The sequence below is a fragment of the Motacilla alba genome, chromosome 5, assembly GCF_015832195.1.
Source record: "Motacilla alba alba isolate MOTALB_02 chromosome 5, Motacilla_alba_V1.0_pri, whole genome shotgun sequence".
NCBI classification, from domain to species: domain Eukaryota; kingdom Metazoa; phylum Chordata; class Aves; order Passeriformes; family Motacillidae; genus Motacilla; species Motacilla alba.
This window is the reverse complement of record NC_052020.1, coordinates 59,597,017-59,726,174: the sequence shown is the minus strand read 5'-3', so window position 1 is coordinate 59,726,174 and position 129,158 is coordinate 59,597,017. Positions and strand designations below refer to the sequence as shown.

Below are 129,158 nucleotides of genomic sequence, written 5' to 3'. Positions count from 1 at the left end.
AAGTCACAAGGCATCCTAACCAGAAACATATTTGGGGAGTGAGTCAGTGGAGGGGGAAGCAAAAAAGAAAGTTGCACCCTTTAAGTTGATGAAAAAAGCATATGGCAACAGCCAGTATTGTGAACAACATTCCCTGCTCCAGCAACTGAGCCAGGGAAAAAAAATCATGACTCAATCATTGCATTTCATCCAAATCTAAGGAAAAATCTTGTTGAGGATGGGGTATTTGCAGGGAGAGCCAGCCAGAGCTGAGTTAGCTGGGTAATTAACTGAATTGTTTGGGGGGGGGGGGGAAATTTTGCAGCAGGTTTTAGGCTTTAAAAGGCCTGATTTAAACCCAGCTTTGGCTGTGGAGTAACAAGTGAGTGCTGCAGATGTAACTGATGCACAAAATAAATCCATCCCTGCTCAGATTCCACACACAGCTTCTCCTGAGGGCACAGCACAAACCCAGGAGCAGCCTGATCCAGACCCAGGAACAGCTTGCAGCCAGAGCTCCCGCTTCCCCCACGAGGCTGGGAACGTGTCCCCATAAATCCTGAACCCAAGGGGGCCAAGAATGCCATCAGGATTATGAAGGAGAACTAGAAACTGGCAAAATGTTTGCTACAAAATCCATATGACTCTGCTTTCCTTTGGGGATGCATTGCAGGGCTCGGGGCTGACAGGGGCTGCAGATTTCCCAGGCATTCCCAGGCTGAGGCCACTCAGAATTGAAATTCACTGCAGGAAGAAGCAGTGAAACCTCAGTTTGTATTTTTTTTTTCCCCTGTGGCTGCAGATGTCAAAGCTGTAACTAACTCTCAGGGAGCCCCAGGACTTGGGAAGGGAAGTGAATAATCCCTAGAAAGCAGCTTGGGGATGCTGGGTGGGAGCTGCCACATCAGCCCCTCCTGACCTCAGCCATCCATCAGCGCCTGGGTTTAGGTGGCTCTGGGACAGGAATCAGCTGCTCCTAGAGGCTGCCCACAGAAAATGAGCTAGGGATGGTGCAGCAGGGCTGGGACAGGCTCCGTATCATGGAATTGTTTAGGTTGGAAAACCCCTCTAAGGTCAAGTGCAACCATTTCCCCAGCACTGCCAAGGCCACCACTGCCCCATGTCCCCAAGTGCCACATGCACATGGCTTTTAAATCCCTCCAGGGATGGTGACCCCACCACTGCCCTGGGCAGTTGTGCCAGGGCTGGACAATCCTTTCCATGGAGAAATTTTCGCTGATATCCAATCTAAGCCTCCCCTGGTGCAACTTGAGGCTGTTTCCTCTTGTGCTGTCCCTGTTCCCTGTGAGCAGAGCCCAGCAGTTCCCTGCACACAGGTTGTGCTGTGGGCTCTGGCAGATCCCATCCAAGCACCCAGGACATGCAGAGCTCTGCCTGGGCTGAGTGTGGTCACCGGAGGAGTTAAATCCCACCAGGACAAGCCTTGGGATAGCCACGATTTGGGTGAGTTCAGGTGTGCTCAGGGTGAGTAGAATAATAGAAGAATAATTGGTGGGACAAAGGTTGATGGTTTTGAACAAAAGGAGAGTGGATTAGATTAAACATTGAGAAGAGATTCTTCCCTGGGAGGGTGGGCAGGCCCTGGCACAGGGTGCCCAGAGCAGCTGGGGCTGCCCCTGGATCCCTGACAGTGTCCCAGGCCAGGCTGGACAGGGCTTGGAGCAGCCTGGGCTAGTGGAAGGGGCCCCTGCCATGGCAGGGGTGGAACAAGATGGGCTTTAAGGTCCCTTCCAAGCCAACCCATTCAGGGATTCTGTGAGCGAGAGGTGCTGTGGGCAGAGCTGAGCTCCCACCCTGCTCCCTGCCCTCCGCGCGTGCCCACGGCTCCGGCTGGGAACATCAAGCTCTGACATGTGTTGCACACGTGCTGGCTGATCCACATCAGGCTGTTCCCCAGCGCTGCCAAACTTCTCCTTGATTTAATCAGCTCCTCTCCTGCCTGGGCTGTCTCCCCCTCCTCCCCTCCTGGGCAGATGTGGTGTCTCCAAGGTGGGTCCGTGACAGAGGAACACGCAGCGCTGCGAGGAACAGTTCTGCCCTCTTCCCTTTCCTGCAGCCACCACAAAGCAGCCTCACCTCCCTCCCTAGCTCCCGCTGGTTTTTAATACCTCAGTTTTATACAAAAATAACCCCCCACACACTCAGTTGCATGCGAGGAGGGGCAGCCTGGAAGGCAAAAAGGAGAATTCCCAAGGAGTTTGCAGAGAGACAGAACCATCCTGTCTGAACGGGCTTTGGAAACACAGAATACTCAGCTGCTGTCTCAGTGTGAGCCCTCCCTGCACAGCACTCAGGGCTGCACACCAGAGCCACGTCCCAGATCCTTAAGGATTGCTTTTCCAACAGGATCTCACCTTGTCCAAAGCAAAGAGCCCAGAAGCTGTGAAACTATTTGGGAAAATGCTGGTGGAATGTAGTGAGGAGAACAAACGGCTGTAAGGAAGCAACTGGAAGAGGGAATCATAAAATTGCAGAATGGTTTGGGTTGGAAGGGACCCTAAAAACCATCCAGTCCCACCCCTGCCATGGCAGGGACACTTTCCACTATCCCAGGTTGCTCCAAGCCCTGTCCAGCCTGGCCTGGGACACTGCCAGGGATCCAGGGGCAGCCACAGCTGCTCTGGGCACCCTGTGCCAGGGCCTGCCCACCCTCACAGGGCAGAATTCCTTCCCAATATCCAACCTATATCTCTCCTCTTTTAGTTTAAAACCCTTCCCCTTTGTCCTAGAGAGTGGAGTTTGTTTTGGAAGTGGTCTGTCCCTCTTTGCAAATTACTCTAACTTAAATTTCCATACTGAAAGTGCTTCAAGCAAAGCTGAAAGTGCATCAAAGTTATTTTTAAACTTCTGTACTGGTCACTTAAAAGTGATCACCAATGTGAAAATTTCTGACAAATCCTGCAGTCATAAACATCCTGGAAAGCCATCAGAGCAGGACATTGGCATTACAAGACTCAAAGTATGGATGTTCCTCATTTGGACTTTCAGCTCAGCACAGCAGGAGAGGGATGGAAAGGTGGGAAGATAAAACATCTGTGCATGTTTTGGCTCTTCTCATCTTTCAGAGTGTTTTTTTGCCATTTTGCATTTCCAACAGGAAACCCCTGTCCTGAGAGCAGGGGGGGCTGTTCCTGCCCAGCTGGACTCACAGTGACAGAGGGCAGGGATTGGGGCAGCCCCGCTCCAAACCACAAGAGGAGGTTTAGTTTAGATATTGGAGAGAAATCCTCAGCTGGGAGGGTGGGCAGGCCCTGGCACAGGGTGAAGATGCCCAGAGCAGCTGGGGCTGCCCCTGGATCCCTGGAAGTGTCCCAGGCCAGGCTGGACAGGGCTTGGAGCAGCCTGGGACAGTGGAAGGTGTCCCTGCCATGGCAGGGGTGGCATGGGATGGGCTTTAAGGTTCTTTCCAACCCAATCCATTCTGGGATTCTCTGGTGGCAGCACAACCTCATCTTTAGCTTTGGGAAGGTGTGAGAGACACCAGCAGGTGAGAGAGACCCCAAATCCCAGGCCAGCAGAGTTGCTCTCCTTTCCCTCTTCCCATGGCTTTGGTTTCCAGCCAGTCTGAGCTTTGCAGGCAGAGGAACAGGAGCAGAAAACCAGAATGGAGCAGTGAAATGGTGAGACAGAGCTGCCCTTTGAGAGCACAGTCTGGGGCTGCTCTGAGAAGAGATCCTGACTTTCTGGAGATGCTGCAAGAGCCATAAAATGAGCAAGAACAACCAACTGGATGTGGGGTCCTTGGAGCTCCAGCGTGCTGGAGAAGTTTGGACTTCCCCTCTCCCATCTCAGCCCCGCTGGGGGTTGGAATCAGATCATCTTTAAGGTCCCCTCCCAAGCCATTCTGGGGTTCTCTGTCCATGCCCACAATCAGCGAGGCCCCAGGGAACGGGCAGCGTAGCTGCAAGAACTGGGATTTTATTTGGGAAACAAAGAGAGGAGTTAATCCGTGGCAGATGCTCACAGAATCATCAACTGAAACCCCTCTCTTTTTGGATAAATCACCAAGGGTTTCAAAACCAGCAGAGATGGCTCCTGGGCCAGCTCGTTTTTGCAGGGAGATTCTCACTCCCAAAGGGAAAGGAGTGGCCAAGGTTTGCTGGAGAGCTGCAGAGGGAGAGAGGGGAAAAGGCTGATGCTGGGATTTGCTTCCCAGTGGCACCAGAATGCACTGACCCCCAGGGTGACCTGAAACTTTTCCAGGTATTTCTCTCCCTGGTTTGGGACTTCTCTTGGAAGAGGAGAAGTGTTGACATGCTCTGAGCTGTGCTGGCAGTTTTGGAGCTTCTGCAAAGGCACGCAGGGAAACACAAAACTTTGGATTTCTATAGCAAAGTGGGGGTCAAATGGGTCCCCAGGGAGGCAGGAGAAACACGAGGAGCAAGGAGTCAGCCTTGGGAGAGCCCAGCCCAGCCCCAGTGCTGGCTGAAGTGCCAAAATTCATTGACAAGGACAGAAAGTGCTTTGTCAGGGCTGGGGTTGAGCTGCCAGCAGCAGCCAGAGCAGCAGAGAGAACACTGCAAAGCCATCCTGGGAGCTGAACACTTCCAGATGGGATCTGCTGGTGCTGAGCTTTCAGCAGAACTCTTGGGGATCACAGCAGCAGGATGTGCCTCTTGGGGGTCAAACAGGTTCCAAGATTTCCCCTGAAAGTCTTGAGGATGCTCAGACAAGCACGAAACAAACGGTGATTCCAGCAGGCAGGAATCCAGCAGGAATGAAATCCCAGCACTTGAGAACAGGTTGGAGTGCAGTGGGGAAGAGACAAAAGCACTAAAACCACTCATGGAAGAAGGGAAAAGCCAAACCAGGAGAAATGGTGGGGATTTCTTTGGAGGAAAATGATTATTAAATACAGCTCAAACTGGGCCATGGTGTGTAAAAGCTTTCTGATGGTGACTGAAGATGTTTGGCAGAGCCTGGGGAGGTGACCCTGTACAGGTCAATCACCTGCAGTCCCAATTCAGCAGAAAAAAGATGTGTGGAAGCAGAAATCTCATCTCCAAGCTAATAACAGAAAAACGGGGAACAAGGAATTCCAAATAAACTCGCCTGTCAGAGGGCACACAAATATACATTAACTAACTCAGTGCAAACAGTTGACACAGTGATTCACGAACTCAGCTTGGGGAAAAAAAAATCAATTCCAAACGATTCAGGTACAGCAGAGTCAGCTCAAGAGCCAAGCACGTGGGAAAGGAGCACCAGGACAGCAGGAAACCAGGAAAAACAGGTGGCAACCAGGCAAAATGTGAGTGTGGGAAGGTGAAATATGTTTCAGCTCAGCCTGATAATACTAATTAGGAAAGGAGATAAAATAATTGAAGTTGGCCAGCCAGACTGTCCATGGTGAAATAAAGCAAAGGGTGTCTGACTCCAGAGACTCTGGCACTGGAGCAGGGAGGGAGTGAATGCAAATGGAGAGGAAGCTGCAGCAGAACCAGGACAGAATAATGAGGAGCAAAGGGGCAGAATTAAGAAAAAGAATAAAATTCACGCTCATTATCTGCAAAAATGACCTTGTAGCAAAACCATTGTAAGCAACAAAGTTGGACAAAGACCTCAAGGCCAAGTTTGGGAAACAGGTCGGTATCAGGCAGAAGACTGACAGCAGCGAGGAACACTGCCCTTATCTTGGTTTCTCAAGAAAAACCACCAGTCAACACAGCTTGGAAAGCTCAACATCGTCCTTGCAGAAGAAAACAAGTCAGTAATTGGGAGCCAGGACATTCCAGCTCCGTATTATGACACAGAGCATCTGAACAGAAAGTTTGAAGCAGCAGACGTGACCCTACTTGAATTCTGAGCTGCACCACGCAACAGAAATGGGGCAACCCTTCCACCACCTTCAGCATCTGCTCTGCAAAGAGGATTTCACCTCTGCAGCAGGATGAGGGGTATTTTTTGAGGATTAAAAAGATGAAAGGCTGTTTAACATCTCTGCACAGAATTTAGAATGAGTCTCCACTGATTCTTTCAAGGTGTGTTTCATATCCGGAATTTAGCTTGGGAGATTAGTTGGTGGTCCAGGAAGTTGCTAATTAGGGCAGAATCACAAATAAACACACCCATCAACTCAGGAAAAACACTAAGGGATGATCAGGTATTGGCTCTCAGTATCCCTTCTCCTCCCAGCAATGAGATTTACTCCTCAGCTCTGCCTTCTCCCCGATTTTCCAAGGGGCACGCACCTAAAAGTCAGATCTCCTCCCTTATATGGAGAGCAGGCAGCAAGTACCAGCACGTTCTGAGGCCAGGGGAACAGCTATTCCATAAATCTGAAACACGTCCTGGACTACAGCAGGGTTTCCACAGACCACAAGAATTGCAGGAATTAACCCCTTTTGTTTACAGCCCTTAAAAAAGGATCCAGGGTGGATCCAGTGGTGGAAAGGGAGAAGGCAGCAGCACCACAACCCAGCTCGGAGCCCTGAAACACCAACCGTGCACATTTGGAAACGTTTTGCACGTTCTAAATATAAAAGGAGAGTCTCCTTTTTGTGTTGAAACTGTCCTCATTAGGAGGAGCTGATTAAACAACTTATCTGGAGAGCCCAGTCCTGTAAACACAAGGCTGTTTGCTGGAGCAGAGGCTTCCTCCTCTCAGGGGGTTATTTTCCTTTCCTGGGATTGCTCATCCACCAGGGTAAACAGGTCAGGCAGGAGAGCTCTGAGGCCAGATGGAATTTTTCACAGATCCACACCGAAGGAAGGTCCTTTCCACCATCTGAATGCTGGATATTGGCTCACTGCAGTGCTGCTTGTGTCATTTTCCCTTCCCATTCCCCTCCACTCCTCCCTTCCCTTTTTCTTTGTTTTTCCCCCTTCAGAATTATTCCTAAATCCCTAACTCCAGCAGAGGATCCAAACTCCCAATTCTTTCATGGAAGGAGCAGCCCAAATAAACAGAATTTGGGAGAAGAGCCACCCTCTCCCCCCAGGCAGGGAACTCTGGGGTTTCCACAGCTCCAGCCACTGTTCTGGGCTGATGCTGCCACATCTGTTTACACTGAGAACACAACACCACCGCCCGAGTTTTTTTGCTCTTTTACAATATTTTGCTATTTGAACTGAAGTTTAGGCTCTGCAGCTCCCACATGTGCCATCCAGATCATGAATACCTCAGGCAGAGGCAGCTCTGAGGGCAAATATCCAACACTCCTGCTCCAGAGCCTTCCACGTTGCTCCAAAATCTCAGCAATGCCCCTCTGGTGTTTCATTTGGAGATGATTCCCTTTCATCCCAACACCGCCCTCTTGACTTCTGAATTAGTTTCAGATACAAATTTAATCTAAATGTTGGTATTCTCAGGCCTCACCAAGTTTATTTTACGGTGCCTCTCTCCCCCTGCACATAAATATACACATCCATATGTTTTTATACAAACACACACACGTATGGATTTAATTATGGTAAACAAAGGACAGCTGGGTCCTCTGCAAACCAATCTCATGTGCCTGAGAAACACTTGGAACCTGAAATCACAAAGGCACTTACCTCTGAGAAGAACGTGACTGATGTCATTTGTGTGAAACCACAAATATTTATTTTTAATGAAAAAATACTTAAAGTGTGCCACAGTGTCCATATATTCATTTGAATAGTAGTACAAAGATATGTATTTCTGAGAAAAAGTCTTAACACTGTAGAAAATAAATGTGGTTCTTAAATTATGTCAAAAGAAATCAGTAAAAAAGTAATGTTTTATACACTGGAATAAAATGAAACGATTAGAGAGAATAATAAATTATAATTACAGTATTTCAAATATTTGCCTCATGCTTTTTCTTTTTTTTTTTTCCTTTTTTTTTCTGTTCAGCATTAGTTTCTAAATGTGCCACACAGGATAGGACCTCAGAAGCCAGCAGTCAGAATGGGCTTCCAATGTGGGGATAACTGGATGTGGAGCTGAATAAAGTCCTGGAAAAATGACACCACTGCTTGTTATTCACAGGTACATGAAACATCAGCACATGGCAGGTTTAGGTTTGTACTGAACATGTATTTTTTTTCTTTTTGTTAATGGAAATCAATTTAGGTTTGGTTTGTTGGTGTGGTTTTTTTTTGTTTTTTTTTTTTTTTTTAACCCACTATTTTTTTTTTTTTAAAATATTTTAATGAACTAAACAGCAATTATGGTCATTAACAAGGATGTCACCCAAGCACAACTGCTCACGGGATGCTACAATGCTGTCCTGGCTCTTTGTACAGTCCAAGTTGACAGGAACTTGGAATCCTTTCAGGTCTAATTCAGCACTGCAAAACGTTGAAAACTATAAAGTGCTTTGAAATACAAATAACCTTTCCTCTTTAGAAATAGGAAAACCCCCCAAACATGCACTTAAACCTGAAACCTCCATGCCACAGGTCCTGCAGCTCTGCAGTCAAACATCTGCTTTGTGCCGTTGGTTTTTAAAGTTTCCTCTCCTGTCCTCAGTCCAAAATTCAGATAGTGTCCAAATTGGATTTGTCAGTCTCTTCTTGGTCTTGCTTGTACATGAAGGTGAGGAGGAAAAGGGCAATATCCAGAGATGACCAGTAAGCAGTGTGGGATGTGACTGCAGACCAGTATCTGCTCTCCACGAGACCTTCCCTGAGCTCAAAGTCGATCCTGTGCTCCAGTTCCACTGGGAAATGAACAGGAAAAGCAACAAGGGGGATGTCAGAGCTGCAAAAACACCGGAGTGTTTCGGGTTCTGATTCTGGACAAACAACACACGCAGTCTCTCTGTGTTTACATTTCACAGGGCACTCAACTCAATCGAGATTTAATAATACAGAAATACATTTTTAATGCACCTCCTGCATTCAGCACAAACCTACGAGTGGTGCTGTGTTCAGTTAAAAAAAAAAAGCAAGAAAAAGGAAACTAAACCTGCTCTTAGAGGTCTTTTCCAACCTGAAGCATTCTGTGATTCTCAGCTTGGGAAAAGACAGCTTTTTTTTTTTTCAAGCAGCTGTTTTTCTTATAGTAACTCCATAAATATATTTATTTATACTTGTCATGATAACTACAGAGAAATATCCAGCAAATGCTGAGGCCCCACTAGGAAACTTTTGGAAATAAATGGATTTCTTGCATTTTTAGTGTCTATACAAGGAGACTACACCCAACACTACAAGCCCTTCCTGCAAAGTCATCCCTCCACAGCTCTGCCCTTTTAATATCCCGATTATTCCAAGTATATTTCAGCAGTTACCCTTTTATTCCAATGGCTGCTTTGATTAATGCCACACTCAAAGCAATTACCACTGCACTTTAACTGGGCCTACGTTAACCTCTCGCTAAGGCACTTCAGCCGTCAGGAAACCTCCAGGAGGAGCAATAAAATAAAAAAGGCAAAAAAACCTAAAAGCCCGCTGAGCTACAAAAGCCAAAGCCCCAGACTGAGTCAAAAATGCAGCCGTTTATCAAAGGCAGTTTGAAGGAATTTTAATTCTTGGCTGGAGGAGCAGAGCCAGGGAGCATCGCACGAGCGCCGGCAGCCACGGCCCAGATCTCCTCATTTCCCCAGGAGCACTGCCCCACTTTGCAGCAAGGACAGGGAGCCAGAGCCTTGGAACACCAGCAGACACACAGAGTCATTTCCAAGAAGGAGAGTTTATCCAAAAAAACCCCAGTGGCTGTGCAGGAAGGCCACTCGGAGAGGCCGTTACGGGAGCTTGGGCGGGAGCCAAACCCCGGCAGAGCCCTCTGAGAGCAGAGCCTTTGGTGGGGATTGCATCATTCAGCTGCCAGCCTCTGCTCCACGTTCTCCTTCTATGGAGCAGGGATGGCTTTCCAGCAGGGAGGGATGTGGGATCCATGCAGGAAGCTCTCAGTGTGCCAACCCCCCCTGAAATGACCCCCTTGGCAGCTCTGTGATGTTCCCTGTCCTGCTTCTCTACTTCCCTCACGTCTAACCCCAAGTTTCCTGCCCTCAAACACTGACTCAGACAGGTTATCTGTTGCAATTAGTATGAACAGACAGCAATCCATCATGTGAACGCTGTCACAGGACGCTTGTGACTCCCTCAATTGCAAAAAAACCTCCGTGTCCTGCAGCAGTGCCAAGGGGGAGCTCAGAAATAAATCCAAGGATGAATTTCCTGAGAGGAAGTAACCTATGCTTTTCAAAAAACCCAGCTGCTAAAATTGCACTTTCTGTTCTGAGCAGTTCAGATCAGGACAAGGGCAGCTTCTGGTTCCAGTCATACGTGTCCTAAAATCCAGATTGCTTCAGAATGGGAAATATATGGGGGAATTGGGAGTTTAGGTGGAAAAAAAAAGGGTTTAAACTGTGAGAGGGCAGGGTTAAATTAGATACTGGGGAGAAATTCCTGGCTGTGAGGGTGGGAGGCCCTGGCACAGGGTGCCCAGAGCAGCTGTGGCTGCCCCTGGATCCCTGGCAGTGTCCCAGGCCAGGTTGGACAGGGCTTGGAGCAGCCTGGGATGGTGGAAGGTGTCCCTGCCATGGCAGAGGTGAGATGGGATGGGCTTTAAGGTCTCTTCCAATCCAACCCAGGAATAGATTCACAAAATCCCAGAATGGTTTGGGGGTTGGAAGGAGCCTTAAAAATCATCTCATTCCCCCCCTGCCATGGCCAGGGACACCTTCCACTACCCCAGGCTGCTCCAAGCCCTGTCCAAGCTGGCCTTGATATTCAACATCATTGCTTTATGGCAAACCCACAACAGCAAAGCCTGTCATGAGCAGTTTTGGCATTTCCAGCCCCCCACCCCACTCCTGTTTCCCTGGACCCACAGGGCGGGCATCACTCACCTGTGGGTTCGAGGAATCCCGAGCTGCTGTGTGGCAGAGGTGGGCTCCCAGCGGCGGTGGCCTTCTTCTCATCCCCCTCAGGTCCATCTTTTCCCGTCTCCATGGTCTGGGGGGTGGCACTGGACCGGCCAAACCTGGAGAAGAGCATCCCACCGAGGCCCTTCCCGATGCTCGCAGCTCCTGCATGCAGCACAGAGGGGAAAAAGCAACCCAGGATGCATCAACCAAACTGCAAATTAAAGCCACTGCCAATTAAAGCCACTGCAGCACCAGTTAATTAGAGCTGAGGGATGGGAAACACTCCTGGTGCTTTCCTAGGGTGGGAACATCTGACTGGAGTGGGCTCTGTTTATCCCCAAACTCAGCTCGTGTACATCAAAAGCTGCAATTTGGAAGCTGTATTTAGAGGGGGGAAAAAGATGAATGAAATCCATCTGCAGAGAGAAATCTGGTAATTTAAAGGATGTGTTGTGATTCCTCTTCTATAAATTCTAAGAGAAAAATGCTTTCTAACAATGTTGGTGCCTTCTGCACTTAAAAATCCCAATAGCACGTTTAAGACATTTCTCTTATTATTATATTCTTATTATTTCTCTTATTATTCTCTTAGGTCCACTGCCCTAACAGACCTTTAAAAATGTTACATCATCCTTTGAAAGGACTACTTGGGTTGCTCAGGAAGAGGGATATAAAAGTTCAGAGTAGTTTTGTCCTGTTTTATCCCGACTCTGCTGCCACCTCATGGACAAGACATTGAAGTTACTATAGAAACCCCCCCCAAAAAGCCACTCTGCTCTGAAATACCACATATTTCTACTTGAGGAAAAACTGCTTTTACATTCTTATTTGATTGGGAAGACTCCTGGCACTAGGATTCTCCCAAACCCCACACAGAGAGCTAAAGAAAAGCCTTGAGTCAACAAGAACTGCAAGTGCACGATCAAGTATAAGCTCCAGTGAAGGGAATTTAAGCTCACTTAAACCAGGGCTTATTTTGACTCAGAAAACCAGAAAGGAACAGACTTTATATTAAAGCAGCCTGAATTTCCTATTGTAGAATCATGAGTTAAAGGTAACTGTAATGGGTTACGTGGTGTGATTTTTCTGCTGTTTGCCAATACCTGAAAATGGAATCAGAACACAAGCTTTAATTTATTTTTTTTCCCATGAAGCAGAGTGGAAATTGTTAAATCAGTGGGATGTTACTTCAATAAGGCAGACAAAAATAAGGCAGCAATAGCATGAACTACATCATCTCTCCCAAGCTTTGACTCCAATGGATGTAAACTGGTTTTATTTCAAAGTAAATGTCAGCTGGCATTAAACCAAGCCAGACACCTACAAAACTCACTGAACCCATCCTCTGCCAGCAGGGATTCTGGGGGTTGGAGCAGAAGATCTCCAGAGGTCGCTTCCAACCTCAGCCATTCTCTGATTCTGTGCAAGGGACAGGGACAGAATCATGGAATGGTTTGGGTTGGAAGGGCTCTTAAAGCTCATCCAGTTTCAATTCCCTGCCATGGGCAGGGACACCTTCCACTATCCCAGGCTGCTCCAAGCCCTGTCCAACCTGGCCTTGGACACTTCCAGGGATCCAGGGGCAGCCCCAGCTGCTTTGGAAAAACTCAGAGCCTCCCCATCCTCACAGAGAAGTCCTTCCCAACATCCCACCCCTATGGCAGTGGGAAGCCATTCCCTGTGTCCTGTCCCTCCATCCCTTGTCCCCAGTCCCTCTCCAGCTCTCCTGGAGCCCCTTGAGGCACTGGAAGGAGCTCCAAGGTCTCCCTGGACCCTTCTCTTCTCCAGGTGAACATTCCCAGCTCCCATCCCATCCCATCTCCAGAGCTGAGTTTCCTTAGGACTGCACCCCAACCTCAGGGAGCAATGAAGCTCCCCAAGGACCTCCCATCCCAGCCCAGGGACAGAGGGGACATGACCTGCTGGAGCTCTGGATGCTGAGCATTTCCAGGCTTTCTGTGCTGCCAGGTTCTGACCCCCAAGAGAACACTGCAGTGACCTGAGGCCATGGAGAAGCTTCCAGAATGGAATGACAAAACTGGGATTGGGGGTGTGGAGTTTGAATAGAAGTGTGTGATATCACAGGGTGGGAAACTCAAGAGTTTGGGGTTTAGAATAGTAATAGATATAAAGCAAGAAGGAGATTTTAGGGTGGAGGTTGGTCCTCCCTCTTCACTTTCTTCTCCTTGGTTTTGTGTAACTGGACAAAAAAGTTCACATTGCAGCCACGGGTGGTTGGTTATTGCGTTAGAAGTAAAAATAATTCAGGTGTCATTTCTTAATTGGATAGTTAAACCTTAAAAGACCTTGTACAGAAAGACAATTAGCCATTTTGCAGCTTGTCAGCAGGATGCTGCAGAACTCAGGAGTTGTAACATAGATAAGAAATAATAAACACCCAAGCCTGAAATACCATCCCAAGCCCCTTCAATCCCAACCTCAACAGAGGCAGAAAAAGAAGCTGAGAACCAGCAACCACCCAAAATGCTGCCTCTCCCCTCCTAACCCAGGGGACGTTACCCAAAATGCTGGCTTTGCCAATGTTGGTGATGGACTCCCCGTAGTGGCGCCGCACCATCACCGGGGACGTGGTGGGGCTGGGCGCCGCCGAGGCGCTCTCGCCCTCCGGGGCTGAGGTAGCTTCTTTGCTGGGGTTGAGGAAACTTGGCTTCATGTGCTCGTAAGGGAGGGGGTTGGCTGTGTTGTACCAGTGGATCTGCACGGGTGAGATGTTGCTGTAGTGTTTCAGGATTAAGGGTTCTAGTCTGTAGGCCTGGAAAGGGAATTCGGAGTAAAGATCAATGCTGGGAGGCCAGACTGGGGAAAACAAAAAATCACTTTCCCTTCCCATCCAGAGCTCTCTGCAACCTCAAATCCAGAATTTCTCTCCTAAGCAAAGCCTAGGAGGTGACACAGTGGTGGTGTTATGGTGTGATTCACTTTTAGTTTCACAGCCTGGAAGATTTATCAGCTGCACAGTTGCTTGTGAGCTCACTTTTGCACATCTCTGCAGCACCTGTGCTACAGACTGTACTACAGATTGTACTACTTGTACTGCATGTTGTTACCAGCACACAGGTTGCTAACAGATGGTTTCACTGAGAGAACAAACTTCATGTAAAGTTAAGCTGATTCTAACACAATAAACAGGAACTGGCTATGTAAACATTTTGTTTGATGGCTCTTTGTTGATCCCTGTGCAAACGATGAGTTATGTTTATTTAAAAAATATTTTCCTATTGATTATTTATTTATCTTTGTCCACTTAGATGTAGAAAAGCATCCTGCATTTCTTTATTTTAAAAGCGAGTAAAGTTACTCTTTGCAGAGTGGAACCAATTGTCCCTGATAATCCAGGAAAATTCTGGAGCAGCTGGAGCTGAACGTGGCCATGTTTGGACTGAAGTATCAATATACTTCAATGCAGCTACTTTAAATAGGAAAGTATCCCCAAATTGCTGTTGTAGATGAAATTCCAAATCCAATTTGCATCAGAGAAGTTACCAAGGGGATGCAGATCAAAGGTCCAGTAACTGATTTGGTAACAGCCAACATTGGCTGCTGTGAAATAAGGAAAAGGCAAAGCTACACCAATAATCCTCTCCCAAATACTATCAAAAAACTTTTACTTGTGGGATCCTTTGGGAAATAAAAAAAAAAATCAGTCTTTGCTTTTCTATGTTATCTTGTAAATTGCTTGTGAAGCCTTTTTTAACAGCAAAAATATCTTTGGAGAGATGATATTTTAATGGAAGCCAGGAAGTTAAACACAAGATCCTTGTCTGAAAAAGGATTCTTTATTTTTTATTTTTTTTTAAAAGAAGAATCAGAATAATCCCAAATATTTTGCTTATTGCTATGAAAAGAGAAGCAAAATATATGTATTTTACAGCAATTATTTGTAGGGAATGTAATTCTACAGATCCAAACCCCAAGCCATCGTATAATAACCATGAACAAATAATCCTCTGCTGGAACACACTTGTGTTGACTCACACACTTTGAAGATCCCACATTATCCCAGAGCTTAAAACCAGGCAAGGCAGAAGCTCGAGACTGCAGTGCAAGACTCACCACTGGATCTGTTGGATGGAAAATGTTCAGCAGGCGGTTACAAATGGTCCTGGGCAGGATGTGGTCCTGGCTGCCGCTGGTGCCGGGACGGATCCCGCGCAAGGCCAGGAACACGGCCAGGGGGGATCCCATACAGAAGAAATTCTCAACCTGGGGAGAGATTTCATCCGTGTTAATAAGGATGGAAATGATGTTTCCCAACACTGGATTTGATTTCTCTCTCCATTTCTTGGTTTCAACGGAGGGACTCCAAGTCTTGGTTGGTCCAAGCAGGGAAGAACATCGTAACATCAATAAATGAGGCTTGCACTGCCCTTGGCTGCATGTTGGGGTGCTAAAACCAAAAATCAAGCTGGATGTTTGAACTCAGAGAGGTTCACCAGCACTGGAAAGGATGGAGCAAAAAGAGTTTGGGAGACACTAAAGAAAAAAAAAAAAAGAAAGCCTGGATGTGGCCTGGGTGCCAGGGTTGAGTTGCGCTGTTGGGGCTGGGTTGGACTCGATGGTCTTGAAGGTCTCTCCCAACCCAGAGATTCTGGGAATTGTGTTAAATGAGTGATTTCTCCCGGAGCTTCCCAAACCTGCCAGACCTCCTCATTCTTATCCTAACCAAGTCATCCATGATTTTCTTGCTACACACAGCTGGTGCTAAGTGAGCAGAACAGGGCTTGTCCCCAGTGCCACCATGTCCCAGGAGCAGGCCCAGCCCACTGGGACACTCTGATGTCACCCAAAGCTGCTGTGACCTCACTCTCAAGTCCTGCCTCCAACACCAACTGAGTAAATCTGAGCTGCCACATCTGAGAAGTCACTGAACCTGCTTTTTGGGGTCATTAAAACCCACCTGAGGTCAAGATTCAACTCTGACCCCCCCCACTACCAACCCTCAGGCATGGCCTCCTAAAACCATCAAATGGAAAACTCAGAAGTAAAAGACATTTCCCTGAGTCAAAATTACTTTTCAACCTTTATTTTCTTACTTGAAGAATTAATTTTACCATCATCAGACGCTCAGCCTGCAAGCGAAATTGCTGAATTCTTGCTAAATGCACGTGGAGGATCCTTGGAAGACCATGTGCCTTCCCTGCATGTCAGCACATGGAATGAGGCCATAGGAATAATGGTCCCTTTCATCTCTTGGATGCCAGTGCTGCACAAAACATTCCTCCTCCTCTGTCTTGGCACTGGTACCACCCCTCTTCCTTCCAAAAGAAGTCCCAACTTGATGGAAAAAGTAAAAGCTAGACCTTCAGCATGGTTATTCCATGTACCATAGCACTGCTCTGTCATTAAAACTGTCACTTGGTGCAAAGCTCCTTTCCTTTTTCCTTTTCTTTCCCCTTTTCTTTCTCCTTTCCTTTCCTTTCCTTTCCTTTCCTTTCCTTTCCTTTCCTTTCCTTTCCTTTCCTTTCCTTTCCTTTCCTTTCCTTTCCTTTCCTTTCCTTTCCTTTCCTTTCCTTTCCTTTCCTTTCCCCAAGTTTCACACAGATCTTGTGTTTTGGCAGCTTGGACAAAAAGCTTTTTCATCTTCAAACATAACAGAAAGAGACATTCCCAGTGCAATCCTTTAAATTGAATAAGTAACCTCTAACCCTGTCCATCTGATATTCCTGTGTCAAGCATCTGAAGGGCACAATTATGGTTTTTCTGCTTTAGGGAGGAATCAGACCGTGCCTGCCAGCTTGCACTCAGCAGAGGACACTCTAAAGAGACTGGGAAAACCCTCAAAAGGTAACTGGTTTCAGTGGTTACAAGGTCTGTGGCTTTTGTCCCACTGCTGTCCCATCATTGCTATTGATCAACAGTGCTGGAGTCCCCATCCCTGCAGGGATTTAATGTGGATGTGGCACCTGGGGACATGGTTTAGTGATGGACAGGTCTTTTCCAACCTTAATTCTACGATTCTTAACCCCAAATCCTTTAATCTGCAGCCATTAGACTGTCAGTGCTGTTGCAAGGTGGCTGAAGATCAGGCTGCTGTTTTATAAAACCTACTGGGAACAGAAGATCAAAATGTTTCTAGAAAATATTTATTAATTTTGGTTGTTTCTCCTGCAGTCAGGAGTGGGGCATTCTCCTGTAAATGTTCACAGCACAGGAGATGTGTTTATGAAATGACCTTTGAGAGAACTCCTCTCCTGGTTATGATTCATAAACAGAAGACTTAATGAATTTATTTGTATTTTAAGCAGAAGCTGAGCCAAGCAGTCATCCATTCAAGTAAGCACTGCAGTATTTTCATAATTAAGTGAAGGCAAAAAAAAGCTGAATGAGTCAACAGAAGTGAGGCAGCAGAGCCCTGTTGTGCTGGGCACAAAGAACACGAGGTACAGGCTGGACCTTCCTCCAGAGGAGTTTCTGCAGCCTTGGCTGAGTGGGAAGTGCTGAGGAACCCTGAAGTCTTTGGGGCCAGGACATTGCAAGGCCAGATTTAAATGGATTTCCATGTCAGCCCTAAGGAGCAACTGAGGCACATCCTGCTCTCCTCTTCCTACCATGACTGAAATCCACCCTACAATAAAGAATTCCCTGTTTTCATACACCAGAGGCATGAAAGGGGTGGTGCCACACCATTCCCCATGTTCCCATGATCTTCAGCCCCTCACCCTTTAAATCCAGCTCCTCTTCCAAGGCTGGTGGGGAGAAAGCTGTGATTCTAAATCTTAAATTTACAACAGGGTGTTGGCTCTGCTTTTAACTGCTCCTGTTGGTCCAGCAGGTAATTCCATTATCCCACCTGAGGAGAAGCAGAGGAAGAGACAAAGATCCCTCCCCCTCAAGTTCCCACTCTGCTGGCTTGTCCAATATTTTATTAGAGTACAGCACACCCCGTATCTTCATGTTTTGTAGGGTTTATCCTCCCTGTGGAGTCAATAATTTCATTATCTCTAATATTAAGCATGAACCAAGCAAACTGCTGTATTTCTTCTTGCATTTATCTTGCTCAACATCAAGCACAACTCTCCTTCATGTGGAACCAGTGACTCTGTCCCATCCTGGGAACCCTAATTTTTTTTTTCAGTCCATAGAAGAGCTGACATGAAGAGCCAAGGGATGGGTGGTTGGTTTCTGAACAAGGCTGGTCTCCTTCAACAAACCAGTCACCCTCAGTGAGCTGGACTGGTCTGATGAAGAGCAATCCTATTCCAGCCACTCTGCTGAAATCCTCCCTCGCCATCATTTCTATGGAAAGCTTCTCTCTCTGGAGCTCTGCCTCAAGCCATGGGAGTCACCAGTGAGAGGCTTCACAGAAACAAAACATCTCCCTGTCAGTAAGGGCAAGGAAAAGGATGAACTGCAGTGGAAATGCTGCCTGAAGATTACAGATCTATCTCATCCATTTAGGTAGATAAAGTTCTCTTTATCTAAAGTTTCTTCCCCCTTTTTTCCCCTTCTCCATCTAAAAAGCAACACTCCAAAAACCCTTCAGTTTAAAACCAAGTGAGTGAAGAATAATCCTTCCCAGAGCTGGGGGAGGACCAGCCTGACTCCAGCTTCCTTGATGGGAGAGATAATAGCCTGACACATGCTTTCAAGCAGTGATGAAAAGGAGAAGGCTGTGACAACATGAATTATAGCTGGTTTCCTCTTTTTTTTATGGCTCAACATTGACCTTGGCATCCAGGAGCCCTTCTGAACTCATAAGGAAAGAAAAATGGCAAGTTAAGAAACAATAATCCATTTTATTCTCATCTATCATGTCACATTTTTATGGTTTAATACTTCAGGATGCAGTTGAGCAACTAGAAAGTGTTGCACATCCCACCCAGGAGCTGGAAAGTGCCTTTTCCCAAAGATAAGGAATTCTAGCCATTTGTGCAGCTGATTAGCAAGCAATCTGCTCCATGAGATTGAAAGTGTGCTAACTGTCAGAGCAGAGTAATTTGGAAGGAAAATCCACTCCTGGAGGAAATTCAATCAGATTTGCTCAGAGATGTGACATGTTAGAAGGAGTCCCCAAGGAAGATGGATTATTCAATGAAGTAGAAGTGAAACTGTTTAAAATATGTGATTGATGTAATCTGCCAAATGGTTTTTACCTTCCCACACAATTGTGTGTGTGTATAATAACTAGGTTTATGTAGTAAAGCTATTTGGAGTCAATATATTTACATTTGTGTTTACATATAATTTCATATGAACACATATAACAGAATCCCAGAATGGTTTGGGTTGGAAGGGACCTCTTAAAGCTCAGCTCATTCCAACCCCCTGCCATGGGCAGGGACACCTCCCACTACTAGACCAGGTTGCTCAAAATTTATTACAAATACAGAATTGCAATAAACGACAATAATCTATGAATACAACAACATTTCTACATATATGTACACACACTTCACCCAACATCCAAATTATTCTGCCAAAATCATGTCTAGGGACATGAGAAAAAAATAAAAGTAAGCAGAATGACCCACACTGCAGGTGCATTTTTACAGCAAGCAGAAAAATTCAGTAGAAACCCTCTTAACATACATACCTTAAATTTTAAGACAGGTGGTTTTGATATGGTGGATGCCTTTAACTCATGTAACCTCTCTTCTATCTCTCTCAACCTAGAAAATAGAGATCTTTCTGAGATCCAATAAAAAATGCAGCTTTAACCTCTCTGATCCAAACAGGCATTCCTGTGGGGTCCAACAGTTTTGTCTGCTGGGAAGAGAGAGGGATGGTGTCAGTATTTCCTGGAGCAGCTCAAGTGATTAAGAATCAATGTCTGTCAAATCCTGTTTCTCTGGCCACAGAAGGAATCAATCAACACATGACAATTCCCCTGTTCACCACCCCAAGCATCTGCTCACCCTCCTTCCTCAGGAGTAGCTGACTCACCTCCTGTTTCCTTGGTGATTCTGCAGCCAAATCACCTGCTTTATTTTGTTCTAAACCCCCCAAACAACAACAAAGCCACAGGAAATGGTCTGGGCATTATCGAGTTCTGTATGGAGGTGAAATTTCTGGAGGATGGTGTCCCACCCTTTCAACTCCCATGAAAAAAACGTTGTTCACCTGCTTTTCTAGTTGGCCCGAATTAAAAAAAAGCAGCTACAATGTAAAGCACACATATGGATGAGTAAAACTGTTCCCAGTCCCAGTGAATTCCAGAGATTAGAGGATGTCAGCTATTTTCCATCATTTCACACTGAAATGCTCACTGAAGGGACAGCCACTCGCTCTGTGCAGAAGTGCCAGTGTCAAATGACACTTGGATTTCTGTGGAAGCACTTCAGGGGATGCCTAAGGAGCTGGAGCACGAGTGTGAAAGTGGCCATTTCTCCCTGATTATATGTTTGTGACATGCCTGAAGGGTTCTCTTATCACTGCAACACTTCATTAGGTTTCTAAACTTCCCTTTTCTCAGAAATCCTGCACTGAGTCCAGCCCTGCAGCTGACAGAGACATCCTGCACCCATCCCTAGTGAGACACATCCTGACTGCCACCACAGCAGAGCTGCTGCTAAATTCATGCTTCCCAAGTACCACCAATACTCAGACTGGTTTCAGGCAGGAACCAAAAGCCTGTGAGTCATGATTTGTCATCTCCCACTTCAACGACTGAAGAGTCTAATTTTAGATTCTCTAATGGGTGTCTCACAGCACCACAGTATCCCCAGCCCTGGAAATGTCCAAGGCCAGGTTGGATGAGACCTGGGAGCAACCTGAGATGGTGGAAGGTGTCCCTGCTCGTGGCAGGGGTGGGACTGGATGATCTTGAAGGTCCCTTCCAACCCAAACCGTTCCATGAGCCTGTGTGGATTCAGAGCTCCCAGTGCTGTGTTTAGCATTATCACCCAGCCTCAGCAGAAGAACACCAAAGATAACAGCCCTGGAGGGTTCTGGAAAACCCCAGAGGGTGTTCTCCAGGGCTGTGGTTATCTCCCCTGACCCCTGGGAGTGGGGGCATTACCGTTGTTTGGTTAGGTAAAGTTCCTCCAGCAAACGCCGCTCCTCGTAGCTCATCCAACTCTCCTCCAGCTCCTCCTCCTCCTTCTGCAGCAGCTGCTCATAGAGCCTGACTGGATTCCAGCCAGTCATGATATCATAGGTGATGACACAGCCCAGGGAGTGGGACACGATGGAGACCTTCCCTCCCTTCTCCTCGAACTCGGGGTTCCGGGAGCAGAAGAGGGAGTAGAGCCGGTTCAGCTCCTGCTGCAGCCCCTTCACCAGCTGTGGCAAGAGGGTGAGGACAGAGGGTTAATATCCACATCTTGTTGCTCCAGTTGATGTTCAGGAATGTTCCCATCCCACCTGACCCACTCCTGTTCAACCAGGCTGGGAAGATGAGCTCAATCCCATGGCCTGGCTGATGGTCGCTGGCTCCAGAGGCTCATCCCTCCCTCCAGAGCCACCAGCAGCCACCACACAGGCCAAGTGGTGACCCTAAAACTGCTGCACTGCACTGCCCAAGGCACCGCATTGAAACAAACACTTCAATGAATTAAACACTTCAACACTTCAAACACTTCAAGCTGTGCTTGAAGTACAGTACAGAAGGCTCTGAGGTGAGCAACACCTGGTTTTCACTGGCACGCCAGTGATTGCTGGCACAGTGGTATTTCCCCTCTTGCTGGATTCTATTCCATTTTCTGCAGCACTGAGCAGAAAAGCTTTCCTCTTGTAGCAAGAAGTTCAGCTCCTTTTTTAATTTAAGGAGGATGGAAGGAGCCTGAGCCACACATGACCTGCAATCAACTTGATGCCTTGTGCAGGCTGCCCTGGAGCAGAGCTGGGTGGAGTTACAGAACAAAGCAGGGATTTATTCAAAGCATCTCCTCCATGGATCCACCTTGGGCAGCACAAGAGCCCAGCCAGGGCTGCACCCAAGAGGAACCCAAATGGTCCCAAAATGCACGAGCGCTCCCGGGGTCTCTGCCTTGGCTCAGCTCTGCTCCATTTGCACCTTGCAGTTCATTGTCCCGTTCCAGCTTTAGCCCAGGCACTCCCACCCTGCTTGTTTGTCTCTCTGCAGCCCACGCTGTTTGTGCTCCTGGGCTGAGCTTTGGATCATTTGTCCTTGGTGCCCAGCTGGAGCAGGAATTGTTTTGTGTCCCTGCTCTGTGCAGAGCTCACCATCCCCTGATGTGAACCCAGCCCCACACACTAAAGCAGCATAGAACCTGAAAATACAAAAGCTCAAACCTGAGGCACCAAACTCACATCTCTGCCATAACCTTGGCATCACCCTACTAAACAGCTCATATCCCCTTCTCCCTTCATCCCTGTGAAGAACACGGGACGGGGAAGAGAGAAATCCACTCAAATGGATGTGCTCAGACTGCAGTGAGAGCCTGGATGGGTTCTGGGAAAATATCCTCCAATTGCTTTTGAGCTCAGTAAAACAGGCTTGAACCCATCAAGCCTTTCATTCTCCCCACTGGCTGGCTGAAAGGAGAGGCAGCTTCCTGTCCTCCTTCCCTTCCTACACCTGCACCTGCTGGAAATTATTCCCAAGGAATCAGACTGAAACGATGCTGCTAAAAAATAAAAAGCCTCATCTCAGGTAAGAGGATGATACAAGAGGAAAAAAAGGCAAGAAAGAGACAAACAGAGGCAGAATTTGAACATTTCATTTAAACAATGCTTAAAAAACCAGTTTTCTGGTTAGAGGTTTCCTGGAGGGATTTTTGGGGGAAAGCAGGAGTGCAACATGGTTCTTAAACATCACAGACTAATCCTGTAGTACTATAGCAATAAACAAACAAACAAACAAATAAATATTGGTCCTATGTTCATGGAGTCTCTGAGAAGCTTATCTGCTCCAGACCCTGTAGGATAAAAAGGTACAGCTTCCCAGAAAGTATTTTAAAGAGGAACACTGTAAACCATGAGATTTGGGAGCTGGCCAATACAAAAAAAAAAACCAAAAACCCAAACAACCAGACAAAAAAAAAAACCACCCCCAAAAACAAACAAACAAACAAACAAATCCAAAAAACCAAAACCAAAAGAAAAAAACCCCAGCTTTGCATGTGAAACTCGGCATGGAAACTGAGCAATGCTTCCAGTCTGTGGCAGGGAGGAGGACAAACAAGAGAGTGCAAATCATTCCCTTGTTAGCAAGAGGAAATTAAAGCTATGGAACATATAATTTCAGCATGATTTTTCAAGAGCCTGAGTCATTACTGAATATAAATATGAATGGCACCAGAAGTGCCAGTGTTTGATACACATTTTACTGAGTGAGAATGCACACAACAAACCCTCTGCCTGAAGCACTGTGAGATGATTAACAGAGCCCTGCAGCAGCTTGCAGAAAGGAGTAGCAGAACACCCATTTTCAAGTATTTTTTGACTGTGATGCTGCCTCTTCTTCCATTTGGGTCTACACAGAGTCTGGGCACCAACTTCCACACATGAACAGGCAGAGGTTTCAGCAAGAGCTGGAGATGAACATGTCAGTCAGGATGAGCTGTGGCTGGCTCTTATTCTCTCCATTTAAAAAGATTTTGATTAAAAGCCAGAACGAAATAGCAAAAATCAGTTGAAATCAAAGTGTTTGGGGATTCCTGCCAGGAATAGTTAAATAATCTTCTGGCATCGTGGCACTTCCATAATAAAGATCTGATCTTGCAATCTGAGGGCATAAAAGTGAATATTTCTTGGAAAACCCTGGTTGGAAATTGAGTCCAGCCCTGTTTTTAATCCTCCTCCTCCTTAAAAACTCAGCACAAACATGGACATAACTAAGACATGGATTTCCAAATAGGTTCACACTTGCAATATTGCAGACCAGACCACTGCACTGCATTCAACCAAATCATCTGATGGAGATCATTCCTAAACTCCAGATGCCTCAGGTAATTGTGGAGTGGAAGATCTGCTCTGGGAAAGGCTCCAGATTTCCAGGCACTGGGAATGGTCTGGTTTGCTGCTCTGCCAAAACCAGGAGCCCTCCACCTGCAGTGAGCACTTAAGCAGGTTGGTGTCCTGCCAACAGTCCCGTGCCAGTCCTAAAATTAGAAACTGAACCTTTGTGGTGAAGAGCAAGAGAAAACAAAAAAAAAAGGAGAAAAAGAAAAGGAACTGAAAAGAAAATGAATATTCATTTAAACTCCCAGCTTAAAAGCTGCTTGGTTAAGCAGTATATGAATGTGAGGGAGTATTTATTGGGGAATGATGTTTAAGGTCCCTTCCAATCCAAGCCAGTATATTATTTAATCCTGATTTGCTTTCTTAGTCTTAAAAAGCATAAAATATTCCGACTTGTGAAAGAAAAGTCTGAAGAGGGTTTTAGTCCAGTAAATGCAACATGAACTGCTTTCAAATCTTTGGTAGTTACAGCTTGATATGTCCTAAAAATCCATGTAAAAATATTTCTAAAACCACTTTACATAGCCTAAAATCTGTGAATTTTTTCGTTGGATTTAAACATGAAAAATATGACTGCCTATCAAATTTTCTCTCCTAAATGGCATCACTGTAATAAATTTTTTAGGAGCTGATTTTTTTATGCACAGCTTGTTTTTCTACTGCCTCTAAAGTGTCTTAATTAAAGGTTCACTGTTAAAAAAAAAAAAAAAAAACCAAAAAAAAAAAAAAAAAACAACAAAAACAAACAAACAAAAAAAAAACAACCCAAAATAACTGCCTCCTCAGCCTCCCAAGCCCAGGACATCCAAGTGGCTGCTCCACGTCTGCACCTCATGGTTGGGTTATAGGTAATGGGTGCCTCATCCTGAGCTTGCTGACAGCTTCTCCTGCTCTGCTGCAGCTCCATCCAAGGAATTCCTGCTGAAATCAGCCTTTTTCCCACTGCTTTCCCTGCCAGCCCCAAACCTCAGCACCTGCTGCTCCATGGGATCTATTGTGCTTGGGAAGCACCTGCTGGTTCCACAGGAATCACTCAAAAAAAATCCCAGGAATGGTGGGAACAGTGGAATGCAGCATGACCAGACTCCTCTCTCTCTCTGCATCTCCCCTCATCCATCCTCCCTCCCAGTTCCCAGCTCATTTTGGGGACAGTGGGAGCTGTTTTTCCATCCCAGGTCTCCACAGGGCTTTCCTTACAAAAAGCCTGGAGATTCCTTGAGTTTGGGTTTGGTCCCACTGGGATCACCAGAAACTGATGCCTTGTGCAGGCTGCCCTAGAACAGAGGCTGGGTGGAGTTACAGAATAAAGCAGGGATTTATTCAAAGCATCTCCTCCATGGATCCACCTTGGGCAGCACAAGAGCCCAGCCAGGGCTGCCCCCAAGAGGAACCCAAATGGTCCCAAAATGCACGAGCGCTGCCGGGGTCTCTGCCTTGGCTCAGCTCTGCTCCATTTGCACCTTGCAGTTCATTGTCCCGTTCCAGCTTTAGCCCAGGCACTCCCACCCTGCTTGTTTGTCTCTCTGCAGCCCACGCTGTTTGTGCTCCTGGGCTGAGCTTTGGATCATTTGTCCTTGGTGCCCAGCTGGAGCAGGAATTGTTTTGTCTCCCTGCTCTGTGCAGAGCTCTCACCATGCCCTGATATGAAGCTCAGACCCACACACTAAAGCAGCACAGAACCTGAAAAATAGAAAAGCTAAACCTGAGGCATCAGCCCAACCCATTTCACCACCTTCTAAGGCTTCTCCCACAGACTAAACAAGCCCAAATACCTCCCAGAAGAATCAATGAGGCAGCATCTGAGGCAGCAGATGTTTTTGCCTGTCAGCTGCTCTGCTCCATCACCCCCAGCTCCTCCAGGTACTGCAGCACCCCCAGGTACTGCAGCACCTGTACCTGTCTGCTTCTGAGCAGATCAAACACTGTAACAAAGGGAACAATTCCTGGTTCTTCCAGAAAAGCTGCATCAAATCCCATCCTCCGAGCTGGCCCTCATTCAGCATCAGCCTGAGGACACTGAAATATTTCAAAGAAAGGGTCTGAAGTGAAAGGACATGGGGGAATGGCTTCCCATTGATAGAGGGGAATATAGATGGGATATTGGGAAGGAATTCCTGGCTGGGAGCGTGGGGAGGCCCTGGCACAGGGTGCCCAGAGCAGCTGTGGCTGCCCCTGGATCCCTGGCAGTGTCCAAGGCCAGGCTGCAGCAGCCTGGGACAGTGGAAGGTGTGCCTGCCCATGGTTTGGGGTTTGGAATGAGATGGGTTTTAGGATTCCTTCCAACCCAAACCATTCTGAGATTATCTCTCTTTATCAGCTGAAGTTTTGCCAATAAATCCTCCTTGCAGGAAACTCAAGCCTGCAGGATCAAGTTGCTCAGAAGGCAGCAGCTCATATTCACATTAACTGAGGTTAGAAGCTCTTTGCCCTTCAGAAACCAAATTAAAGGCAGAGTAAGGAATGCACATCCATGGGGAGCTGGCTTGAGGGCCTGCAATTCCAGGGGAAAGACAAAAACTGACCAAGGAGCAGGAGACTGGACTTGATGAGGCCAAAAATGCCCTTAGCTTTCCCAGTTCTGTGCCTGCCTGGCACATGTTTTCCAAGAAATCAAAAAATAACAGCCTATCCCATCCATGCAGGAATCCTGGTGGCACAGACTGGGTTTTGTACAGATGGAGAGTCTGAGTCAGGTGACACGTCCCTGTCACCTCAGGCTGAAGAACACTGATAAAAAGGGCAGCAGAATCATGTCTTTTATCACCTTCTGGGTGTTGGGCAAGCCTGAACTGCTGGATGATGATGGGAACAGGAAACTGTGGCAGGGGTGAGACATCCAGAGCTGCTGCCCTTTTGTGCAGAGCATTAACAGCATCCTGTGCCAGGCTGGAAAAATCCAAACCTCTGAATTCCAGCACCAACATCCCAAACAGCTGTTCAACCTTTAAATTCCAGCACCAACATCCCAAACAGCTCTTCAACCCTTAAATTCCAGCACCAACATCCCAAACAGCTGTTCAACCTTTAAATTCCAGCACCAACATCCCAAACAGCTGCTCAACCTCTGAATTCCAGCACCAACATCCCAAACAGCTGCTCAACCTCTGAATTCCAGCACCAACATCCCAAACAGCTGCTCAACCTCTGAATTCCAGCACCAGCATCCCAAACAGCTGCTCAACCTCTGAATTCCAGCACCAGCATCCCAAACAGCTGTTCACCCTCCTCTGAGGAAAAGCAGCCTTGAAGACACCAGCATAAATAAGCATGGATAGCATGTTCTTGGCAAAGCAAAAGGAAATTGGGATGGGTGTGTGGACAAACACCCCTGGATCCACACCAAGGAGAACCAGAACTCCATCCTTTGCTCTATTTTATGGGCAGATTGTTGGGATTGAAGGGGGGTTTCAATGCACACCAAAATCACCAGTGTAGAAACGGACATTTTCCTCTCAATATCCAAGAAATGAGTTTTTTTTTCCAAGAAAACAAGGAGCAGGAAGGAAACCCCTGCTGGCACATGAGCACAGCAGTAACACAGAGCTTGAGGGCTGCTCCTTTCTCTGTGCTGTCTCCACAGGATCCTCACCCACTAAACAATCTTCCCACATGAACAGTTTGAAGAAAAATGAAAACAGGGGACAGGTACCTACGGAAAGGGAGTGCAGCACACCTGACCCGTGCTCCCTCTCCAGCCTGAAGAGCAGGACTGCTTCTGCAGGCTTTGTGGGGAAGGAATGTGAAGGAGATCTGAGGAACAGTGAGTTCTGCAAGCAGCTCTTCCCAAATGTCAAGAGAACTTCAGGAGAAAGTGCAAACTGGTTTGAAATTCAGCCAGCAGGCAACAGGAGCGGGAGCCAGCTGGAGGGGGAAGAGGGTCCCTGGAAGCCAAGGGAGGAGCTGCCAAGCCAAGGGGGGATTGGGAAGGGTTGGGAAAGCAAAGATGAGGAATTGTTGCTCCACGTGGCCCAGGAGAAGGTGCCAGCAGAGCTGGTGAGGCTGCTGACCCCCAAGGAGACAACAGTTGTCACATTCCCTGATGGAATCACTGATGGATGCCAGAGCAGTGTCACAACAACAGATGAGAGGCCAGAATGAGCTGTGGCTGTGGGAACAGATGGGAAGGGCTCTGTCTCAGGAATGGCACAGAAAAAGGATCTGAGGATCTGCCTGAGCCTCTCTCCCAGGACCCCTCTTGCTGCTGAAAAGCTGAGTCTAACCCATTTCTAACAAGTCCTTGTGCTCAACTTTAGGTTCAGGCACAGCCACTAACCAGTGACTTTATAAAGCTGACAATACATTCAAGGGCAATCAAAATAATTAAACCAGCCATTAATTAACCCAGCCAAGCAGCTCCTTCACTATTAGGTTCAACAGGATATGCAAAACCAGGCCTGAAATAGCCTCAGCTTAAAATTTCCTGCTTCCCCATCTTGTTTTCAAACACACCTGAACCAGCTGCCTTTTATTGCTGAAAGGAGTGCACAAGAGAATGGCATTTCCATTGCAAAACAACCCAAAGGGATGAAAGCTCTGGTAAAAGTTAATACTTGTCACAAATTTCAAGAGGTTAGACATTAATTCTCCTTTTAAATACATGTATAAGGGCAAACCATGAAGCCAGTCCAAGGTCAGGACTCTGAGCAAGCTGTTCTAGTGGAAGATGTCTAGTTGGAATGAGATTATCCCAAATTTCCCTTCCAACATAAACTATTCCATGATTCTAAGGTGCACAGTGAAGTTTCTCCACTTTTATAGTGCAATATTTGCACTAAATCCTTGGAAATCTTGGGATAATGGATGTAAATGATATTTATCCTGCACTAAAGGCATTTTCTGCCGAGCCATCTATCAACAATTCACAGAATTACAATTAGCCAGCAAGTAAGTACAGGGAAGATCAGTAAAAAAAAAAAAAGGCACTGAAGAGAATAATGAAGGTGAGAACTCTGAATTTACTATGCAACAATTAGTCTTTCTAATCTCTGCTGCAACCATTTATTATTAAAGAAATATGCAGCTACAGTGACACAGATGTGAAACCAAGTCCCCCACTGAGCACACCAAAACCCGAGATTATGTTACCACAGATGGACCAGCAAGGTCAGGGGCAGAATGAGAAATGAAATTTTCATTTAGAAACAGGCCTGTGTGCATCAGAATATCAATTTATTGCTTTTCCTTACATCTGGGTAACGTTTAAAGAGGGATTTGGTACAAAGGAGGACGCAGCAGAATTCCCTCCCACAAAACCAGCCCAGCTGAATCTGACTGGGATGTTCAGGGGGCTGTGCTGAATTATTCATGCCTGCCTGCTATCACATCACATGCCAGGACTCAGAGGCACCTCTGGGATATTCTCCTGCCACACTGGAGCAGAAACAATGCCTGAAATTCAGAGAGGGGGTCACCCACCAGGCTCTGGGGGGCTCAGATGGGCAAATGCAGCGCCCTGGGACAGCTCTGTGCTCTCCTGGGACACCAAGTGACAGTGACACCTTCCCCTGGGAGGAGAGAGGGGCTGCCACTTGCAAACCCCTTCACAAGCTGCTTCAAGAGCGCTCAGGAGCTTTAAAGAAGAAGTTGTGATAGTTCTAAGTGGGGAAAAAAATCCTTGAAAGGGGAAAGGGAATTCCCATCCCAGCTCTGTGCCCTGGGTGCTCACAGCCCAAAATGCCAGCGGGGTCCTGGGCTGGCACTGAGGGGAGCAGGGAGAGGATTCTGTCCCTGCCCTGGGCACAGGGGTGACCTGGTCACTGGAGGTCACCTGGAATGCTCTGCCAGCTCTGGGGCTCCCAGCAGCAGGAGAAGCTGCTGGAGAGAGTCCACAGGAGCCACAGAGCTGCTCCAAGGGCTGGAGCCAGGCTGGGATGGGAGCTGGGGGTGCTCAGCTGGAGAGGAGAAGGCTCCAGGCAGAGCTCAGAGCCCCTTGCAGGGCTCCAGAGAGCTGGAGAGGGACTGGGGACAATGCCTGGAGGGACAGGACACAGGGAATGGCTCCCAGTGCCAGAGGGCAGGGATGGATGGGAGATTGGGAATTGTGCCCTGGGAGGATGGGCAGGCCCTGGCACAGAGTGCCCAGAGCAGCTGTGGCTGCCCCTGGATCCCTGGAAGTGCCCAAGGTCAGGCTGGACAGGGCTTGGAGCAGCCTGGGATGGTGGAAGGTGTCCCTGCCATGGCAGGGGTGGAGTGAGATGTTTTTTCAGATCCCTTCCAACCCAAACCAGGCTGGGATGCTCAGAGCCACCAACTGAATGGCAGCTTCACTCTTCTCCACATCCCTCAGGTTTTTTCCCAGAGGCAAAGAAAGTTTAATAAAATAAGCTCCTTTTGAGATCCTTTGAGGATTCCTGGGTGGAAAGCACTGGAAGTGCCCAGAGTACACCAAGAATTGTGTTGGGGTGATAAAGCAGTGAGCAGGGACATGAATTCTGAGCAACGTGTGAATCCTCAAAGCCAGGGCTCATTTCTGAGCTGGAAGGAGCAAAGTGCCACAAGAAAAACACACTGAAGGTGGGAAAACCATGCAGAGGAATGCTCCATCTGACACTGTTGTGTTCAACTCTGCAAAGCTAGGTCACGGAAAATAAAATGGGATAAGGAAGAGGAACTTGAGTGCATTGTTGCAAACATTTCAAGGAAATTAATTTGATTTGATGAATAAAACCAACTCGGTATTTTGTAATCAGATCTAGGCACACGCCTTCTGTGGCAGTTCTCACACCCAGGGGATGGTGATAAACCTGTAAAACTGCAATTCTACTCAGCAATGAATTAAATTTTCATGCACTGCTGGCCAGCACACCTGAACTTTACTCACTAATCCATTTCCCATAAGATGCCCACAGACATGCCAAGCCTCTAATGCAGTTAAAAAATATCTGTTTTCAAGCCTGCCAGAGAAACTTCCATGGCTTGCCACAAAAATTTGTGTTGGCTTCAGGTACACAACAGGCAGGGAAACCTGAGAGACAGTGGAGAGCCCTGATCAATGAATTCTGCATTACTGAGCAGGAAGGGAGGTACAGATTTTGGTTTGAAAATTGTGTTGCCAGTCTAAAGGACTTTAACACACCTAATTTGACATCAAATACCCAGGTAAGACTTAAAAGTCTCACCTTACCCCAGTCTAACCATGCTCAGGGCACCAAGGCTGCAAAAGGATTAACAGTACTCCATACATAGCACAGCAAACACAGAAAAAAAGCTACAATTCCTACAGAAATTAATCCTAAAACAGCCCCACAGGGCTTTTTAAAGTGTGAAACACAAGGGGTGCTACTGGGGTGAAGCACTGTCCATGCTTTATAGGCTGCTTCATTTATTCAGGTTATTATCATTTATTCAAGGCTTATCATTATTCACAGGCCACCTTAATTGATGATGATATTCCTGGCTTTTCTCCTCTGGTTAAAGGGGTCACTCAAGAGCTACACAGATGGGTCAAGGTGGGATGGGAGCACCCAGGATATGAACAGCCCCCTAATGAAGTGAGTAACTGGGGATCATTTTGGTGTCCTGCACACAAATGCATTCACACTGGGCACGTTTGCTTGTGCTGCCATCCCATCTGTCCCCAGAAACAGCAGAAATGAAGTGACAAAGACCCATGGATTTTGTCAGAGACAAAGAACCTCAGCTCTGTGGACATCTAGATATGCAGGAACTAAGGAGAACTACATTAAAGCCCTTCCCATTTCTCAGCTGTTGATACAGAACCATTTTAGACATTTCTGCTGTGAATAAATGACATGGACTGTACTTTTTGCTGTCTTCTCCTCTGTTCTTCAGGAGAAGTGAGACAGGTCAGGATAAATCACTACCAACACCTGGGACAGGAATTGCTTCGGCTGCTCCACGTGCCGGGCATTCCTGCACTATCCAAAAATCCTGTATGGATAACTCTGCCAAAACCCTGCTCTGAGAAGGCAGGAAAGGGTATGAAAGTCAATGATTTGGAAAAAAACCAAAAAACCCAAAACATTTTCTACAATTAACTCTTTTCCTTTTTTTTTTTTTTTTTTTTTTTTTTTTCCTTATGACACCCCTACAAAGGTTTTCCTTAGAGGGGATCTTCCCTGACTTCCCCAAATCCAGATTTTTTCATCCTCCCTGCCCTGCTCTAGTGAATTTACATAAAAAGCAGTTTTCCTCACTCACCTCATCCCTGTAGAGAGGGCTGGTGTAGTACATGATGTCCATGGCACTGCTGTTGAGCATGTCCCGTAAACCCCGCACTTTATCCGGAGTTATGGAGTCCACAGTGTCTGGGGAAAACAAAAAAAGGGAATTCAATTACACCCAGGAGAATGATAAAACAGAATCATGAGATGGTTTGGGTTGGAAGGGACCTTAAAGATCATTCATGGGCAGGAACACCTTCCTCTATCCCAGGGTGCTCCAAGCCCCAACGTCCAACCTGGCCCTGGGCACTGCCAGGGATGGGAACGTTCAAAGTTGTGCAAACAAAACCAGAGAAAAAGCACAAGCAGAGAGATGAGATGAGACAGAATCTCTCACAGATGAGGTTTCTGGGGAGAATGCTGCAGCCTGCAGCTGCTGGAACAGCAAAATAACAGAGTCCTGTACCTCCATCAAGGGTCAGCTTTGATCTCCACTCCACTGGAAGGAATTCCACGTGTGTTGCAAGGTTGGAAAAATACTTCTCTTCCACTTTTCTTGCTGTATCTCGCATCCTACAACAAAGAAATGAATGTTTTCCTGTACAGACTACTCTTGCAATTCCCTCAATTTCATGTTTTTTTTTATGAAATGCTTAAACTCTCACATCATGGAAAAAATTCTGCGCATTGCGTGCTCAAAAGAGTCTGAATGTATCACAGTATGGGCTTACCATAATCCACCTAAATTCAATTCAAATTAAATCCGTTAATTCTGGTGGGTTTGGGGATGGCAAAGGTAAGGATTAGAAAATCAGAAAATAATTAGAAAATCAGAAAATAGAAAATGAAGAATTTCACCTCTGCTTTGAAATCTGGAATCCACTGAAATCAAGCATCTGATCAGTACAGAAGGAAAACAATTCAGTGCTTTTAAACACAAAGAAAACTCTTAAAAATATGGCTTGAAAGAGCAGAATTTATTTTGATTTTACATACTGAATTGGAAGGCTTGAGAGCTCCAAGGGCGAGAAACAGGATCACTTGGGAGTGTTTTAACTTGCAGGAGCAGATGGAGAGGCTTTTAAAAGACTTTTCATTTTTACAGCATATCTGAATGTGAACATTGCTGCACCTCTCTCAAGGGATGAGAAAAACTTAAAATACCTCAACCCCAAAGTATCTCTGCCCCTCTCTGTTGTTTGGAGGGAAATGGGAATGATGGTAAGTTATGTTATTTAAAAAATATTACTTTATTTGTGTTGTGTGAAAAACACATCATTGAAAAAGGAAAAGCAGCAAGAGATCAGACAAAATATTAAATATCCAGGCATTCTGTAAATAATGAGAGCCTTTACCTTTGAACAGCTCATCTTTAAAACAATACCCCTAAGGTTAACATGACCCACAAACACAACTGCAAAAATAGGAAAGATTTCCCAATAACAGATTTCCCCAAGCAGCTGTGATTTGTAAAAATTAAGAACCACAAAAGAACTATTTTCTTGTAGAGAAAGCTCCATGACATTAACAAGAGGGACTTCTCTCCCTAAGTAAACTAAAGAAAGACTATTTTAGAGGTCGTAAACTGAGTGGAATTTTAAGTTTTATTTCTTTACATCATCATTAAAAAAGGTTGTAGGATGAGAAGTATCCTAAAGGTTTTGTTCTAATTCTTATGACTCTTTCTTTTAATTACTATTAATAAATATTTTATACCCTTTAAAAGTTTTAAACCTACTTGTCTCCTAGTCCTACCTCACAAGAGGAAGTAAATGAGTGCATTCTAGTAAGTACACTGATAATTAACCAACACTAAATTAACCAACACTAAATTAGCCAACACTAAACCCACCACACTCATTAGGACACCAACCAAAAACATCTCCAATTAACAAACCAAAACCACTACAGTCACTCAGCATCCAAAGCAAGGAAATCTTTTATTTTCCTTTCTTTCCTATCCCTGAATCCTGGCCGCAACAGCATTCCTCTTTTTGAAGATGAGCACAAGAAACCAAACCCAAGCTCCCACTTCTAAGCATCAAATTTTTATTTATTTCAGTGTTTCAATGCATTTCCCCCCCTATTTTCAAAACAACTCCCTTTTAATTGATCCTACAACCGAAGGCACAATGACATGAACCTTCCACCTGCACTTCCACCTGTCCAAATGCTTTTTAGTCAGATTAATCCCTGAGCTGAGGCACTTTCCTTGGGTGTCTTGATGGTCCTCTGTTCTTCAGGAGAAGTGAGACAGGTCAGGATAAATCACAACCAGCACCCGGGACAGGAATTGCTTCAGCTGCTCCACGTGCTGGGCAATCCTGAGCTATCCAAAAACCCTGTATGGATAACTCTGCCAAAACCCTGCTCTGAGAAGGCAGGAAAGGCTGTGAAAGTCAATGGTTTGGGAAAAAAAAAAAACCAAAACAATTTCTACAATTATCTCTTCTCCTTTCTTCTTTTTTTTCTTTTTCTTTCTTTTTTTTTTTCCCCAGGAAAAGTTCATTATGCTACTAAAAAAGCAGATTAATCATGTACCACATTTTTGAGAGAGGCAGTGAAGACACTTTTCCATCACTGACATTTATTTGCTGATGAAAGAAAAGAAAAGGGAGGAATGGGAAGAAGAAGAAAAAACGGGGAAGGGAAATGAAATGGGGAAAGGGGAAAAAATGGAGAAAGGAATAAAAGGGGGAAGGGGAAAAAAGGGGGAGGAAAAGGGGGAGGAAAAGGGGGGGGAAAAGGGGGGGGAAAAGGGGGAGGAAAAGGGGGAGGAAAAGGGGGAGAAAAAGGGGGAGAAAAAGGGGGGGAGGGTGGGAAAAGGGAAGTAAAAAAAGGGGAAGTGAGAAAGAAGGGAAAGTGAGGAAAAAGGAGGAAGAAAAAAGGGGGAAGTGAGAAAAAAGGAGGAAGAAAAAAGGAGGAAGGGAGAAAAAGGGGAAAGTGAGAAAAAAAAGGGGGGAAGAAAAAGGGGGAAGGAAAAAGGGGAAAGGGAAAAAAGCAGGGAAAGTAAAAAAGGGGGAAAGGAAAAAAGCAGGGGAAGGAAAAAGGGGGGAAAGGGAGGGAAAAAGGGGAAAAGAAAAAAAGGGGAAGGATAAAAGGGAAAGGGAAACAGGGGGGAAGGGAGAAAAAGGGGAAAATGAGGAAAAAGGGGGAAGAAAAGAGAGGAAGGAAAAAAGGGACAGGGAAAAGAACCAGGGAAGTAAAAAAGGGGAAAAGAAAAAAAAGCAGGGGAAGGAAAAAAGGGGAGAAAGGGAGAGGAAAAGGGGCAAAGGGAGAAAAAAAGGGGGAAAGTGAGAAAAAAAAAAAAAAGAGGGAAAAGGAGAGAAAAAATGGGGAAAGGGAGAAAAAAAGGGGAAAGGGAATAAAAAAAAGGGGGAAAGGAAAGTAGTATCCTGTACATTCTTTTTTCCAAAGCAGTCACTGCAGGCCTGTGCAAACAGCCAAGAAATGCAACTGCTCAATCAGCATCTCTATTTTTAAAGGCTGGTGTGATTGCACTCCTAATCTCCTGGATTCTCATCCAAAGAGATGGCAAAGGTTTAAATAAAGCAGAATATCCTTCCCTTGATAAGGGGAAAAAAAAATTCAGCAGGAGGATCTGCTTAAATCAGGGTTGATTCAAGGCCTGAGCTGACCCATCCCTGCCAGGCACAAAACCCTCCCTGCCACCCACAACAGGACATGGGAGAGTCCAGCTGCAGCATGGAAATTCTAGATTATAAAGAAGATAAAATTCCAGTGAATAGATGAACATTCCTGGAGTCCCTGAGTGAGCAAAATAAAGGAGATTTCTGAAATACCCAAGCCAGCTTCACTTTCTCTGCATGAAGGAGGTGGTTTTGGGATAAAGTTAATTTCCTTCCTCGTAGTTGGTGCAGCACAATTTGGATTTCGGATGAGGATAATGTTGGTATTTTGGTTGTTTTGGTTGTGCTCCCCCTAAATCAGGGATTTTTCATTGTCTCATGCTCTGCCAACAAGGAGCTGCACAAGAAGGAGGGGAGGAATATGGCCAGACCCAGACTTATTTCTGGATTTTTCCACTACTATTATTATTAAATTATTATTATTATTATTATTATTATTATTATTATTATTATTATTATTATTATTATTATACTATTATTTTAATTATTCAACTGTTCTCCATCTCAGCCCATGGGTTTTACCTTTCCCAGTTCTCCTCCCCATCCCACTGCAGCTGCAGGCTGGGGTTAAAGCTTGACACCAGCAAAGAGGAATTCAGAAACAGTAAAATGAAGGAGGAAATTAGCCAAGCAGCAAACTAAAGCTGCTCAGATTAAAAACAGTAAAAGCACAGAAATACTGTCTGAACAAAGCACAGAATTTTACACAACAACAACTACTTGAAGTGAAGGAAATGGTAAATAACCTGGTCCTACTAGAGCAGGAAAAACCATCCACATTATTTATTATTATCAGTAGAAATATTGTGAAATATTCTGGAAATATTGTGGAGGAATAGCTAGTAGACATCCCTAAACCTTTAAATCTTGAAATCCAACAGCTACAGAGCTTTCTGCTGTTTGAAAGGGTCCAGTTCTCACTAAAGCTGTTCACAAACTGACTCACACAGGTTTTTTTTAATAGAAGTCAAAGCAATAAACAGGAGTTTGGAGAAAATAATGTGGCCTTGCAATTCTGTCACACCTTTTGGGAAAAGCTTCAGGTCTCCCCTCCTAAAACCTGAGCTGGCTTTGTGTCCTCATGCAGAAATTTGGAAATGTAAAGGCTGATTTTACTCAGCTGTGGGCTCACCTCAGGGAAGCTGAGGTTGTCCAGCACAACAGTCCCCAGTTTGTAAAATCCTAGAAGGGTTTCATTTGGAAATGACTTTAAAAATCATCCAGTGTCACCCCTGCCATGGGCAGGGACACCTTCCACTGTCCCAGGCTGCTCCAAGCCCTGTCCAGCCTGGCCTTGGGCACTGCCAGGGATCCAGGGGCAGCCACAGCTGCTCTGGGCACCCTTCAACCTTCACAGGGCACAATTCCCAATTCCCAATCTCCCATCCAGCCCTGCCCTCTGGCACTGGGAGCCATTCCCTGTGTCCTGTCCCTCCAGGCCTTGTCCCCAGTCCCTCTGCAGCTCTCCTGGAGCCCCTTCAGGCTCTGAGCTCTCCCTGGAGCCTTTTCTCCTGCTGGAACAATCCTGCCCACACAGAACCACTCAGCTCCATGAGAACACCACACTCCAAACTCTAAGGAAACATTTTTTCCTTAGACCTCCTTGTACCTCATCCTGGTCCAAGCGCACAAAAGCTCTGTTTCAAGACACTTTTGTCACCTGTCACCCCACGGGTGTCACAGGCTGTCAGAGCTGCACTTACCCTCTCATTATCCCCCAGCATCCATCTCCTGCTCCCAGGAATCATTGAAATTCCCAGTGCAACGCATCCAGTGGCACTGCACCACATCCCCCACTGATTTTGATCAGCAGTTTGACAGAAATTCTGAAGAAAATTGGGTGCAATTTCCAGGCAATGCAGCTACAGACACGTGCAAACCCCCGGCACACACACCTGCTCATCTCTTCTGCTATAAAGATGAGGTTATTAATTTTTTTTTCTTCTTCTGGCTCTTCAAAAAATAAATTTCTTTTAAAAATTTTATTAGATGGCAAATCCCTCTACTCGCTTGTTAAATTAACACCAACTGAGGTCATAAATCCTCATCTAAGCAGGCAGAGAATTCACCTGATGCAAATGCATGTTGAAATACTGACCCCAGAGCAACAATTACTTTGAAACACAAGGAAACAACTCTAATTTATGGTTTTTCTAAGAAGACAACCCACTCATGCACAGATGCAATGCACACCTTAGAAAGATTTCTGACATATTTCTATTTTCCATGCAAGGAGTAATGGCCTGAAAATAGGTATTATGAGATACACCAGGAATAAAATGTGCCTGGCTGCCTTTCCCTGATTAAAATAATAAATAACAAACCCATATTTTCACAGATATACATCCTTGCTTAAACTGAGTATCTTCCAGAGGTATGGTAACATATTTAGAATTATCACTGAGGGGTTGTTTTTAATCTCATGCTACTAGCTCTGTGTAGGATTTACAAATACTCCATTAAAAACAGGGGAGCTGCAAACTGAGTTAGCTTCAGCTACTCCCCAAATTTTGCAGAATGATGCTGATGTTAACAGAGCAAAATGCTGAAAGCTTGAAGAAACTACTAATTGTAATGTCAAATTATCTTTGCAGACCCTCTTCAGTCAGATGATCCATGAGAGAGAAACAGGGAATGATCTTCAAGCCTTAAATGTGCCAGCTTCTTACTGTGAACTCCTGATTTCACAAAATCATTGAATTCCAGAATGGTTCGGGTTGGAAGGGACCTTAAAACCAATCCAGCTCCACCTCCTGCCATGGCAGGGACACCTTCCACTGTCCCAGGCTGCTCCAAACCCTGTCCAACCTGGCCTTGGACATTCCAGGGGTGGGGCAGCCACCTGGGCAACCTCTTCCTCAGTTCCAGGGCCTCCCCATCCTCACAGTGAGGAATTTCTTCCCAATATTTCATCTAAACCTCCCCTTTGTGTCAGTTTAAAGTCACAACCCTTTATCCCATCACCCTGATTCCAAGAGACAGAGCTATGGGATGTTCCCTGAAAAGAAACCCCCTCAACTCTGACTCTTCCCTGCAAAGCCATGTGGATCCATCCACTCCTGGATTTTGGTCCCAGAACTGGGGAATGATGCTCTAAACCATTCCCCAGCTGCTCACACCCCTGGATTCCCTCAAAGGGAGGGCAGCACTCACAGCCTCTTTGAGGAAGTAATATCACTTTATGGAGGAAATTCAGGGCTGGCTCGGGCTCAGTTTGCTGAAGTGGAGGGAGCAATGAGAATGGAGCTGTGCTGAGAGATGAGGAAACGGGAGGGAGGCTGCTTCCCAAAGCTCAGCTGCAGAAATGGGTGGGCTTCAAAGAGCAACTCAAGACACAAGTCATGTTCTGCCACTGCTGGCCTCTGCTGCTCTCAGAAAACTGCTGTGAAAATTGCTGCTCCACGACACACACAGACTCAATCCTGCTCCAGAGGACAGACGGAAACTCCAGGATGCAAACAAAGGAAGCCCAACTGGGATTCACACTCCATCCTGCTGAAGAAAACCAGGGTTTGGCATGATCAGAGGAACTGAAGCTGCTTTGTTGGTTGATCACAGGATGCTGGGCCAGTCCTGGGAGATGCAGCTGCTCCAGACTCTGCTCCAGCACTGCTTTCCAAAGGGCAGGAAGGCTTTGCCCTGCTCCAGCACCTCCCAACTCACACCACCCACTCCCACCTTCCAGATGAAACCCCAAACTCTTTTTTCTGAAACTTCTCTCTGGGCCACCCACTGCCCTCTAGACAGTGGCACCTGTCCAATAACATGCTGAGAAAACTTTGCAAGCTCTGGCTTTTCCTCATCTGTAGCCTCCCAGATCCTATTCTTTCACCCTCTAAAGCCTTTGGCAAAACTCCATATGACTTCAATGGAAGCAGAATGAGGTTGCTGATGGATAAATGCACTTCTTCCATCAAATCCCCAAAAGAGATATAGAGTTGGTAACCATGTTGGCCTTTTATTTTTCTTTTATTTTTCACTTTCTTACACCAACTGGAGTGATCCAGCTTACAGCTGGGATGGTGTGGGCAGGGAAAGGGCAGAAACAAGGGATGGAGGAAGGTTGGGAATGGGGACAGCCCTGGGGATACACCCAAATCCTGAGCAGGCTGCTACAGCTCCTGCCGAGCAGGCAGCCATGTGTTAGGTAATAAATATAAACAAAACAAGCTGCTCCAAAAGCACTTCATGCCCTAAATGTCACCTTTTACCTCTTGGCCTGAACTTTTCTTGCAAGACAGGCTCAAGTTGAAACCTGTAAGCCAATATTTACCAGCTGGGTGCTTAATTCAGAATTAAAACCTGCACCAAAGGATGAAAACCAAGCATTTAATATGTATTTAACGCAATGCAAGCATTTAAATGGAATATAAAGCTATCAAATACCTGAAGAGCTAAAATTATAGAAAAGATTTTACAGGAAAATCTTCATTTGAGATTCCAGCAGCACACATTAATGCAGTGAAAGGCTTCTGAGAGGCTCTGCCCGGGCTTGCATAGCAATGGAAATGCACCAAAATAGCTATTCCAAAGTAATTATCCTAATGATAATCCACAATTAAAATGCTTTCTAATGGGACTTGCAATAAAAATGTAATTGGTGATTAGGCCAAGATGCTGGTGCCTGTGCAGACAGCAATTTTTGGGCTGTGAAGAGCAGCACAGACAAATGTGATTTTGGAATCCAAACAGGAGATTCAGACAGAGGCAGAGCTGAGTGTCTCAGCTTCAGGCTGAGAGCAGCCCAGAAGTGACACAGCACTGCAGCTGCTCTGGAAAAGCACAGGAGAGGCACTCCACTCATTCCCCAAGCACAGGAGATGGTGAAATTTAATCCAGCCTAAAGATTTAAACCCTGCCTAAGGCAGGTGAAAGGTCTGACCTTCACCTGGGTCAGGTAAAACAACAGGAGCTTTGAAAAGGAGGTTGGGAACATGGATAAGAACATTCCTGGATGGGCAGAGGAGGCCACCAAGGTGATCAGAGGGATGGAGCAGCTCTCCTGTGAGCAAAGGCTGGGAGAGCTGGGATTGTTCAGCCTGGAGAAGAGAAGGCCCTGGGGTGACATAAATGTGACATTGAAGGGAACTTTAGGAGAGCTGGAGAGGGACTGGGGACAAGGGATGGAGGAACAGGACCCAGGGAATGGCTGCCAGTGCCAGAGGGCAGGGATGGATGGGAGATTGGGAGGAATTTTCTGTGAGGATGGGGAGGCCCTGAGTTTTTCCAAAGCAGCTGTGGCTGCCCCTGGATCCCTGGCAGTGTCCAAGGCCAGGCTGGACAGGGTTTGGAGCAACCTAGGATGGTGCAAGGTGTCCCTGCCAAAGGAATGAGATGAGTTTTAAGCTCCCTTCCAAACCAAACCATTCCCTGATTCTAAATTATACTCAGATGTTGGAGTCCTGGATGCTGAGAATTCCAGGCTTTCTGTGCTGACAGGCTCTGACCCACAAGAGAACACTGCAGTGACCTGAGGCTGTGGAGAAGGCTTCCAAAATTAATTGATAGCACTAAAATGAAGAGTGTGCAGTTTGAATAGAAGTGTGTAATATCTCAAGGTGAAAAACTTAAAGAGTTTAAAGTTTTAGAATATAATAATATATATAAAACAAGACAGAAGTTTTAAGACAGAAGCTAGTCTTTCTTTACCTTCTTCTTCCTGGGTTTGGGTGGTAGAACCAACACCCAAAATGTGGAACAACATCTCTCCCTCCCATTCACCCACAAATTCAACAAAACCACTGATCAACTTCCATGCAAAAAATACATTCCCAGTAACAATATGTGAGTGTGTACAGTACAAAGACACCCCAAAGAGATTTATTTACAAGCCAACACTCTGCCTTATCACAAACCAAGGCATTCCAGGATTCTGATGGCAAATAAAACCCCCTCCAATTAAGTACATTCTGCCATAATACCTTGCTTTCTATTAGGCAGAAATACAGATTATAAAGCCTTCTCCCTTAAAGAACCATCCCTGTGGTACCATCACAGCTCAGAGCTGCTGCTGGGGCAGCTGAATCTCTATTCCAGCCTGGAGGAGGGACTGTCTCTTTCCAGACAAGCTCCCAGGGAATATCAGTGCTGACAGGAGCAGCTTGTTGCACCAGCTGCTGTGCCACATTTAGATAATAAATGTGTTTAACTACACAGAGAAGAAACAAAATTATGGCACATCCACCACAGACCTGCTCACCCAAGCATCCAGAAGATGCATCTTTTCCATTTACCTACTCACAGGGCACCCTGCAACCACAGCATCCAGCCAGGCTAATGAGGAGGTTGAGCTCCAGTCCTTAATGAAATTAGCACGGATAATTTGGAATTTCCCTGGACAAGGGGTCTCTTTTCTGCTCTGTAACCAGCAGGATCTGCCTAATGATGCAGCAGCATCCTGGGAGCTGCACCAGCTTCTTCTCAAGGTGGTAACCTGAGGACAGAATCTGTCAAATGAGCTCTGGTGGGGTCCAGCTGCAGGTTTTCCACTAAAAAATGTGCATTTAAAAGGCAAAAAAACCCCACTGACATCTTCTCTCCTCAGTTTTGATTTAAAAGAGTGAATGGTCAAAAAATACTTTTCCTCATTAATTTTCTTTTTCAAAAGGCACCACTGCGTCCCTAATGGAAAAGCATGTAAAAAACCACCCCAAAAACCAAACAGCACACAAATATCATGGATGAAGGTGTTAACAGAAAGTGCCAGTATGGCTTGTGAGAGCTTGGCAGACATTCCTTCTGAAATCTCTCCCTGCAACATATGGGATGTTCCTCACTGATAAGTTTTAAGTTGTTATTTGAAAAAAAAAAGAAAAAAGAAAACAAAAAATAAAGATACTTCAATCTAAAATTATGCTTTAATTTGCAAATTTTGTGTAGAATGCACAATTTATGCCAATAATTAGCATTTTAAAAGGCTATGCAATGCTGTCTGGTATTTCTTGAGGACATGAGTGAGATTTACTGAAGCACATGAAGTCTTGTGTCCCTTTCTGAGAAAGTATTTCATATGCTGGGCTGCCAATTAGAGCAGGACTGATGGAATGAACATCTCTGCACTGTGACCTGAGCTGAAGTTAATCCACCCACACAACCCCTGTATCTATGGAAAATGGAGGAGGGAGAAAGATAAAGCAGAAAAATTTAATGATGCCAAGGCTGAAGTTTTATTTCTGGTCACTGTTAAAACAGCAGCTTATACTGAGGCTATCTGCATTCCCAGTGTAATTCCATCCCACAAAAATTGATGTTTTTACATTTATTTTGGTGACTGACTTTGAGCCGAGGGCTGTGGATCCTTTTTCTCTCTGCTTTGGATTGCTGGCTCTTAAACCAGGTGAATAACAGAGCAGTGAAGTGGCAGGAAAGGGGTGGGGAGCTGCAGGTTGGTGCTTTGAGGTGACAAATGACACACAAGTGACATCAAAAGGTTTACCCTAGCAGCCCAGAGGAGGCTGGAGTGGCACAAAGAGCTGTGGGTACACAAGAGGCTGATGACAGGATGGCACAGAGCACACCAGCACTGACCTAGAGTGACAAAGGGAGGGTGACAAAGCTCCCACCACAAAATCCCAGCAATCCCAGCTCTTCCCACAGGAGCCAGTGGGTTTGTCAGTGCTGAGGGAACCTGGAGCGATTTGGAATACACCTACTGAACCATCCAGATCTGTAATTAACACCTTTTTAGCTTCCTCTTCTAGCTAATGAGGGATTCCTCAGTGCCACCTTGTCCCCTACACTGCTGCCATCAGGACCTGGTAATTTTTCTAGGATTCAAAACCATCTTTCCAGGTGCATAAAATTACAGATTGCTATGGTTGGAAAGGACTTAGAGATCATGAATTCCAACCCCTGGCATGAACGATGATGCCACCCACTAAACCAGGGCACCAACCTGGCATTCAACACTGCCAGGAATGGAGCAGCCACAGCTCTGGGAAACATCACTCCCAAGAGCCATTTGCAAACCAAGAGACAGTGAAGAGATTTCACAGCATTTTTGGTCACATTTTGCTTTTCAGCCAGGCTCTGTGCACAGAACTTCATGAGCAGCCTCACAGCTAGAGCTTCATTCATGGAGGGCTTCTGTCCTGCTAGGAATGACAACATTCCTGTGTCTCCCCAGTCCCCCTCTTTCACAGGATGCAATTTGCTTGCCCACTATCCCAACACCCAGCTCTGAGAGATTCCACTCCAAAATTAACTTTCCCATACCACTCAATGAAAAATGTTCTGCTCAGTTCCTTCCCAGCTGTTGCACACTGAATTCACCCAGGTACCACTGAGGAACAACATTCCCCAGATGAGAAACCTCTCCCTGCTCAGCAAAGCCACCAACCACAGCAGCCAGGATTTCCCACAGAATCCTTCAGGCTGGAAAAGACCTTCAAGGTCTGTCCCCAGCCCAGAGCACTGCATGCCACCTCCTTGGACATCTCCAGGGATGGGGACTCCAAACCTCCCTGTGTGGCATTCACATTCTCTGAAAAATTCCCTTTGCCCAGGATTTTTCTCCTGAGAAGCCTCAGAGAAAAGGAAAACAATAATTATCTGATTTGCTTCTCCTGTGTTGTGCTCATGTGGAATGTGTTTGGGGATTGTTTACCCACAGGTGATTGTTCCATTGGGTTCTGCTGTGAGTTGTTTTGACTCAGTGGCCAACTGGAGCCAAGCTGTGTCTGGAAAGAGTCACGAGTTTTCATTATTATCTTTTAGCATTCAGTCAGTATCCTTTCTGTATTCTTTAGTATAGGTTAGTATAGTATTCTTTAATATAATATAGCATTATACAGTAATAAATGAGCCTTCTGAGAACATGGAGTCAGATTCATCATTCCTGCCTTCGTTGGGACATTCCCAGCAAATACAATACTCCCTGGGCAGCCCCTTCCAATGCTTAACAACCAGTTCATGGAGAAATTCCTGCTGATGTCCAAACTGAACCTCCCCTGCTGCAACTTGAGGCTACATCCTCCTCACCATTTCCCCAAAAGTCACAAGTGCCGGTGATAAAATCAGAATAAACCTTTGCTCTTCTGGCTCACAGCTCTCCCTAAACCCATACATCCCAATTAATAAAAACCAGTGTACCCATGACACAAAGATTAATGACTCAGGAGAAGAGGAGGAGAAGGAAAACGGGGAAAGATTCAGCCCAATCCAAAGGCTCTGCTGTCACTCACGTTAAGGCTGCTTCAAACATTCCAAGGCACTCACATGGCTGTGTTTTTGATGATCCTTCCTTGGTCCATTTTCTGGCCAATGCCATGCACAACAAACACAATGTGGCTAGTCTGGGGTGGCTTGTCCTCTAACGTGGCTTCTTCTACATAGCCTCTGTGTAGCCTTGTCCCACTGCTGGAAGCTGCAGAAAGAACATTATCCCACATCAGCGACATTCTGCCAGGTGCAGCGCCCTCCTCTGCTGACAGAAGCTTGGCTTTTCTCAGGCCAACACGTTGAAAACCAGATTATATAATAGAGAATCATAAAATTAAAGGATTAGCATCTATTTTTAAATATGTGTGTACAGTACAAAGACATCCCAAAGAGATTTATTTTAAAGCTAACACTCTGCCTTATCACCAACCAAGGAATTCCAGGATTCTGCACCTGATGGCAAAAAAACCCCCTCCAATTAAGCACATTCTGCCATAATAAAAGTGCCTATATTTTTAAATATAGGCCCTTTTAAAGCCCTGAAAGATTTGAGCAGCCAGGTGGTATCAATAGCCATTTCCACTGCAAAGGGGAATTAATTTCAGGCATGTTTTGGAGAACAACTCTTCAGGAAACAGTTTTGTAACAGTCCACTCACTTTTACAGCACAAACCCCTTCTCCTGGGTGTCTCAATCAATGAAATTCCTGCTGTCTCCACCTTACTTCCACAGCATGGAAGGATCATGGGAATGACCTGGCCACATAAGTGATGAAGTGTTGTCACTTAACCCACCTCAATTAAAAGAGCTGGTTGAAAACATTTAAAATTAATCATTTTTATAGGGCAAACTTGCTTTATTTTGAACTGATCCAACCTGAAATTCCCCCCTTGTTCTTCAGCTCAGTGACCAAACCCAAACCCCATTCCCCAGGGTAAATGTGGGCATTTTCTCCCTGCTGTGCTGACAAACCCACGGGCACAGTGTGCCTCCATCCCCCTCTAGTGACACTCAGGGGGCCACACCAGGCACCAGTGCTGGCCTCATAAACTGGAACTAACAGCTAATTTAGGTTTTAAAGAGGAGGAAAACACCCCAAACCCACTGAGGGCACTTTTTACCCAAGACAAGTTTTGTTTACCAAGTGAGCTTCTCTTTGATATTTCTCCCCCATAAATTGTTTGGGACAGATCTCATTATTTATTACACATGATCCCAGAGGTGTTCTGGATAAATTACTTCATTTCTTCTGGAACTGTCGCACTGAATGATATTGGTTTTTTTTAGGAAGCATTAATTAAGTGTTCACCCAGGAGTCCTGAGGGTAAGAGGGCATTAATTACAGGGCAGACCTGTGACCTGACCTTTTCTCTTCAAGGAACAAACCAGATGTACAGGTTCTTGTTCTGGTGTCCTGCACAGGACAAATTCCCATTTTCTAGGCTGGCAATAATCTGCTTTTTTCCTTGAGAGACCCTTCTCCCTTCTCTTCCAACCATCACAGCTTTGCTGCCTGCTGGGAGTGTGAGTGAGCCTGAATTTCTACTGGAAGTAATTTCTATCTAAATGCCCTTTCCTGTCAGTTCATACTTCTGTTTCATGAACAGAATAAAAAAAAAAAAAGCTGGATGGAGGTGGGGAGAGAGAAGGTATGGTCATGTATTTAAGGAATGCATCATAATATCTAAGTACCCAGCAGTAAAATTAAGGTTGCAAAAGGAACTGTAATACTTGTATTATTAAAGGAATAATTCTAATTTCACAGTAGCTTCTGGACTCTGCCACTGTAATATTTTCATGCATTTATTATGTAGTGCTAACTGCTGCATCCAAACCCATCAAAAGATGGAATAAAATGAAATATAAAAAATTAAATATGTAATGTAAATAAAATTTAAAAATATTCACATGCAAATGGAATAAAATTTTAAAATATTCACATCTAGTTACAATTATTTACACAAACTAAGGACTCTGAATACTCATAAAGTAAAAAATGCAATGGCCAAAGTGGGTTACTCACATTAAAACCTGAAATATCCTTTTGGAGTTAAAGCAACAAACTTCAAATGCTGGCATTTCCAATATTCTTTACAAAGTCTGGGAAAGATTTACCTTTGGAAAAACCCAACTTTTGTGTGACAGTCCTTGCAATTTTGGATGTTGTGGCGTCACTGTACAGATACACTTCATCCACACTGTGCCAGTCCACATGGTTACGGCTCAGCTTTAGGCTGTGAATAGCTGCAGCAAAAAGGAATAAATAAATTGAATTTAGGTGGGGAAGAGGGGAAAAAAACCCAAAAAAAACCCAAAGACAGAGAGAGAGGGAAGGGTGATTTACACACAGGTTAAAATCTAGAGCTCCATTATGCCTAAATTTGTGTTATTTCTTACCTTGAGGAATTTTTACAGCTGGGTTTAACCTGAGCAGGACAAGCAGCAGTTTGAAGACCACCTGTGAGGACACTTCACAAAATTCCCTTCCCACCCTCATTGTGGTGGTGGGAAGTACCCAAAATATTCCCTTAAACGGGGCAGGGTAGTGGATCCTGAAACACTAGAGGTGGGTGTGATGAGCAGGTGGCTGCCCCAGGTATTTTCATCACTAAAAAGTGGAATTTCAGCCCTCTCTTCCATGAGAGCTGCTCTTCTCTAACACAGAGGCTCCCTTGCATTGCTCCCCTTTCAGAAATATCTCAGAGCTGGAAATGCAGCTCAATGAGCCTCTGAATGGGCAATTTCTGGCACACAACAGAATTTAGCTCTTTGAAAAGCCACTAAGAGCTCTGGTGGTTGGGTTTTTTTCTGTGCACTGATTGTGTTTTTCCAGATTTGGAACCGATTGAGCTCTGAGCCTGACCTCATGACACACAGCCTGACTGTCAGGATTAAACAACAGGCACGTTGTGATGCAAATCAAAATCATCTCAGGCGTGGAGCTTGCAGGAGCCAAGCAGCGCCACAGCTGAGTTACAATAATTTGGATTTCACCAAAATTCATTGCTGAGGTCTTGCTGAACATGGGGTGCACAGAGCTGACAACAGTAATAGCCCTGTGACCAAAGAAATGGTGATTTATCTGTCACTGCTCTTGCTGGGAAGTCCAAAGTCATGGAAAACACCCAGAGGGGCTGTTTTTTCCAAAGCAAGCAGAGCTCTAACCTGTCTCCTCCTTGAATCACCCAAATGATTTTTTATACTCTTCTAAAAACATTCTGAGAAAGCCTGAGCCATCACAAGTTCCAATTTTAACTCTGCTACACAAACCAGCCAGGCTCAGCCAGATGTTGTGACCTTTCCCCAGCAAAATTTTTTTGTTTCTTTGCCAAAGCAGACAGACTTGACACAGACTGATGAAAAACTGAATGAAATCTGTAAGGAACACGAGGATTAAGAGAGGATTAGCCCTTGTGTTCTGGTAAACAATTGATTCACCAAAAGAACTGGAATTACATCGTTGTTTTCCACCAGCAGAGCAGGAAAAAGAAAAAAAATAAGCCTGACTTTGAAGAGCAGAGATGGTCTGGCCAAGAGGTGCTCAAGAATTGTTCCACCTGCATTCTGCAAAATCCCTCTGAGATGATCCTGGGGAGGCTGGCAGAGGAGGGGTGGAAGTTTGATGCCTTTGGAGGGTGTTGTGTTCAACATCCAAAAAAAAGAAGAGGAAGAGATGTGGTTGAATCTCTGGAAAACCAGCAGTTTGTGGTGGAGTGATCCTCAAATTCCTTCTGGAATCAAATCCAGCCTCTCTATTGGGAGGAACATAAAGGAACCAGTAGCTTTGCCCTACCCTGCATCAATTATTCCCACTTGGGAAGAACAAATCCCTCACTTTTATGCTGTTCATGGAAGTGGAAGGAACATCAACGTCAACAACATGATGTGGAAGCACCAAAGTGTTTCAAATGAAGTTCAGCAGGGCCAAGTGTGAGGCTCTGCACCTGGGTCAGGGCAATCCCAAGCACAAATTCAGGCTGGAGGGAGAATGGACTGAGAGCAGCCCCAAGAAGGAGGATTTGGGGGTGCTGATGGATGAGAAGATCAACAGGAGCCATCCATGTGTGTCTGCAGGCCAAATGTGTCCTGGGCTGCATCCAGAGAAATGTCACCAGCAGAGAGCTGGGGGTGCTCAGTCTGGAGAAGAAAAGGATCCAGGGAGAGCTCAGAGCTGTTGGAACCCTGGGAATCGCTGAGAATTCCAGACTTTCTGTGCTGCCAGGCTCTGACCCCCAAGAGAACACTGCATTGACCTGAGGCCATGGAGAAGCTTCCAGAATGGAATGACAGAACTGGGATTGGGGGTGTGGAGTGTGAATAGAAGTGTGTGATATCACAGAGTTTGGGGTTTAAGAATGGAGTAATGTATACAAAGTAAGATGGAGGTTTTAGGGTGGAGGCTGCTGCTTCTTCACCTCCTTCTCCATGGCTTTGGGTGGTTTTGTGTAATTGGATGAAAAAGTCACGGGTGGTTGGTTATTGGGTTAAAAGTGAAAATAATTGAGGTGTCATTTCTTAATTGGACAGTTTATCCCTAAAAGGCCTTGTAGAGAGAGATGGGGCTCCATTTTTGGTTTGTGAGAGTGAAGTGCTGCAGAGCTCAGGGTTGTGAGACTGGAGCAGAGATAAGAACTAACAAACATCTGAGTCCCAACAAGAAATACCATCTCGTGATGACCCTGAAGATAAAAAGAAGATAAAACTCGACACAGAGCCCCTGGCAGAGCCTGAAGGGGCTTCAGGAGAGCTGCAGAGGGACTGGGGACAAGGCCTAGAGGGACAGGACACAGGGAATGGCTTTTAACTGGAAAATGGTAGATGTAGGTTGGATACTGGGAAGGAATTCTGCCCTGTGAGGGAGGTGAAGCCCTGGCACAGGGTGCCCAGAGCAGCTGGGGCTGCCCCTGGATCCCTGGCAGTGCCCAAGGCCAGGCTGGACAGGGCTTGGAGCAGCCTGGGACAGTGGAAGGTGTCCCTGCCCATGGCAGGGGTGGGAGTGGATGAGCTTTAAGGTCTCTCCAACCCAAACCAGGCTGGGATTCTAGGGAATATTCAGCACCATTTCTCTGCATATTTAGTAGCACTTTCAAAAGAGATCCTTAAAAATTTGGTGTACTATTGACAAAACAGCACCTGAAAGTGGCAGTGACCTTCAGCAGGAGCAAACCTGCTCAAGCTCAGATAAATTTCTCACAGCACTTGGACTATGAACTCTTCCTTTCTACACAGAAACAGAACAAAACAAAAAAAATTTACATGTGTTGGTCCTTGCTTCCCGGTTTTCCTTTAGCCACAAAATATCAGGAGTTTTTTAGGTAAGTGGCAGGATCCAGAAGAGGGATACGGACAAAGCTTTCCAGAAAATCTACCAATTTGCCTGTAAGGTAATACATTTTGCAATTTTAATTGACATATTTACATTCATTTTGATTCTCTCAGTAGGTTTTGCTTACCAACACATTCCCTGCTTTGCTTTGGAGCTTTTTTTGCCTTTTTTTTTACACCAAAAAATCTTTGGCAAGATTCTTGTCTTCACTTTTTAATTTCTATAAACCCTGTGATGCTGTTCATCCTCAAAGCCTGGATGTGATGCCCACAAACCCTTTGCCTCAGGCTGGATGGGGCTTGGAGCAACCTGGACTAGTGGGAGGTGTCCCTGCCCATGGCAGGAGGCTGGAATGAGATGGGCTTGAAGGTCCCTTCCAACCTAAATATTTCTGGGATTTGATTCTGTGATGATTTGACAGTGAAGAGATGATGAAAACCCTTGAGAGTTCAACCAAAAGGAGCTTCTGCTGCTGACAGCCCCAGGGGGTGTTAACAGTGAGACAGGGAACACAAAAATGTGTCTTTGGGGAGGATTTGACAGCAGTCTGAAAAGAAACATCCTAAAAAATAAATAAAATAAAATAGTCAAAGTGTGCTTTGCAGGCACGGGATTTTACAGACTGACACTGCTGGCTGGAAGCTGAGCCTGAGGAAGGGAAAGTGCTGCTCCCTGAGGATGAGGAGAGGACAGGATTGACATGGTCCGTGCAGAAGAACTGTCCTGTAAAGCTCCAGAGGGGATCACAGCGGCAGCTGGGGGTGTCCCAGGTGTCAGGGAGCCACCAGGGGGTGGCACAGCCTGGCTGGAGGAGCCCAGGTGCAGAATTCAGATGAGGCAGCAGGACAGGCACGGGGGAATCTCTTCTTGCTCATCCCTCTGCATCCTCCAGCAGCACAAATTCCACACCTGAGGGGTCTCTCCAGGGTACCAGGCTGTGCTTGGTACCCTGGAGAGGGCGCTGAGCTTCACTGAGATCTGACTGCCCATAAATCCACAGGGACAGAAAACTCCTCTGGACCAGACTTCTCATGGATTTATTCCCACATGGCACTTCCCTGACACTGACAGCATTCCCAAAGACACCCCTCTGTAGGTGCATCTTCCCCAGAGGCAGAAAAGCCCTGCAAAAAAAATCCCTGCACACTTTTCTGGAGAAGAAAAGGCTCTGGGGAAACCTTGCAGCATCCTCCAAGAACTTGGAGGGGATTTTAAAAGAGGGGGGAACAACTTTTTACACGGGGAGATAGAGAGAGGACAAGAGGGAAGGGTTTTAAACTAAAGGAAGAGAGATTTAGATTAGATTTAAGGAAAAAATTCCTTACTCAGGGTGGGGAGGCTCTGAGGCTGCCCAGAGAAGCTGGGGCTGCCCCTGGATCCCTGGAAGTGTCCAAGGCCAGGTTGGACATTGGGGCTTGGAGCACCTGGGACAGTGGAAGGTGTGAAATGAGATGGGATTTAAGGTCCCTCCCAGCCCAAGCCCTTCTGGGATTTTAATCAGGGATTGAAGGCCAAGTCCTTGGAGATGAGGCCAAATTTTGGGTTCTTTTGTAGCCAGAATTTAGAAATGAAACATTTTTCAGGAACACCAACCAAGACAGACACCTACAGTGTGAGCATGTGAAAAGCTCAGCCCTGCTGGAGATGGAAGATGGGATCAAGTGAAGAAATCAGTGGTTGCTATCACACAAACCTCCAGTTTCACCAAAAAAAAGATGAACCCTGAGGGAAAAAATCCCCCTAAAAAGTTGAAATCTGGAAAAAGAACCTTAAACCACAGAGCAGGTATTCCTAAAGCCTTGCAGAAAAAGTTGAAATCTGAAAAAAGAACCTTAAACCACAGAGCAGGTATTCCTAAAGCCTTGCAGAACCTGATCTCCACGAGGCTTTTGACTCATCTTGAGTCAAAGAAATGGAGAATAACAGAGGAGCAGAAACCCTGCACTGTATCTGCACATGGGAACATCCTCCCAGCCTGAGGAGCTGAGCACCTCCTGGGGCCAGCTGCTCACAATTAAACACCTTTTTTAGCTAAATACCTGCTTCTCTGCTCGATGCTTTCATCCAGCTGCCAAGAGCAAAGCACGGGGTGGATCTTTTCTCCCCAGAGTCTGACGGTGCTCAAGTCAAAATCAATCCAGGGAAAAGCACCTTTGGAGTGCTCAGGGCTGACACTGCCTCCAAGGACAAAGGCACTGGCACTCCAGCCAGGACAGAGACCAGAGGAGGGATACAGACTGTCTCAAAACCTCTCCTGCCTTCTTTTTTTATTCCTCCAAGGTTTTTTAAATGAATCTGTCTTGCAAGCAGCAGGTGCCACACAAAAGCCTGACACATGGTACAGAGAGCTGAGAACATAATTTGGCTGCTGTTGTTCCTTCTGAAATGAATCTCAGGTTCTGCTACATAAACCTGTAGATTTAAAAACCTTTTTTTTTTTTAAGAGCCATTAAAAAGGCCATTGCTCCTAATTAAAAATGTCTCACATTGCTGTCATTTTTACATTGTACCTCTCAATTCATCACTGTCACTATTGGTCACACAACCACTTAATTTCAATTTTTTAGAAATTTGAGCACATTCATTATCACAACTGAGCATGATTTGAGGGGAAAAAATGCACAACACAATTTCAAAATTTCAATTTACAAAAGAAAAGGCAGAAGTCCTTTCTTATTGCTTGAATTACACTGATTCACCTTGAACAGACTTGGGTTCCTTGTGTGAAAAGAGGCAGGAAAAAGTTTACTGCATAACATTTTAATTTTAGGCATTTTCCATTTGGACCCAATCACATAAAAAAATTAATTAAAGGAAGTCAAAAGGCAAACATTTATGCATGTCAAAATAAATTCTCAAGAGTTCACAACATCCCCAGGAGCTACAAGAATACAAGGTATGACAAGAACAACTCCAAACCTACCACGTGCATTTACATTTTAAATTAAAGGTTCTAGAAGTCAGAGAAAGTTTAATCACTCCTGGCTTTAGTGGAGGCAGAGAGAGCCCAGTGACACGAGCTTTGGAGCCTTCTGCAATCATTAATGGCTCCTGTAGGATCTCCCCCCACTTTCTGAAATAAATTTGCAGGACATCAGCTGCTGCAAAGGTCAGGGTTGTTTTCTGCAGCTCAGCAGCCTTTAGCTACAATCCACACAGCTTCCCCTTTTCCAGAACATGGCCAGGGACTCATTCCATTCCAAAGCTGCAGCAAAAATGAATTATAACTTAAAGATTATTATCCAAAAGAAAGCAGCAAACAAAACATTATCTGGAAGGAACCCTCCGTTCCTTCTCTGACAGAATTCATCTCATCCCAGGCCTGCTGCAATCCTAAAAAAAAGTCCCTTTTATTTTATGGAAAAAGCCAAACCATACCAAAGAGTGCAAGAAACAAATGTTCACAGTTTTCATCAGCCACAAACAATTCTAATAAGAATTACTGCATGACACTATCAGCTTCTACTTCTCTCTAGGACTCACAACACTTCTACTTTTCCTCTAAGCTTTAGGATGCTTTTTCCTTTCCCCTTGGAAAGGAATTGCATGGATACAGCTCAAAAAACTGCAGCATGTAAATCTAACATTTAACTGAGACAAGCAAACTAGAATTTAAAGCTTCCTAAGCCAGGAGCACTACCAAAAAAAAAAAAAAAATTAAAAAAAAAAGAAATCTCCAATTACTGTACCTTGGGAATGCTTTCGCTTAAGACATGCAGCATCTGATTTCTCCTTATATCCTCTCCATTTGAACAAAGAAGGGAGGGAGAAGGGAGGGAGGTAGTAGAGAACTAAAAGTAAAAACACTGAGCTTCAAAGTAAAATTTTTAAAAGGGGTGTCATTTTTTTTTTCATTAGTACCACCATTTTTAGGAAAAAAAAAAAGACACATTTTCTAGAAAGAACTAAAATGTATATATTAAAAAAAAAAACAAAACCAAACCAACAGAGAAGTGTCAGGTCCCAAACTCCATTTTTTCACTCTTCACAACCAGTTATGACATCCCAACAGAGCTAAGAGGCACTGGGACATGGTGGCACCAGAGTCACCTGAAGCATCATCCCCCTCCTTGGTACAGGGTAGAAGACACTGACCCTTCCTAAATATACACTAAAAACCTTCATTTTAAGCACAGCTCTGGGTGTTTTTTCCCCCAAAGAGTGTAAGAGGATGGTTAAAAGTTAGATTAGACAAAATCTCCTGCTCTTGCCCTGTTCTGCAAGGTGTCAGCACGCCCTGACCCAGCAAAGAGAGTGACATTCCACATTTGTGTCACCTGCCCCAGGTGTCCCAACAGCTCTCAGTGCAGGTGCAAGTGAAATGTATTTATTGCTGCACATCACTTCTCTGGGGGGCAGGAAAATCAAAATAAATCCTCAGAGCTCCAGCACTGGGGATTCCACAGAATAATTGAATTTGCAATCTCGTACTGGCTTTTTACTTCCCTCAGGAAGAATCAACACAGGAAACCCAAGGAAACTAGAAGAAAAATTGCTTTTCATGGTGAGGGTGGTAAAATACTGAACAGGCTGCTCAGAAATGTGTGGAGTCTGTTGCTGGAGATACTGAAAATCCCACAGGAAACATCCTGAGCAAGCTGCTCTCATCAGAGCAGGGAGGTTGGATTTGAACATCCCCAGAGATCCCTCCTGACCTGCACAAGTCTCCAATTCTATGAACAGGAATTTCCCACCCAAAGGTTAACTTAGCTGTGCCAAAAATCTATGTGAATTTTTTATACAGTGAGAAAATACTATCTGAAAGCTGAGACAAAAGAAAAAAACCAAAAAACCAGCTCTTCCAAATGCCATTTTTAGAGGTTTTGTGGCCTTGACCATGCACTGAAATTCTGTAAGAAAAAACCCAGTAGAGTTCTGCTGTCTCAAAATCAATGCATTGGAGTATTAATTGTAACTGAGAGGATTTTTTATTTAATTCTGTAAGAAAAAACCCAATAGAGTTCTGCTGTCTCAAAATCAATGCATTGGAATATTAATTGTAACTGAGAGGATTTTTTCTTTGTGTGTGTCTGTCATGGAATCACAGAATTGATCACAGAGTATGTTCTGGCAGAGGGACTGCTGGTGTTCATCTGCTCCAATCCTCTTCACAAATCAGGATCAACTTCAAAGTCAGATCCAATTTCAGGTTTGAATCAGGTTGCTTGGGTGATTTCCAGCTGAATTTTGAGCATCTCTCTGTGCAAATACAAAGAGCTGTATCTGTTCCTACCTTCCTATCCCATAAATAAAGCTTTCAGCTTCACTCCATCACCACTAAATGAATATATCTGAAAAAGGTCATGGAGCAATGGATGATAGGAACTCAACTGGCCTTGTTTTATCTGACAACAGCCTGGATATGCCAGAAATCTCTGGAAAATGCTTCTCCTTTGATGGGCTACTTCAGCTAGGTGCTGAACTCACTGTCTGCCTAAGTATGAAGAAAAGGCAGTTTCTAAATCTTCTGTCATTCTGTAAATTTTAAGTTTATTCACTGCTACATAGGTGTGCCTCTGCAGCTCTCCTGGAGCCCCTTTAGCCCTGGAAAGGGCTCTGAGCTCTCCCTGGAGCTTCTCCTCTCCAGGTGAGCACCCCCAGCTCTCCCAGCCTGGCTCCAGAGCAGGACACAGAACTCCAGAGGGGTCTGAGCAGAGCAGAGGGGGACAATCCCCTCCCTTGACCCGCTGGCCAAGCTCCTTTTGATCAAAAACTGCCCCATTTCTGCACCCTGCCATTACAACAACGATTTATCTGAGGCACTGAAGGGGATCAGACACCAAGAGGAGTCACTGGCATCAGGCACCAAGCTCATTTTGCAAGGCATGAAATGCAATGCTTTGTGAGGATGAAAATCAAAATGCAAACTACAGATTGCTCTGCGAAGGAGTGATCTCCAGGCTGCCCCATGGGAAACAGAGCCTGGGGAATCACTCCCTGTCATCTGTGCCTTCTGATTCCTCCTGCATTTAAAGCTCCTTGTGCTCCCAAAAAAACCTCAACAAACTTTTCTTTGTAAAGAAAAACACAACCAAACGTCAGCAGGGGCATTATGTTATTTACAGGCTGCAGGTTGGAGACCCTCCTCCTGAATCATTCTGCACTTTCAGAGGAAGGTTTGCTGGGATTAACAGTTTAATAATGGGCCATTTATCCCTCCTATCACCACCAAAAGCCCTGGATGAAGCTTGGTGATTTCCTTGTTAACATGCTGCAATCCAGGATTAATAAATTAATCAGAATTAATAAATTTAATACAATAAATAGAATTAATAAATTCAATCACTGGAGTTATTCTTGGTACAAAGGGGCTGTTACAGCCTCTTGTATTAATTTTGCTGAGGAATCAGAGGGCATGGCCAGTTTTTCATCCCTCACAAGGTTTTATCACAGCACTGGGAACAGTCACCCTGCTTCCCAATGGATATTTCCAGATTTATCTCAACTTTCACTGATCATAAACAACAGGTACCTGTAAACCTTGATGGCACCAAAAACTGCTTCATACAGGATGCAATTACAACAAAATGGAGCATTAAAAAAAAATTATAAACTGAATTCAGCTAATTTTGTTCACCTCACCAGCAATAACGCAAGATGCAGAGCCTCCCCCAGGGCCACTGCAGATGGCATTTGTGGATGCCAGAGGATCCAAGAGGTATTGAGAGGCAAATCAGAATGACAAAACCACTTTCCACACACTGTCAGCTGTAATTGTGCTGCCACTCTCCTATTATTACCAAAAAACCCTGCTGAAATCTACTGGTGACTTGACATATATACCACTGAAGTGATGCCATACATAGCTTGGGAGTTTTGCTTGTTTTTTGGGTTTTTTGGGGGTTTGCTTTTTGGTTTTTTTTTGGTTTTGCCTTTTTTCTTTTCTAACTTTGGTTTTAGAAAAGGCGCTGGCACCTGAATTTGGAGTTTTTCTGATCTTTTTATGTTTTCATAAATATCAGTGCTCACATCTTTCTCATCACTCTCCCCAGTCCATCCAACGTCAAATCTGAAAATTTCAGTTCCACAGTCCAGACTTCATCTGAAAAAATCCCAACCCTGATCTCTCTTATTTACTCTGTAAGGAGAACCCAAGTACCACTGCAGCCTTCCCTCAAAAATTAAACTACCAAAGGCTGGGAGCACTCAGGAACCACAAAGGTTTGCTTTCCATGTAAAAAACCATAAATCCCTGCCACTACCAACCCTGAGCTTTGTGCCCCTGAGACAATAAATCAGAAATCCAGGTAGAATGCCTTCCAGAAGGATGTTTGTACAGGCACAGAGCTGTGGCTCAGGGCTCACAGCACTTCATGCACCTTTTGCACAGAGCTGTTCTAGCAGAAAATTATTCTGCAGCCTTGGCAGGTGAAAAGATCTTTTAAAGTAGCACAAATAAGGGAAAAAAATTCATAAATTCCTCATTAGTTTTAAAGGGGAGTTAGAAACTCTCTGTAATGCTGAAAAAAAACCCTCCCTAAATCAACAAATGACACTTTGGTTTTCCTGACAGTGATTACAGAATTACCCTGAGTATTGCTGGGCTTCCAATTGATGAACAAGGCTTTACTTGTGTGGTCACACATAAGAAGTCATGGCCAAAACACTGTGTAACTGCTTTGCACAAAGCTCCACTTCAAAAATGAAGTTTCTTTGTAAAGAATAACGCAACCAAATCCCTGCTGAAATATCTTGAGGGCCCTCTGTACTTGCAGCTTGTGGTTTCTAGATTGTTCAAGCAAGAGACAGCCAAAAGTGTGAAGGGCAAAAATACTGATTTTTTGCTGTGCAACACCTGCTCTGAGCAATCAATTCAACTGTGTACATTAAATAATAGACCCGTAATTTCAGTAATTTTGAAAATGTTCCATGCAGCAGACCAAGATTCCCAGCAACACTACCTGAGCATCCTCAGCCTGCTCATTAAAATGTAAGGAGTTCCTCAAGAGAATGAATGCCCAAGATTTACTGCAGCTGAAAAGTAATAAACCAGCCTGAATCAAAATGGAAAATGGAATGTGATTTGTAAAAAATGATCCCACTCCCTTTAGGGCAGAATTAGGGATGCTGAGAGAATTAGGGATTGCAGACAGCAATCAGCCAGTTTGCCTTTGGACACTGATTCCTCTTGTCCCAGCAAGAGATTTTAGCTTGAAATGAGATTTCAAACACAATTGGAAGATATGAAACACAGTGGGAACAAGATGTTTCTCCATAACTTTAACTTTTACAGCATTCCCCAAACGTGCTGCAGCAGGAAATCCCACACTGGAAAATGGGACAACAAACTGAGTTCCCCACTTTACAGGATGAAAAACCAAAGCAGATCACATTCTTACTCAGAAAAAACAGATCTCAAGTGTCCAAAAAAATGTATTATAGTGATCTAAACAATCTTACCCTCCTTCCCATCAACAGGTTTGGATATTTCCATATCAAAGCTCTCCTGCAGCTGCTGGCCTTTGAAGCGGTTGAGATGCTCCTGCTCTATTAAATTACTTTCCTCCTCTTCCAGAGGTTGCCAAGTGCCATCAATAAACCACTGTCCACGCATTACAGGGATCTTTTCAGTCTCTAAAAAAATAAAAATACAAAAAAAAAGAGGGTTTTTTTAACGCAACAAATCACAAACTGAGAGCAGGAAATGTGGTGTAATCTGCAAACCTGAGCTGAGGAGATTTCCCAGCTGTGGGTGAGGATGTGAGAGATGGACAGAAAAACAGAATTCCAGAATGGTTTGGGGTGTAAGAGACCTTAAAATGCATCCAGTGCCACCCCTGCCATGGCAGGGACACCTTCCACTACCCCAGGTTGCTCCAAGCCCCATCCAGCCTGGCCCTGGACACATCCAACAACCCAAATTACACATCAATTAGCATAAATGGTGGTATTTAAAAATGCAATTTTTTTAAAAATTAAAATCAGTGTTTTACTGAGGGCTGGTTTTGGTTACTGCTGTTCTCGCTTCAGTTTCAGTTCTCCAAATGAGCAAAGCGGGGGCTCAGCCTTTGCTGTGCACGTGGCAAAAGAGAAATCTCTTAAAAAAATACAAACTTGGTGCTTATTCTATATCAAACTGTGCTTCATTGTTGCCCACATCTCCTACAGGGAGTAAAAATTCCCCTCTTATACCCAGGACAGTGACATCCATTGTAACTCAGCTTTGAATTCCTCCCCCTACATCTGGAAAATCAAGGAGAAATTCAGTGACCCACAGGCCTCAAAGATCCCAAATCCAGGTTTTTATGGGATTAACACAGATTTGGGTCTGCTGAGAGCACAGAGCAGTGGGAGCAGTGACCTCCAGTGCACACTGGCAGTGTACATGTGTGTATATATATATATATTTATTTATTTATTTATACACATATATACATACACATATATTAATATATACACATATATATACATTTATACATATAAAATATATATACATTTATAGATATATAGACAGATATCCATATATATACATTTATAGATATATAGATATCCATATATGTACATTTATAGATATAGAGATAGATATCCATAAATATATATGTGTGTGTTTGTATAGACTGACTCAGCCAAAAGCAAATATCCTGTGTGTGTTATACTGACCACAAAGGTTTAGCTCTGCAAAGCAAATAAGAACTCAACCACAAAAAAAAGGCTTTAAAAGAAAAAGGAGATGAAGGGGGAAAAAAAATAGGCTTCACTGCTCCAAGATCTGTTCCGACCTGGAGGGTGGAAAAAAAGCTGGTGAGGACAAATTGGAAAAGAAACAATAGATGCAAACATGCAGTAAAAGAAATTGAGGTGTAATTAAACATGAAACCATAGATTTCAGAGTGACTGAGCACAGGAGGGATCTCTTTGATCTGTCAGCAGAGCTGGGTAGGGTGACCCAGCCACGGGCAGTGGTTTTTGGTCTGGTCCCAAAGCTCTGTGAGCACAAGCTGAAGTCCCAGAAACTCCTGGTTCTGTCACTACAGACACACCACGAGTGCTGGCTGTGCCCAAAAGTCCTTTCCACACCAACTGCTGCCAGGTGAGAACGTGGCAGAGAACTGCAAACACCTCCAAAATTCACTCAGAACCTCTAAACTCCTCTGAATTTTTCATTCCCTCAAGCCACAAAAACAAACGGAAAACCACCTTGAAATAATCTCCCCACTGGGCAAGTAACATTCCAAGCCAATTTGGAAAGCTCTGCTGTCCCAGATTTACAGGAAAACTCCATTTCCAGTGCCAAGCAGCTCCCACCTCTGTGGCAGAGGGAGGGCACACAGCTGGGTGATGGCACCTTGGCACAGCTGGCAGGGAGAGGCGAGCAGCAGGAAAACCCAGAAACAGTGCCAGAGCCAGCTCTGCCACCCTGCCCTCCTAAAATAGCTGCTGTGGGCTGGATTCCTGCTGCTGGGGGTGCTCGTGGTGCAGCAGCTGGAATAAAGAGGTTGGGGTGTTCTAAGGGCGCGGTTGTGCAGTGGAAATTAATCCTTGAAAATATCAGAAAAACCAAAGTTCTGAGTGGCTGTAAAATGCACAAGTCAGCAGTGCCTGCAAGTTGCACAGGAAATTCAATATTTCATGAAAATTTAGATTAACTTCGGAGTCTACATCCCATCAATGCAGGGTGAAAGATGAATATTTATTTCTCATGAACTGAAAGCTAACCGCACAGTCTCTCTGCTTAACCTTTGCTGTACTCCCAGACATTTTACACCTGTCAGAAATGCACATTTTTCAGTGCACACACATCCAGTCAGGCTGCCCTCCCAAACAAAGCTCTGTCTGTAGGAAGAAGTGAAAAGTGAGGGGAGATAAAGGCTCCCATTGTGGCTGCAGCAGTGACAGGGCTACGTCAGATGTTAATCCTCACTGGGAAAATCTGTGAGCAATTCCTCCATTCTTGACTAAGCAGTCTGATGAGGCTCCATTCACTGAATCCACAGGCAGAGATATGGCTTTTTTAAATTAATAATCATATGAATACTATTTTGTACTCCAAACTAAGTGAATACAAGACACCTCTTTTTCAGTTTTGAAGGGCTTCAAGTTTTTCACATGGGAATTTCCACCTACAGATTTCTACAAGTTCAACCATTAAGTATTAAAATAAATATTTTCAGGCTCTTTTTGCCTGAGAGAAACTTTCCCAGAGTGGTTCCTTACAAGAGCACTCAAGAGCAGCTCTCAAACATAACTTGAGCCCTCACCAGAAAGGCTCAGCCAGAAAAAAACTGTTTGAAATAAGAAAAATTTTCACATAAAATCACTGCAGAACACTTGAGTTTGGGAATAAATTAATATATCTGGCTTTGGTAAGGGTGTTCATATGCAAATATAAATTATTTTCAGATCCAAAGACAATTATGGAGGTTTGAAAAAGAGAGTGAGGGCAGTTGTTTTCCAGCTCTGTGGATTTTGGGGAGGACCAAGGAATTGCCTTTTTTTCTTTTTCCCATTCCCTCCTTTAAGCAGTTGCACACTCTCAGAGCAGCCAAACCAGCCTGAACCACAAACTGCTTTTATTTCCCATCACAAGCTGGGGGGGCAACTTTGAACCCTGAGCTACAGGAAAACCTCAACAGAAAACCACCTGGAAGGGGAGGAGGAGGAAGCCAGAAAATGACATTTCCTGCCATCAGCAGCACAGTTTGGCTCTCAGAAACCTGAACACAGCCCTGCAGAACAGAGAGAAGCAAATCTGGGACCACAGCACACAAAAGCAGATTTCCTGCGCAGCCAGGCTGGGAGAGCTGGGAATATTCACCTGGAGAGGAGAAGGCTCCAGGGAGAGCTCAGAGCCCCTGGCAGGGCCTGAAGGGGCTCCAGGAGAGCTGCAGAGGGACTGGGGACAAGGCCTGGAGGGACAGGACACAGGGAATGGCTTCAAACTAAAACAGGGGAGATTAGGAGGGAATATTAGGGAGAAATTAGGGTGGGGAGGCACAGGGTGCCCAGAGCAGCTGTGGCTGCCCCTGGATCCCTGGCAGTGCCCAAGGCCAGGTTGGACAGGGCTTGGAGCAGCCTGGGATGGTGGAAGGTGTCCCTGCCATGGCAGGGGTGGCACTGGATGGGATTTAAGGTCCCTCCAACCCAATCCATCCCAAGGCTCTCCGACAAACTCCAATTCGATGACTGGTTGAGAGAGAAACTGAACTCGAAACAAGTTTCAAAATAATGGCCTTGCAAAAAGAGCAGATATTTTAGAGAATTAGAACTGTGAAAGATGCATTGTAGTAGGACCACAGGGGATAAAAATATAAATGACTGGTGTTAGAAGTAATAACAATATTGTGTGGCAAAAGCCAACAGGCTAAAAAACATTTATGAAGTATTGTAACCAAGAAATAAGTTAGCTTTTGATAGAATAGCATTAAGTTTTACATCTCTTGTCTCTCACTCTTCATCAAGACTACTAATAGAACGAAATATTTTAAACCACCTCTGAGTTACCCCATCTCTGTAAAAGCTGAGAAAACCAACAACAACCAAATTTCTAAAGGCCGCCAGCTCCAAAAGCAAGTGAGACTTCAGGTAATGGAGGCAGGGAAGTGCCTCAGTGGTAATTCCATGGAATACTCTGGATAGGGTGGGGAAATAATTCCACACAAGAGATTTTTCAGTAAAATCTGTGACACTGGAAAGAGGTTCCTAACCACAGCACCTCTGTTTAATCCTGCACTGGGGATGTCACTGAAAAACTCCCAGGTTTAGTCCAGAAGACTTGATGCAAACTCATGACAGTAAAGAGCATTAAAAAGTGATCAACCAGAATTGCCATTTCAGCACCCAATTTCACCAATTTTTTAGCCCTCACTTATCCATCTTCAATAAATTCCTTCATGTGTTGAATACTCAGATATTTCAGAAAGCTTAAACTACATTCTTTCAGTTACTTTTGTTTTATGGAAGAATTAAAAATACCGGAATTATATCATGTTGCAATTTAACTTATTTTTTGTCAATACAGAATTCCAAATCTATTATATGAAGTGTTATTTATCCTTATCCCTACAATCTCAATCCCTAGGAAAGGATTTGCCTTGATTTCTTTACTGCCTTAAGTCTCACGCCATATAATCTGCAGCTGGCAGTGCTTCAGACTGAAAGATATCAACATATTTGACTGGTTATACACTTCCATGGTTTATTTAGAAAAGAATTTCTAAATAAATCTGAATGGTGGAGATTTGAAGTAGATGAAAACCACTTAATTTTAATTAGTCACACGTATTTTACCACTTCTAGAGGAAATCAGTTTAAGAGATTTACTCTGCAACAAAGGATTTATTTCTTTTTACACAAATGGGTCTTTTCTTTACCCCCCTGAAAATCCAAAGAATAAAAGAATACGAGTGCTGTAATTAATGGTGTGATAAGAACATGAGTGATTTGCATTATGATAATCACCAAAATCCTCTGAATAACCAGAATTATGTTAAAATAAAAACTGTGGGCAACATAAAACTACTGCATGTGTGTGTGTAGTGTATGAGCATAACCCAGCTACTCCTCCTTGATGAAGATTTTTAAAACTGTGAGATCACATCTAATAGAAATTGGAATAAAAAAACTGGCTAATCCATCACAATAAAGTTATAACTGACCAGAATTTGCCCTAATTTCCCTTCTAACACATCAATTCCATCATTCATTTCCTGCCACCACATTGCTGGGTAGGGGCATAGCCTCAAATTTCAATTTTGCACAGCTCAAAGGAGCCTTTTTCACCTGCCTTGATTGAGGAGCACAAAACTGTGACAAAAGTGAGGTAATACAGAGATAAGAACTGACTGCTGGCCAAGCCCAGGCACTCCTGGCACTCTGCAGCCATCAGCCCCAAGACACTTATGATGATTTACCCACAAATGAGAGCTAAAAGGTTAATAGAATATTCAGAGGCTCAGAAATTTAAAATTAAGCTGGTGCTTTGCTCAAATTGACAACTCCCAGCTCTCCAAGCCCAAAACCAAGAAGTTAGGCAAGAAACGCAAGCTTATAAAACACTACCAGGTCGAGATGTTTTTCAGTGTAGAAATTTCAAGATTCCTGCTTTTTTGGTGTTGTAACATTTCCTTAAATTTGATTTTCTTCTTACTACAGTGGCAAACAATTTGCAGCATGTAGAATAATATCTGCACAAGATGACAGCAACTTTGAGGCTACAAATTGACATCTAAAACTAAAAATTAGAATAATTATTTAACTGAAAGTTAAATAATGAGGTGCTCATACATTTACCAAGGACCTGGCCTGAAACACTTCCAGAGATGGGGCACCCACACTTCTCTGGGCAACCTGTGGCAGTGCCTATCTAAATAAATAAATACATAAAAATATATTCCAGAATAATATCAAGGGTGCTGTTGGAGAATTTTTTTAAAGTTTGTTATCCATTCCTATTATATCAAGCCTAAAATGGTGTTCTGGGTATATTTCATCAGGAATTTTAGGGATAGGATAAGGAGATATGTGTTCAAACTGAAGGAACTGGAATTTAGTTTAGATATGAGGAAGAAATTCTTGTCTGTGAGGATGGTGATGTTGTAATAAAATAACCCCAAAAATTGCATTATTTCATGTTTGCTACCTAACATAACACATTTATTTTTTTTTATTTTTTTTTAAAAAAAAAAGCTTAACATTGCACACCTTTCTAGCTCTCCTCCACTTTATTTCAGAGCACAGCAGGTGGCTGACTCTTAAATAAACGGAACCATTTCTTTGATCCCAGCCTGGTGACCTCCCTTTGTTCAACCACAAACTCGTGTGACCTGTCCTGCTCTGCCAGAAGGAAAAGTCCTGCAGAGGAGTTCAAGGGTGAGGCCTCAGAAAGCTCCAGAAGGACACAGAGCCTGGGACTGAGCTGAACAGAGATTTCACTCACTGAGCAGTAAAAAATCCAGCATGTTGCTGGTTCATCCAGTAACTCCCAGTTGCTCCATGGAAGCAATTTGTAAATTCCAGGTGTAATTTATGTTTGAGATTCAATTCCACTGGCACAGGTAGGATTTTACTCCCAGAGCAGCTCAACCTGTGAGCCTCAGTGTTTGCTCCACTGCTGGATCCCAGAGGCAGGAATAGATGTTTATTCTCTGCTGCAAACAAGGAATTGCCTCTGATTTACCAAGACTGCCTGAAGTATTCCAGCCTAAAAGTGGCTTTCCCTGAACTGTTTTTAATCCATTTACACTGTGAGTCCAGCAATGAGGAATGAAAGGCTGCTCTGTGAGGCTGGTTCCAGTCAAACACAGAAGGAACCCCACAAAAAGTGATGGATGTGCTCCGAGTCATCTACACTATAAATCATCCTAAAACACACAATCACAAAATGTTTGGGTTGGGAAGGAAATTCAGGATAATTTTGTTCCACTCCCTGCCATGGCAGGGACACCTTCCACCATCCCAGGCTGCTCCAAGCCCTGTCCAGCCTGGCCTTGGGCACTGCCAGGGATCCAGGGGCAGCCACAGCTGCTCTGGGAATTCCATCCCAGCCAGGAATTCCCAATTCCCAGTCTCCCATCCATCCCTGCCCTCTAGCACTGGGAGCCATTCCCTGTGTCCTGTCCCTCCAGGCCTTGTCCCCAGTCCCTCTGCAGCTCTCCTGGAGCCCCTTCAGGCCCTGCCAGGGGCTCTGAGCTCTGCCTGGAGCCTTCTCCTCTCCAGGGGAACATTCCCAGCTCTCCCAGCCTGGCTCCTGGACATAATTTTGTCAGGAAGGATTTTCCTTGTTTAAGGTAACAGTTTAATTACTATCTCCATGATTATTCCTTCCCCAGACCTGATCCTGATGGTCCAAGCCAAAATCCTAAAGCTCACTTCACAGGCCACATCAAGCAGGAACAACTCATTAAAAAAAACTTAGACTGCCAAAACATGAAATGGGCTGCAGTTTTAAACTTAGAATTGTATTTTTATTGAATTGTTATCCATTAAAACAGTTCACTAAACTTCAATCCCAGGGCTCTGAAGCACTTCCACTACTGGCATTTGCTGCTGGAACCACTGAGTTTGTCCTTTATCAGCTCTTTTCCCCCAAGGGAGACCTACATTTTTTAAAAACCACAAAAGAACAACTCCTGAGCCACACGACTAACACGTGAGCACCTCCCAAAAGTGAGTGTGTGCTCCCAGCCCATCTCCAAAAAGCCACGGGGCTTTTGCACAATCCCACCCTCACAGTCTGAGTGTGCTCTCCTGAAAACCCTGCTGTGCTCCCCAGCTGACCCAGCACGCACAAACACTTGGAACAAGAGATTCCTGGAATATCTTCCAAAATAAAGAAGAGCAAGATTGTCTCAGTGCACACCTCAGACCTGCCACTAATGAGCAAGATGACAGCAAAGGTCATTATGCCCTTGGATGGCTTCAACTCCTCCCTTCTCCACCACAGGGATTATTTTTCTGTGCTCTCCTCCTAAACTCACTTCCTTCTTCCATCTTCTCCAGGCCAACTCCAGAACTCCCAAACTCTTCATCCCCATGTTTAAATTTCCCTTCATTTTTTTTCTAACCCTGTAGGGTTTCCCCTAGCAGAAAACCAGGATGAGTTTCACAGAAACCCAGAATGGTTTTGTTTGGGAGGGTCCTTGAAGACCCCTCTGCCATGGGCAGGGCCACCTTCCACTGTCCCAGGTGGCTCCAAGCCCATCCAACATGGCCTTGGACACTTCCAGGGATCCAGGGGCAGCCACAGCTTCTCTGGGCAACACTTTTAGCTTCTTTGATAGCAAATTTCACTGCCTGGGATCCCACTTGAACCTCGTGTTCATGTGCTCACTAACCCCGCTGTTTATTATCTGTGGAGTTTCTCCTCCCAGCCACTCACACAGGCCCCACCAGTGACCTTTTCTCTGCCAACACTCAAACCACTCCCTCACCCTCACTCTGTTTTCAACCTTACAGATTCTCTGAGACAACTGCTTCTGCTTCTTGTTTTAATTTCTTGCCCTTTTGCAGATTTTTTTTTCCATCTAGGCCTTCTGCTCACTAACTGGCACAGCTCTTACACAGCCCTGTGCTCCTCCAAGAGCTCTGGACAAGGTGCTGGTTGGTGCTTTCAGTGGTGTTTTTCCCTTAAAAGAGCACCTCACACACACACAAAAATTCACCTGTCACCTGTCCTTAATTCAACTCTGTCACCTCCAATCAAATCCCATTCTATTCCTTTGATCTCAGCACTGTCCCAGCCATGTTCAAGCCTGAATGAAGGCAGAGCAGAACTCCTCATCCTTCTCATCCCACAAATATTTCCTGCAGCCACAGCTACAGCAGAAAACACTCCTCTCACCCACAACTTGTAATCCAAATATTCCCTACACCTCTGCCTTCGTCCTTGTGGACCAAATCCAGCAGGAGAAGTGCTGGCCCACATCAAAGGACAAGCACAACTTCCCAAGCCACGTCCTTCCTCAGCCACTCAGCTGTAGCTGAACCATCCACTGGAGAATTGTTTTGGTCCCATTTAAGGAGAAAGACAACAGATTAATTTTGATTAAATATGCTTAACTGAAACATAAAAGCTGAGCTCAGGGAAGAAACTTGGCCTCAGAGACACATCCCAAGTGCTGCCACCTCAACCCTGGCCTAGTGAAAGCATCCCAAAATTCCCAAGCTCTCTCTGCTGAGAGGCCACAAAAAAACCCTGAAAATACACACAAAGAAATGTGATTTAATACATGGAACACTGCAAATCTAAAAGTTATTTCATCTAGGTGTGTAAGGTCACAGAATCCCAGAGTGGTTTGGGTTGGAAAGAACCTTAAATCCCATCCCATTCCATCCACACCTTCCACTACCCCAGGGTGCTCCAAGCCCTGCCCAGCCTGGCCTGGAACACTGCCAGACCTTTTGGTCAGGAAGGAATTGGCCAAAAACTAAGCTGCAAGATGTTTTTGAAAAGATGGTCCAGCAAAAACAGACACAAAAAAGAACCAAGAAAGATTCTGAGTAGTGAAAGCAACGTTTCACCTTTACAAAGTGAACTGTCAGTGATTTATCTGCCAAAAGATTACAAACCTGGAGATAAAAAAAAGGCCATAAAATTTTATTCAGGACTTCAGCCTTCAATCAAAAGGTTCTTGATATAAAGGAAATTGTTATCAACCATGCCCAAAGACCGTCCAACACACCAAAACCAACGTTCCAAGTGTGCTGTAAAATGACTAAAAACACTACTAAAACCAGACTAAACCAAATGAAAGTCACAAACAATGATCAGCTCTTGATTTCATACCCTTAATTTTCACCTTGATCAAGAAGGCAGCTAAAATGGCTTTTTAAAGCAGCCCAATTCCAGTCTGAGCAGAGAGATCTTAATTTTAAGACCCAGTGAACCAATCTGTATTCTCAGGTATTTCCAGATTGAAGTCAGTAAAATATTTGTTATATCAGTACAACTTCACTCAGGGATGGTTCTAGTGAACAAATTTGTTTTTAAATACAAAAATAGGCATTTTACTTAATAGACTTCAGCTACTGTTAGGTAAAAAATAATATACATTACAAAAACAAAGAGAAAACCCCCCAGCCTTACCAAACCTGTGTCTGGGAGTGGAGTAATTTAAATAAATACAGGCAATTTTACAAAGTACTTATGAAAAAAAGCCTGGAAAAAGCAAATACCTGACAGGACAAGGGTTGCATGGGACAAACCCACAAGAAAACAGGGAAGAGTCACCCAAAAATTCACAGACCACAGATTTAACAGACTCACACAGGACTTTGAAAACTCCACTGACAAACTCCAGAGCAAAATGGTTGTAAAGCAGCCTCTTCAACTGGGAGGGCTGAAAAGGGCTGCATAATTTAAGATTTAAACAGAAGACCCTTGTATAAAATATCACACTTGTCATCTCCACAGAAAACAAGAAACAGCCCTGCTCCAAATTACTGACTTATCTGAAAGCCTACACTAATAATTTTCATCCTCTTGAACCATTTTTGCTGGTTCTACAGCACTAATTAAATAAATCCCAGAGATCACAAGGTAAGGATGAAATTCTCAGTAATTAATCTGCTCAAATTGTAACTCAGGCTGATATTCCTGATGTTACCAACGAATCCTGCAGCGAGCTTAAAATGCAGATATAAAAATAAATATTCCAGCACACGCCAAGCTATACCAAACATTTCCCTGGCACTGAGATGCCCCAGGAATTGCCAGCTGAAGAACCAACTGCTCAATGTTGTGGCTGTGTGAGAGCAGCCTCCCCTGGAGTCCAGCACATACAGGAAAAAGGGCAAAAAAACAAAAGAGAAAAGCTTTTGACCTTTGCTCTGAGCTGAACCATGAATCAGCAAAACCAGCCAGTAGTTTCTGTGCTCTTCAACAGGCACCTCAGCACATTTTAAGGCAGTTGTACTCATCATACCTCATGCTTGTGTGGTCAGAGAGGAGGATTCTCCTGCCTTACTCACAGCTGATTTGACACGTCCACGTCAGGGCAGCAGCCACCCTTTGGATCCAGAATTACACACACGCTTCCAAAGGGGAATAATATGGGAATTATGGCCCCACCAAGGCCTTCAAAGGCACAGATAAAACTGAATCTGGGATCTGACCTTGCTGTTTCTCAGAGCTGGATGCAGCAGTCAGGAAGAATGGAGAAATGCACTCATAGGGAATAGAGGCAAGGAAATGTGCAGTGAGAAAGGTAAACCAGAAGGCACCTGAAGAGCCCTTGAAAGACCAAAAGTTGATCCCAGCCTTACAAAGGACTGGACCTGCTAATAAGAAAAAGACTTGAGCACTCCCCTTAATCAGCTTTCTGAGGGCTAGAAATCACCTGTCATTAGTCTGCTCAGGCCCCAGGAGTTTATTCCTCCCTGCCACTGGTGCTAACCTCTGGGAACGTCTCCTTCCCAGCACCCAGAAATCGTCTCTGCACAGCCCAGGCTGCCATCTGAAACATCTGCTCCTCGAGCTTAATGAGACTGAATCAGCTTCCAAAATGGACAAGGCACGGTGTCAAGAAATTAAACCTTTAAGCTGCTGACGAGTGCAGCCTCCTGCTCCCATTACCAGGAGCAATCCTGCCTCACCTGACAGCTCTGCTCACTCCTTCCCCTCTCTCCCCATGGCACAGCTACAGGGATGGCAGCAAGTTTCCTCTCCCCTGGCTGTCCTGCATCTTCTCCTCCCCAGGAACCATGTTGGCAGCTGCACCCAGTGCCAACAGCAAGGGGCTTCAGCGAGGTGACAGGGAGAAGCAGCTCCAGTTTCTGCTCAAGAAGCTGTGTGTGCCCAGGCTCCTCTAGCTCAGAACTTGTGTGGGCTGAGAGCTCTGCTCGCTCCTGGGGCTCAGTGTCTGTCTGCTGGGGTGATGATTTGAAAAACGATTTGTCCCACAAGTAAACTGTATTGTCATTTATGGACCTCCTCCTGTAGAGGCTGATAAATAAAGAGGGAAAACAACAGAAGCCCTGGTTTTCATCTCTGAAACAGCTCTGCTGTTGCCCTGAGACCTCACCTGAGCCTCAAGCTGAGAGAAATCCACCTGCCCCTCCGCCAAGCCCATGCCAGGACTTGCTCAGCTCCTCTGCAGCTCACTCTACTCCACGACATCTCCCTTGTCCTTGAGGAAATGCAGTTGGAAAGCAAATCCTCAGGACCAGCAGGTGAGCACAGCTTGTCACCCTCAGGAAAGCAGGGGTTCACTTTCCAGCAAAGACCCTTGAGCCCTTCCCACCAGGGGAAACTGCAGGGATCTGGGGTCTCTGGCCCTCTTTCACTGCTGCTCCACAAGGACACACAAATGCAAGGGGAAGGGTGGCACAGGGGGTTTATTCCCACCTCATTTTGAAGTTGAGCAGGTGAAAACAAATTTCAGGGTAGGAAGGGTAGGAATTAAGGATTATGTATGTATGAGATGCCTGTTCCAATTCCTCCAAGAGAAAGGAGGAGAAATCCCACTTCATGGCCTCCTTCCAGAGGGCAGGTGATTGAAAAATGAACAGAAAGCACAAGATCATCATTTCCCTTGTGAGAGGACAAGGGTCACAAATGGACAACCTTGCTTCCATCATTCCTCACTGAAGATGAGGATCAAAGACATGTCTGTGGGAGGAGGGAGTGGACAAACAACTGATGTTTCACTCTGCTCCTTCTGAAGGAGAGGTTGCAGGGAGGGACTGGGAGAGTGCTGAAGGCAAATACCCACCCCTCAGCTTCAGAAAAGCAGAGCATGAGAAGGTTCTCTGCCCTCCCACTTTCTTCCACACATGCCAAGAACGAGCAGATGCCCAGAGCTCCCTTTTCCGAGTGCCAGGCATGCATGCCCCAGATCGTGTCCTTCATGTTTGCGTGCAGGAGGAGGCGAGAAGGGGAAAGATGCTGAAGGGGAAAGAAGGGGAAAGTGCTGCTGGAGGTGGCTGATGATGTGCTCAGACACGCTGAGTGGGGGCGCCGCTCCTCCTCGGGGAGGGGGACGGCCCAGAGTCCCCTCTCTCAGCGACGCCCAAGTCTTCTCCCTCACAAGTGTCCCTGAGCCTCGGAAGGGAATTCCCACTCCCTCCTCGCTCAGACACCAGCTGGAGATGGGCACCGCGGGTCCTCTCTCCCTGGACAACTCATCCTAAATCCCTTATACAGGAACACAACCGGCAGCGAGCGCGCAGGGGCACCAAAGGCCACCCGTGTCCCAGCCGTGTCCCCGCGGCGGGGTCACCCAGCGCCGGCTCCGAGCGCACGGGGGAATGCCCAGAATCCCTCCTGGGGACCACGGGGCACCGCGACCACCCCCCCTCTGCCTCCCCCCGGCGGCACGGCGGCACTCACGGTTCCAATAGACGGGGTAGCTCTCGGCGCTGGCCACGTCCACCTCGTAGAGCCCGCTCCGCACGCACACCGGCTCCACGGCCGCCGGCTCCCCCGCGCCGCCGCCGCCGCTGCCCAGGGCGCGGAAGGCCAGCTCGATGCGCAGCGAGTCGTAGCCGATGAAGGGCTTCCAGGTCTTGCGGTCCTCGCGGTAGAACCAGCGCACCTCCTCGGCGCCCAGCTCCGCACCACCTCATAGCGGGGCCGGCCGCCGCCCGGCCGCCGCCTCTCGGGCAGCGCGGTGGCCGCCAGCGAGAAGCCGCTGCCGCCGCTGTCGCTGCTGCCCAGCCCCGCGCCCTCGCCCTCGCTGCCCCTCGGCCGCCCGTGCCCGTCGAGTACCGCAGCGACGCGCCGGACTCGGCCGAGTCGAAGTCTCCGGCGGCGGCCTCGTCGCTGAGGCTGCGCTCCCGCGGCGGCGGCCGCCGGCTCGGGGTCGCCCTCGGAGGAGGAGGTGGAGAGCGCGGCGCGGAGCGAATGCGGGCGGCGGGGCGGGCGGGCGCGGGCAGCCGCCTCCTCCCTCCTCCTCCGCCGCTTCCTCCTCCTCCGCCGCGGCTCGGCGCTCGTAGCCGCCGCTGCCGAAGCCGCCGGCTTGGCCGGGCAGGTGGCGAGCGCCCTGCGGCGAGCCGGGCTCGGGGTAATCCATGCCGCAGCGCGCCCTGCCCGGCGGGGCCGCCTGGCCTCGCCCCGCCCGCCCCCGCGCCCGCTCCGCCCCGCTCGGCTCCGCTCCCGCCTCCCGCTCCCGCTCCGCCGCCCCGGGCCGGCCGCGCTGCCGCAGCCGCCGCCGGCTCCGAGCGGGCGGGGGCGGCGCCGCTTCGTCACGCGCGGCGCGACGCAGGCGGGGGCGGAGCGGCGGCGGCGCGAGCACGGAACGGAACGGAACGGAACGGGGACACGGCGGGGACAGCGGGAGCGGGGGACACTGTGCGGGACACTGAGCCTGGGGGGTAGTGCGGGACACTGAGAGTGACACGGGGAGCGGGTGACACTGAGAGTGTGGGACACTGAGAGTGACACGGAGAGCGGGTGACACTGAGAGTGACACGGAGAGCGGGTGACACTGAGAGTGTGGGACACTGAGAGCGTGGGGTGTAGTGTGGGACACTGAGAGTGACACGGAGAGTGGGTGACACTGAGTGTGTGACATGGATAGCGGGTGACACTGAGAGTATGGGACACTGAGAGTGACACGGAGAGGGGTGGACACTGAGTGTGTGGGACATTAAGAGTGACACTGAGAGCGAGTGACACTGAGAGCGTGGGGTGTAGTGTGGGACACTGAGAGTGACATGGATAGCGGGTGACACTGAGAGTGTGGGACACAGTGTGGGACACTAAGTGTGTGACAAGGACAGTGGGGTGACACTGAGAATGTGGACACTGAGAGTGTGGGGCGTAGTGTGGGACACTGACAGTGACCATGGACAGCAGGTGACACAGAATGTGGGGACACAATGTGGGACACTGAGAGTGTGGGACAGTGTGGGACCTGAGTGTGTGACACTGAGCGTGTGACACGGACAGGAGGAGACACGAAGAGTGTGGGACAGTGTGAGTGGGACATAGTGTGTGACACTGAGAGTGTGGGACACAGTGCGGGACACTGACAGCATGTGACATTAAGTGTGTGACACAAATAGGAGGTCACACTGAGAGTGTGGGACACTGAGAGTGTGTGACACAGTGTGACACTGAGTGTGTGACACAGTGGGTGACACGGAGAGTGTGGTATATAGTGTGGGACAATGTGAGTGGGACATAGTGTGGGACACTGAGAGTGTGGGACAGAGTGTGACACTGAGTGTGTAACATGGACAGTGGGTGACACTGAGGGTGTGGGACAGAGTGACACTGAGTGTGTAACATGGACAGTGGGTGACACTGAGGGTGTGGGACAGAGTGACACTGAGCATGTGACACAGTTTGACACTGAGTGTGTGACATGGACAGTGAGTGACACTGAGAATATGGGACCTAGTGTGGGACACTGAGCCCATGTGACACAGTGTGCCACTGAGTGTGTGACACAGCATGTGACACTGTGAGTGTGATACAGCGTGTGACACTGAGAATATTGGATGTAGTGTGTGACACTGAGAGTGTGACACTGAGAGTGTGACACTGAGTGTGGGACAGAGACAGCAGGTGACACTGAGAGTGTGTGTCACAGCATGTGACACTGTATGTGACAGAGACAGTGTGACACTGAGAGTGTGGCACACACAGCAGGTGACACTGAGAGTGTGTGAGTTAGCATGTAAAACAGTGACAGAGACAGTGTGACAGTGTGGGGCATTGTGTGTGACAGAGGCACCATGTGACACTGTGACATAGCACGTGACACGGTCTGTGACACTGAGTGTGACACTGGGAGTGTGTGACATAGTGTGTGACAGTGTGGCACAGAGTGTAACACTGTGTGACACCCACAAACAAAATGAATGTGTGACACACACTGAATGTGTGACATCTTCAGACACAGAACGTCACACCCTGTGTGTGACATGGCGTGTGACACTGTGACGTGCTCAGAGAGTGTAAAACTGTGTGACACCCTCAGTCACAGCCAGTGTTCTTGTGTGTGTGTGTGACACCCTCAGTCACAGCCGTGTCCCTGTGTGTGTGACACCCTCAGTCACAGCCTGTGTCCCTGTCCCTGTGTGTGACACCCTCAGACACCGCCTGTGTCCCTGTGTGTGTGTGACACCCTCAATCACAGCCCGTGTCCCTGTGTGTGTGTGACACCCTCAGACACAGCCTGTGTCCTTGTCCCTGTGTGACACCCTCAGTCACAGCCTGTGTCCCTGTGTGTGTGTGACACCCTCAGTCACAGCCTGTGTCCTTGTCCCTGTGTGACACCCTCAGTCACAGCCGTGTCCCTGTGTGTGACACCCTCAGTCACAGCCTGTGTCCCTGTGTTTGTGACACCCTCAGTCACAGCCTGTGTCCCTGTGTTTGTGTGACACCCTCAGTCACAGCCTGTGTCCTTGTCCCTGTGTGACACCCTCAGTCACAGCCTGTGTCCCTGTGTGTGTGTGACACCCTCAGTCACAGCCTGTGTCCCTGTCCCTGTGTGTGACACCCTCAATCACAGCCTGTGTCCCTGTGTGTGTGTGACACCCTCAGTCACAGCCTGTGTCCCTGTCCCTGTGTGTGACACCCTCAGTCACAGCCGTGTCCGGTGTGAGACCCCCTCAGACACAGCCCATGGGGTTGTGGCTCCATGACTGACCCCAAACCACCCCCCGTGTGTGTGACACCCCGAAATCACACCCTGCTGCCTCATGGCCGTGCTGATGGCCCGAAACCCTGTGTGGGTGACACACCCTGTGACACTGCAGCACTGCCTGGGGCTGTGTCACAGCAGCCCAGGACACCACCTGTGGCCTCAGAGCGGGTGACACCCCCTGACACACACCCTGCAGGCCTGTGTGTACCCCAAAACAGCCCCACAGCTCCTGACATGGCCCTCTGTGATGTGACCAACCACACCGAGACTCGGGGCTGTCCCCATGAAGGTGACAGATGCTCCTAAAGCACTTAGTGTGCCCTTGTGTGTGTGGGACCACATCCTACAGCCCCACGGGGGATTGAGGTGGGGGGTGAGACACCCCCAAAACTCATCCTGCTGCCTTGTGGGGTTCTTGATACCCCTGAAACTCATCCTGCTGCCTTATGGGGTTCCTGACACCCTCAAAACTCACCCTGCTGCCTTGTGGGGTTCCTGGCACCCCCAAAACTCACCCTGCTGCCTTGTGGGGTTCCTGATAGCCCCAAAACTCATCCTGCTGCCCTGTAGGGTTCCTGACACACCCAAAACTCATCCTGCTGCCCTGTAGGGTTCCTGACACCCCCAAAACTAATCCTGCTGCTGTGTAGTGTTCCTGGTACCCCTCAAACCCATCCTGCTGCCTTGTGGGGTTCCTGACACCCCAGCACTCCTCCTGCTGTCACCCTGCTCAGGGGCACAGGGTCAACAACCTGCAGTCACCCTGGTGTGAGAGAAACCCTACTCCTCCAAATTCTCGCTATGCCCCCCAAAAGTGAAAAAGGTGGGGTTCACCTGTGCTTGTTTGTGTGTGTGAGAGAAAGAAAGTTGCTTCCAGCCCAATCCACAGCTGGTAATCAGCAGGAGAGGGTGTTGAAATGCTTATCTGTGTGATAAAACACCTGGCAGCCCTAAAGGATGAGGGAGGGTTCCCAGGATTTACACCTGTGTGGGACAGCTCCCCACCCCAACACACACCCCACAGCTGACGAGGGGCAGCCATGGATCAGCTCCAGGGTGCCAGCTCCCCCCCAGCAGCCTTTCCCGTGGGCTGAGGGTTGGTGTGGGAAGGAGAGGCTCCCAGAAAACACACCCTGGCTTACTGGGGTGAGGTCACCTGTTTATGAGACACCCCCCACTTTTTTGCAACATGCCCAGGAGGGAGGAGGGCAGAGTGATACTGCTGTCGTGGGACATCTGGATGGGCAGGGAGCTGATACCTGCAACCTCTGTCCCTCCTGGGTGTGCAGTGTCCCTCGGGGTGTACAATGTCCCTGTGGTATTTTCAGGACCCCCAACGAGGGAAGGAATGATGAATCTGACTCCCTGTTCTCAGAAGGCTAACTTATTATTTTATGATCTCTATTATATAAAAGAATACTGTACTAAACTATACTAAAGAATACAGAAAGGATACTTACAGAAGGCTAAAAAGACAAGAATGAAAACTCGTGACTCTCTCTTCAGAAACAGCTTGGCCCCAATTGACCATTAATTCCAAAAGAATTCACAAAAAACCAATGGAACAATCACCTGTGGGTGAACAATCCCCCAAACACATTCCACATGAGCAAAACACAGGAGAAGCAAATGAGATAAGAATTGGTTTCCTTTTTCTCTGAGGCTTCTCAGCTTCCCAGGAGAAAATCCTGAGTAAGGGATTTTCAGAATATATGAGGGTGACACGTCCCCATGTACACACATCACAGCCAGGCAGGCTGCTGCTCTGTGCCCACGAGCCAGACACACCCTACAGAACCATGGGATCAATTTAGGATGGAAAAGACCTCCAAGACCATTGAGTCCCCACCTTGTCACCCAGCCCAGAGCCACGTCCGGTCCTTCCTTGGACATCTCTAGGGGATGGGGACTCCAACATCTCACTGGAGAGGCCATTCCAATGCCTGACAAGCCTTTCTGTGAAGAAATTCTTCCTCATATCCAACCTAAACTCTCTCTGGCACAACTTGAGGCTGTTTCCCCTTGTCCTGTCCCTGTTCCCTGGAGCAGAGCCCGATCCCCCCGGCTGTCCCCTCCTGGCAGGAGCTGTGCAGAGCCACAAGGTCCCCCCTGAGTCTCCTTTGCTCCAGGCTGAGCCCCTTTCCCAGCTCCTTCTCCTGGGGTTCCAGACCCTTCTCCAGCTCCATTCCCTTCTCCAAACACAATCCACCCCCTCAATGTCTTCTTCCAAGAGACCCAAAACTGCCCCAAGGCTGGAGGTGTCTCAGCAGTGCCAGCACAGGGGACAGTCACTGCCCTGCTCCTGTGGCCACTCTGCTCTCTGCCCTCCAGATCCTTTTCCAGAGGACACTTTTCCATCCTGGAGCAGTCCATGGGGTTGTTGTGACCAGCAGCCTGGCAGGGGCTGTAGCTGTGCGCTGATTGTCCCCCCAGCTCCACCTTCCCACACCTGCACACCTTTTCTAGGGCAAGAGCAGGGGAAAGGGGGTGGCTGGAATTCACCTCTGCCTGTGAATGACCCTGTGCTGCCTTATGGTGGAAAAGACATAAAAAAAGGACAGATAATGAGTGTGAGTGTCCTGTACATCCTTGTGCCCTCACCCCTCAAAGTCTGTGTGTGTGACTCTCCTTCTGAATTTTCAGCAAAACCCCTCTCACAGCCCCACTGTCAGTTGTGGGGGGAAAAAAACCTCAGGGTACAGAGCATTTGTTCCCTAATTCCCCCTTCTCCCACACATCCTGCTTGCCTCCATCCTCAGCCTGCAGAGACAAGGGGACTTCTGTGCATTGCATGGTGCTGGATGTCCAAAAATAGGCTTGTGCTCCACCTCCTACGCTCTCTTTCAGCTGGGGAATCCTGTTAATGGAGTGTGTTAAAACCCAGAGAGAGGCCAGACCGAGTTCAGGCTGGAAGGGGAGGTGAAGCTTTTAAAAACGTTCACTGCTGGCGTGGTGTTTCCCTGAGTCACTAAAATCCTGCTGAAACGCTGCACACGGATCCTCGGATGCATCAGCAGCGCTTTCCAACCCTAAAAGCTCCAAGAACATTGTGAATGCAACTGAAGGAGCTCTGAGCATGCTTCTTCTACCTTTCCAAATGGAGAAAGAGGGAAAAGAGAGGAGACAAGCAAGGAAAAAGCCAGGACCCAGGGGAGGAGGCTGTGCCAGGCTGTTTGGCCCCGTTGTTTTAGAAACGGGGACATGATCTGTTTGTTTAACTTATCTTTTGCATTTCTAATGAGCTGCACGAGGTAACCTCACCCTGAAGCCTTGTCCCAGATTTTTCTCCACAGTGGGGAAGAAGAAGGGAATGTTTCATTACGTTGTGGATTGATTTGAAGACAACAGATTGTGGGATTTTCATTTTTTATCCCCATTTCCATCAATGCCAGTGTGATTTCAACATCTTTTCCCCTCTGATAAGTGTTTCACCCTTCATGTCATCCTACTCACATTCTCCTTCCTTTTTCTCCTTGTCTGAGATCAGGGGAAGATTTTCCAAATGAACAAGGGGCACTCCAAATGTTCTTTACCTGTCTTATGTATTCTTTCAGATCATGGAATGGTTTGGGTTGGCAGGGAAATTCAAGATCATTTTGTTCCACCCCTGCCATGGGCAGGGACACCTTCCACTGTCCCAGGCTGCTCCAAGCCCTGTCCAGCCTGGCCTTGGGCACTGCCAGGGATCCAGGGGCAGTCACAGCCTCTCTGGGCACCCTGTGCCAGGGCCTCACCACCCTCCAAGCCAGGAATTCCCAATTCCCAATCTCCCATCCATCCCTGCCCTCTGGCACTGGGAGCCATTCCCTGGGTCCTGTCCCTCCAGGCCTTGTCCCCAGTCCCTCTGCAGCTCTCCTGGAGCCCCTTCAGGCCCTACCAGGGGCTCTGAGCTCTGCCTGGAGCCTTCTCTTCTCCAGGATGAAGAATCATAGACTAAATTGAGCACCAGACGTTCCTCACAATCATCATCATCATCATCATCATCATCATCTTCATCATCATCATCATGGTGGACCACAACAGGGAGAGTTGTGATGTGACTTTTCTTCCTTGCAGACCTATGGGGACACATGGCCTCAAAACCAGTTTATCAAAGGCAAAATTAAGGGAACTTCAGAGCCTGGAGCCCCTCCTGAAGGATTTCTGATGGATTTCTCTTTGGTTTTGGGAGGTCTTGGCTGGATTGGGCTGGTATGAATGATTTTGGAATCCCAGACTTCTCTCATTTGAGCTCAAAAATGGACTATTTCCCCAGTTTTACTTCTGGCAGCTCGGAGCTCACAGATGTGGAAGAGCTTGAAACTTTCTGGCATGACAGGGGACTCAGGTTCCATCAGCACAGAGTTACATGAAATGAAAAATAAGACCAGAAGTATTACCAGAAGTATAAATTTTATTTACCATCAGAAGGGGAAATTTTCCTTTGAGTGGAATAAATCTGGAAGTCTTAAAGCCAAGTTGCCTTTATTTTGAAAAGTCATTTATAGAGCTCTGTGAATTTCCATACAGGTCCCTTCCAACTCAGCATAGTCTATCCTAAGACAAAGAGTGGTGCATCCTGGAATCCTTTTATAATGAGACCTTCAGAGAAGACTCCAACATATATTTTATATTTATATTTATATTTATATTTATATTTATATTTATATTTATATTTATATTTATATTTATATTTATATGTATACAAATATATGTACCTATATATCTATATATTTGTATTTTAGCAATATACATATTCATATTTATATTCATAATCATATATATGTATATATTTAATTTTATATTTATGTTTATATGTATTTTATCTTTATCTTATCTTTATCTTAATCGTTATTTTTATCTTAGTCTTCATCTTTATTTTTATTCATCAATGTTTTCTCTCTGCAGAGTTAATACAGTTGGGAATTTCCTGGGAAAGAGATAAGGAGATCCATGAGAAGCTCCTAAGGATCTCCCTTTGTCCAAGAGGAAAAGTAGTGAGAATGTGTGTAACTGAACAAGTAATGCACTGCAAATCATCTCTGAACATCCACTGATTTTTTTAATGTTACTTTTTAAAAAAAGTCTGTACCAGAAATGGACTCCTCCCTGGAGGGATTTAAAATCCATGTGGATGTGGCACTTGGGGACACGAGTGGTGGCCTTGGCAGTGCTGGGGGAATGGTTGGACTCTATGATGCCAGAGTCTTTTCCAAACTTAATGATTCCATGACTCTGAACTCATTTCACCACATTCTTCTAATTTTCCTCATCATTTTCAGCACTTTGTTTTCAAATGAACTGCTCTGAGCAGTGCAATTTTAAGTAGTGAAATTTTTACAGTTTGGAAACTCTCTCACGATGGGAACATCTTCTATTTTCCTGCAGTTCCTACATAGAGCACAATGAATGGCACAAGGGAAAGTGCTTGCAAGAGTCCATTAGAAACAGCCTTTATCCATTGATGAATCCTTTATTTCCAAGCCACTTTAAGATCTTTCCATTAGCTATTTTTAAACCATTTGTTATGCACTCACATTGATTTTTTTTTCCCCCTCAAATCAGGGTATTGCACAGCACTGAGCCAACACCACTCCTGATAACAACTGTGCTTGTGATTTTATTAAAGAACAAGATGAAGTTTGCTCTGTGACAGGAGCCATTTGCTATGAGAGCTGCTGATTGCTGTCCCATCACATCCCCACTCTCCATCTCCTTCTCAGCTGCTACGAACCACTTCATCACACCGGCAGCGATGGTGAGCCAGCCTGAAGCTTTGTGGACTTACCTGAGTCACGCTCTTCAAATATTGACTCAGTGCTGTTTTTCTTCTTGGAAAAGCTCTCCTGGGCTGTTCATAAACTCTCACATTCCCACCTGGTGTGAGAACAGCATTTGAAGAGCCAGCTCTGCAAATGATGACACACATGTCCTCTAGACTCGCTGGCTTCAAAATGTTAGTTGTGCTTTTGATGTTTTTTTTAAAAGTTGCTTGGGTAGGAAGCATTTCATCATCATTATATAACAGGGAAATGGCATTCAACTTTGTCCCAAATACAGGCAGGAAATATTTATCAAACACTTCTGCTTTTGTTTTTGTTTTGTTTTGTTTCACAGCTAATCAAATATATTTGGATACAGAGAGTATTGGTAACTGGACTCTGCTAAAATATTGTTCAGCAAATTAAGCAGAGTTCCAAAAAATCTTTGTGTACAGTGTGAGAATTTCTGCACAGGGAGCATTAACTGTGTGGCTGGTTTAGAAGGGATGTCGGTTCAAGTGGTTTAAAAATCCCCTTTGTGAGTGTTTTCTCTGCTGCCAGACATGTGAGGCTTGCCTGTTTACAAGTTTTTTTCCTTGAACACCAGCACTATTGGCACTGCTCTTATGCCAAGGTCAAAGTGCCTTTTGCTGGATCTGAAATGTTCTTCCAAAGCCACAGATCCACATTCCTTTACTCCAGTTCCAAGCAGCAGCAGAATATCCCCCTTGCTCCAAAAGACAAGGATTAGGAGGCAGGGAGAAGGTCATTCCTGGGATATCAAACCCTGTCTCTCTCAATGCAGCTTTGTTCAATTGTGCAGCCTTTTTCTTCCTTCTTTTTCCCCTTCCATTGTTCCAGGACAAACAAAGGAAGAAAGCAACGATCCCTGACAGAAATATTTACCCTTTCAGGCTTTGACCTGGAGAAATCCGGGTGTTAAGAGTTCACCTTTGTGCAGGTGAGGCTCATGGAGAGCCAGGCACAAAGAGATTCCTGGCAAAGGAACTGGAGATGTGCTGCTGCTGTGAGCTCAGCTACCACTCCAGGCTCCTCCTCACCTCATCCTGCATCTCCAGGGTTGTGGATTTTGTCCTTGGAGTAAGGTAACCTGGCCAACATGACAACGTTGGTGGGATAAAGGAAGAGTTTCTGAGCGTGAGCCTGGAAAATAATATTGTGAGAGAGATGTGGGACATGAATTATTGCTCCCTCTTTTTCTAAAAAACATGGCCCTGCATTGTCCCCCTGGAAAGAAGGGGACAAAGATGTGAAAGGCAGAAAAGCTTCAAATGTGGGGCTGCACTCAATCTTCTAGCCAAGACACCTTGAGCATTTTTCTGAGGATTGCTACAGAAAAGTTGGTTGCAAGGCAGGCTCACAGAGGTGGTTAAAACACCTCTCCCGTAAATGGGATTGCAATCCAGATGCATGTCTGGGGTCACAGAATCCCAGATGGTTCAGGTTGGACTGGAAATCACCTGGTCCCAGCCCCCTGCTCAAGCAGGGCCCCTAGAGCCTCTTAGGATTGTGTCCAGGTGGCTCCTGGATATCTCCAGTGAGGGAGACTCCAGAGCCTTTCTGGGCAGCCTGTTCAGAGCTGGCTCACTGCACAGTAAAATTCTCCCTCATATTCAGATTTTTCGTGTTCCATTCTCTGGGTGTTGCCTCTTGTCCTGCTGTTCAGCACCACTGAGAAGAGCCTGGTCCATCTCTGGTCCCCCCCCCTTCAGGTTCTTCAAGCCCTTCAAACCCTTCAAACCCTTCAGACCCAGGTACCTCTCCACTTCTCACAGAGAACTGAGGTGTCCTGTGTCCAAGCATGCCAACAGCTGCTCTGTGAGCAGGGTTAGGTGATGCCATCTCACTCCTAAGCTATGTCACTTCTTTGCAAACTGCTCTTCCAGGAGAGCTTTGTCACCTGTTCTTGGCCTGGGGACTGGGGCAGTTGCCAGTGTTAGAGGGGTTTTTATCATTGATTCATTTTCCTTGCTAGAGATGGTGAATAGATTGATGAAAACAATGAAGACAAGGGGGTTCTGGTGTTTTCAACCAGTTGAAACAGGATGCAGAAATTCCTCAAAACTTCACTTTCTTCAGGTCTTTCTTTTAGCCAAAGCCCTTAAAATACAATCTGAGAGTAAATTTATTTCTTTGCATTTTGTTTTTCTTTTTGCTGTTTTTATTTCCAGAGGAGATACTGAGAGTTTGGGCACAAAGGGGGCAAATAATTAATTTTGTAGGTCCGAGAACAATAAATGAAGGTGACACAGAGGCTTTTTAGGGACAAAGGGAGAGGTGTTGTGTAACGTTCCAGTCAGTGTCGCCTGTAGACTTGAAGGGATCAAGACTGGGATCAAAGGCTCTGTATTTTCACAGTGCCAATCTCTAAGCCAGGAGACAAAGCATTGAGATCCTCCAGAGGAGACCATCCCAGAGCTTTGGGAAAATGGGAAGCTGGCTCCTTTCTGTAGATGCTGAAGGAAAGAGTAAGAGGTCACTGTCTCTCCCACACACGTTGCTTGCTGGGCATCTGAAAGGACACAACCCACAGAGCAAGAGCTGGAAGCACCATAAAGGAAAATAAAACCCCTTTTATTGTGCACAAAACCCTCTGTCTGATGAGTGGCTGAGAAGCCAAGAACAAGACATGGTTACAAGTTGTGAAAAGCTCCTGCACACAGAGATTAAAAAAAGGAACAAACGAAAATTCCTCCCTCATTGCCTTGGAACAGGGTTGGAATACACAGGGACAGGGTGAGGAGGGGAACAGGGTTGGAATACACAGGGACAGGGTGAGGAGGGTTTTGTAGGGGTGTGGGGCTGTGCCAGAGTTCACAGCTGAGGATCACAGATGAGGAAAAATGACATTTTAATACCCTCAGGACCAGAGTCACAAGGCCTGGAAGGTTACACACGAATGCTTTGTCTCACACTAACACCCCAAAGTGGTACTGGAGTTGCAGAACCCTGGGAACACTTGGCACTAAAAGTGACTTTGAGGTCACTGTCAGCGTGACCATGTGTGAAATCCTGGCTTTGCTGCCCCTGGTGTGAGACTTTCCACTGATTTCAGCAGGGTTAAAAATTCACCTGCTCTCTGGGGTTCATCCTTTCCCTTCCCAAAGGTTTATTATTGTCAATCCCAATGCCCTGGATGTATTTCTGGCTCAAACCAGCCATGACTGTTATGCACAATGAATCAGAAGAGATGTCAAATGTATTACCCAGCCCTCGTGGCACACTCTGTGCTAGGAAAGCATGGTAGCAATGCTCATCATCCCATCCTCCATGGAGGCACTGAGGGAAATGTCTCCCAGCATGAGACCAGCCCTGGAAATACTCACATACGGCCAGGTATCACTTAAATACCGACAAAAATAACCCCTGATTGAGAAGACCTTTAAGCCTGCACGGTCCTGCAGAGATGAAGACGTTGCAGTCTCTGTGAGGTGTCACCTGACAGCAGGTGAGTGACCCTGGATCATCTGACACTGTCACACTGCCCCGGGGGAATGGCCTCGTGACTCCTGCTTTAGAGGGGGACCTTGCTGCCTGTGTGCCACTGTGCAGGGGGGGTTGTGCGGCCAAAGCCACCCTGCTGTCATCTGTCCTGAGCTGCTGGACCGGCAGGTGGTGGCTGGGACCACATTGCAGCTATAAATATTTCACTTGTTCCACGGAAACGCCTCCATCAAAAGCCTCCAACTCCTACAGGACACTCCAGTCTTGCTCTTTGATGAATATTCCAGCTGCTTTGTTCTGCCTCCAGTGCCAATTTATTAATCCTCTTCCCCTGTTAGGAGGCCCCCTCTTTTATGTCAGAGCTGGAAGGTGGATTGAGCTGCACTGAGAGGGACTAAAGGCCAAGTGCTCCTTCAGTCAGACAGTGGGGCAGGCAGGAGATCTCCTTTCTATTTATAGTGGAAGTTCTATTTTAGCAAGTAGTGAAGAGCCTGGCAAGGGAAGTCAAGAGAGGTGAGCTCCTTCCAGTTAAACTTATTTAACTTTCACATTTTCCAAGGTCCTACGGGCTGAATTGGGGCAGTCTGTGCTCATGTGGTACAGAGGGATCAAAAAGGAAAAAAAAAATAGAAAGAAAGAACAAACATCTGAGGTGGAAAATCCTCCTGTGTAGAAAATATGACTCTGGTAGGAAACCTGACTGTGGTGGAAAACTTCCAAGGACCTGGATTGTGGAAAAGGCCACTTGAGGAGATTTCCTCCCTGTTTCTTTGCAGAGGCAGACAATCATCTCACCATGAAACAAACCTTTTGCTTCCCATCAACTTGCATTCACTTCCATCCATGTACAGTCCCAGAATTTCTCATTTATATAATTAATACTGACATACAAGAATATTTCCAACACCTCCTGTCTGAGTGCCAGGGTTGGGGACACGTGTGGCCACTCAGAGGACTGAGTTCCTCCTGCTTCTGGCCTGTGGATCTGTCCCTGGGCTGGCACAAATGCAGTAACCAAAACCTTTCAGAGTATTTTCCCTTCTTTAGTGGGTTGAATCATACCCCAAAGTATCCCAAAAGCTTCCAAGGAAAGGCTGGTTGTTTATTTAAGTCCCAGGTCACAGCAGCCCTCTCCCCGCAGGGCAATTAGATCATGTCTGTACAGCAGGGTGGATCTGCAAACCGTGAGCATTTCCCTGCTCCCCAGAGAGCTGCTTGCTCAGGGAAACAGGCACCTGCCCTCTCAGATTGGCTCAGAGCAGGTGTGGAATTTCAGGTGGGTGAGGGAGGAGCACGTGTCTGGTGTCACTCTCACTGCATCTGATCTCACACCCTGATCTCAGGCTGTGTTTGTGCCACGGGACTTTTATCCCTGGGTGGTTACCTGGGATTTGTGTTTCAGGAGGGAGGTTCTGGTGACACAGTGCCACATCCAGAGCTGGTGACAGCACTGCCATCAGCCTGATGAGCACCACCAGCAATGACAGGTTTAGTGAAGTGAACATCCTTATCCAGGTGTAGTGGTTTTGATCTGTTAATTAGAGATTTTATTAATTTTTTAGATTTTCTAGCTAATGCACTAATTAGTGTGGTGAGTTTAGTGTTGGTTAATTATTAGTGTACTCACTTCTTGCTGTGAGATAGGATTAGGAGAAAGGTAAAGTAGGTTTAAAATTTTAAAAGGGTGTAAAGAAAACTTTATTAACAGTAACTACAAGAAAGGAGTAATAGGAATTAAAACAAACTCTTTAGAACACCTTTTTTTCTCTCTATAACCTTTTATTTTTACTGACAATGTAAAGAATCAAAACTTAAAGTTTCTAGTCAGTTTATTGCTTTTAAAATAGTTTGTTTTATAGTTTACTTAGGGAGAGAAGTGGTTTTTCTATAAGAAAGAACTAAAAATGGACATCAGGCCATGGTGTCCTGTGCCTCGCTCTCTTTTCACACTGATTTTAAGTCAGCAGTTCTGGATGGGGAGAGAATAAAACCAAAATTACACTGTGTTTTCCCAGCCCTCCTGGCCTGAGTGGGCAGCCAGGGTCACAGGCTGTGGCTTGGGGAGGAAAAGCAGAGTCAGACAAGCTGGATTTGGGGCAGGTAGAGCTCTGTGGGCAGAGAAAACCCCGAGCAGAGGGGCTATGTGTCCATCAGTTTCTGTTCAGGTCTTCAAGAAAGTGGAGAGAAGATTTGACCTTTCACTGCCTCGTGCCTGAGCCAGAGCCCAGTAAGAGTCACCCAGCAAAAGGTTCTGCACTTTCTGTGACCTGAACAGGGCTCAAAGTGAGAGGCACAACTTCTCTTGCTCAAGGAGAGCCCTTCCCCCCTCATGGGCAGTGCTGTGTCCAGCTCTGGGGTCCCCAGCACAGGAAGGACACGGAGATCTTGGAGTGACTCCACCAAGGAGGGCCAAAGAGATGGTGTCACATTCACATTCTCTGAAAAATTCCTTCGCCCGGGATTTTTCTCCTGGGAAGCTGAGAAGCCTCAGAGAAAAAGGAAAACAATTCTTATCTCATTTGCTTCTCCTGTGTTGTGCTCACATGTGGAATGTGTTTGGAGATTGTTCACCCACAGGTGATTGTTCCATTGGTTTTCTGTGAATTGTTTTGACTCTTTGGCCAATCAGTGCCAGCTGTGTCGGGGCTCTGGAAAGAGTCACGAGTTTCATTATTATCTTTTCAACCTTCTGTCTGTATCCTTTTTGTATTCTTTAGTATAGTTTAGTATAGTATTCTTTAATATAATATAGTAATATAATAAAATATAGTATAAAATAATAAATTAGCCTTCTAAGAACATGGAGTCAGATTCATCATTCCTTCCTACGTCTGGGGACAACCCAAATACAATAGGATGGAGCACCTCTCCCACAAAGGAAAGGCTGGGAGAGCTGGGATTGATCAGCCTGGTGAAGAGAAATTTCCAGCGAGATCTTAGAGCCTCTTCCAGTGCCTCAAGGGATTCCAGGAGACATGGAGAGGGACTGGGGACAAGGGATGGAGGGACAAGACACAGGGAATGGCTTCCCACTGCCAGAGGGCAGGGATGGATGGGAGACTGGGAAGGAATTCCTGGCTGTGAGGGTGGGCAGGCCCTGGCACAGGGTGCCCAGAGCAGCTGTGGCTGCCTCTGGAAGTGTCCAAGGCCAGGCTGGATGGGGATTAGAGCCACCTGGGCTAGTGGAAGGTGTCCCTGCCCATGGTGGGGGGTTGGAACACGATGGGCTTTAAGGTCTCTTCTAAGCCCCACCATTCTCAAATTCTGGAATTGCTACAAGTCTTCTGCTTTTTTTTTTTTAATTCTCCATCAATTCCATATGCTTCCCTTCTCTCCCTTTTTTTAAGGCCCAGGCAAAGCCAGCCAAGAATCCACATTTTGCAACTGTTGTAACTCTTGGTACTGTTGTGGATGCTGGAAAAGCAATACACCAGGAAGGAGGCCAAAGCTAGCAAGAATATGTCAGGTTTCAGGGCTGCTGATAAGATGGGGAAAGGATCTGTTTCCCCAGCAGCCAAATCAGAAATGACAGTTGAAATCAAGAAGTGATTTCTATTTTTATTCATCTTTACTCTTTACTTTGCCTTGCTTTCACCAAATCTTTCTGTAGAAGGAAAGGGAGAGCCTATTGCAAGGACTGTCTGGGGAAAGGCAGGGATCTGGGCTTTATTCCATGGACCCTCTGTCAGTTACACAAGGGAAACTGCAAAACACATTATCCCTCTCCTCCTTTATTGGTCTTTTCATGGCAAACACAGGTGCAAAAGGCCTTTGACAATTAATTTTCTTGGTCTGCTCAAGCTCATTTATTTCATCCAAACTAAACACTATGCTTAGGGAAAACATCCCTCTGCCTTGTGACTTTCCCCAGGGGCCATGCTGCCTCCTTTTCCCTCACATCCAGATTTTCCTCTCTTTGTGGCCTGTGGATTTGTCAGCTCATGCATGTACTGGGGAACAAAAACCATCTCTGTGTCTGCTCATCATCAACAAAATGCTCCCCACAGCTCTGCTGCTCCTGGTTTTGGGGGTGGCCTCATCCTCTGACAAGAAGCTCATCCCCTCTGGGGCCACTCCACTGTCTCAGTTTGAAACATTTTGCTCACAGCAGACAGGAGAAGCTCCTTGTGCCTGTTATGAATCAGCTGATCGAGCTCGAGTGGAAAGATCTTTGGCTTGAGGTGGATCCACCAGTGAGCTTCTCTGAGGGTTTGATTCAGTCAGGGAAGCAGGAGCCTCTCCAGGAGCTTCTGTGTGCTCTTGCTTTATTTTATTTTACTCAGCTGCTGATACCTAAGGCAACCTGAAGAGAGACTCACAGAATCCTAGAATTACAAAATCACAGAACCACAGAATGGTTTGGGCTGGAAGGGACCCTAAAAACCATCCAGCTCCACCTCCTGCCATGGCAGGGACACCTTCCACTATCCCAGGCTGCTCCAAGCTCCATCCAACCTGGCCTGGAACACTTCCAGGGATGGGAGGTGACATGGGGGCCTTTTCTTTTGCCTTCATCCATGCTTGCTGTGGGTTTCCCTCCACACCCACTGCAAAAGTCAGAGCTGGCCCTTTGCAGCCCTCCCCCATCCAGTGCCCTGGAGGCACGAAACTGGTGGAGGAAGGATTGCCCCACAAGCACCCAGCCCTCTCCCCTGCTGCAGGAAGGGTTGGAAGGATTGCCCCACAAGCACCCAGCCCTCTCCAGTGCTTCAGGTAGGGTTGGAAGGATTGCCCCACAAGCACCCAGCCCTCTCCCCTGCTGCAGGAAGGATTGCCCCACATGCCCCCAGCCCTTCCCTGCCCCTGGTCCTGGAGGAAGGAGGGCTCTCCTGAGAGCTGGCAGGGACCATCCTTGGAGCCAGGGACCAGAAGGACAGGGAAGTGTAAAGAGCAAGCACAGCAACCCTGAAAACAAGCCCCTTGATGCTGCAGAGCAGCACAAATCACCCAAACCATCTCCATACAGCCCCCTCCTCCTTAACCCCACAGCAACCCACCACAACCACAAAGATGGCTCAAGGCAGTAAATTTTGGAAATTCAGCTTCCTTCTGGCTTGATTTCAGCCCGGATTAACTCTTCTTTAAGATCTGAAATAGCTTTTTGTGTCAAATTTGATTTGTACAGGTGATGTTTATTTATTTCAGATCATTCTTTCCCCTTCTTTGGCAAGAACATAGCTGGTGATCCAGATATACCTGCTCAAATTATTACATATCTGGAATGTTCAGAAGGCTTTAATAGCTCTCAATAAATATGATTATGTATGATTTAAAGGCCTTAACCAAGACAGAGAATCTCTGGCCAAACACAGAAGTGCAACCATGTTTGCTCCCCAAAATGTGCAAACTCCAGGGAGAAACTGAAAAAAATCAAGAAAAAGGAAGTGGTTAAACATCTTGGCAGAGAGCAAAGTGAAACACTGAATGATCCAATGGTCTGTGGGAGGGCACATGGGGCTCTGACAGAGTCTGGATGTAAACCCAGATCAGAAGGTATCCCCGAGCCAAATAACAGCGGCTCCCTCTCTCACATCTGTCTTCAGGGCCCCTCTCAGAGAAGGATTAGGGAAAAGTCACCGTGGTGAAAACACCACTGCAAGAAAGAGCTGAGGGAAAGGGCTCGTGTCTCCTGCAGCCCTGCTCCTGCCTGGTCCTATCCCCTCTCAGCAGGAGGAGAGAAATAATGCTGGGGAGGCAGGAGATGCATGCACAGACCTTCCAACCAGCTCAGGCTGGAGGTTTGGTTGGTTTTGGTTGGAATTGTGTCCATGCCCCATGAGAAGCAAGCTCAGACGTGTCAGTACAGCTGAGCTGGCTGCACTTCCATTGTAGATAAATAGTGATTGATAAAAAGCTGCCAACTGTTTAAATGACTGCCATAGGAGTTTGTTTTATTTTTGTTTTATTTAATTTCTTTTTTTTCTTTTTTTTTGTATTGGAGTTTGCTAGTTTTTCTGCAGCAAGACCATCCCCAAGCATTTGGAACCCATCTGCAGCCACTGCACATCCAACATTGTCCAAAAGGATGTGATGGAGGGATCAGAGATTTAAACTTCCTATCCCCTGTGGCTCCTTACAAGAGTCATTAAAAGCAGGCTTTTCAAACTTCTCTTCTGATGATGAGACACTGCTTTTTTTCCCATCCAATCTCCACATTTTCATTTCCACATCTGCCCTTTGGCAGAAAGAACTGCTCATGGAAAGATAGTCCTGCATCACTGTTGGTAAAATGCTGATTTTTTTCATGCCATGAAGCTTCAATGAAACAGGAAATATTACAGCCTTTAGAAACCCATACAGAAATTGTAGAAGTAGGGCTAATTAGAAAAAATGGTCACTTTTCTGGGTGTCACATACAAATCTGAGCTTTTTAGATGTGCCTTTTGTCTCTGCAGGAGTCTGAGTCTTTAGTGAAAGAAAATAAATATACAAGCAATTAGAACCCTTCTTTTTGTGGAGGTTTTTTCCTAAAGCAATCCATCCTAAAGACATCATGTACAGCATAAAATACATTGAAAATGTAAAATAAAATACACTGAATATAAAATACATTGAAAATGTAAATCCATTGTAGTCCTGAGGAATTGGAATTGCACCTGAATCCTTGCTCTGCAAAGGGCATGTGGACGTATTTCAATGCAAGAATTGGAATTTCTTGAAGGTCAATGACCACAGATAGAAATTATTTTATTAGGCAACACTAATCAGACTGAGACTGCTTTAATCAAAGGTGTGAGGAGTCAGCTTTGGCAGCACAGAGCCCGTTAATCCATGTGCCAGAGATGCTGAAACATTCCTTCATCCAGCATGAGCCAAGCCCTGCAGGCTGCCAAGAGCTGCCTCTGAAATTCATGGGAACTGGGAGTGTGTGGCACCTGGCAAGATGAAGCTTGCTGTAAAAACCTCTTTGGAAAGGAAGGGAATTGCATACCAGGGGCTGGTGCAGTAAATTGGCTGTGGCAGGAGCCAGCACTGGGATCATGGTGTAGGGAACTCCTAAAGCAGCGTGGGGAATGTGCAGCCTGAGCTTTTCCAGGCTGGAATTTCATTCATACAGCCCCATCACACAGCTCACTCTCCCGTGGTTATACAACAAAACCTTGGGTTGTATCTCAGGAAAGTCTATTTTGCCCAGAGAAAGGAGGAGATTCCTCACCACTGGTTCTGGAGAACATCAGTGTCTTTGCACAACCCTGCTGGGAAATGGGCAGAGGTTCCCAGCAATGCTCAGCCTTGGCATTGACCTGGAGAGCTCTGCAAGAGAGTTGAGCTTGGTTAAACCTTCACACCAAGTCCAGACAGAGAATGGAAAAAGGCAGATTTTCCCTCTGCCACCTGTTTAAGCTCCAAAGTCAAGATGCACAAAGCCAAACATGAGAACTGCACCCACATATTCCCACTGTGCTGGCACTGCTGAGGCACCTCCAGCCCTGGGGGCAGTTTTGGGTCCCTCATGATGAGACATTGAGGAGCTGGAGTGTGTCTGGAGAAAGGAATGGAGCTGGGAAAGGGTCTGGAGCCCCAGGAGAGGCTGAGGGAGCTGGGAAGGGGCTCGGCCTGGAGAAAAGGAGGCTCAGGGGGGACCTTGTGGCTCTGCACAGCTCCTGACAAGAGGGGACAGCCAGGGGGATCGGGCTCTGCTCCCAGGAAACAGGGACAGGAGGAGAGGAAATGACCCCAAATTGCACCAGGGGAGGTTTAGATTGGGTTTTAGAGAAAATTTCCTCATGGAAAGGGTGGTCAGGCATTGGAAGGGGATGTGCAGGGCAGTGGTGGAGTCCCCATCCCTGGTGGGATTTAAAAGTTGTATGGATGTGGCACTTGGGGACATGAGTCAATGGTGGCCTTGGCAGTGCTGGGGGAATGGTTGAACTCCATCATGTTAGAGGACTTTTCCAACCCCAATGAGTCCATGATTCTGTTTTCCAAGAGGTTCCTCACAGCTCACCAGCCCCTCAGCTCTGCAGGAGGGTAGCTCAGAAATTGTTGGAGCTCTTGTAGTGGCTGGAAATCACCAGGAGAGGATGAGGTATCATGGTCAAGACCAATGGCAGAACAAAAAACCCAAAGGGCAAAAATGCCCTGCAAAATCTCTTTGCTGATATTTTGTGTTTTGAAGCTCACCCCTGCAGGTATTTTCCTGAAGCCAAATTCACTGGTGTTGTCATGAGGGTTTTTTCAGCCATTCCTGCAGCAAACCTTGCTTACCTGACATCTGACCTCCTTTCTTACTGGTGATTCTTATCTCTGAGTTGAGTAAAGCACATGAAATATGATTTCATCTGCTTGGGAAGCAGGTAAGAAGGATAAGAAGAGATAAGAAGGAACTGGTTGGCCAGTGAGATGCAAAGGAGATTACAGGAACTTTGCACCACTCCTGCACAAACAAAGCAGCTGATGAAGCCTGTGAGAAGCAATGATCAGGGCTCACCCCAGAATATCTGGTGCACCTGATGTGAATTTTGATGGGACCAAGTCTCTGGCTTTTTTTCTTTTTTTCTTTCTTTCTTTTTTTTTTTTTTTTTTTTTTTTGGTGTATGTTTTGATTATACACAAAATACCTAAATAAAGTCAACAAAAATACCTCATTATCTGCCCTGTTCCAGCCCCCATGAGCTGGACAGTGAAATTTCCTAGAATCACAGAATGTCCTGACTTGGAAGGGACACTCAAGGATCATTGAGTCCAACTCCTGGCCCTGCACAGGACACCCAAGTGCCACGTCATGTGCCTGAGAGTGTTGTCCAAATGCTCCTGGAGTTCTGGCAGCCTTGGGGCTGTGACCACTTCCCTGGGGAGCCTGTTCAGTGCCCAACCACCCTCTGTGTGAAGAAATTTGACCCAGTTCTGAAGACATCTAACCCAGTCCAGCTCCCTGGGGCATTAGAAGTCAGTTTAAGTGACCTCTTCTCTCCTTACACATTTATTTCCCCATTTCAACCAGTAGGTCCCATTAATTTCACTGTTTTCAGATCCCAGTTTTACGGGGGAAATGTTTGGATTTTATTGTTATCATATGCTGTGAAGGTTTGAACCCAAAATCTACTGTAAACAAGAGCACTGTATAAAAAGAAAGTGGCCTTTCCTGATCTGAGGACCTGACCTTGCACAACAAGCCATGAACATTTTGTAACAACAGCTGGTCCAGGGGTCCTGCCAGGACATGATCCTGGCTTGCCTTTTGAGAAGGAATTCTTGGCTCTGAGGGTGGTGAGGCCTTGGCACAGATTGCCCAGAGAAGCTGTGGCTGCTCCTGGATCCCTGGAAGTGTTCCAGGCCAGGTTGGACAGGGCTTGGAGCAACCTGGGATGGTGGAAGGTGTCCCGGCCATGGCAGGGGGTGGAATGGGATGGATTTTAAAGGTTCCTTGCAATCCAAGCTATTCTGTGAATCCACGGCAAGAGAGCAGAGTACCACATGGTGTTTACTCACACTAGGTAATTTCTGGACCAGAGCAGCTTTTGGAACATGCCTTGCTTTATGCCCAGAGCAGCTGTAGGTCCTGCTGACACTCTGAGTCACACTGAACAAGGCTGGAAAAAAAAATAAATCTTTGTCCTGCTGCAAACACAGCCAAGCTCCTATCATCTTCCCCAAAGCCAGGACGTCACCTGGGACTCTCCACACTGCAAGCTGTTCCATGCAGATGCACCTCTGATCTTCTTCAAAGCTCCTCTGGTTTTCCTGGGGTTGCAGATGGCTCTGGGATCTGCTGCTGGAGCAGGGCTGGAGCAAGTGCTCAGAGGAAAGAGCCAACAAACAGCGAGTCCAGCTCAGAGGGGCTGCTGTGGCTGCCCACTGGCTTTGCAGATCCTAAATCCCTCCAGAGCCCCCCTGCCTGGGGGCGTGGGCAAGAGGGGATCCATCAGGAAGCAGGGAAGACAGCAGCAAAATTCAAACCTGAGAGTGTTGCTGATCACTGCTTGAAATTCCCTGGAGATTTCAAGGATGAGGAGAGATGTCAAACATCCTAAAGTCCCCCTTTCCCAAACATGACTATTTTCCACACAGTGGAAAATAAAGTATCCTCTTTAATGTGTGGTGAAAAGGTCAAACCCACTGCAATTTGGGAATATAATACTTCCGACCAGGGCTTTCCTGGGGAAAACATTTCCCAGAAATTTTTGACGTTACCAATCTTGGAAAAGTACTTCTTGAGCCGTGGATGGTGGTAATCGGAGGAAAACAATTAGGCAGATGTCTTGTATGACCACGAGATGGCAGCTGGAGCCTGGGAAGTCCTTTGCAGACACAGTAGCTCCTACAGAAAACCAAGTCATTTGCCAACCCAGCCCACATTTGGGAATATGCACCTGCACCGTGTTGGCTTTGAACATTTTGCATGTGTGCTCCGAGCTCTGGAATATCTGATTACCCCTTTCATTTCCCTGCTCCTCTGAGCCTTCCTCCATTAGTCAGTATCAAATAAATGGTTTTAAGCAAAGTAATCCCTGCTGATATGAAAACAGCAGCACATGTGGTCTAACACTGCTGTTAGGCTCCAGCCTGCTCTGACACCTAATTCAACAGAGACCCGGAGCCTGACGTTCTGCCCACCTTGTGCCACCACTCCTGCCTGCAATTTCTTCTGGAGCTGGACTTTAAATGGCTGATTATGTGTGGCCACATTTCAGCAGCAGTTTAAGCAGGCCCTTGGATGCCCTTCATCCCTGTAATTTGCTTGGGCTTGGGCTCTGCAAAGCTCTGGTGGAGATGCCCCACCAAGACCTGAGAGAGGATTCACAAGCAGTTGAACAACACCTGGATGAAGGCAGTGTGAGGCTTGAGGTTTCTCAGCCTCGTTAAAGTCCTCACAGAGATCAGAGAAATGTGAACTGGAAAGTGGTGCTTTAGGGCAGAAATTAATTATCCTGGAAGAAGGAAGGAATGATCACTTCCATAGGTGGATTTTAAGACTGTGGAAGAAGCACGTGGAGTGGTCAAGGTAGTAATTTGGAAATCCTGCTGTGACGCCATTTGGTTTGGAGTCAGCCTACGTGAGAAGTGTCAATGCACTTGGCTGCTTTCCCCAGAAGTGACAGCTTGGTACACTCCATCCCCACCTTCCCCAGCTGTTCTGCATATGCCAATACTGCACAGGAATTCTGCCCTTTGCATAATGGAAAACATGATAAAATTTCCATATTTCTGCCTGTGGGAGATCTTAACACGTGGTGTTCAGCCATCACTGCCCATTTTTACTCCCTTCCAGCTCTGTAATTCCCCGCTGAACTGTTGTTCTCCCAGCTGGGAAGTAGATAATCGTGATAAAAGCTGAGCAATTTCTCAGCTGAGCCAGGTAACAGCACCTGCCACTTCAGAACCACCTTAAAGAACAAAGGAAAATGGAATTCAGTTTCTAATTCCTGTTGTTGTGCTGGTTGGCACAACTGGAGCTAGAGGAAGATGGAATGATTTATCCACATCCCAAGCTATGACAGACCCAGCCTCTAAAGCCTGGTACCCCCCAAGATGACCACGTTGCCCATGATATCTCCTGCTAGAAGAAAACATCCCTGCTCCTCTCCCCTCTTGCTTTCCCATGCCATGAGGAGATACTTCCTAGGATCTCTCATGTTTCTCACAACAGCAGGAGGGATTTCTTGGCAATTGGCAGGTGGTAGGAAAGAGTTGCAGGGGGAATGCTGAGCAGAATAAGGAGGAAATTGTTATGGGCCCTGGAAAAAGGTGAAGAAACATCACAATGATTTTTTCACTTCTCAAACAGTTTGGTTTGTGGGATGGGAGCTGCCACTGCTGTGGGTGAATTTTAGTGGGCTTTCCTCCTGCCAAAGCTGACTTTATGGGACAGGGGAACACAGCCAGATCAGAGCTGTTCAGTTCTCTCTCCCCTGACCCATTGTGAGTAATTTACAAAGGTTTAGACCAATTTAAAGATGAATTTAGGAGCCTGAGGGTTCATATTTTGCAGCTGCTTTTCTGAGACCTGATCCAAGGACCAGCTATGTTACCAGGCACCTTCCCTCTGACATCAAAGGGCATTAGGATGGGATTTATGCATTTGGGAGAGGTTTTCTAATAATTTATTTAAACACTGGAGAGAGCAGCAGTGATTCAAGTCAGGCTGAGGGTTTAAGATTAGCAGTCAAGAAGAATGCCAAGACCTGTGGATTTGCATGTAGTTTGGAAATGGGGCACTAATCTTGGGAATGGTACAGGAGGAATGGTACAGTCCTCAGGAGGAAGGGACAATTCCCACCCCATTCTCCTCTCAGCTTCAAAGCTTCTGTAACCCAGTGACATCCCTTTGCTGTTCCTGGGGCTCTGTGGCCTCTCAGGAGCCAGATCATAGAATCATGGGATGGTTTGAGTTGGAAAGGACTTTAAAGACCCTCTCATTCCAATCCTCTGCCATAGGCAGGGACACTTCCCACTATCCCAGGTTGCTCCAGCCTGGCATTGAACATTTCCAGGGATTGGGCAGCCACAGCTTCTCTGGGCATCCTGTGGCAGGGCCTCACCACCCTCACAGGGAAGAATTTCTTCCTAATCAGGTCTCACACTGATGGGTTCATACTGTTCCTATCCCACTGCTTTCAGAGCATTGTCCATAGCCATCAGCTGCCCATGGATGCAGACAAACCTCAGCTTCAGGAGATGGTTCTCCTGTGCAATGGAATGCATCGGGCCTGTGTGTCTTGATGTGAAAGTGCTTTTGCAGCCAGGAGCTGGGATACCACTTGATGTCCCATGCAGGAGAAGGAGGGAATTAAAAAACAGGAAAGTGACCTTGTAGATCATATCAGGGATTGTAAACTGCAGAATCTGAAAGCCAGGAAAGCTTTGAAAAATTGAAAGTAAGGAATCATAGAATGATTTAAGTTTGAAAATCCCTCTAAGATAGTTGAGTCCCACAGTTCCCCCAGCACTGCCAAGGCCACCACTAACCCGTGTCCCCAAGTGCCGCATCTACAAGAAATTGAAAGCATGCATTGAGAAAAGTTAACCAACATCATTGCCTTGGTCATTGCAGAGGGCAGTGTCTTCCTGCAGCAGAGCTGTTTGCAGGCTCCAGTGTTGTCACTGGGAATGCCTGGCTGTGGGATGGAACACTGGAAAGGGAACGAGCCTTTGCTGTGCTAAAACATGCAGATCAAGTGACACTTTGGGGTGTTCCTCAGCAGCTCCTAAGCTCCCCTCCCCTGCTCAGTACAAGGCAGACCTATTCCATCACAGCAGTGCCTGCAGGTGAGAGCTCACAGGTGCACAGGGAGCTCCCAGCACAGCAAAATTGCTCCAGTTCTGCTCCCCCAGGGCAGATGCAGCGAGAGGAACAGTGGGAAGAGCTGTGGGCTGTAACATCCCAATTATACCCTCTGCTAGAGAGGATCCAGTGTGAGACTGATGGAGTGCTTCATGGAAGTGGGGTCAGAACTAGGTGATCTTTAACATCTCTTCTGACCCAAACCATTGTGATTATTTTTGCTTTCTGTCTGGGTAGTGTGGACAAAGACTTGGAAGACATCCTGACTTAAGACCAGAAGCATGCAAAGAGTAGCTCCATCATGCAACCTGCTCTCCTGAAGCTGTTGAGGCAGCTGAGGTCTCTTCAGATACAAGAATCCGTCTCTTGTTGGGATGTTGCTTCTGCAGCCTGGCTCAGGGAAGCACTTGCACAACTTTTCAGCCCATCCCTTGGCCCAGCTCACAGAACTTGGGCTGCCATGGATCCTGTCTGACCAGGGGCAGGCTCACAGCTGCGCCCCAGTTGTGTGGAGAACTCGGGATCATAAAAAGAGCTGAAAACTGGGACACCCCTGAGGGTTTGTTTCCACAGTCATCCCCAGCCATAAATATGAGGGCTGTGATTTCTAAATCCCATCCTCCAGATTTCTTTCTGGCAGATGTCTGGGTCCTTTTCTCATTGCACTCTTTCAGTTTTGCAGTGCCTGGTCACAAATTCCTATGCACAGCATGGGATGAGTTTGCAGACCCAGGGTCTGCAGTGAGCAGGGTTCTGTCAACCAAAGTAAGAGGCTGCTGAAAGCAAGAGGAATGAAAGGTGAGGCTGGATGGGGCTTGGAGCAACCTGGGCTAGTGGAAGATGTCCCTTCCACTTTGGAACGAGATAAACTTTAATATCCCTTCCAATATTCAAATCTTTCTGTGAAACAGAGTCATTCTCACCCTCGGGAAATCGGGCCAGTTGATTTCTTCTATGAAGATCTGCCCATTGATGCCACTTCCTTATCTCTTCATGAGCAATAAATAGAAAGATAAATCAGTGTTTTGTCTGCAGTGCCCACAGGCAGAGGGAAATTGTGACGTTCCTTCAACCATTGTGACGTTCCTTCAACCTCCAGAGGACAGTGCACTCCTGCCATCTCATGGACATTTCATGAACAGGGAGGAATTCCTCAAAAGGAAGAGGGGATTATGATGAATTTTTCTTCAAATCTGTTTCAACAGTTGAGAATTTAGCTAAGTATTAAATAGATTAATTTTTTTTTTGCCTTTTTGCAGGCTTTTGATTATGCAGTTTTCATAATGAACTCAGTGTGGTTGTTTCCGATTTGGCCCTGTAGCATCTGGCAGGGAGCCTCTGTCTGAATGCGAGACTCGCTGCATCCAGATTTGATTCCTTTTCCTTGGCACGTCCTTGCCTCCTGCTGATGGAAGCTTTAAAGAAAAAAAAAATACCATGACATCTGAAACGCTGCCAAAAAACATCAACACGCTTTCTGGCTGCCATCTATTGTGCAATGCAAACCTCTTAAGATTTAATATTTCTAAAACTGTGGTGCACCTGTTTGCAAGAGAAACTACCTTGTCACATGATGATGTGTTTTGCCAAATCACTTAAATTTTTTTTTATTTATTAGCTTTAGAGTGTGAGTTCCGTCCCTTCCCTCCCTCTTTTTCCTTCTCCACCCCAAATTTCTCCATGCAAAAATCCTTCTTCCAAGAATTGCTATCTGTAATTATATGATGCATTTCCCACCCTCTGGTTTTGACCGATCCTTGTCTTCTACCTGCAGTGAGAGCAGAACTGACTGGGTGCATTTGTCTGCTGCCTGCTGTACCAAATTTATACCAGATAAAGCCCAGTTTGGCCCAGCTGGGAGCTTGCCAGTGCCTGCAAGGTCACATTGGTTCAACCAGTTCTTCACTACCCACCACTGGACTGAAGAGGGCTCTGCTGTCTGGCCAAACCTCTCTGTCTCCCACAAAAGAAAGTTTCTTCTTCAACTTGAGTTTATTTCAGCTGTTTTTCAAGGTAGATTTCAGCTCCACAGCTGCTTGGCTGGGAAGGGAATCTGAGACAGAGCTGGATGTCGCAGGTGGGCTCGGGTGGGCCAGGAGAGCTTGGAGTGAAGAAGTCTCCTGAAAAACAAGTGGCATCACTTCCTTTTGCTCCCACCTGGTAGATCAAAGTATTGCTCAGTGATAACGTCTCAAAAGTCGCCTTCCAGGTGTCACAGTGATAAGGTGCTTTGCTCAGGTTACACTTGCTTGTTGCCGGTCTTGCTATCACTACAGCGAGCACAGACAGAGTGTGCTCACTTCAGGGATTGCTCTTGAGAAACCTTCTCCTAGTTTTAAGAAGAGTGGCAGCATGGTCCCACTTCCACCTCCCTTTGCCCAATTGTTTTTCCACTCTTCAGGGAGCCGAAGGGCTGGGTACAAATTGGCTTGACTTTGGATCAGAACCAATTCAGCATTGTAGGTGTGGTTGAGTTCAAGAAGAACATGCACAATCTAGATTCTGGAAGAGCACATATTAGAGAAAGTCAAGGAAAGATGATTTTCTTCTTTTTTATGGTCTTTTTCCTGATCATTTGCCTAAAGTTTGCTTTCGAAATTAGGCCTTCATTCTAATTTCTGGCCTATACCTACATATTTACACCCCATCTAGTTAGTTATTATTTAGAAACATTCCTCTTGCTTGTCTTTCATACTTCCTCCTGTAAGCGTCTGCTTCAGCTCTCCTGGACTCTGCCTCATTGCATGTGTTGTGTGGAGAGACCACAGCACCGAGAGCTGGAGCAGCACTTCAGCAACAGTCCAGAAGGAACACCTGTGTGCAGGAATTAAGAACACCTTTCCCTCTGAAGGGATCTGCTGTGGCAAGGAGCCCTCTGGTTTTCTCCTCCATGGAGCAGTTTGCGTGCAGAGTATGGGCAGATGTAACCTTGGCAATGTCCTCATCATCCTTGGGTTCCCCCTGCAGAGCTTCAGCCCCTGGATTCTGTCAGGGGCCCTGGGCAGGTGGGATATTCCCAGAGGAGAGGGGGCCTGCTGTGTCCCCATTCCCCCTGTCCCTTATGTCCCTGTGTTCAGGTGGGCACAGAGAGGATGGGGATTCCTGCCTGCCCCATGTCCTGTCTGCCTGTCCCAGGGCAGCCGGGCTGTAATTCCTGTCCTGTGTCCCTCTGTCCCTGCTGGCCCTGCTGTCAAGGCCTACTGCAGCGTCCCACACCCTGCGCAGCCATGGTGGCTCCTGAGCTCTGCAGGGACCTGAGTGACAGTCTGAGTGGTGGCACTCCTTCTTTTCTTGCATTGGGCATCCCACAGAGCAGAGGCTGGATCCCAGGAGCAAAGGAGCAGCTGCTAGAGGGGAGCAAAGGAGCCTCTGCATGGCCAAGGGGTGCTGCAGTGCCCCTCTGTCAGGAATTCCTCACAGCTGACACCTGGGTCCCACGTGGACACGCACAGACACAGCGTTTGTTCAAGCATTGGCTTTATTGGATCTTTGCACTGACTGCAGCTTCCAGAGGGAAGTCACTGTCTCAAGACAGGAGGGTAGTCAGTGTCATTAAAATTAACAAATGGTGATTATTGCCAATCTTATCTAAGCAACTCTCTTACCGAAGCAACTATCTTAGTATTTGTTCCTACTATATATTATATAAAAATATTAATAAAATACTTAAGTGTTTTCTGATGAAGATTATGTAAAATTCCCTGCTTAAGATAAAAATCTAGAATATTAAATTTAGTTTAATTATTATAATTCCTATTCATTTCAATGAATGATAGTAATTATAGAATATAAAATGGGTTATTACATAATATTCCAAATAATTATTATTACAATATTGATACCTAAATATAATATTATTCTATTAAAAAGTACTAAAATCTTGATATAAGTATATAAATATTTAAAATATAAAAATATTTTAAAGTATAAAATTTTAAAAATATTTTAAAAACATTTAAGAATGTGAAAGAACTTCTAAAGATATTTAAAATTTTTCAAAATATTTCTGAACGGTAGATCGATTTAAAACAATCTCGAGGCATTCAGTTGGATGCTCCTTCAAATGGCTCTGTCCTGGAGCAAATGTAAAGCTTCTGCATGGAAGAATGGAAATGGAGACATGAATATAGATACATTTACTATAGACACAGTGAAGAGATAGAGGGAAGCGGGGCAGGGTCTGGCTCTGTGCGCTGGCTGCTCACAAAGATGTGCGGCTCGCCTTGGCCAGCCCAGAGAGCATCTCCAGCAGGAAGCTTTTCTTCACACAGGCCACTGCCTGTGCTCCTCCAAAAGCCTGCCCAGCCTACCTTCAGCATCCTGTTCATGTCCCTATTCATCTGAATCAGCCTGGCCATTTCCTTTTTAATCTCTTTCATGGTCCGGCGCATTTGCTCCATGTCTTTGTATCTTTTGACAAGGAGCCGCCTTCTCCGCTCGATTTTGATCTTCCTCCTTCTGGCCTGTTCTGCAGCTCGCTGGGCCGCTGCCCTCTGCCTCATGGCTGCTCTTCTGCGCCTGAGCCACCAGCCCAAAGGCAGGAAGAGCAGCTGAGCAATTCCCCAGAACGACTGCAGGTGTTGCAAGGCAGCCAGGAGCCAGGGTCCCCAGCCAGGCTTGGGTGGCTCTGGGGGGGCCTGTTTCACCTCCTCCACATGGTGCTGCACATCCTCATGAAACCGATTCACGACGGAATGTGGGAATGGGAGGATGAGCAGCACAATCACAGCCAGGACTGATCTGTTCGCCATGGTCTGCAGGAGGAGAGAGACAAGGGTTTCACTGGGGCTACCAAGGGAGCTTGTGGGGGCTGAAGTGAGGCCCGGAGGCGCAGGGATGTGAGGGCAGCAAGCAGAGGGCCCCAGGCAGCTGGCAGGCAGCAGGGCCTGTCCCAGTGGGCCAGCAGCAGCCCCGTGCCCTGGCCAAGGCGCTGGCCCCAGGGGCTGGCCCTGGATGCAGGGGGACAATGCAGGCCCGGGTGCGGCGCTTTTGCCCCGGCCCTGGCCCAGCCCAGCCCCGCCACGTGTGCACTCACCGCTTGCCCAGGCTGTGCTGGGCCAGCGTGACCTGCGGGGGCCTTTTCTAGCTGCCCCCATTGTGACACGCTCGCCCTGATGTCACACGTGCCAGAGGCGTCACAGCCGCGCCAGCCCCGCCCTTGGTGCCCAGCCCAGCTCAGGGGCTCTGAGGGGGCCCAGCAATGAAAGCCCCGGCACCCAGCAAGTGCAGCCCCTCTGGGAGGGAATGGGCCCCAGGGGCTCCCTTCACAAAGCACGCAGGAGTCTCTGGACATTTTGTCGAAGGGGAACGAATACAACTGATAAAGTCCAATATGATACATAATATCAACTGTGAGAGCGCCAAAGGTGGTTTTTTTATGGCACTGGCTTTTCTCTGAGTGCAGTAGGCGGGAGTGGCTCGGTTATTCCTGCTTGAGTCTTCCCAGATCAGGCCCCTCCAAAACCTCTGTGAAACCTTCCCATTATCAGACGTCATTCAGAAGGAACGGTAGCCGGACTGCATCCAGGCTTCTCAAGATCAAGAAGCAGCACACAGCTGGTTCTGGCAGAGATTATCAGCTGTTTTGTACAAGATTGTCACAAGTTGACCACGTGTGCTGTAGCGGAACACCTGAGCAGGGTGCAGGAATCTCATGTCAGAGCGCATTAATGTGCTCCAGCTGGCAGGGCCTCAGCGCCCGCCCTGTGCCCTCCCGCATGGACAGACAGGCCAGGCCCTGCTTGCTGCCCTGATGGCGGCACTCCTGGCCCCAGCGCTCTCCAAGGGCTTCTCCAGGGGCACCTTCCTGCGGCCTTTCAGTCCCTGCCCGAGGCCCAGCAGAGACCTGCAGAGGGGCTGTTGGCAAGGGCCTGGAGGGCCAGCGCCAGGGCCAGTGGCTTCCCAGTGCCACAGGGCAGGCTGAGATGGGCTATGGGGAAGGAAGGCTTGGCTGGGAGGGCCGTGAGGCCCTGGCGCAGGTTGCTCAGAGCAGCTGCGGCTGCCCTGTCCCTGCAAGTGTTCCAGTCCAGGCTGGATGGGCCTTGGAGCAACCCGGCCTAGCCAGAGGTGTCCCAGCCCATGGCAGAGGAGGAGAACTGGATGGCCTTGGAGGTCACTCTGGACGCTCACAGACACAGCGTTTCTTCAAGCACCACCTTTATGGGAACTTTGCAGTGGCTGCAGCTGCCAGAGGGAATGGACTTCCCAAAGAGGGGAGGGCAGGCAGTGTCATTTCGAAAATCAATCATGAATTTTAATACATTTTCAAGATCAAATGACAATTATAAATATTGTTATGATAAGAAATCTTTTTTTATATTGTTATAAATGATATATAAATTACTACAATGACAAAGTTATTTCCACACTGAAGATTGTCAATAATTACTACATAGGACAAAAATTTAACATACTTCAATTGTGGTTCATTCAAAAAATTCACGGAAATATTTAGGATGAGTGATAATTACTATAGAGTGGAATGTGTAATTGTTCGAATAGAATTGCTATTTGTTTGCATAATAACTACTACTAAATTGTACAATTGTGTTACTGTACAACAAAATGATTTTTTGATAAAAACCAAGATATCTAGATGACTTTTAAACAAATCATGAAGTTAAATCAATGTCCATCCATCCGGACCAATCCTCCTTCAAATGGCTCCATCCTCAAGGAAGTGCAAGGCCTCTGCATGGAAAAGGGTTAAAATAGATACAGATACTCCAGATACAGTGAAGAGATGGAGGGAAGAGGGGCAGGGCCTGGCAGGAGCCCTGAGCCTCTGCCCCGGCTTTGCAGGGCTGTGCTGGGCAGCAAGTGCAGCTCTGTGCGCTGCCTGCTCACAAAGATGTGCGGCTCGCCTTGGCCAGCCCAAAGAGCATCTCCCGCTCCCCTTGCTGTTCATTCCAATCAGCCTGGCCATTTTCTTCTTTATCATTTTCATGGTCCTCCACATTGCCTTCAAGTCTTTGCATGTCCTCTTGAACCAAAGCCTTCTCTGCTCGATGTCCATCCTGCGCCTTCTGGCCTCTTCTTCAGCTCTCCGGGCCGCTGCTCTCTACTTCATGGCCGCCCTTCTGCGCCTGAACCAGAGGCACAAAGGCAGGAAGAGCAGCTCAGCAGCACCCAGTGGGGCCCCTGCTGCACGGCTGCTGAGAGCAGGGGTCCCCAGCCAGGCTCGGGTGGCTCTGGGGTAGCCTACTCCAGGTCCTCTTGGCTCAGCTCTGCATCCTCATGCAAAGCCATCATTAAGGGCCATGGGAAGGGGAAGAGGAGCAGCACCACCAGGGCAAGGACTGATTGGGACACCACGGTCTGCAGGAGGAGAGAGACAATTTGTTTGGCTTTGCACAAGAGTTGGACCCATGTGTTATTATGGAATGCCCACTCCTGTAGTGCAAGAACGCTTGAGCAGGGATATGAATCTGGTGTCCAAGTGCATTCATGCGCTCCATGTTGCATGGAACACCTGAATGCCGGAACACGGAAAACTTGCCTCAGAAGGGGTCTGCTGTGGCAAGGCCCCTCTGGTTTTCTCCTCCATGTAGCAGTTTTCATGCAGAGTGTGGGCCGATATTACCTCGGCATCGTCCTCCTCCTTCTTGGGTTCCCCTTGCAGAGCCTCAGGCTCTGTGTTGTGTCAGGGGCCCTGGGATATTCCCAGAGGAGAGGGGCCTGCTGTGTCCCCATTCCCCCTGTCCCTTATGTCCCTGTGTTCAGGTGGGCACAGAGAGGATGGGGATTCCTGCCTGCCCCATGTCCTGTCTGCCTGTCCCAGGGCAGCCGGCCTGTAATTCCTGTCCTGTGTCCCCCTGTCCCTGCTGGCCCTGCTCTCATGGCCTACTGCAGCGTTCCACACCCTGCACAGCCATGGTGGCTCCTGAGCTCTGCAGGGACCTGAGTGACAGTCTGAGTGGTGGCACTCCTTCTTTTCTTGCATTGGGCATCCCACAGAGCAGAGGCTGGATCCCAGGAGCAAAGGAGCAGCTGCTAGAGGGGAGCAAAGGAGCCTCTGCATGGCCAAGGGGTGCTGCAGTGCCCCTCTGTCAGGAATTGCCCCCAGCTGACACCTGGGTCCCACGTGGACACCCACAGACACAGCGTTTGTTCAAGCATTGGCTTTATTGGATCTTTGCACTGACTGCAGCTTCCAGAGGGAAGTCACTGTCTCAAGACAGGAGGGCAGTCCGTGTCATTAAAATTAACAAATGGTGATTATTGCCAATCTTATCTAAGCAACTCTCTTACCAAAGCAACTATCCTAATAATTTTTCCTATTATATATTTTATGTTTAATATAATATATTAAAATACTTAAGATTTTTTCTAATGAAGATTATGTTTAATTCCCTGCTTAAGATAAAAATAAAGCATATTAAATTTTGTTGAAATATTAAATATCCTACTCATTTTAATGAATGATAGTAATTATATAATCTAAAGTGTGTTATTAATTAATACTACTTGATACTTATTATTACTATATTGGTATCTAACTACAGTATCATTCTATTAAAAAGTACTAAAATCTTGATATAAATATCTATTTTTCAAAATATAAAAATATTTTAAAGTATAAAATATTTTCTAATATTTTAAAGTATTTTAAACTATAAAATATTTTAAATGATATTTAAAATTTTTCAAAATATTTCTAAACCGTTGAACGATTTAAATCAATTTCGAGGCATTCAGTTGGATCCTCCTTTAAATGGCTCTGTCCTCGAGCAAGTGTAGAGCTTCTGAATGGAAAAATGGAAATAGAGACATGAAGATAGATACAGTTACTATAGACACAGTGAAGAGATAGAGGGAAGAGGGGCAGGGTCTGGCTCTGTGCGCTGGCTGCTCACAAAGATGTGCGGCTCGCCTTGGCCAGCCCAGAGAGCATCTCCAGCAGGAAGCTTTTCTTCACACAGGCCACTGCCTGTGCTCCTCCAAAAGCCTGCCCAGCCTACCTTCAGCATCCTGTTCATGTCCCTATTCATCTGAATCAGCCTGGCCATTTCCTTTTTAATCTCTTTCATGGTCCGGCGCATTTGCTCCATGTCTTTGTATCTTTTGACAAGGAGCCGCCTTCTCCGCTCGATTTTGATCTTCCTCCTTCTGGCCTGTTCTGCAGCTCGCTGGGCCGCTGCTCTCTGCCTCATGGCTGCTCTTCTGCGCCTGAGCCACCAGTCCAAAGGCAGGAAGAGCACCTGAGCAATTCCCCAGAAGGACTGCAGCTGTTGCAAGGCAGCCAGGAGCCAGGGTCCCCAGCCAGGCTTGGGTGGCTCTGGGGGGGGCCTGTTTCACCTCCTCCACATGGTGCTGCCCATCCTCATGAAACCGATTCACAACGGGATGTTGCAGTGAGAAGATGAGCAGCACCATCACAGCCAGGACTGATCTGTCCGCCATGGTCTGCAGGAGGAGAGAGATGAGGGTTTCACTGGGGCTACCAAGGGAGCTTGTGGGGGCGGAAATGATGCCCGGAGGCACAGGGATGTGAGGGCAGCAAGCAGAGGGCCCCAGGCAGCTGGCAGGCAGCAGGGCCTGTCCCAGTGGGCCAGCAGCAGCCCCGTGCCCTGGCCAAGGCGCTGGCCCCAGGGGCTGGCCCTGGATGCAGGGGGACAATGCAGGCCCGGGTGCGGCGCTTGTGCCCCGGCCCTGGCCCAGCCCAGCCCCGCCACGTGTGCACTCACACGTGCCCAGGGCTGGGCTGGGCCAGCGGTGACCTGCGGGGGCCTTTTCTAGCTGCCCCCATTGTGACACGCTCGCCCTGATGTCACAACGTGCCAGAGGCGTCACAGCCGCGCCAGCCCCGCCCTGGTGCCCAGCCCAGCTCAGGGCTCTGAGGGGGCCCAGCAATGAAAGCCCCGGCACCCAGCAAGTGCAGCCCCTCTGGGAGGGAATGGGCCCCCAGGGGCTCCCTTCACAAAGCAGGCAGGAGTCTCTGGACGTTTTGTAGAAGGGAAATTAATACAACTGATAATGTTGAATATGATACATAATATCAACTGTGAGAGCACCAGAGGTGCTTTTTTTATGGCACTGGCTTTTCTCTGAGTGCAGTAGGCGGGAGTGGCTCGGTTATTCCTGCTTGAGTCTTCCCAGATCAGGCCCCTCCAAAACCTCTGTGAAACCTTCCCATTATCAGACGTCATTCAGAAGGAACGGTAGCCGGACTGCATCCAGGCTTCTCAAGATCAAGAAGCAGCACACAGCTGGTTCTGGCAGAGATTATCAGCTGTTTTGTACAAGATTGTCACAAGTTGACCACGTGTGCTGTAGCGGAACACCTGAGCAGGGTGCAGGAATCTCATGTCAGAGCGCATTAATGTGCTCCAGCTGGCAGGGCCTCAGCGCCCGCCCTGTGCCCTCCCGCATGGACAGACAGGCCAGGCCCTGCTTGCTGCCCTGATGGCGGCACTCCTGGCCCCAGCGCTCTCCAAGGGCTTCTCCAGGGGCACCTTCCTGCGGCCTTTCAGTCCCTGCCCGAGGCCCAGCAGAGACCTGCAGAGGGGCTGTTGGCAAGGGCCTGGAGGGCCAGCGCCAGGGCCAGTGGCTTCCCAGTGCCACAGGGCAGGCTGAGATGGGCTATGGGGAAGGAAGGCTTGGCTGGGAGGGCCATGAGGCCCTGGCACAGGTTGCTCAGAGCAGCTGCGGCTGCCCCGTCCCTGCAAGTGTTCCAGTCCAGGCTGGATGGGCCTTGGAGCAACCTGGCCTAGCCAGAGGTGTCCCAGCCCATGGCAGAGGGGGAGAACTGGATGGCCTTGGAGGTCACTCTGGACGCTCACAGACACAGCGTTTCTTCAAGCACCACCTTTATGGGAACTTTGCAGTGGCTGCAGCTGCCAGAGGAATGGACTTCCCAAAGAGGGGAGGCAGGCAGTGTCATTTTGAAAATCTATCATGAATTTTATGCAATTTCAAGATCAAATGACAATTATAAATATTGTTATGATAAGAAATCTTTTTTATATTGTTATAAATGATACATAAATTACTACAATGACAAAGTTATTTCCACACTGAAGATGTCAATAATTACTACATAGGACAAAAATTTACCATACTTCAATTGTGGTTCATTCAAAAAATTCACGGAAATATTTAGGATGAGTGATAATTACTATAGAGTGGAATGTGTAATTGTTCAAATAGAATTGCTATTTGTTTGCATAATACAACTACTAAATTGTACACATGTATTACTGTACAACGAGATGATTTTTTGATAAAAAACCAAATATCTAGATGATTTTAAACAAATCATGAAGTTAAATCCATGTCCATCCATCCAGAACAATCCTGCTTCAAAATCCTCCGTCCTCAAGGAAGTGCAAGGCCTCTGCATGGAAAAGGGTTAAAATAGATACAAGATACTCCAGATACAGTGAAGAGATGGAGGGAAGAGGGGCAGGGCCTGGCAGGAGCCCTGAGCCTCTGCCCCGGCTTTGCAGGGCTGTGCTGGGCAGCAAGCGCAGCTCTGTGCGCTGGCTGCCCACAAAGACGTGCGGCTCGCCTTGGCCAGCCCAAAGAGCATCTCCCGCTCTCCTTGCCGTTCATTCCAATCAGCCTGGCAATTTTCTTCTTTATCATTTTCATGGTCCTCCACATTGCCTTTAAGTCTTTGCATGTCCTCTTGACCCAAAGCCTTCTCTGCTCGATGTCCATCCTGCGCCTTCTGGCCTCTTCTTCAGCTCTCCGGGCCGCTGCTCTCTGCTTCATGGCCGCCCTTCTGCACCTCAACCAGAGGCACAAAGGCAGGAAGAGCAGCTCAGCAGCACCCACTGGGGCCCCTGCTGCACGGCTGCCGAGAGCAGGGGTCCCCAGCCAGGCTCGGGTGGCGCTGGGGTAGCCTGCTCCAGGTCGTCTTGGCTCAGCTCTGCATCTTCATGCAAAGCCATCACTACGGGCCATGGGGAGTGGAGGAGGAGCAGCACCACCAGGGCAAGGACTGATTGGGACACCATGGTCTTCAGGAGGAGAGAGACAATTTGCGTGAATTTTGCACAAGAGTTGGACCCATGTGTTAATATGGAATGCCCACTCCTGTAGTGCCAGAACGCTTGAGCAGGAATATGAATCTGGTGTCCAAGTGCATTCATGTGCATCCATGTTGCATGGGGACACCTCTGTTCAGACAGACAGAAAACACATGAGGGATCGGCTGTGGCAAGGCCCTCTGGTCTTCTCCTCCATGGAGCAGTTTGGCATGCAGAGAGTGGGCCGATATTACCTCGGCATCGTCCTCCTCCTTCTTGGGCTCCCCTTGCAGAGCCTCATGCCCTGCGTTGTGTCAGGGCCCCTGGGATATTCCCAGAGGAGGGGGGCCTGCTGTGTCCCCATTTGCCCTGTCCCTTATGTCCCTGTGTTCAGGTGGGCACAGAGAGGATGGGGATTCCTGCCTGCCCCATGTCCTGTCTGCCTGTCCCAGGGCAGCCAGCCTGAAATTCCTGTCCTTTGTCCCCCTGTCCCTGCTGGCCCTGCTGTCATGGCCTACTGCAGCGTTCCACACCCTGCGCAGCCATGGTGGCTCCTGAGCTCTGCAGGGACCTGAGTGACAGTCTGAGTGGTGGCACTCCTTCTTTTCTTGCATTTGGCATCCCACAGAGCAGAGGCTGGATCACAGGAGCAAAGGAGCAGCTGCTAGAGGGGAGCAAAGGAGCCTCTGCATGGCCAAGGGGTGCTGCGGTGCCCCTCTGTCAGGAATTGCCCCCAGCTGACACCTGGTCCCACGTGGACACGCACAGACACAGCGTTTGTTCAAGCATTGGCTTTATTGGATCTTTGCACTGACTGCAGCTTCCAGAGGGAAGTCACTGTCTCAAGACAGGAGGGCAGTCAGTGTCATTAAAATTAACAAATGGTGATTATTGCCAATCTTATCTAAGCAACTATCTTACCTAAGACACTATCATAGTATTTCTTCCTACTATATATTTTATGTGTAATATTAATATAATAAAATACTTAAGTGTTTTCTAATGAGGACTATGTAAAATTCCAGGCTTAAGATAAAAATATAGCATATTAAATTTTGATAATTATTAAACTTCCTACTCATTTTGATGAATGATAGTAATTATATCATATAAATTGTGTTATTAATTAATACTACTTGATACTTGTTATTACAATATTGATATCTAACTACAGTATCATTCTATTAAAAAGTAATAAACTCTTGATAAAAATATCTATTTTTCAAAATATAAAAATATTTTAAAGTATAAAATATTTTATAATATTTTAAAGTATTTTAAAATATAAAAATATTTTAAATTATATTTAAAATTTTTCAAAATATTTCTAAACGGTTGAACGATTTAAATCAATCTGGAGGCATTCTCCTGGATCCTCCTTCAAATGGCTCTGTCCTCGAGCAAGTGTAGAGCTTCTGCATGGAAAAATGGAAATGGAGACATGAATATAGATACAGTTACTATAGACACAGTGAAGAGATAGAGGGAAGAGGGGCAGGGTCTGGATCTGTGCGCTGGATGCTCACAAAGATGTGCGGCTCTCCTTGGCCAGCCCAGAGAGCATCTCCAGCAGGAAGCTTTTCTTCACACAGGCCACTGCCTGTGCTCCTCCAAAAGCCTGCCCAGCCTACCTTCAGCACCCGGTTCATGTCCCTGTTCAGTCGAATCAGCCTGGCCATTTCCTTTTTAATCTCTTTCATTGTCCGGCGCATTTGCTCCATGTCTTTGTATCTTCTGATAAGGAGCCGCCTTCTCCGCTCGATTTTGATCTTCCTCCTTCTGGCCCGTTCTGCAGCTCGCTGGGCCGCTGCTCTCTGCCTCATGGCTGCTCTTCTGCGCCTGAGCCACCAGCCCAAAGGCAGGAAGAGCACCTGAGCAATTCCCCAGAAGGACTGCAGGTGTTGCAAGGCAGCCAGGAGCCAGGGTCCCCAGCCAGGCTTGGGTGGCTCTGGGGGGGCCTGTTTCACCTCCTCCACATGGTGCTGCCCATCCTCATGAAATCGATTCACGACGGGATGTTGCAGTGAGAAGATGAGCAGCACCATCACAGCCAGGACTGATCTGTCCGCCATGGTCTGCAGGAGGAGAGAGACGAGGGTATCAGTCGGGCTACCAAGGGAGCTTGTGGGGGCTGAAGTGAGGCCCGGAGGTGCAGGGATGTGAGGGCAGCAAGCAGAGGGCCCCAGGCAGCTGGCAGGCAGCAGGGCCTGTCCCAGTGGGCCAGCAGCAGCCCCGTGCCCTGGCCAAGGCGCCGGCCCCAGGGGCTGGCCCTGGATGCAGGGGGACAATGCATGCCCGGGTGCGGCGCTTGTGCCCCGGCCCTGGCCCAGCCCAGCCCCGCCACGTGTGCACTCACCGCTTGCCCAGGCTGTGCTGGGCCAGCGTGACCTGCGGGGGCCTTTTCTAGCTGCCCCCATTGTGACACGCTCCCCCTGATGTCACACGTGCCAGAGGCGTCACAGCCGCGCCAGCCCCGCCCTTGGTGCCCAGCCCAGCTCAGGGGCTCTGAGGGGGCCCAGCAATGAAAGCCCTGGCACCCAGCAAGTGCAGCCCCTCTGGGAGGGAATGGGCCCCAGGGGCTCCCTTCACAAAGCAGGCAGGGGTCTCTGGACGTTTTGTCGAAGGGAAACGAATACATCTGATAATGTTGAATATGATACATAATATCAACTGTGAGAGCACCAGAGGTGCTTTTTTTATGGCGCTGGTTTTTCTCTGAGTGTAGTAGGTGAGGGTGGCTCGGTTTTTCCCGCTTGAGTCTTCCCAGATCCAGCCCCTCCAAAACCTCTGTGAAACCTTCCCATTATCAGACGTCATTCAGAAGGAACGGTAGCCGGACTGCATCCAGGCTTCTCTAGATCAAGAAGCAGCACACAGCCGGTTTTGGCAGAGATTATCAGCTGTTTTGTACAAGATTGGCACAAGTTGACCACTTGTGCTGCAGCGGAACACCTGAGCAGGGTGCAGGAATCTCATGTCAGAGCGCATTAATGTGCTCCAGCTGGCAGGGCCTCAGCGCCCGCCCTGTGCCCTCCTGCATGGACAGACAGGCCAGGCCCTGCTTGCTGCCCTGATGGCGGCACTCCTGGCCCCAGCGCCCTCCAAGGGCTTCTCCAGGGGCACCTTCCTGCGGCCTTTCAGTCCCTGCCCGAGGCCCAGCAGAGACCTGCAGAGGGGCTGTTGGCAAGGGCCTGGAGGGCCAGCGCCAGGGCCAGTGGCTTCCCAGTGCCACAGGGCAGGCTGAGATGGGCTATGGGGAAGGAAGGCTTGGCTGGGAGGGCCATGAGGCCCTGGCGCAGGTTGCTCAGAGCAGCTGCGGCTGCCCCGTCCCTGCAAGTGTTCCAGTCCAGGCTGGATGGGCCTTGGAGCAACCTGGCCTAGCCAGAGGTGTCCCAGCCCATGGCAGAGGGGGAGAACTGGATGGCCTTGGAGGTCACTCTGGATGCTCACAGACACAGCGTTTCTTCAAGCACCACCTTTATGGGAACTTTGCAGTGGCTGCAGCTGCCAGAGGGAATGGACTTCCCAAAGAGGGGAGGGCAGGCAGTGTCATTTTGAAAATCAATCATGAATTTTATACATTTTCAAGATCAAATGACAATTATAAATATCGTTATGATAAGAAATCTTTTTTATATTGTTATAAATGATACATAAATTACTACAATGACAAAGTTATTTCCACACTGAAGATTGTCAATAATTACTACATAGGACAAAAATTTACCATACTTCAATTGTGGTTCATTCAAAAAATTCACGGAAATATTTAGGATGAGTGATAATTACTATAGAGTGGAATGTGTAATTGTTCAAATAGAATTGCTATTTGTTTGCATAATACAACTACTAAATTGTACACATGTATTACTGTACAACGAGATGATTTTTTGATAAAAAACCAAATATCTAGATGATTTTTAAACAAATCATGAAGTTAAATCCATGTCCATCCATCCGGAACAATCCTGCTTCAAAATCCTCCGTCCTCAAGGAAGTGCAAGGCCTCTGCATGGAAAAGGGTTAAAATAGATACAGTTACTCCAGATACAGTGAAGAGATGGAGGGAAGAGGGGCAGGGCCTGGCAGGAGCCCTGAGCCTCTGCCCCGGCTTTGCAGGGCTGTGCTGGGCAGCAAGCGCAGCTCTGTGCGCTGCCTGCTCACAAAGATGTGCGGCTCACCTTGGCCAGCCCAGAGAGCATCTCCCGCTCCCCTTGCCGTTCATTCCAATCAGCCTGGCCATTTTCTTCTTTATCATTTTCATGGTCCTCCACATTGCCTTTAAGTCTTTGCATGTCCTCTTGACCCAAAGCCTTCTCTGCTCGATGTCCATCCTGCGCCTTCTGGCCTCTTCTTCAGCTCTCCGGGCCGCTGCTCTCTGCTTCATGGCCGCCCTTCTGCGCCTCAACCAGAGGCACAAAGGCAGGAAGAGCAGCTCAGCAGCAGCCCAGTGGGGCCCCTGCTGCACGGCTGCCGAGAGCAGGGGTCCCCAGCCAGGCTCGCGTGGCTCTGGGGTAGCCTGCTCCAGGTCCTCTTGGCTCAGCTCTGCATCCTCATGCAAAGCCATCACCACTGGCCGTGGGGAGTGGAAGAGGAGCAGCACCACCAGGGCAAGGACTGATTGGGACACCATGGTCTGTAGGAGGAGAGAGACAATTTGCGTGGATTTTGCACAAGAGTTGGACCCATGTGTTAATATGGAATGCCCGCTTCTGTAGTGCCAGAACGCTTGAGCAGGGATATGAATCTGGTATCCAAGTGCATTCATGTGCTCCATGTTGCATGGGACACCTGAATGCCGGAACACGGAAAACTTGCCTCATAAGGGATCTGCTGTGCCAAGGAGCCCTCTGGTTTTCTCCTCCATGGAGCAGTTTGCATGCAGAGTGTGGGCTGATATTACCTCGGCATCATCCTCCTCCTTCTTGGGCTCCCCTTGCAGAGCCTCAGGCCCTGTGTTCTGTCAGGGCCCCTGGGATATTCCCAGAGGAGAGGGGCCTGCTGTGTCCCCATTCCCCTTGTCCCTTATGTCCCTGTGTTCAGGTGGGCACAGGGAGGAAGGGGATTCCTGCCTGCCCCATGTCCTGTCTGCCAGTCCCAAGGCAGCCGGGATGTGATCCCTGTCCTGTGTGCCCCTGTCCCTGCTGTCTCTGCTTTCATGCCCTACTGCAGCGTTCCACACCCTGCGCAGCCATGGTGGCTCCTGAGCTCTGCAGGGACCTGAGTGACAGTCTGAGTGGTGGCACTCCTTCTTGTCTTGCATTGGGCATCCCACAGAGGAGAGGCTGGATCACAGGAGCAAAGGAGCAGCTGCTAGAGGGGAGCAAAGGAGCCTCTGCACGGCCAAGGGGTGCTGCGGTGCCCCTCTGTCAGGAATTGCCCCCAGCTGACACCTGGGTCCCACGAGGACACGCACAGACACAGCGTTTGTTCAAGCATTGGCTTTATTGGATCTTTGCACTGACTGCAGCTTCCAGAGGGAAGTCACTGTCTCAAGGCAGGAGGGCAGTCAGTGTCATTAAAATTAGCAAATGGTGATTATTGCCAATCTTATCTAAAAGACTATCTTACCTAAGCAACTATCTTAGTATTTGGTCCTACTATATATTATATAATAATATTAATAAAATACTTAAGTGTTTTCTAATGAAGATTATGTAAAATTCCCTGCTTAAGATAAAAATCTAGCATATTAAATTTTGTTTAATTATTATAATTCCTACTAATTTCAATGAATGATAGTAATTATAGAGTATAAAATGTGTTATTACTTAATATTCCAAATAATTATTATTACAATATTGATACCTAAACATAATATTATTCTATTAAAAAGTACTAAAATCTTGATATAAGTATATAAATATTTAAAATATAAAAATATTTTAAAGTATAAAATTTTTAAAATATTTTAAAAATATTTAAGAATGTGAAAGAACTTCTAAAGATATTTGAAAATTTTTCACAATATTTCTAAACGGTTGATCCATTTAAAACAATCTCGAGGCATTCAGTTGGATCCTCCTTTAAATCTCTCTGTCCTCGATCAAATGTAAAGCTTCTGCATGGAAAAATGGAAATGGAGACATGAATATAGATACAGTAACTATAGACACAGTGAAGAGATAGAGGGAAGCGGGGCAGGGTCTGGCTCTGTGCGCTGGCTGCTCACAAAGATGTGCGGCTCGCCTTGGCCAGCCCAGAGAGCATCTCCAGCAGGAAGCTTTTCTTCACACAGGCCACTGCCTGTGCTCCTCCAAAAGCCTGCCCAGCCTACCTTCAGCGCCCTGTTCATATCCCTATTCATTCGAATCAGCCTGGCCATTTGCTTTTCCATCTCCTTCATCGTCCGGCGCATTTGCTCCATGTCTTTGTATCTTTTGATAAGGAGCCGCCTTCTCCGCTCGATTTTGATCTCCCTCCTTCTGGCCTGTTCTGCAGCTCGCTGGGCCGCTGCTCTCTGCCTCATGGCTGCTCTTCTGCGCCTGAGCCACCAGCCCAAAGGCAGGAAGAGCAGCTGAGCAATTCCCCAGAACGACTGCAGCTGTTTCAAAGCAGCCAGGAGCCAGGGTCCCCAGCCAGGCTTGGGTGGCTCTGGGGGGGCCTGTTTCACCTCCTCCACATGGTGCTGCCCATCCTCATGAAATCGATTTACGACAGGATGTTGCAGTGAGAAGATGAGCAGCACCATCACAGCCAGGACTGATCTGTCCGCCATGGTCTGCAGGAGGAGAGAGACAAGGGTTTCACTGGGGCTACTCAGGGAGCTTGTGGGGGCTAAATTGAGGCCGGGAGGCACAGGGATGTGAGGGCAGCAAGCAGAGGGCCCCAGGCAGCTGGCAGGCAGCAGGGCCTGTCCCAGTGGGCCAGCAGCAGCCCTGTGCCCTGGCCAAGGCGCTGGCCCCAGGGGCCGGCCCTGGATGCAGGGAGGCAATGCAGGCCTGGGTGCGGCGCTTGTGCCACGACCCTGGCCCAGCCCAGCCCCGCCACGTGTGCACTCACCGCTTGCCCAGGCTGTGCTGGGCCAGCGTGACCTGCGGGGGCCTTTTCTAGCTGCCCCCATTGTGACACGCTCCCCCTGATGTCACACGTGCCAGAGGCGTCACAGCCGCGCCAGCCCCGCCCTTGGTGCCCAGCCCAGCTCAGGGGCTCTGAGGGGGCCCAGCAATGAAAGCCCCGGCACCCAGCAAGTGCAGCCCCTCTGGGAGGGAATGGGCCCCAGGGGCTCCCTTCACAAAGCAGGCAGAAGCTCCCCCAAGCTCTTGTCAAAGAGAAACCACCATCATCAACACTGTTGATTAGAATCAATAATATCAACTATGTGAGCAGCAGGGATGCTTTTGTGATGGTGCTGGTTTTTGTACAACTGGAGGTGGTGGGCATGGCTCAGGTTTTCCTGAATCACTATTCCCCTATCCAGCACGCCCAAGACCTCTCTGAAACCTTCCCATTATCAGACATCAGAGATAAGGAACTGTAGCCACGCCACCTCCTGGCTCCTCTAAACCCAGGAGCAGCAGACGGGTGGTTCCAGCAGAGAATTTGAGATGCTTTGCACTAGAGTAGCACAAATCGGCCACTTAGGTTCTGGTGTTGTCCTGGAACACCTGAGCAAGGAACAGGAATCTCGTGTCAATGTGCATTCATGTGCTCCATGTTAAAGGGGTCTCCCATGTGCTGGAATTAAGAACACCTCTCCCTCTGAAGGGATCTGCTGTGGCAAGGCCCCTCTGGTCTTCTCCTCCATGGAGCAGTTTGCATGCAGAGAGTGGGCCGATATTACCTCGGCATCGTCCTCCTCCTTCTTGGGTTCCCCTTGCAGAGCCTCAGGCCCTGTGCTGTGTCAGGGGCCCTGGGATATTCCCAGAGGAGAGGGGCCTGCTGTGTCCCCATTCCCCCTGTCCCTTATGTCCCTGTGTTCAGGTGGGCACAGAGAGGATGGGGATTCCTGCCTGCCCCATGTCCTGTCTGCCTGTCCCAGGGCAGCCGGGCTGTAATTCCTGTCCTGTGTCCCCCTGGCCCTGCTGGCCCTGCTGTCATGGCCTACTGCAGCGTTCCACACCCTGCGCAGCCATGGTGGCTCCTGAGCTCTGCAGGGACCTGAGTGACAGTCTGAGTGGTGGCACTCCTTCTTGTCTTGCATTTGGCATCCCACAGAGCAGAGGCTGGATCACAGGAGCAAAGGAGCAGCTGCTAGAGGGGAGCAAAGGAACCTCTGCATGGCCAAGGGGTGCTGCGGTGCCCCTCTGTCAGGAATTGCCCCCAGCTGACACCTGGGTCCCACGAGGACACGCACAGACACAGCGTTTGTTCAAGCATTGGCTTTATTGGATCTTTGCACTGACTGCAGCTTCCAGAGGGAAGTCACTGTCTCAAGACAGGAGGGCCGTCAGTGTCATTAAAATTAACAAATGGTGATTATTGCCAATCTTATCTAAAAGGCTATCTTACCTAAGCAACTATCTTAGTATTTGTTCCTACTATATATTATATAATAATATTAATAAAATACTTAAGTGTTTTCTAATGAAGATTATGTAAAATTCCCTGCTTAAGATAAAAATCTAGCATATTAAATTTTGTTTAATTACTATAATTCCTACTAATTTCAATGAATGATAGTAATTATATAGTATAAAATGTGTTATTACTTAATATTCCAAATAATTATTATTACAATATTGATACTAAACATAATATTATTCTATTAAAAATACTAAAATCTTGATATAAGTATATAAATATTTAAAATATAAAATATTTTAAAGTATAAAATTTTTAAAATATTTTTAAAATATTTAAGAATGTGAAAGAACTTTTAAAGATATTTGAAATTTTTTCAAAATATTTCTAAACGGTTGATCGATTAAAACAATCTCGAGGCATTCAGTTGGATCCTCCTTTAAATCTCTCTGTCCTCGATCAAATGTAAAGCTTCTGCATGGAAAAATGGAAATAGAGACATGAATTTAGATACAGTTACTTTAGACACAGTGAAGAGATAGAGGGAAGCGGGGCAGGGTCTGGCTCTGTGCGCTGGCTGCTCACAAAGATGTGCGGCTCGCCTTGGCCAGCCCAGAGAGCATCTCCAGCAGGAAGCTTTTCTTCACACAGGCCACTGCCTGTGCTCCTCCAAAAGCCTGCCCAGCCTACCTTCAGCATCCGGTTCATGTCCCTATTCATTCGAATCAGCCTGGCCATTTCCTTTTTAATCTCATTCATGGTCCGGCGCATTTGCTCCATGTCTTTGTATCTTTTGATAAGGAGCCGCCTTCTCCGCTCGATTTTGATCTCCCTCCTTCTGGCCTGTTCTGCAGCTCGCTGGGCCGCTGCTCTCTGCCTCATGGCTGCTCTTCTGCGCCTGAGCCACCAGCCCAAAGGCAGGGAGAGCACCTGAGCAATTCCCCAGAACGACTGCAGGTGTTGCAAGGCAGCCAGGAGCCAGGGTCCCCAGCCAGGCTTGGGTGGCTCTGGGGGGGCCTGTTTCACCTCCTCCACATGGTGCTGCCCATCCTCATGAAACCGATTCACAACGGGATGTTGCAATGAGAAGATGAGCAGCACCATCACAGCCAGGACTGATCTGTCCGCCATGGTCTGCAGGGGGAGAGAGATGAGGGTTTCACTGGGGCTACCAAGGGAGCTTGTGGGGGCTGAAGTGAGGCCCGGAGGCGCAGGGATGTGAGGGCAGCAAGCAGAGGGCCCCAGGCAGCTGGCAGGCAGCAGGGCCTGTCCCAGTGGGCCAGCAGCAGCCCCGTGCCCTGGCCAAGGCGCTGGCCGCAGGGGCTGGCCCTGGATGCAGGGGGAGAATGCAGGCCCGGGTGCGGCGCTTGTGCCCCGGCCCTGGCCCAGCCCAGCCCCGCCACGTGTGCACTCACCGCTTGCCCAGGCTGTGCTGGGCCAGCGTGACCTGCGGGGGCCTTTTCTAGCTGCCCCCATTGTGACACGCTCCCCCTGATGTCACACGTGCCAGAGGCGTCACAGCCGCGCCAGCCCCGCCCTTGGTGCCCAGCCCAGCTCAGGGGCTCTGAGGGGGCCCAGCAATGAAAGCCCCGGCACCCAGCAAGTGCAGCCCCTCTGGGAGGGAATGGGCCCCAGGGGCTCCCTTCACAAAGCAGGCAGAAGCTCCCCCAAGCTCTTGTCAAAGAGAAACCACCATCATCAACACTGTTGATTGTCATCAATAATATCAACTATGAGAGCACCAGAGATGCTTTTGTGATGGTGCTGGTTTTTGTACAACTGGAGGTGGTGGGCATGGCTCATTTTTTCCTGAATCACTATTCCCCTATCCAGCACGCCCAAGACCTCTCTGAAACCTTCCCATTATCAGACATCATAGATAAGGAACTGTAGCCACGCCACCTCCTGGCTCCTCTAAACCCAGGAGCAGCAGACGGTGGTTCCAGCAGACAATTTGAGATGCTTTGCACTAGAGTAGCACAAATCGGCCACTTAGGTTCTGGTGTTGTCCTGGAACACCTGAGCAAGGAACAGGAATCTCGTGTCAATGTGCATTCATGTGCTCCATGTTAAAGGGGTCTCCCATGTGCTGGAATTAAGAACACCTCTCCCTCTGAAGGGATCTGCTGTGGCAAGGCCCCTCTGGTCTTCTCCTCCATGGAGCAGTTTGCATGCAGAGAGTGGGCCGATATTACCTCGGCATCGTCCTCCTCCTTCTTGGGCTCCCCTTGCAGAGCCTCATGCCCTGCGTTGTGTCAGGGCCCCTGGGATATTCCCAGAGGAGGGGGGCCTGCTGTGTCCCCATTTGCCCTGTCCCTTATGTCCCTGTGTTCAGGTGGGCACAGAGAGGATGGGGATTCCTGCCTGCCCCATGTCCTGTCTGCCTGTCCCAGGGCAGCCGGGCTGTAATTCCTGTCCTGTGTCCCCCTGGCCCTGCTGGCCCTGCTGTCATGGCCTACTGCAGCGTTCCACACCCTGCGCAGCCATGGTGGCTCCTGAGCTCTGCAGGGACCTGAGTGACAGTCTGAGTGGTGGCACTCCTTCTTGTCTTGCATTTGGCATCCCACAGAGCAGAGGCTGGATCACAGGAGCAAAGGAGCAGCTGCTAGAGGGGAGCAAAGGAGCCTCTGCATGGCCAAGGGGTGCTGCGGTGCCCCTCTGTCAGGAATTGCCCCCAGCTGACACCTGGGTCCCACGTGGACACGCACAGACACAGCGTTTGTTCAAGCATTGGCTTTATTGGATCTTTGCACTGACTGCAGCTTCCAGAGGGAAGTCACTGTCTCAAGACAGGAGGGCCGTCAGTGTCATTAAAATTAACAAATGGTGATTATTGCCAATCTTATCTAAAAGGCTATCTTACCTAAGCAACTATCTTAGTATTTGTTCCTACTATATATTATATAATAATATTAATAAAATACTTAAGTGTTTTCTAATGAAGATTATGTAAAATTCCCTGCTTAAGATAAAAATCTAGCATATTAAATTTTGTTTAATTACTATAATTCCTACTAATTTCAATGAATGATAGTAATTATATAGTAATAAAATGTGTTATTACTTAATATTCCAAATAATTATTATTACAATATTGATACTAAACATAATATTATTCTATTAAAAATACTAAAATCTTGATATAAGTATATAATATTTAAAATATAAAAATATTTTAAAGTATAAAATTTTTAAAATATTTTTAAAATATTTAAGAATGTGAAAGAACTTTTAAAGATATTTGAAATTTTTTCAAAATATTTCTAAACGGTTGATCGATTTAAAACAATCTCGAGGCATTCAGTTGGATCCTCCTTTAAATCTCTCTGTCCTCGATCAAATGTAAAGCTTCTGCATGGAAAAATGGAAATAGAGACATGAATTTAGATACAGTTACTTTAGACACAGTGAAGAGATAGAGGGAAGCGGGGCAGGGTCTGGCTCTGTGCGCTGGCTGCTCACAAAGATGTGCGGCTCGCCTTGGCCAGCCCAGAGAGCATCTCCAGCAGGAAGCTTTTCTTCACACAGGCCACTGCCTGTGCTCCTCCAAAAGCCTGCCCAGCCTACCTTCAGCATCCGGTTCATGTCCCTATTCATTCGAATCAGCCTGGCCATTTCCTTTTTAATCTCATTCATCGTCCGGCGCATTTGCTCCATGTCTTTGTATCTTTTGATAAGGAGCCGCCTTCTCCGCTCGATTTTGATCTCCCTCCTTCTGGCCTGTTCTGCAGCTCGCTGGGCGGCTGCTCTCTGCCTCATGCTGCTCTTCTGCGCCTGAGCCACCAGCCCAAAGGCAGGGAGAGCACCTGAGCAATTCCCCAGAACGACTGCAGGTGTAGCAAGGCAGCCAGGAGCCAGGGTCCCCAGCCAGGCTTGGGTGGCTCTGGGGGGGGCCTGTTTCACCTCCTCCACATGGTGCTGCCCATCCTCATGAAACCGATTCACAACGGGATGTTGCAATGAGAAGATGAGCAGCACCATCACAGCCAGGACTGATCTGTCCGCCATGGTCTGCAGGGGGAGAGAGATGAGGGTATCACTGGGGCTACTCAGGGAGCTTGTGGGGGCTGAAGTGAGGCCCGGAGGCGCAGGGATGTGAGGGCAGCAAGCAGAGGGCCCCAGGCAGCTGGCAGGCAGCAGGGCCTGTCCCAGTGGGCCAGCAGCAGCCCCGTGCCCTGGCCAAGGCGCTGGCCCCAGGGGCTGGCCCTGGATGCAGGGGGAGAATGCAGGCCCGGGTGCGGCGCTTGTGCCCCGGCCCTGGCCCAGCCCAGCCCCGCCACGTGTGCACTCACCGCTTGCCCAGGCTGTTCTGGGCCAGCGTGACCTGCGGGGGCCTTTTCTAGCTGCCCCCATTGTGACACGCTCCCCCTGATGTCACACGTGCCAGAGGCGTCACAGCCGCGCCAGCCCCGCCCTTGGTGCCCAGCCAGCTCAGGGGCTCTGAGGGGGCCCAGCAATGAAAGCCCCGGCACCCAGCAAGTGCAGCCCCTCTGGGAGGGAATGGGCCCCAGGGGCTCCCTTCACAAAGCAGGCAGAAGCTCCCCCAAGCTCTTGTCAAAGAGAAACCACCATCATCAACACTGTTGATTGTCATCAATAATATCAACTATGAGAGCACCAGAGATGCTTTTGTGATGGTGCTGGTTTTTGTACAACTGGAGGTGGTGGGCATGGCTCATTTTTTCCTGAATCACTATTCCCCTATCCAGCACGCCCAAGACCTCTCTGAAACCTTCCCATTATCAGACATCATAGATAAGGAACTGTAGCCACGCCATCTCTGGCTCCTCTAAACCCAGGAGCAGCAGACGGGTGGTTCCAGCAGACAATTTGAGATGCTTTGCACTAGAGTAGCACAAATCGGCCACTTAGGTTCTGGTGTTGTCCTGGAACGCTTGAGCAGGGATATGAATCTGGTGTCCAAGTGCATTCATGCTCGCTCCATGTTGCATGGAACACCTGAATGCCGGAACACGGAAAACTTGCCTCAGAGGGGTCTGCTGTGGCAAGGCCCTCTGGTTTTCTCCTCCATGTAGCAGTTTTCATGCAGAGTGTGGGCCGATATTACCTCGGCATCGTCCTCCTCCTTCTTGGGTTCCCCTTGCAGAGCCTCAGGCTCTGTGTTGTGTCAGGGGCCCTGGGATATTCCCAGAGGAGAGGGGCCTGCTGTGTCCCCATTCCCCCTGTCCCTTATGTCCCTGTGTTCAGGTGGGCAACAGAGAGGATGGGGATTCCTGCCTGCCCCATGTCCTGTCTGCCTGTCCCAGGGCAGCCGGCCTGTAATTCCTGTCCTGTGTCCCCCTGTCCCTGCTGGCCCTGCTCTCATGGCCTACTGCAGCGTTCCACACCCTGCACAGCCATGGTGGCTCCTGAGCTCTGCAGGGACCTGAGTGACAGTCTGAGTGGTGGCACTCCTTCTTTTCTTGCATTGGGCATCCCACAGAGCAGAGGCTGGATCCCAGGAGCAAAGGAGCAGCTGCTAGAGGGGAGCAAAGGAGCCTCTGCATGGCCAAGGGGTGCTGCAGTGCCCCTCTGTCAGGAATTGCCCCCAGCTGACACCTGGGTCCCACGTGGACACCCACAGACACAGCGTTTGTTCAAGCATTGGCTTTATTGGATCTTTGCACTGACTGCAGCTTCCAGAGGGAAGTCACTGTCTCAAGACAGGAGGGCAGTCCGTGTCATTAAAATTAACAAATGGTGATTATTGCCAATCTTATCTAAGCAACTCTCTTACCAAAGCAACTATCCTAATAATTTTTCCTATTATATATTTTATGTTTAATATAATATATTAAAATACTTAAGATTTTTTCTAATGAAGATTATGTTTAATTCCCTGCTTAAGATAAAAATAAAGCATATTAAATTTTGTTGAAATATTAAATATCCTACTCATTTTAATGAATGATAGTAATTATATAATCTAAAGTGTGTTATTAATTAATACTACTTGATACTTATTATTACTATATTGGTATCTAACTACAGTATCATTCTATTAAAAAGTACTAAAATCTTGATATAAATATCTATTTTTCAAAATATAAAATATTTTTAAAGTATAAAATATTTTCTAATATTTTAAAGTATTTTAAACTATAAAATATTTTAAATGATATTTAAAATTTTTCAAAATATTTCTAAACCGTTGAACGATTTAAATCAATTTCGAGGCATTCAGTTGGATCCTCCTTTAAATGGCTCTGTCCTCGAGCAAGTGTAGAGCTTCTGAATGGAAAAATGGAAATAGAGACATGAAGATAGATACAGTTACTATAGACACAGTGAAGAGATAGAGGGAAGAGGGGCAGGGTCTGGCTCTGTGCGCTGGCTGCTCACAAAGATGTGCGGCTCGCCTTGGCCAGCCCAGAGAGCATCTCCAGCAGGAAGCTTTTCTTCACACAGGCCACTGCCTGTGCTCCTCCAAAAGCCTGCCCAGCCTACCTTCAGCATCCTGTTCATGTCCCTATTCATCTGAATCAGCCTGGCCATTTCCTTTTTAATCTCTTTCATGGTCCGGCGCATTTGCTCCATGTCTTTGTATCTTTTGACAAGGAGCCGCCTTCTCCGCTCGATTTTGATCTTCCTCCTTCTGGCCTGTTCTGCAGCTCGCTGGGCCGCTGCTCTCTGCCTCATGGCTGCTCTTCTGCGCCTGAGCCACCAGTCCAAAGGCAGGAAGAGCACCTGAGCAATTCCCCAGAAGGACTGCAGCTGTTGCAAGGCAGCCAGGAGCCAGGGTCCCCAGCCAGGCTTGGGTGGCTCTGGGGGGGCCTGTTTCACCTCCTCCACATGGTGCTGCCCATCCTCATGAAACCGATTCACAACGGGATGTTGCAGTGAGAAGATGAGCAGCACCATCACAGCCAGGACTGATCTGTCCGCCATGGTCTGCAGGAGGAGAGAGATGAGGGTTTCACTGGGGCTACCAAGGGAGCTTTGTGGGGGCGGAAATGATGCCCGGAGGCACAGGGATGTGAGGGCAGCAAGCAGAGGGCCCCAGGCAGCTGGCAGGCAGCAGGGCCAGTCCCAGTGGGCCAGCAGCAGCCCCGTGCCCTGGCCAAGGCGCTGGCCCCCAGGGGCTGGCCCTGGATGCAGGGGGACAATGCAGGCCCGGGTGCGGCGCTTGTGCCCCGGCCCTGGCCCAGCCCAGCCCCGCCACGTGTGCACTCACCGCTTGCCCAGGCTGTGCTGGGCCAGCGTGACCTGCGGGGGCCTTTTCTAGCTGCCCCCATTGTGACACGCTCGCCCTGATGTCACACGTGCCAGAGGCGTCACAGCCGCGCCAGCCCCGCCCTTGGTGCCCAGCCCAGCTCAGGGGCTCTGAGGGGGCCCAGCAATGAAAGCCCCGGCACCCAGCAAGTGCAGCCCCTCTGGGAGGGAATGGGCCCCAGGGGCTCCCTTCACAAAGCAGGCAGGAGTCTCTGGACGTTTTGTAGAAGGGAAATTAATACAACTGATAATGTTGAATATGATACATAATATCAACTGTGAGAGCACCAGAGGTGCTTTTTTTATGGCACTGGCTTTTCTCTGAGTGCAGTAGGCGGGAGGTGGCTCGGTTATTCCTGCTTAGAGTCTTCCCAGATCAGGCCCCTCCAAAACCTCTGTGAAACCTTCCCATTATCAGACGTCATTCAGAAGGAACGGTAGCCGGACTGCATCCAGGCTTCTCAAGATCAAGAAGCAGCACACAGCTGGTTCTGGCAGAGATTATCAGCTGTTTTGTACAAGATTGTCACAAGTTGACCACGTGTGCTGTAGCGGAACACCTGAGCAGGGTGCAGGAATCTCATGTCAGAGCGCATTAATGTGCTCCAGCTGGCAGGGCCTCAGCGCCCGCCCTGTGCCCTCCCGCATGGACAGACAGGCCAGGCCCTGCTTGCTGCCCTGATGGCGGCACTCCTGGCCCCAGCGCTCTCCAAGGGCTTCTCCAGGGGGCACCTTCCTGCGGCCTTTCAGTCCCCTGCCCGAGGCCCAGCAGAGACCTGCAGAGGGGCTGTTGGCAAGGGCCTGGAGGGCCAGCGCCAGGGCCAGTGGCTTCCCAGTGCCACAGGGCAGGCTGAGATGGGCTATGGGGAAGGAAGGCTTGGCTGGGAGGGCCGTGAGGCCCTGGCGCAGGTTGCTCAGAGCAGCTGCGGCTGCCCTGTCCCTGCAAGTGTTCCAGTCCAGGCTGGATGGGCCTTGGAGCAACCCGGCCTAGCCAGAGGTGTCCCAGCCCATGGCAGAGGAGGAGAACTGGATGGCCTTGGAGGTCACTCTGGACGCTCACAGACACAGCGTTTCTTCAAGCACCACCTTTATGGGAACTTTGCAGTGGCTGCAGCTGCCAGAGGGAATGGACTTCCCAAAGAGGGGAGGGCAGGCAGTGTCATTTCGAAAATCAATCATGAATTTTAATACATTTTCAAGATCAAATGACAATTATAAATATTGTTATGATAAGAAATCTTTTTTTATATTGTTATAAATGATATATAAATTACTACAATGACAAAGTTATTTCCACACTGAAGATTGTCAATAATTACTACATAGGACAAAAATTTAACATACTTCAATTGTGGTTCATTCAAAAAATTCACGGAAATATTTAGGATGAGTGATAATTACTATAGAGTGGAATGTGTAATTGTTCGAATAGAATTGCTATTTGTTTGCATAATAACTACTACTAAATTGTACAATTGTGTTACTGTACAACAAAATGATTTTTTGATAAAAACCAAGATATCTAGATGACTTTTAAACAAATCATGAAGTTAAATCAATGTCCATCCATCCGGACCAATCCTCCTTCAAATGGCTCCATCCTCAAGGAAGTGCAAGGCCTCTGCATGGAAAAGGGTTAAAATAGATACAGATACTCCAGATACAGTGAAGAGATGGAGGGAAGAGGGGCAGGGCCAGGCAGGAGCCCTGAGCCTCTGCCCCGGCTTTGCAGGGCTGTGCTGGGCAGCAAGTGCAGCTCTGTGCGCTGCCTGCTCACAAAGATGTGCGGCTCGCCTTGGCCAGCCCAAAGAGCATCTCCCGCTCCCCTTGCTGTTCATTCCAATCAGCCTGGCCATTTTCTTCTTTATCATTTTCATGGTCCTCCACATTGCCTTCAAGTCTTTGCATGTCCTCTTGAACCAAAGCCTTCTCTGCTCGATGTCCATCCTGCGCCTTCTGGCCTCTTCTTCAGCTCTCCGGGCCGCTGCTCTCTACTTCATGGCCGCCCTTCTGCGCCTGAACCAGAGGCACAAAGGCAGGAAGAGCAGCTCAGCAGCACCCAGTGGGGCCCCTGCTGCACGGCTGCTGAGAGCAGGGGTCCCCAGCCAGGCTCGGGTGGCTCTGGGGTAGCCTGCTCCAGGTCCTCTTGGCTCAGCTCTGCATCCTCATGCAAAGCCATCATTAAGGGCCATGGGAAGGGGAAGAGGAGCAGCACCACCAGGGCAAGGACTGATTGGGACACCACGGTCTGCAGGAGGAGAGAGACAATTTGTTTGGCTTTGCACAAGAGTTGGACCCATGTGTTATTATGGAATGCCCACTCCTGTAGTGCAAGAACGCTTGAGCAGGGATATGAATCTGGTGTCCAAGTGCATTCATGCGCTCCATGTTGCATGGAACACCTGAATGCCGGAACACGGAAAACTTGCCTCAGAAGGGGTCTGCTGTGGCAAGGCCCCTCTGGTTTTCTCCTCCATGTAGCAGTTTTCATGCAGAGTGTGGGCCGATATTACCTCGGCATCGTCCTCCTCCTTCTTGGGTTCCCCTTGCAGAGCCTCAGGCTCTGTGTTGTGTCAGGGGCCCTGGGATATTCCCAGAGGAGAGGGGCCTGCTGTGTCCCCATTCCCCCTGTCCCTTATGTCCCTGTGTTCAGGTGGGCACAGAGAGGATGGGGATTCCTGCCTGCCCCATGTCCTGTCTGCCTGTCCCAGGGCAGCCGGCCTGTAATTCCTGTCCTGTGTCCCCCTGTCCCTGCTGGCCCTGCTCTCATGGCCTACTGCAGCGTTCCACACCCTGCACAGCCATGGTGGCTCCTGAGCTCTGCAGGGACCTGAGTGACAGTCTGAGTGGTGGCACTCCTTCTTTTCTTGCATTGGGCATCCCACAGAGCAGAGGCTGGATCCCAGGAGCAAAGGAGCAGCTGCTAGAGGGGAGCAAAGGAGCCTCTGCATGGCCAAGGGGTGCTGCAGTGCCCCTCTGTCAGGAATTCCCCCCAGCTGACACCTGGGTCCCACGTGGACACGCACAGACACAGCGTTTGTTCAAGGATTGGCTTTATTGGATCTTTGCACTGACTGCAGCTTCCAGAGGGAAGTCACTGTCTCAAGACAGGAGGGCAGTCCGTGTCATTAAAATTAACAAATGGTGATTATTGCCAATCTTATCTAAGCAACTCTCTTACCAAAGCAACTATCCTAATAATTTTTCCTATTATATATTTTATGTTTAATATAATATATTAAAATACTTAAGATTTTTTCTAATGAAGATTATGTTTAATTCCCTGCTTAAGATAAAAATAAAGCATATTAAATTTTGTTGAAATATTAAATATCCTACTCATTTTAATGAATGATAGTAATTATATAATCTAAAGTGTGTTATTAATTAATACTACTTGATACTTATTATTACTATATTGGTATCTAACAACAGTATCATTCTATTAAAAAGTACTAAAATCTTGATATAAATATCTATTTTTCAAAATATAAAAATATTTTAAAGTATAAAATATTTTCTAATATTTTAAAGTATTTTAAACTATAAAATATTTTAAATGATATTTAAAATTTTTCAAAATATTTCTAAACCGTTGAACGATTTAAATCAATTTCGAGGCATTCAGTTGGATCCTCCTTTAAATGGCTCTGTCCTCGAGCAAGTGTAGAGCTTCTGAATGGAAAAATGGAAATAGAGACATGAAGATAGATACAGTTACTATAGACCCAGTGAAGAGATAGAGGGAAGAGGGGCAGGGTCTGGCTCTGTGCGCTGGCTGCTCACAAAGATGTGCGGCTCGCCTTGGCCAGCCCAGAGAGCATCTCCAGCAGGAAGCTTTTCTTCACACAGGCCACTGCCTCTGCTCCTCCAAAAGCCTGCCCAGCCTACCTTCAGCATCCTGTTCATGTCCCTATTCATCTGAATCAGCCTGGCCATTTCCTTTTTAATCTCTTTCATGGTCCGGCGCATTTGCTCCATGTCTTTGTATCTTTTGACAAGGAGCCGCCTTCTCCGCTCGATTTTGATCTTCCTCCTTCTGGCCTGTTCTGCAGCTCGCAGGGCCGCTGCTCTCTGCCTCATGGCTGCTCTTCTGCGCCTGAGCCACCAGCCCAAAGGCAGGAA

General features: G+C 47.3%; 1 protein-coding gene across 1 annotated transcript; it reads right to left on the bottom strand.

Annotated features, from left to right (window-relative positions):
• Nucleotides 1-7,523: 7,523 nt before the first annotated feature.
• On the bottom strand, nt 7,524-72,500 carry DDHD1 (DDHD domain containing 1). The gene is given in 17 exon segments (XM_038138074.1): nt 7,524-8,627; nt 10,764-10,943; nt 13,302-13,554; nt 14,856-15,005; nt 19,336-19,411; nt 20,761-21,023; nt 31,827-31,933; nt 32,256-32,362; nt 44,656-44,803; nt 46,714-46,842; nt 53,614-53,715; nt 58,325-58,498; nt 71,691-71,915; nt 71,918-72,050; nt 72,053-72,142; nt 72,144-72,260; nt 72,262-72,500. Coding segments are annotated over 17 exon segments (2,547 nt in total). The 5' UTR covers nt 72,373-72,500; the 3' UTR covers nt 7,524-8,445.
• Nucleotides 72,501-129,158: the final 56,658 nt, after the last annotated feature.